Consider the following 121,896-nt stretch of genomic DNA (forward strand, 5'->3'; position numbering starts at 1 on the left):
GTGAAAATCACCAACGTCGGCCTCCTCGCCCTTGAGGAGCAATATTGAAGCGCCGCTGACCTGAATATGCAGGTCAAGTGGGAGAATGCCGGCCAGGACCGGGAGCGCGTCAGTTGAGGTAGTACGGTAGGCCTTGGTAATGGACAGAAGCGCGATGCGCTGTCCTCTTAAAAGAGAGATTCTAAGTTTGACACTTTTGGGAATGCGCGGGCACCAAGCACTGGCGGCATAAGCCGCGATTCCCATAAAAATGGCGCCGTAGGCGATCTTGAGCGCCCTTACTTTTAAGCCCCATCCTTCACCAGCCATGCGGCCGATCCTCTGGAAGGCCACCCCAGCCTTGTGGACTTGGGTTTCGGCATGGTGTAGGAAATTTAACATTGTGTCCATTTTGACGCCTAGATAGGTGACGATCTTCGACACTTTCACTCTCGTGTCACCGAATCGAACTGTGGGTAGTCTCGAACAGCTAAGTCGTCTCGGTCCTTTGAGGACAATGGCTTCTGTCTTGGAAGGTGCGAATGATAGTCTAGTTAATCTACCCCAAGCCTCAATTGATGCTAAGGCTTCGCCAACGGTGCTCTCAATCTTCGCCCTGCTGTCGGCCTCGACCAGCAGCAGCGCATCGTCTGCGTAGGCAATGACAGTACAGTCGGTTGGAAGCGGAATTATAAGGAGATTGTCGAAGAGTACGTTCCAGAGAAGGGGCCGAGGACTGAGCCCTGGGGACATCCCATGCTGGTGTTCCTCTCTATTATGGTTGATCCAACTCGAAACTCGATCGATCTATTGGTGAAATAACTTTGAATTGACGCGAACAAATTTCCTGGTAGTCTCTTCAGCCGGAGCTTTTGAAGTATAAGAGGCCAGGACGCACTATCAAACGCACTTGCAATGTCCAGGAAAACTCCTAGGACGTATTTACGGCGAGAATTTTCAGCAATGGCAATCACGTTCCTTATGGCGTCGACTGTTGATTTGCCTCTTCTGAATCCAAATTGCTTATCGGAAAGTGGCGAGTGTGTCTCCAGGTGGGCTTCAATCCTGTGGCACAGTAGCTTCTCTAGCACTTTACCCAGAGCGGGCAAGAGTGTTAGAGGGCGGTAGGCTTTGGGGCTAGACGGTTCTCGGCTGACAGCTTTGGGGATTACCTTAAGTAAGCCCCTCTTCCAGCAGTCGGGGAACGTGCCGCTTCTGATGCAGTCACTGAAGATGGCTGTAATCTCTGGCGCGGCGATGGCTCATGTGCGTTTGACAAGTAGATTGTCAATGCAGTCCGGGCCCGGGGCCTTGCCAGCAATCAACGTGCGTATGATGTGGTTGATCTCCTGTTCGGAAGGCAACGATGAGTGATCCGTGTCGATGGGAAGAGAAGCCTCAAAGCGGGCCATCCTCATGGCGTCGTCATCCCTGGATTCATCATCCAGTGGGATGAGGGCCTCGAGAAGGACCGCAGCCGTTTCAGACTCAGTACTGGTGAATCCGCCACCCGGTTTCTCGATGCCGTACAAGAGGCTCGTCGGTCGGTCGAGTCCCAGCCTCAGTGCACGGTATGGAGGACCCCAGGGGTCCGAACCTCCCTCAATGGTGACGAAGTTACGCCAGTAGTCTTTCTTGGCTTGAGTAATCGCTTTCTTGTATTCCATTCGGGTGGATTTGGCCATGGTTGCAAGGGGATCGATGGAGGCAGGTGGTTGCTTGCGCAGGCGTGCACGTTGATGGGCCTTGCGTGCTTTTCTGAAAAGGTCACGCAGGCGCGAAATATGCTGCGTCCACCACGGCGACTGGCTTGGTGGCTTGGGCTTGCAGCGTCCGAGTGAAGCTTCGGCTGATCCGGTGATGTCTTCAGTCAGTCGTGAGGCGGCCGAGTGTAGGTCCGGAAATCGGGCTCTAGATGTCCTGTCAAGCTTTTTGGAAAGCACCTCTTCAAACTTTTCCCAATTCCCGTCGCGCGTTCTAAATCGCGTGGGCGGGGGTGGGGATACGTCAGAGACGCCATCGTGCGAGGAGTCAGAGGCCAGCTCAAAAGTGATCAACCGGTGATCACTCATGGAAGCGCTCTCATGGACTCTCCAGCCGCTGATTCGTCTCGCGACGGACTCAGTGGCCAGGGTGATGTCGATGTGGGTGCTTCCGGAGTTTGCGTGCGACACAAAAGTCGGCATGCTGTTGGGGTCGTTGAGGACGACCAGGTTGTGTTGGTAAACCAGCTCCTCGATGACGTCCGCGTCGCATTCTCGGTCTATTCAACATTACATTTACGGTTATCCTCTTCCATTTTCTTCTTCTTTGTAGCCATGCCAATATGGCAGAGAGCATCTGTGGCAAAGCCGCACTCAAGGGGCCAAAGAGCCGCAGTTTGCCGACCACTGCCCTAGCCTGAGGGCCCGTTTCAGGATGTGGGGGCCATGGTGTAGGTACACCGAGTGCAATAGACAAAAGACCGATAAACGAGATATTAGGCTGTGTTGTATAGAGTAGGTTCTGTATAATCTAAATGCAATAATACTTTTTTGTCCATTTTCGATTAATATGTTGGAACCTCAATATTGAAAATCCAAAAATCTACGATAAATATTCGGCGAAAAGAACGACTACACCCACTACGGTGGTGTTGTAAATCAAAAGAATATTTTTTTCGGTGGAATTAGGCATAAATATTGTAGCTCTCTAGACCAGTGTTCCCCAAACTTTCGGCATCTGTGTACCCCTTCTATAATTTTCGTAACACTGAGTACTCCTCGTCAAAGAAAAATGCATATAAGTACTTTAATAACAATCAAAATATATTTATATATTCCTTCTGTAGTACATAAACAAAATAATAATAAACGAAAAATAAAATTCATTCATAATAAAATATAAATAAAAGTTATATTATAAAAAATAACATTCATTGGTTATTAATTTTAATCTGAGGTGCGGTTCCACACCCAAAAGGCTGTTCCTTTTTTTACGTAAAGTCTACAAATGCTGAAAAACCAACTTCACATAGATATGAAGTTGGAAAAGGCAAGATGTATTTCAGGAATGTCTCTGTTAAAACTGGATACACATGTTGCATTTGCAACCTAAATGATGTTTAAGTACACTCCTTATATTTATTTTGCAAGAATCCGTCTGAAGCTAATAATTCCAACAATTGTTCTTCTTCCGCATGCGATAAACCTTCTAGCATGGATATTGTATTAATGCTTGTTGCACCAGGCGTAGCCATAACCCGGTGCAGCGCATATCCCCACCAAACTCTTCCCGTACCCCAGGGGGTACGCGTACCACACTTTGGGAAACACTGCTCTAGACCAAGCGGGTAGCACAGCCGATATTATTTAAGTATTTTCTTAGCATACTAGGTACACATGTTCAGCATGGTCGCTGTTCAGTTCCAATCCGCCAGTCGCTGATGACACGCTCAACGGTTACCGCCACTATGCCTCCAATTTAATAAAAACTAGGAGAAACTGTACAAATATATCGCCGTGTATTGTGAAAATATCTAAAAATGTTTATATGAAGAAGAAAAAGAGCCTATGGGACTAATTTACATTCTCCTCCTTGGGCCCCCCCAATAATAAATCCTGGGTGCGCCACTGTACCAATATACCTATATAACATACGAATAAATGGTATCATAATTTTACTACGAACATATACTCAATGTTCGCTATTATTTTATAAAATAAAACGTAACATACGTTACCTTGTCGGTATTGCAAACATGATTTTGCACCCAGCCCGGTGATCCAAGTCAATACCCATTCAATGCCATATTATATTGCATACAATACTTTACTAATTACTTAACAAAATGTCAATATACTTCCATTTTGTAGCGATAAAAGTAATAAAAAAGAAAGTATACCAAGTAGTGTCATTCGGGAAAATTCCTAATTAAAATGAAATGCGAAACAATCAAACGTCAAAAATAAATTGGATGGAAATATCTTCCGGATGTGTACGTGCTTTTAACCAAGTTAATTTCACCGCTAAAATGAGTGAATTACTATTGATTGGAGCAGTGCGAGGTGAACAGTGCTTATTTGATACTGACCATATTATGTTTGACGTTATTATTGACGTACTGCCTGGCTCCTCAGTGTTACTTAGTCAGCATCAGGGCTTAGAATCGGGGCAGGGTGAAATTCACCAACAACGGCCTTCTCACTGCATACCTGTATGTGCAGGTCAACAGTAAGTATAAAGAGGACGTCCGTGGTTGTTGAACGGTAGGCATTAGTAAATGACAACAGCTCACTGTGCTGCCAGTAAAAAAGATCATTTCTAATTTTAACACTTTTGTGGATGTGCATGCACAATACGCTAGCAGCGATCCCCATGAAAATGGCTTATCTTTAGACCCCATCTATCACCAGCCGTACGACTATGGCTGCGCGCACACGGCAAAGCGAAGTTTCGGATTCATCCGCCAAACGACGTTTGCGTTTTATTTGCGAGCCGATTGCGTTTTAAATGCGTGTCAAATGCGTCAATATTTCGACAATGCTGTCCAAGAGAAAACACGGTTTTCAAGGGGATTCATAAACGCCTTTTTTTGAAACTGCACCCTGCTGCGAGAGTATTTATCTTTCATTACAGTGGCGTACAAGGGTAAATAAATCAATATAAAATCAGTACGTAATATTGCATTATACCTACATTTATTTTCCCACTATTGCTTCTTTTGGAGCTGGACTGTTTTATATCGAAAGCGTTTTGAAAATTACCTATTGTTGAGCCTATTATATACCATCATCATCAATACTATCGACCGAGGGTACTTGATGGAGTTTGAATTTAAATTCTAATTGATTTAAGTTTTGTACTATTATTATTTATTAATACAATAAAAAAAGATTATAAGTTAATACACGAAGAAAGGGTAAAAACCTTATTACCTAGATACCTACTAAGTAAAGGATTAAGTACAAAAACATAATATTTTGAATAATTTGAATATTTGCAGTATTCTAAAAACCTGTTGTAAATACTATTAATACATTCGGTAGGTAAGCAGTTTTACAAAATATAATAAAAAGTTGTGACACAGCACAGCTATGAGAAGAAGTATTTCACGAGAAGAAAGGCTCGCCATATCTATACGGTAAACTAAACTATTATTATTTATTTTGTAGTATGTACTTATTTAATTAATTTTTTTATTAGTTGACACTGTCATCTTCTATAGATACACTAAAATGGAAACGGGTACTAATAATAATATATTGAAGTGAGAATAATGAATACCCACCTACTACTATTGATAGGTATGTGCTTGTGTACTTGTATCGGTACAAGTATATTTATATTAATTATTATTTTTTTGTTATAATATATTAGTTGCGATTAATTGACAATAAAATTTTGATAATTTATCTATTTAGCCGCTACAGTACCATATTATTCAATTACATATTCAAAAAAAGTTGGTAGTTATGAATTCAAAACACCTTTCATAAAAAATAGATTGAAATATTAGTAGGTATACCATCATCAATACTATCAACCGAGGGTACTTGATGGAATTTGAATTTAAATTCTAATTGATTTAAGTTTTGTACTATTATTATTTATTAATACAATAAAAAAAGATTATAAGTTAATACACGAAGAAAGGGTAAAAACCTTATTACCTAGATACCTACTAAGTAAATGATGAAGTATAAAAACATAATATTTTGAATAATTTGAATATTTGCAGTGTTTCTAAAAAAACCCGTTGTAAATACGATTAATACATTCGGTAGGTAAGCGTATTAAAATGTCATTTCTCGTAAACAATAGTTTTCTCGTTGTGCAATATGTTGGGAGTTTAATAATATTAACTAATGAGAGATGTCACCAACTGTAACTACTCACTAAATAAAAAAAAACGAATAAACAATGTTAAGGTATAGTTCGTAATATGCAAATTTAAATAATTTTTGATGAATACCTATATACCTATACCGAAAATATTTATATAAGTACCTATAGATACGTATTGAATTACCCACCTACCTATTCATATTATATGAAATACATATTTAAAATAACACCATTCTTTTGGGAAGAATACAAGTAGGTATGCATTTGGTTATATTCGATATTAAATAAGTATGTATCTTTAATAGAATCATGCCTCCTTTTTAGTAGTAGAATCTTTATGTAGGTATCGAATCTATAAAATATTTTTATTAAATTTAATCTGTTTTTAAGCGTGAAGGCTCGCCATAACTATAAGGTAAACTAAACCATTATTATTTATTTTGTAGTAAGTATGTACTTCTTTAATTATTTTTTTTATTAGTTGACACTTTTATCTTCTATAGATACACTAAAATGGAAACGGGTGCCAATAATAACATATTGAAGTGAGAATAATGAATACCTTCCTACTACTATCGATAGGTATGTTCCTGTGTACTTGTGTAGGTACATGTATATTTATATTAATTATTGTTTTCGTGTTATAATATATTATTTGCGATTAATTGATAACAAAATTTAGATAATTTATCTATTCACCCGCTACAGTAAAATCTATAAAATATTTTAATTAAATTATATCTGTTGCTCTACATTGCATGAACGCCACTGAAGCAATGGAGTAATTAATTATGTCATACAATACGTGCCATGAATATACTACCTACCACATGTTCTTTTAAATCTTCCCATTTAGGCCAGGACCGAACTTTTGAAAGCTGAAATTTATGGGGGCGCGTATTAAGAAATATTACTGATTAACCACATAATTATGTTCAGAAAAGCCTAATAAATTTTATTTACCAATGACAAACTCATGACCGGATGAGTGGGTATTTTTCATTAAAAACTTGGGTATAATGTAAAGGTTTAAGCCTACGCAATCTGCACCTAGCACATTGTCATATATAATAATATGAAGAATGTTAAATCTCAGTCGGTTCCATGACAAAACAGGACAGTGACAAAACAGAACATGACAAAACAGAACACCTGGAGAAAACCTGGCTGTTCTGTTTTATCATGTTCTGTATTGTTATTGTTGTCGAAGTCATGATGAATTGTTTGCAACCAGAAAGATTCACTTGAATGATTAATGCTTATTTGGACTATGTCTGCATTTGCGTATAGCTAACAAAAATCCGCATGAAAGTCATTAAAAATAATTTCTACACTATGAAAATATCATCAAATTAAAAAACGCTTTCGATATAATATAACAGAATTCTATTCCAAATCAAGCAATAGTGGAAAAAATAAATATAGGTAAAATGGTAAAAAAGAAATACTTAATAATTATGTAGGTAATGTTTACATATTATATTTTTATATTTTATTTATCTTAGTTCGCCACTGGCGACAAAAAAAGGTTTTTTTTAATTCTTCGGATAGTGCAATAAATAAATTCTTACATAATAACACTAACGGTGAAAACAAAAAGTACTAATATCCATAATAGCTATAAGTTGGCGAACACAATAAGGCACATATTGTATGACATAATTTATTACTTTAGTCCGAAAAAATTAAAAAAATCTTCCTTCTTTCTTAATTAGTGTCATCAAGAATTTCACAGTGGCGTTAATGCAATGGGGAAAACAGATATAATTTAATTAAAATATTTTATAGGTTTTTTGTATATAATTTGTTAGAACAATGTAATATATTATTATACCTATTGTATCTTTTATTAAATAAACATTTAAAACATATTATTCATAAACATTTGAAATATCTCCCCTTAAAATCTGTTCATATTTCCAATAGAATATTATTGCTTAGAATTCAATAGCTACATATTAAAAAGATAGCTATTGTAATGAGACTATAATCAGGTAATTTCGTGTTAGTGTACCTACTAATATTTCAATCTATTTTTTATGAAAGGTGTTTTGAATTCATAACTACCAACTTTTTTTGAATATGTAATTGAATAATATGGTACTGTAGCGGCTAAATAGATAAATTATCAAAATTTTATTGTCAATTAATCGCAACTAATATATTATAACAAAAAAACAATAATTAATATAAATATACTTGTACCGATACAAGTACACAAGCACATACCTATCAATAGTAGTAGGTGGGTATTCATTATTCTCACTTCAATATATTATTATTAGTACCCGTTTCCATTTTAGTGTATCTATAGAAGATGGCAGTGTCAACTAATAAAAAAATTAATTAAATAAGTACATACTACAAAATAAATAATAATAGTTTAGTTTACCGTATAGATATGGCGAGCCTTTCTTCTCGTGAAATACTTCTTCTCATAGCTGTGCTGTGTCACAACTTTTTATTATATTTTGTAAAACTGCTTACCTACCGAATGTATTAATAGTATTTACAACAGGTTTTTAGAATACTGCAAATATTCAAATTATTCAAAATATTATGTTTTTGTACTTAATCCTTTACTTAGTAGGTATCTAGGTAATAAGATTTTTACCCTTTCTTCGTGTATTAACTTATAATCTTTTTTTATTGTATTAATAAATAATAATAGTACAAAACTTAAATCAATTAGAATTTAAATTCAAACTCCATCAAGTACCCTCGGTCGATAGTATTGATGATGATGGTATATAATAGGCTCAACAATAGGTAATTTTCAAAACGCTTTCGATATAAAACAGTCCAGCTCCAAAAGAAGCAATAGTGGGAAAATAAATGTAGGTATAATGCAATATTACGTACTGATTTTATATTGATTTATTTACCCTTGTACGCCACTGTAATGAAAGATAAATACTCTCGCAGCAGGGTGCAGTTTCAAAAAAAGGCGTTTATGAATCCCCTTGAAAACCGTGTTTTCTCTTGGACAGCATTGTCGAAATATTGACGCATTTGACACGCATTTAAAACGCAATCGGCTCGCAAATAAAACGCAAACGTCGTTTGGCGGATGAATCCGAAACTTCGCTTTGCCGTGTGCGCGCAGCCTATCACTTTCGAAGGCTATCCCGTCCTCGTGGACCTGGGTCTTAGCATGGTGATCGAAATTTAATATGTTATCAAGTCTTGATGATAAAAAGAAATTCTCACTTGCCATAAGGTGATTTTCCTTTAAAGAAACGAAGTTGCAATTGCATACAAGTTCAAGTGAGAGCCAGACCGACTTAAAAAGCTCTTCCCTTCCAACCGACTTAAAATGGGTACAGTTTCAGGGGGTGTGATCAACATAATATTACCTACACAAGTTTGAGATAGTAATTAATCAATGAGACAGAGCTTAGAGACAACACCACAGTGAAGAAATGAACAGTAGCATATTCCTGCTGAATAAAATATATTATGCATTATAAGTATGGCATTGAATTCGGTATACCCAGCCACCTTTCTGTGTACCCAGAAACTTGAATCTGTTCCGGTTTTCATAAAATGTCTTTCATAGTTTTGTAAATATGTGCTATAAATTATAGCAGTCGTATGATAACGCCTTTTCTACAACAATTCATTATTTTAGTACTGATACTTTTACATTATTTTTTTTTTTAAATAGATTTGAATCAGATGACAGATGAACAAAATAAATTAAAATCGTGTTTCTGTCATTCGTATTACGCAGTGAAAAATAGTTGCCTTTAAATTAAAAGAAGCGTGCCTAATATTGTAATTTATATTGTGATGGTTCAGGCAATAAAATGATTGAATGGACATTTTCTGAAGGTGTTGTGTTAATTAAACACTTTTGCATGCTCAAAAATTTATTTTAATTACCTTGGCAGTGGTAAAACAGTAATATTGGGATTAGTTACCAACATTATATTGGGACTTTAGGAAATCTTATTCAGTTATTTTATATTGAAAAAGTCCTCAATAATTATCGATACCAGAATAATTTCTAAAAATTTTGATATTATTTCGTATGTCCATGTATAGGCTTTCCACTGAGTTAATACTAATATTAATTCGTGTTTTCTTATATTAAAGGCTCATTCAAAATACTCGTATAATTATGGAGTAAAAGACGGTCACACTGGAGATTTGAAATCTCAACAAGAAGGCAGAGATGGTAGCTTTGTCAAAGGTTAAAACAAATATAATAATATTATCATGTCGCTAACAAACTAGTTGATTTAATTTCCAAATAAAGACAGATGGAAGAAAATATTTAATTTCATACTTCAATACTGGTCGTTATATTATGTCTTGGATGGAAGTCATTGTGAGGATATTTATAGCATACTATTTTAGTATGATTGATTACTAGCCAATAATTCAAATCATGAACTTCACACCTTTTGAATACATAATAGTACATATACATATTATGTAATTAGGGCAGCTAATGTCCCGTATATACGAGACAGATTCCATAGGTAACGTAATCAATTTATATTATGTATGTTATCAAAATGAATGAATGTGTACGTCAAATGTTGAATGAAATAATGAACGATAAACACACTAATCAACAGAGATGCGAGCTTTGAATTTTATAACATCACCAATATTATTTGAATAGCCTCTCATGATCACCGTCCTGTTGTCAAATACCAATACGTTATACTAATATTGATTGTTTTCTTTTCAGGCCAGTACTCCTTGGTAGAGCAGGACGGTTCAGTTCGCGTCGTGGACTATACCGCTGATGATGTCCATGGTTTCAACGCCATCGCCAAGAAGATTGGACCAACAATCCACGGAGTACCACACACTGGACACTATAGAAATTGATAAAATAAATCATTAATATACCTACCCACCGAAAAACGCAAATGAATCTTGACTATGATTATCCAACATTGAACTCTTGTAAATGATATTGTATATAGCAAGTTATTAAATAGCTTTTTGTGTAAATTGTGTATGAAAGCATATTAATAAATACGTCGTGATGATATTTTAAAATGTTTTTTTCTTTTTTTAATAACATATAAAATTGATGATTTCTTTCTGGTTGATTATACAATATGAATATTATTTTCCATTATTATAGGATGGATAACTCGAGATGAGCTTTGGCTTTGACAAAGTAGAGATACATATTGTGTTTTGGAATTTGAAGATACTCTTCACTTTCAGTTGGTCAATATACCTAATTACCTAGCCACTTATATATACTATCCATACGAAAATATTGCTAGAATAAAATCTTTGATTCGAAATGAGCTAAGTATATTAATTTATCAGTTGATGCCATATCTGGATACAAGACAAAGTAATATTGATTATCGTATTGTGGATCTTTTCACAAAACTATAATGGTAACAAAAATACATTATTTTGAAATACTTTTCAAATTTTCAAATTTTCAAATTTGAAATACTTTTCAAACTTTCAAAATTTTGAAATAATTTTCAAATGAAATACATACCTTTCAGGGAAAACCCTACAATTAAATTAAACCAAATGGGATACAAACCTCACATCTTTTGACGATGCGGTGACTGCTTATATCTTTTGATATCGACCTTTATTCAATTCAAGTTCATTTTTTCTTTTGCCTATATCGTAGTATATATAGTTCACTGCGTCAAATCCACACTCTCAGCACAGTCAGTGCTAGTTCATATAGTTATGAAAGTTGGTGTCTCATCCATATCTAAGAAAATTGGTTACCACTATTTCAAATAAAATATAGCTTTAGAAAAATGGAGCATACAAAAAGGAATTATTAAATCATGCACTGGACATCCTGAAGGAACAAAGAACCATTGTTACATTCCGTAATGCTCAAAAACGGCGATGAGCGATGTATTTATAAGGCCCTATGATTCGCTGCCACAAAAGAGCATAGTCAGAATTTAAACTTTAAACAGGAGGCATTTGGTTTTAACCAAAAATACCTTTGACGCCCTGACATTCCGAATTGTGTTGAACATTGTTCCGGAAAATATAATTCAGATAGCGAAGTGCGTATATATCTCAGTATTCAGAGTTGCAAGCTTGGCATTTTTCTCTAATCACGTCTGCCGTTTTAATATCACATTATACATCACAGGGAGATTTATAATCAGTGCCACAGGCAATAAAGAAATATAAGCTAGAATAAGGACGGTATTTTTTATATCATACCATCCCGAAAGGTGGGAATTAAATAGAAATTGAAATCGCATAAAAAGTCTTTCTTGCAAAATAACAAAAAAGCTCATTAGGTATTGTCTATATAATTTGGGATTTATTGTCATGTTATAAATAAGATGCTCTACGTTTGGTGTGAAACACGTTGCTTACGCCTAAGAATGCCCGGGATTGTGTTTCGAATGGAAACATATGCTCAATTCAGTCCAACCATCTTTTGCTAAGAGTATGACCGTAGCTGTTTCAGACTCCGTACTTTATGACGTGTCAACCTTTCGGTCTTTTGATGCTGCACATGATACTGTTGAGTCCCAATTTTATTTCGTGGTAAGGAGTGAGCCAGGAGTCCAGACCCCCTCCATGATGACGAAATTCCACAAGTGGTCCTTCTCGGCTTGGTCGATTGCTTTCTTGTACGCTTGACGATCCGAGTCATATATGGCTGCAAGCATATCAATTTATGGGCCCTGCGTGCAGGTCCGACGAATGCAGTGTCCACCACTGCGAGTTGCGACTGGCCGGGAGGATTTGGTATGCAGCGGTCGAGTGAAGATTCGGCAGCTCCGGTGATGTCTGCAGTCCACATACCACAGGACAGATTAATAACATAAAAATCCGAAAGCCGGTCGGCATAGACTAGGGCTTAGTAGTCAGTTTTGACTTATGATTTAATAATGTTCAGGTCTCTACACGCAATATTCCAATATGGAATGCTCATAGTATCGTTTACGCGAAGGAGTATTTATGAATATCATATTACAGACGTTAATAAGAAAATAACATTTTCTTTAACACAACGTGTTTAAGTTCAATCCATTTCTCTACGATCCACAAATGTACCTCCTAACAGCCCATATAGAAGGCAAAACACTTTATTTTTCTATTCCCTGCTGAAAACATTCAATATTCATGTTGTTAATTTGGGTAAGAATATTGCACTTACTGCATAGTGTTTAAAATTTCCAATATTGTTTTGCTTTAACCGAGGGATGCATTTTCCTATATTCCCCTTTAAGGTTACTGTCATCTAACTACATACTAAATACTAACCATCACTGTAAGAATACAAGCATTGAACAGATGGAATTCGGTTTTACCATTCAACCAGATATTCTGCAATAAGTTGAATTTTGCTCCATTTACCTATCTAATACTTTCCTCCAAACCAACCACCCCGCTCCATACTGGATCTTAATCAAAAGTACCACGAAGCCCTACGTCTGGATGTTAAGCATCAGCGGTTGTTTACACCTGGGAATATCTCAGGAGCAGATGCCGAAGACTCAGGTCGCCACGCACTCAAGTGTGCGTTGACTGAGTTTACCGAGACTTATTTTAATAAAAAGTGCCCATGGGAGAAAGAAGTATAGAAAATTAAGAAAAATAAATGATTCTTATTGAAGGTAATCGAAATTTAACATATTATACATTCGAACGCCAAGGAAGGTTACTAACTTTAATGATTTTAGTATTCTCTAGTATCCCCCATCCTCCATGTAGTGTGGACGGCCGCGTACTTACTTTGGACTACTACCTGGACATTTAAGGACAATGGCTTCTTGCCTCTTCTGAAACCGAATTGATTTCTGAAAGCGGTGCGTTCTCAGTCAGGTGGGCCTCGATCCATATATTTTAATTCTGAAAATGAGTTCTTTTTGCAAGTTGTAAGGTAATTTGCCGTCCACTAACCGCCACGTATCCACACTCCTCAACGTGGCGTAACGAAGGGTAGGTTACTTTCAATATTGTGCAAAGAGTGACCCACAAGAAAAACTTGGTTGATGCCCACTAGAGTGTGCGTGGTGTATATTTTGATGTTTGTGACATTTTGATCAAGCTAGTTTGATTATAAAGAGACTTAACATGATTTTCCGTTGTGGAAACCAAGTTGCAATGGCACACTGCTTCGAGTGAGAGCCGGGCCATCTACAAAAGCTCTTACCTTCCAACCGACATATAGGTGCACTCTCAAAGGATATTAGCAACATATTAACTACATAATATTATGTATGAGACAGTGGGAAATGAAGCTAACAGAACACGCAAAACCACAGTGAAGAACTGAAAAGTAGCAAATCCTTATTGAACAAATGTGAATTATTATTCTTTTCATGTAGGTACTCACCGTGTAGGTATCTTTGTTAGGCGTTTAGTGTTTGCCATTTATTTTTAGGTATGGCATTCAATTCGATATTAATCATGTTAATAAATGCAATTGCTAAAAATATGTGTATTCATCAACTTTTACGCACATTTCTGTTGGCATTGAAACTGATGTAAATTCTTGTAATAACGGAAACAGAAAAGCAATCGAATGAGTATATAAGCCCACTCCTCGAGGAGTACAAACATCAGTTGTACCAAGTGATCAGTCCAATCAGGTCTTGAGTTTAGTCAACAATACTACCATAACGATGGTGTTCATTATGGTAAATCGTCATTATTTACTATAATATTTCCCAGTGGATGTAGTTTGTAAAATAAATACTAAATAGGCCCAACTCATAGACATCTAGGTCTTCTCATACAGATATCATTCGATTGTTGACAGATGAATACCGATGAATTTGTATAAGAATGTATAATATCTAAATTGTAATCATGGCCATTGTTACAAATCTAAATTAGCTCATCTACAAATATCAACATATTATTGCTATTAATTATTGTATTATTAATTGAAATATACACAATATTTAAGAATGTTATATTGATTATTATACCTACATAAAGTCAGAAACATATTTTTTTCTAATGTAGGTACTATTATATATCTGGGATTGTTTCAAATAATTATGTATTTCGTATGTTGTCAAAAAAATGTGTGCGAAAGGAAAAGAGAGATAAATTGGACATATTAAAAATTGAGTTTAAATAAATATTATAAATTAAACAAATAAATACTTGCGAATATGTAAAAGTAATAAGTGAGTTCGATCTTGCCGATCTAATAAATTTTGAATAGAAATATATAGAAGATCCCAAACAATGTGGTTCAACACTAAATTTTTTTTATGCCTCTAAAAAGTATTGGTTCTTTCACACATAAAATTACCTCATTGCTTTCACATTTTGATTTTACTATTGTAGCTAAATAGAAAAAATATAATAATACGTTGTTTTTGTATATATTTTCAGTTGTCTCTTTGCGTCGTGGCACTGGCCGCGATGTGCAATGGTCACGGAGTTGCAGTCTCACACAGTAATATTGTACGAGGAGACGTTGGCCAACATTCGCTGGGACTCGCTAGCAATTATTTGGGCTACGGCGGCTCACGCTACGGCAATTTAGGCTACGGCAGCTTAGGCTACGGTGGACTCGCTCACAATAACATTGGATACAATGGACTGGGCTATAACGGTTTGGGCTACAATGGACTGGGACACAGCGGCTTAGACTATAGTGGTCTTGGGTACAACGGATTAAATTACAATGGACTGGGTCACAACAGCTTGTCTCTTAATGGATTGGGATATGGAGGCGTTGGACATGGACATGGGTTATATGGAAGGGATCACTATGTAAGTAGTATATATATAAATGAATTCCAATGCATATATTATTATCTGCTAATAAACTAATCAACTATTTGCACTGTACATAGAGAAATTACGAAATCCTTCTGCGATTGTTACAATAAAATAAATATATATTTTTTTTTCTTTTAAAGACTCATCCAAAATACGCGTTTAACTATGGAGTAAAAGATAGTCATACAGGAGATGTGAAGTCACAACAAGAAGCCAGAGATGGTGATGTTGTTAAGGGTAAAATCCACTTCTTATTGTTTAGACATAAAATAAATTGTAAGTCATCCAATAGATCGGCTCTCCAAAACGGGTCTAGGACGATTTGGCACCGCGAACTGGCCTCCGCCGATTGGCCTCCGGTAATTGGCCGCCGGTACAATCGGACGCCGGCCCAATTGGACGCCGACCCAATTCGACGCCGACCCAACTGGCCTCCGGGAGATTGGACGCCGCACAGTTGAATTAAATGCGCAAAGAAATAGACGTACGTTACGATTTGTTGGAGTAAATAAGCAAGTCAGTTTAATATGCTTCTATCTTCTCAGTAGTCGTACCTTATACATTTCGCGCTTGACACATTTTTAATATAGATTGAGAAAAATTATTATGCCTTATGATGTTTATTAAAAGAAAATAATTCTTCCCTCGCTAAAACTTAAAGATGTGCATAATCAATTAATTTATTGTCTATACATGGGTACTTATTTATATTTACAACAAATATTAAAAATAATGTTAGATGTTAGAATGAAAATTACATTATATTTCAGCGTTTTATCGACTTAATATTATAATAAAGCTTAAGGGGGGACATGCTCGTCGAAGGTCAAAATTGAGTTTTTATTGTATATTCAAACCATGATCCTGGACACTCCTTAAACGTTGTAGATGATTTATTTATATAATTTTGAAGCCTTATTATCCTTTATAGTTATTTTAAACATTTGATGACTGCATGAAGTATTTTTGTTACATAAAATAGTATTCTTTTAAACCTCTCGCTCTAATGTTTTAGAATATAGTCATATTTCGGTACAGAACTGTGCAGTGGTGTTAAGATTTTTTACATTTATTAATTTTTAAACGCATTTATAAAACCATTAGCATAATTTATTACGAGATAATTTTTGTAAAATATTCACGATAAAAAATTATATTGATAATCTCTGTGATCCCAAATTTGACAAGAATTAGGCATTTTATTATTCAAAAAATCGGCAAAATTAACACATTTGAAGATGAATCTAAAGATACTTATTATAAGCTGTGTCTTTGACCATTCAAGTGTGATAAACATCTTATGAATAATGATTGCTTTATAACAATTATTGACCTACGAATAAGGTAGTGTTTTTTTGAAATACGCCATTTCTTTTGTCATTCCCCAGTAGTTAAGCTACATCATACGGCCGTAGCGATAAATTGACAAACTATAATTGAAGTAGGGAGTAAAATGATATTGACGTGCGTGTTTGAACATGTACCGTTTAAAAAAAAATAAAAAAAAATTCGGTTAGATACATGTTCAAACACGCGCGTTAACATAATTTTATTCCCTACTTTAATTATAGTTTGTCATTTTATGGCTACGGCCGTATGTTGTAGCTTAACTACTAGGGAATGACAAAAGAAATGGCGTATTTCAAAAAAACACTACCTTATTCTTAGGTCAATAATTATTATAAAGCAATCATTATTCATAAGATTTTTATCACACTTGAATGGTCAAAGACACAGCTTATAATAAGTATCTTTAGATTCATCTTCAAATGTGTTAATCATGCCGATTTTTTGAATAATAAAATGCCTAATTCTTATCAAATTTGGGATCACAGAGATTATCAAAATAATTTTTTATCGTGAATATTTTACAAAAATTATCTCGTAATAAATTATACTAATGGTTTTATAAATGCGTTTAAAAATTAATAAACGTAAAAAATCTTAACACCACTGCACAGTTCTGTACCGAAATATGACTATATTCTAAAACATTAGAGCGAGAGGTTTAAAAGAATACTACTTTATGTAACAAAAATACTTCATGCAGTCATCAAATATTTAAAATAACCATAAAAAATAATAAGGCTTCAAAATTATATAAATAGATTATCTACAACATTTAAGGAGTGTCCAGGATCATGGTATGAAAATACAATAAAAACTAAATTTTGACCTTCGACGAGCACGTCCCCCCTTAAACATGTATATTATTATGCATAAATGCGTATTTTAAGATACGAGTAGTATGAAATTACAAACAAAATATTAAGTAAGTTATCTGCTAAGTATAAATGTTTTAGTAGTTTGATTGATAAACTACTTAGGTACTGGGTGCCGGACGAAATCTCGAAGGCCGAAATCCCGAAAGCCTAAATCCCGAAAGCCGAAATCCCGAATATCGAAATCCCGAACGCTGAAATCCCGAATGGCCGGAATCCCGAAAAATAAAAAAAATACAAACATCAATAATTGCGCAATTTTTGCAAGAGACACAAAAACCCATTTTTTGTGGAAATATAAAAAAATGTAAAATACAAACATCAATAATTGCGCAATCGTGAATTGCGCAATTTTTGTAAGATGCACAAAATCCATTCGTTCTACAATTCTCTCCTGAAAAAAATTGCGCAATCAGAAAAACCCATTTTCCGAAAAAATGGGATTTGTCTCTCTTACAAAAATTGCGCTCACGATTGCGCAATTATTGATGTTTGTATTTTACATTTTTTATATTTCCACAAAAAATGGGTTTTTGTCTCTCTTGCAAAAATTGCGCAATTATTGATGTTTGTATTTTTTCATTTTTCGGGATTTCGGCCATTCGGGATTTCAGCATTCGGAATTTCATCCGGCATCAAGTACCTAAGTAGTTTATCAATCAAACTACTGAAACATTTATACTTAGCAGATAACTTACTTAATATTTTGTTTGTAATTTCATACTATCTTAAAATACGCATTTATGTATAATAATATACATATTTAAGCTTTATTATAATAATAAGTCGATAAAACGCTGAAATATAATGTAATTTTCATTCTAACATCTAATATTATTTTAAATATTTGTTGTTAATATAAATAAGTACCCATGTATAGACAATAAATTAATTGATTATGCACATCTTTAAGTTTTAGCGAGGGAAGAATTATTTTCTTTTAATAAACATCATCAGGCATAATAATTTTTCTCAATCTATATTAAAAATGTGTCAAGCGCGAAATGTATAAGGTACACCTACTGAGAAGATAGAAGCATATTAAACTGACTTGCTTATTTACTCCAACAAATCGTAACGTACGTCTATTCCTTTGCGCATTTAATTCAACTGTGCGGCGTCCAATCTCCCGGAGGCCAGTTGGGTCGGCGTCGAATTGGGTCGGCGTCCAATTGGGCCGGCGTCCGATTGTACCGGCGGCCAATTACCGGAGGCCAATCGGCGGAGGCCAGTTCGCGGTGCCAAATCGTCCCATTCCCCTCCAAAACACTTGAGACTACATAGCTAGAATTGAATACATCACTAATTCCGCCCAAAGACTTATCATGATAATATAAACATCCATGGACATAACATGAATTTAACAGCCAAATACACTACATGTGGTACATGTTATGTAAAACAATGTGTTTCCACTAAGAATTGACAGTTAACACCATTAAATAGACACAATATTGTTTTAAAAAATATATATTTAAACTACCCTTATACGTTTTAACATTATTATAATATGGAGATTATTTGAAGTCCCACATAACTAGTAACTGTCTTATAGCCAAATACCAATACGTTATAATAATATTGGCTATTTTTTTTTCAGGTCAGTACTCTTTGGTAGAGCCAGATGGTTCAGTTCGCGTCGTAGATTACACCGCTGATGATGTCAATGGCTTCAACGCCGTCGTCAAGAAAAGTGGCCCAACAATCCACGTCGTGCCACATAGACACTATGGACATTATTAAAATAATTCATCAATATAGCTACCCACCAAGAACTGCAAACTGACATTGACTAAGATAATTTAATGCATGATATTTGTAAATAATATTTTATAAATTCATCTAGGTAATAAAACTATTTGTGTAAATGATGTATGAAAGCATATAAATAATTACATCGCGATGATATTTCAAAGTCTTTTTGTGTTTTTTGCAATGTAAAATAGATATAGCCGGCGTAATTCACGGACCATTTTTTATAACTTCTATAATCTGTACATTGTCTTTCACCATCAGAGGAGGAATGGCCCGGAGGTTGCAATGACAAAATATAGGTAAATGCTAATACTTTGGGGACATGTGTATATAAAACGCCCCTTTCTATTATTTTGTCCCACCGATAAGTAAATATCCGTTATATAAAAATGTTATGTTTTATGTTTATTCGATACTTCGAATCACTAATTATATATTGTTAAGAATACGGCTTATGTGTCAGTTATAATGTCGTGGATCCCAGGTTCAAATCCAAAGTTTGGCAAATACACATATTGTTTTTCAACATCCATTATTATCATAAAAACAAACTCTGTTAATACAAACCTTTACTATATGGAGGCCCATATGATCTTATTAGGATCGGATATTGTCAAAAAAAAGTTAAAAGCTCTGATTACGATGATAATTGCAAGGGTTAGCTGTATTCAATATTTCATGATTTATTTATTTGCTTATTTATTTTATTAAAACAAAATTTTGTGTTCATAAAAAATCAAAATTCAGAACATTCATTTCATTCTGACCATGTCCGATCCTAATAGAATCATATGGGCCTCCACAGAGTAGAGGTTTGTATTAACAGATTTTTTTTACGAGAAATGGGTGTAAGCCTCTTGCTCAACCTATTAAGTCCATACCCTGACTCACACACAAATTGAAAAACAATATGTGTACTTGCCAGACCCAGGATTCGAATCTGGGACCCACGGCGTTTTAGTCCAACGCTTAAACCGCGCAGCCACCGTGGGTGTATAAACATTCACAGTATAATATTTAAAAACAACAGAACATTCACAATATACTTAATATTTAAATTTTAAAAGAACTCAAGCAAGGTGTTTCATATTTCATATAAAGCAAATATTACTCTCAGAATACGGAGAAAAACAAATAAAAATAATGTTAAATTTTCAAAAACAAAATACAGGGCAAATGAATAAAAAGTCTCTGGGGAGTGCATTGATAAGCCTCACAGCCCTGCCTAATGACGCCTGATAAGCCTGACACAATGAAAGGTTCAGATCCAGACGATGGCATAGCTGTAAGCATGTAAGTAACCGATCAATCGAACCCTGAGAACCGGATCGTATGGTTCAGAATCTCGAAACTCGTAACCAGAACCGCAATCCTACAAAAATGACGGGCTTCTAATGATTCCATTATTCTATTATGTTTGGTTTTCATTTTTTCATGTCATGATTTAGTCACTTATTCCAAAAAAATAATAATTACTTTGTCATTATACCTACATTCAGACGTAGTATTGCAAGCCAACAAATTATGGTACCTATCGATATTGAAATAAATAACATATCCATAAAATAACTATATTAGGCAGGTAGATATGAATTTAGGTGTTTTAATGAACTGGAATCTAGAACTGAAATCGGGGTTTTAATTTTTGACTTGATGAACCAAACACCGAGCACCTAAACATGGGACAAGAGTCAGTGACGTCCCGTGGGGGTAGGCAGATTGAGCGTCGCTTGGGGGCGGCAGTTACTCGAAGGGCGGCAAACCGAAGATAATCATTTTGTATATATAAAAATAGCTAAATAATCTTGGTGACAACGAAAATATCTTTCCATTAAAAAAATTCAGCTCACTGGTTGGACACAAAATGTAACATGAAATTTTTAACAGGACTGTAATTTTTTGTCGTGTTCGCGATGTTTAGTTTGCTTCCGTTGCTTTTCGACGTCCTTGGTGACCATTAACGACACGTGCAGATTTGCGAATAATTACAGTATGATTTGTTAACCAGTGATCTTAATTCCTCAAGACAGAGCAAATTAATGTATCGCAAAAATGACATGTGAGAAGTCACTGTATTACCAACGTAAAAAAATATTGATAAATTTAATTTTGTATGTTTTAGCGGTATATAATTTGTTAGTAATGTATTCATACAACACATTTTTTAGATATTAGAGTCATGAAAGGATGATAAAAATTGCTGTATAAAAAATGGGGCGGCAATTTGGCGCTGCCTAAGGGCGGCATTTTGTCTAGGGACGTCACTGACAAGAGTAGATAGAGCTTTATTTGAAACATCGACGCATGGTAAAACAAGAAACCTCGACATTGATTCGCTGGATAATAAATTATATTATGCCAGATCTCAATCGAAATATTATATTCACAAATATTTTCTCAAAAAATTCTCAAAATAATTAATATGCTATTATAATTTGCTGTGAATATTTTATCACTTTCTGTGGGGTAAGTATGTAGGTATAGAATAAGGCTTTAGTCCATTGCAAAACTTCTGGGTTTAGCAATGTGTTAAAATATAAAGAACTTTTAATAATAATTAAGCTTTTTCTCGCTTGCATTATTATAGTCGGCTTGAGTGCTATTTTATCGTAAGATACAATTTATTATCTTTTAATCAATCGAATCTTAAAGGCACAAATATGCCTGCCCAAATGACACGACTGACACCTGTAATATGGACAGATCGTGATAATTATAGACAGACGAGCACACAAGGGGTGGGGGGGCTCCAATGCAGACCTCCCCCACACAAACGAAAAAATACAAATAATGTAATAAAAAAATATAGGTGAATCGAATATTATTTATTCTTATTCTTCGGCAGGACCTCATGACTGAGGATCGTTTGGATAATTTGGTTGTCGAAGAGCCTACGAAGGGGTCGGCTCCACTTCTCGTAATATTTTACAACACGCAAGACGTGGCCACTGGAAGACCCATGAGGCATCCAATTTTTGCTTTAATATTCCGATGCGGCATGTCTAAAAGACAATACGGCGCGGACGACACAAACGAACAATAACGATCATAATAAATACGAAAGTTAAGCCACGCGCGATCAATAACCCCTTATGGATGTGACAGCTCGTAATTACTAGTAAGTGAATACCCTTCGTTATACCTCCAGGCCAGTTGGTAAATGCTGGACTCATAGTGTGGAGTATCTAGTTATGGGGAATGTGTCTGACAAAGTACGTATTCCATAGTTGACGCTACGATAAGCTGTATAGCTTATGTACTAGGTATGGCACCTTTTCTTAACCCCACCCTGTCACGTCGCATTAAAAATCAATAAGAAAAATATTTCAAAATGGACTGGTGCCTGTCTATAGAGTTAAATCACTGATATGACTGGTGTTTGGTGTTTTCAATTTTAATATATCCGATGGTATTATAGATGATTACTAGATATTACTATATTTGATGAAATTGTTCGCAGAGTAAAGCTAGGTTGGAGTGCTTTTGGCCGCCTGAATAATGTCTTCAAAAGTGACCTTCCACTGTGCCTAAAGCGCAAAGTTTTCAACCAGTGTGTGCTCCCCGTAATCACATATGCGTGTGAAACATGGACCCTAAGTAAAATAGAGATCCAGAAACTTAGAGTAGCACAACGTGGTATGGAGAGGTGCATGCTGGGCATAACGCAAAAGGACAAAAAGAGGAATGAGTGGATAAGGAAGCAGACAAGGGTTTGCGATGTGATAGAGTACATCAAATGCCTCAAATGAAGGTGGGCTGGACACATAGCTCGAAGAAGAGACAATTGTTGGACAAATTTCGTCATCCAGTGGTATCCAAAAGGTACAAAATGACCGCAAGGTATGATCGATGAAATGATAAAGTTCTGCGAAAGTACGTGGCAACGCAACGCACAGGACCGAGAGAAGTGGAAGCAGCTTGAAGAGGCCTTCATCCAGCACTGGATAGATTCAGGCTGATGATGATGACGATATTTATAATATTATTATACTATAATATAAGTAGGATAATATGATATATAATACTTTATACTATTTACTATTATTCTAGATGTCATTAGCCAAATGGTGAATACCTACATACCTGAATGATGCTTGCCGCATACTAATGGGATACTTGAAACTGACTCCTATGGCAAAGGTGTTGGAATCGCACCACTGGGATGTCTGTAAAGAACTAGCCGCCGTTATAATATCACAGAACCCAAATTTGGCGTAGACAGGGTTTAATTGATTTTTAAAACTAACCAACACTATCCACAATAATTAGTAGTCTTAGTTCAATGAAAACGAATACCTATGACTGACAAAGTTTCGTGTGCACTATTTATGCCAGATCTTAACAGCCTACAAAAATTCGCCACTGAAACATACACCAGTCCAATCATGCGATGTATATGTATTGCGAACAGAATACCGCATTGCATTCGAAGATAATGAATACATGGCCCCATAAGGTAAGAGCTGACAGGGCTCTAGTCTAGGGGCCCGAGCTCAAGGGGGGCCCCGGCGTGGCGGGTTGACTAGATAAATGAGATAAATACACATCTTAAATTCGCTCTAATAGTGAAAAAGGTTGCCTACGGCGCTATTTCACTTTGGGGTTATTACCATTTTAAAATATATAGCTGTGCGATGCAATTTTTGATTGTTGTGTGTATAACCTACAACTCCATAATTCGATATGTTAAAAAAATCGCTAAAAATACACTGAATGCTATTTGACCTCGAACACCATTTGAAAAACGCTACTGTAGAGCGACAGATTGCCATTAACGTTAGCGATAGGTCCGCCAAAAGTCCTGGCCTGGGGGCCCGCTTCAAGATGTGGGGGGCATGAATCAATAACTAGCACTACCACCGTAATTCTGTGCCGCGACCTTCGCGGGAAACATTGAACTCGTAATATAATAATTGATTGCGAGTAACGCAACATGGCATGGAAATGTGTATGTTGGCCTTGATACGAAAAGACCACAAAATAAACCAATGGTCGCTAAGCAGATGAAATGGCAACAGGCTGAAATATAGCTCAAGCAAGTTGACAACAGCTGGATAAATCAGTTCGCGTAATGCGCGGACGGGGCGTAAACCCAAGAGATGCAGGGTTCGATTCCCTGCCGAGGTGGCTTACTTTTTTCAAAAAGATTTTTTCTATTGGTTATAATATTATATTTTCTCAGAAAGTGTTTTTCAAAATTATGTATGTTCAATAATCAGAATGGTACATTCTTAAATCTTGTGAATTATTCATTAAATAAAATAAATAGTTAATTATTAAAGGATTTGTTTGCATGTAACCGTTTAAGATAGCCCTTGCTATCCGCTACCCTACCCACAAATAGTAAGGGGCGACCATTTGAGCTTTCGTATAGATAGGCAGTTCTTTGCTTAGGTATGCCATTCTCATTACTTACGCGTGTATTTTGTATGTATCTCTCTGGACCTTAGTGTGTCATCAAGGTAGGGTTCTCCGAGATTATACAGAATGTTCAATCACTCATATCACTTACCTACATCAAATGACAGAGTAGTGTCAATTTGTCTCCAACTTTATTTCGATTCACAGCATTATCAAATATTCAATAAAACGGCAAAGATTCTTATACTTGGATCACTGTAATAAAACATCATATAGCAAAAGAAGATACAGATAAAAAATCTTTTTGCTTGAATGAAGACGTCGGTAGATAACTCACGAGTAGACTCGAACCATTCATAATGGTGTCCGCAACATCTTATTTTCCCACAATTATTGGATCAGCACCATGGCCTCCACATCCTGAAGTGGACTCCTAGGACAGGATCTTTGGCGGGCCCCTACTTATCACTAAGGTTAAAGGCAGTGTTATACCCCGTTTATGGATTTACTGTGCACAGTAAGAAAATGTATGAGGAAACATGTATTATCCTGCAGTTGGCAAGATTGCGTGCTTGAATCAAACAAGTTTGGAAGTTTCTGAATTGTGATGATTTATTACGCGCAAGTAAGATCTGCGCCTGCGCAGTAGAACGATAATAACGAACCTGTCGGCAAAATAACGAACTACTCATTTGAGGTTAACCAATTTTCAATACGTCCTGTCAAATAGAAGTATAAAATGACAACATCGCGTCTCGCTTACTCTTGAAGAATTAGATTGGAGAGACAGTCAGCACTTTTACGTGTAAACAGTTATTGTCGTGATTGTTTAAAATAACCACGATTGCCGACAGTAATTTCATGCACATGTACAGGCGCTATTACGCTCTATAGTAGCGTTTTCCAAAACGGTATTTGAGATAAAATTAAGGGTAGGTTTCTTCGTATATTTTAGCGATTTTATTGTATTTTAACATATTTTAAAATATTAATATGCAACTAAATAACGCGCAGACGACTTTTCTTTACTATTGGAGCAAATTTGTGCTATGTGTTTATTTCAGTTATCTAGGCAACTAGTCAACCCATCACGCCGGGCCCCCGTTGAGCCCAGGCCCCCAGTGGGGGTCATGGTTGACACAATAGTTTTTTTTAAATACAGCAAAAACATATTTACATTGCGAAGTAAGGTTAATCATCCAAAACATACTATTTTTTTTAAATCAACATAATTTTAAAGACTTGTACACGAAACAGCTTTGACAAATGTAAAATAGTTTTTTTTTATCAAGGGCGAAGAATATTCACAGAAGAATGAACCCAAGACAGTAGCATCCGTGGGTTTCTCCATGGCTTGGCAATCAGACATCCATTTGGCACTCATGATTTACGACATCCACATGAAGGAAGTTCTTTCTCACACTCTTCAACCTGTCCAAATACCATGGCATCTATCTCCCCGGTGAAGCCAAAAATTACAGCGCCTGGCACAGTCAAACGAATGTCTGGTCTCGTAATTTCATCCAATTCGAAGACTTTCAACATCCATTCCGCGTCCTTACACCACACTTCAACTACGTCAAGTCTTCGCCTTTCTGTCGCTTTTACAGTCCTAGGTTCAAAAACATAATATAATATTGATATTTATTACTGACCAATAAGCTTTTGTTTATATATTACAAGATAGCATTATTATTTTATGACGTGTGACAGTTAAATAATGACAAGAAAAATTGTTGTAAAAAACAAAAGAAAATGATATTTGAAAAAGAAACTATTCTTTACAGCAGTATTGCCAATTTGAAACTATCATAAACAACATAAGTACATAATTTTGAAAAACACTTCTGAGAAAATATATTATAACCAATAGAAAAAATCTTTTTGACAAAAGTAAGACATCCGACAGGAATCGACCCTGCATCTCCTGGGTTTACACCCCAATCCGCGCATTATCCACTATGCTACGAGGTGACATACTAATGACGACAAACTTTAACTATTGGTCTTTCGATACCTGCTCACCAACGTTCGTCCAAATCAAGCTACTAAACTACTAAACAAATTTATAGAAATTGGAAAGACAACGGCAATCAATTAATAAATATCTTACTGGATGTGTTTCAGCCGTTTTGGTAAAATATTTACCGATTTATATGAATTAGTTGCATTTTAGACATACCTACTGTTTTTTTGCCAAAAATTTGATTAAAAAAAAAGAAGAAATAATACTGTTTGATAATAGATGCATGTACAGTCCTACAAACTTATCTAAAGAACGGCCAAAAATGGAACTACGAACTACCATATAGACGCCATTTTGAAAACGTCATTCGAATGTCAGATTCTGACCAGTTGCGAGACTTGATTGGGTAGTTTTCGACGGTGGATTCCCCATCTATTCTTTAGATAAGTTTGTAGGTCTGTAAAATGCAATCGCTGGAATACACCAATATTACAATAAATTACTAGCAAGTATTGCCAGGTCCAGGTGACAATACCATCTATCAACATTATCATAATAATATTATGTTTTCAATATAACTATTACTGTCGATAATATTTTTTGGTGGAATGATCACTGTGTGAATAAGGTATATATGTAAATAGGCAAGCATTATGCAATTAATGTTTTTTTGTACAATTATTATGCTTCCATAGTTTAAGACGTTTATGATAATATTATGTATGCAGGAATTCCGTCGACCTTTTGCAGCCAATTAAAACTGCAACTAAACATGCCTTTCTTCCTGTGCCAATATCGTTCGAACAAAATAATACCTTTTAGTAATAATTATATAATAATATCACTCAAAAATTATATTAAGTAAGTCCTTCAGAGTCGATTATAATTTCTGATTTTAAATCGTGTTAAATGATACTTAGCAATTCTAATTGTGCATGTAAAAAGTGAAAATTAGTTCACACATATGCGTTTAATTAAGGGGGGACATGCTCGTCGAAGGTCAAAATTGAGTTTTTATTGTATTTTCAAACCATGATCCTGGACACTTCTTAAACGTTGTAGATAATCTATTTATATAATTTTGAAGCCTTATTATCGTTTATAGTTATTTTAAACATTTGATGACTGCATAAAGTATTTTTGTTACATAAAATAGTATTCTTTTAAACCTCTCGCTCTAATGTTTTAGAATATAGTCATATTTCGGTACATAACTGTGCAGTGGTGTTAAGATTTTTTACGTTTATTAATTTTTAAACGCATTTATGAAACCATTAGTATAATTTATTACGAGATAATTTTTGTAAAATATTCACGATAAAAAATTATATTGATAATCTCTGTGATCCCAAATTTGACAAAAATTAGGCATTTTATTATTCAAAAAATCGGCAAGATTAACACATTTGATGATGATTCTAAAGATACTTATTATAAGCTATGTCTTTGACCATTCAAGTGTGATAAACATCTTATGAATAATGATTGCTTTATAATAATTATTGACCTAAGAATAAGGTAGTGTTTTTTTGAAATACGCCATTTCTTTTGTCATTCCCTAGTGGTTAAGCTACAACACACGGCCGTAGCCATAAATTGACAAACTATAATTAAAGTAGGGAGTAAAATTATGCTAACGCGCGTGTTTGAACATGTACCTAACCGAATTTTTTTTTATTTTTTTTTTAAACGGTACATGTTCAAACACGCGCGTTAATATCATTTTACTCCCTACTTCAATTATAGTTTGTCAATGGTTTCATAAATGCGTTTAAAAATTAATAAACGTAAAAAATCTTAACACCACTGCACAGTTATGTACCGAAATATGACTATATTCTAAAACATTAGAGCGAGAGGTTTAAAAGAATACTATTTTATGTATCAAAAATACTTTATGCAGTCATCAAATGTTTAAAATAACTATAAACGATAATAAGGCTTCAAAATTATATAAATAGATTATCTACAACGTTTAAGGAGTGTCCAGGATCATGGTTTGAAAATACAATAAAAACTCAATTTTGACCTACGACGAGCACGTGGGCCGTTAACGGATGCAATATTATTACACTTTTATTCGATCATTGGATACCTACCTATATAAACAAATAAAATCAATCTAATTTTATCAGTAGTTCAACATATTTGGTGGAATACAGTCATCATTGGTTACCTAATCAAAAATCTACAATGGTGTTAATCGTGGTAAATAGAGATATAACTTTATGTATAGCATTTATTTTTAAATATAACTCTAAGTATTTTTTATTTAACTCGTTCGACGCAGACGACACGGCTGCCGTGTCCTCGTTAAACGGCCATTAGATGCAATTAACATGTTATTTAGATGTGGTAATTAAAAATTAATTAAAAGGTAGGTACGCAGTGGTTGTGCTTTAATTATGTGGGATTGCTGCCAAAAGTTATTAAGTCGATAATTTAGGTATTTACATTAGTTAACAATAGATTATGTGTTTATATATTATACATGTGTCGCTAGATTTCAAAATCAGCCAAGTCCATAATAGATGAATAGGAGAAAAACAGCTTTTTGTTTTGTCAAATACACAGTCACAAGGGTGAAAGTTTATATTATTTCGAGTATAGAATATTTAAAATTAATAAATTCCACATTTTGATAATGCAGAAATGTTAGAAAGCAGTAGTTCTTCAGGAATTCACAAAAAAGTCAAAAATACCTAAAGGTGGACTTGGCTGATTTTGAAATGTTGCGACACACATATCAGTGGCGAAGTGGCTGTTCCGACATAAATAGTGCACACTTATCTTTGTCAGTAATACGTATTTGTTTTCATTGAACTAATACTGGTATATTATGTCGATAGTATTTGTTAGTTTATTTAAATTCAATTATACCCTGCCTAATCCAAACCATAGTAGATAATAGTCAAAAGTATTTGTTTATCTATAAATATTTAAAATTATGACATTAAACCATATCTACATACTTTTAGATGTTTTATAGATAGATTTTTTTTTGTATTAATAATTATGGTTTGGATTATGCAGGGCTTAATGAATTTAAAAACTAATCAACACCATATGTAATATGTATTCTCAATTCAACGAAAACAAATAAGTATGACTGAAAAAGTGTGCACTATGTTTGTCAGATGTCCCCATACCATACTTAAATTATTATGGTTTGGTTTAGGCAGAGTTTAATTGAATTTTAAAAACTAACTGGCACAATCTGCAAATTGTATTTTTAGTTCAATGAAAACAAATAAATATGACTGAAAAATTTTAGTGTGCACTTTTATATCAAATCTTAACAGTCCACCCTTCGCCACTAATAAATTTGTAGGTATGCCAGAAAAAAAATCATTGTCATCTCATTATTATAGAGCATGCAGAAGAAATTGGCATTAATTGGCCTGATTTTAGAGTAATCATAGCATGATTTCGAACCAACTACCAACTTTTGGCAGTAATCCTACGAATTCAGCTTTACAATCCGGCAAGGATCTTGACGGTTCCCTAATATTATTTTTTCATCTCTGTTCTGGCAGTACATACTAACTGGATAATACTAGTTTTGAGTAATTTGACTTTGAAGTTGTCAAAATGTTTGAAATGGTCTATCATGTGAGTTTATTAAGAAATCGTAAAAAGGTTGACTTTAAAATAAAGACTGTTTATTTATTAACACAATGCTTACGGGCCCTTTTAATTAATTTTGTAATTAGCGTGTTAATTTGCATTTGAAAAGTAATTAGCAAAAACACAATTTTGTGCGGCCCGTAAGCTATGGGTTAAGAAGGTTTCCAGACGGTAAAGTTTGAAATAAGGAACGTTTTGGTATAACTAACTCAATATGTAATTTTTTCGAATTAGTTTCTTCTGCCAGAACAGTGACGATTTAAAAATATTCTCTCATAAGTCTCATAAATATGTTTTACTTAATTTCACAGGTGTCTCTCTGCGTAGTGGCATTAGCCGCAATGTCTAACGGCCACGCAGTTGCAGTATCGCATAGTAACATTGTACGAGGAGACGTTGGCCACCATTCACTAGGACTCATAAAAAATCATTTATCGGCCTACAGCGGATTAGGCTACAGTGACCTTGCATACAACAGCATCGGGTACAGTGGACTGAGACATAACGGATTAGGTTACAATGGACTGGGGTACAACGGCTTAAGTCTTAATGGATTGGGATATGGAGGACTAGGATACGGCGCCGTTGGACATGCGTACGGAAAACATGGATTATATGGAGAAGATCACTATGTGAGTAGTCTATGTCTTATAACCAGACTTCTAACAAAAAATAATGTACCTATCCTTGAGATATCTCCAAAACTATATTTTAAAAAGTAAAATTCTATATTCAATCCTAATGGAAGCAATGCGAAACTCATTATCTCCTTGCACTGAATCAAATACATATTAAAAAACAACATGCATTTTTGACCAGCCCAAGGCTGACTATATTATTATGTACGAGGGTAGTCCCAGAAGTACCCGACCTAACAAAGAAACACAAAAAATTTGGGAAAAAATTTCTTTATTTCTCTACCTAGTCTCCTTTTAGGTCGATACACTTTTCCCAGCGATTTTCAATAGCTTCGATACCTTGTTTATAGTGAGAATCGTCGAGCTCCTCAAAATAGCCATCAACCACAGACTCCACCTCTTCATTGTTGGCAAATATTTTACCACCGAGCCATTTTTTCATGTTTGGAAAGAGAAAATAATCCGAGGGGGCTAAATCTGGAAAATTCGAACTTTAACTTTTCTTCGCCAAATGCGGTTGTTTTTCTTGATTTCATCAGTCAAACGCTGCAATAAGTTTGCATAATACACGGCGTTGATTGGTTTTCCTTTCTGAAGATAATCAATGAAAATTACCCCACGCGCATCCCAAAAAACTGACGCCATGACCTTGCCTGCAGATGGAACTGTCTTCGCCTTCTTTGGAGCCGATTCTCCCCTTTCAGTCCATTGTTTTGACTGTTCCTTCGCCCGAGGTGTAAAGTGATGGACCCATATTTCATCCATGGTTATGAATAGATGCAAAAACTCTGCTTTATTGCTGTGAAATTTCGCCAAGCACTCTATTGAAACATCCTCACGATGCTGTTTTTGTTCCATTGTGAGTAATCGCGGCACCCATCTTGCGCACAGCTTTCTCATTTCCAAATTTTCAGTCAATGTGTGATGTACAGCACTTTTTGAAATGCCTACCATGTCTCCTAGCTCGCGCAATTTCAGTCGACGTTCATCCAATACCATTTTGTGGACTTTCGTCACCATTTCTGGCGTGGTCACCTCACTTGGTCGACCACTGCGATGTTAGTCTTGGCAGCTTGTCCGGCCTCGTTTAAGCTCAGCCACCCAATATTTTACTATTGTAGACAAAGGAGCATACACCCCCAGAGTAGAATCTAGCGCCGCTTTGATATTGGTTGGACTGAAGCCTTTCAAATGAAAGTATTGTATCACATAACGATGACCAATTTTTTCCATGTTTACAAATTCACTGATAGCGTTCACTGTTGATGGCTGACAAACAATAATTACTGAACGACGTGGCGTCGTAAAACTTCAAACTTAAGCTTAATACGGTTGGTACTCTAGCACGGTTATTATTTTCAAACAACAACTGCCACATATACGTCAGATCGGGTACTTCTGGGACTACCCGGTATATACAATCCGTGACACTGAATCGTAATTGCGAATTACGATTGCATATTTCGTCTTTTTTTTTTCAATATGCAACAATCATCATATTTTTTTACAAAACATTGCATTCGAAATATGAGCAATAACTAGTTCTACCATTGATGTTTATTATAGTGGGTCTTGGATCAGCTGCGGGTTCTAATACTCAACCCGTGGATTTGTATTTATACAAATGGGTGCCTATTTGCTGTGTAATAATATGTACTTACCTGGTATTTTTCTTTATTATTATTTAAGTTATTAATAACAATTGTTTTAAATCACAGGCTCACCCAAAATACGCGTACAACTATGGAGTAAAAGACACCCAGACGGGAGATATCAAATCTCAACAAGAAGTCAGAGATGGAGACGTCGTAAAAGGTAAACAAGTTATATGAACAAAAACAATGCATGCATTTAACAGTAGTCCAGTCAAATTAGACCGAAAAATACGTTATGGTTGCAAAAGGTCTGATAGAAGATTTTTTTTTTAATTTGTATATATGGTAATGAGTGACAAGAAAACGAGTTTTGCCAATTCGGATGACTTCGGCACAACTTTTGGCGGGCAAAAAACCGCAAAATTGTAGGTGTTTTTTTTGGTTTTTCGGTTATATCTCAAAAACGGTTGGTCGTAGCAAAAATATTGTTACATACAAAATTAAAGCTTATTAAATTTTCTAAAATCTTTATTTAATATATTTTTTTCTATCTCTGACCGTTTATGATATATTTGCTGTAATGTGCAGGAGACGAAAAACAAAGTTCATTACCTTATATTTCAATATTATTATTTTATTTTTACATTTAATAAATAGGTTGGGTAGGTAATGGTGGGCTTATTACATTCATGGAATTTGGGCCACAGGTAATGGAGTGACTAGTTAGATAAAGTCCATTAATTTCGCTGGGTTTTTTTTTATTATTGTTATTTGAAATTATCCTTTAATTACCTTTTATTGGTTTAAGAATATCTTTCTGATTCAAAATATTGTCAGTAATATTAAAATTATTAAGAATTGAAATTATTAGGGTACCTACTTATATAATAATAAAAGATTAGTTACCTATTAAAAAAAATATTTGGGGTTTATTAATTAGTTAATTAGTTTGGGTTTACAAACTAGTCTTTATTGTCAATGGGCCCAATGTTCCAGATAGTGCGTGGGGGTGGGGGGAGGGTTAGTGGGAGTGGTAGAAAGGGCCACATTCTAATTTCTACTTTCATCAGCATTGAGACTCACAGCACCAACATTAACAATCAGTTTATTGTGATTGACGGAGGACATCTCCTACATAAAGTAGTTTGGCCCCGAAATTCATGCTTTGGTGACATTGCGAAGATGTATTCGGAATATTTGACAAAACATTATAAGTTACAAATTGAAGTTGTATTTGACGGATATCCATCCAATGCTGCATCCAGTGGGACAAAGTTTGTAGAAAGATTACGCCGTATAAATTTAAAACCATGCCCTGAAATTATGTTTCAAGGAAACACTGTCAATCAGGTGGACCAGGAACTTTTTTTGAGCAATGGAAGTAATAAAAATCGCTTGATAACACTACTTAAAACACATTTCTCACGGGTTGGCATAAAAGTGAACCAGGCAGAAGAGGATGCCGATGTTTTAATTGTAACTACTGCCATTTCAAAAGCAAATGAATTTAAAAGCGTAGTAATAATAGGTGAAGATATTGGCCTTCCTGTACTGATGTTGGCAAGAGGACAATTCTTGGACAACTTATTCTTTCTAAAACCTGGAAAGGGAAGTAAACCAGATGTGTTGTTCTCGACAAAATCGTTTAAATATGACGCACATACCAATCTTTTCACACACGCGTTCAGTGGGTATGATACAACATCCTCGCTATTTGGCCATGGAAAGATTAAATTGTGTGGTATTTTGGAGATGAATATTCAGAGGAAGTGGTCACAGTATTCAACAATCCAGATGCCAGCACTGATGAAATAGCTGTAGCAGGAGAACAGGTACTTATGAGGTTGTGCAGTGATGCCTGTAGACCTGAGGAAACACCGGACACTGCGTTATCGGCTATTCATGAAATCGGTCAAACAGATTAAATTTAATCTATCAAGACTACCACCAACTCAAGACGCAGCGCGACACCATTCGCTGAGATCCTACTACCAAATACAAACTTGGCTTGGCAATGTTAAAAAACCAGAAGTTTGGTGGTGGCAGCGAACCAGCAATGCGCCTGAAAAAATACTCAAAGTACTTTCTTGTGCATGCAAGAAGGGGTGCAGTAAAGCATGTACCTGTCGAAAATCAGGGATAAACTGTTCGTCAATTTTCAAGAACTGCAGTGGAGTTAATTGTGAAAATGTAGCAGATCTTTCTGGATTGGAGGAAGAGGCCGCTGAAGAAGATGACTTTTATACTCAAGCAGAACTTCCCAGTAATGAACAGGTAATGGATGATATGAAATTAATATATATAATATCTCTCCATTCTTTTCAAATTAATGGAATATATATATAGTTTTGTAGGATAATGATCCCGACGTTGGAGCTGCATTGCAAGACTTTGACGACGTAAAACCTTTGCCTACTCCACCTCACCAAAGCGACAGAAACGGTTAAACAATTAAGATGTTTGGTGAATATTATTATTCTGTACATATTAACATTTGTTTTGCAATCATTACTAAAACTATGAATATACTTTATTTGTAAAATCTTAAGTTAAGATTAGTATTTTATTTCTTCTCATTAAAGTTTGATTTTTACTAAAACGCGTGTTTTCAACAGCAAATATCTCATAAACGGTTAAAGATAGAAAAAAACGTGTTATATAAATATTTTTAGGAAATTTAATAAGCTTTAATTCTGTGCAAAAAAATATTTTTCTACGACCAACCGTTTTTGAGATATAAGCGAAAACCCAAAAAAACACCGAAAATTTTGCGGTTTTTTGCCCGCCAAAAGTTGTGCCTAAGTCATCCGAATTGGCAAAATACGTTTTCTTGTCACTCATTACCATATATACAAATTTAAAAAAAAATCTTCTACTCGACCTTTTGCAACCATAAAGTACAGATTGACTGGACTACAGTGCAAGTGTAACTTTTTCTTTTTATGGCATATCCTTTACATAATGGAACCCTGTCTGCCGCTGCTCATAATAGGGATGGAATACTGAGTTTAAACCAGTCTCTTGATGCTCTTGGGCCAGGGTGTTTAATTTATTATTCCCTTGAATAATAATATGCATAAGTTGATATATCTCGAGATGCTGCATGATGCTCGGGTCATTTATTTGGTCTTTTTCATTCTCGAGATCACCTCAACATCAGTGCTCGAAATAGAAAATCTTACGAACCGGAGCGCTGAATAATTATTCAAAAATATCAAATTATGTTAAATATTTTTCGGATATCATAAGGGCGATATGCCTAATAATCAAGGTTACATTTATACTTGAATGGGCTCTGCGCTAATACACATTACCCCCCCCCCCCAATACAACATTAAAATTTAGTTTTTTTAAATGGTTACACTACTCATTTTTGCAAAATCGTTTGCAAACACATCTGAAGTCCGAACCGCTTATATTATATTATAGACCTTGTAGGACTAATTATTAATAAATTATATATAAAATTTGTCATCGCTTTTTTTTCCCACGAATCAGTTCTTACAACTTTAAAAACTACATACCTACATGCAATATTATCTCAATAACATGAAACGGAACGCAATTTTCAAAAAATCCACGAGCCGGAACGGTATCTTTTAGAATTTCACGAACAGGAACGGCGCTCCGGTGCGTTCCGGTCTATTTCGAGCCCTGCTCAATATCCATTATGGTATTTCCAGTTCGAAAACTTCAAGTTTTTTTTACCGTTGTTTCTTGAAAGTGTCCACGCCTCCACTACATATAATAGAACCAAAAAATCATAAAATCTCACCATTCTTAGTCTCAAATTTAGGTAGTGACTACATATTATTTTCCTTGTAGTGTTAAAGCAGCCCTGGCTTTCTCTATTCGGCATTTCAGTTCAATAATTCCCAATTATAATCCCGAGTGCTCTCTTCGAAGACACTCGATTAACTTCGCAGAAATTAACATACCAATCGATGTAATAATCAACTTTCTATTATTCCATCTGCAGGTCAGTACTCTTTGGTGGAGCCAGACGGTTCAGTTCGCGTCGTAGATTACACCGCTGATGATGTCCATGGCTTCAACGCCGTCGTCAAGAAAAGTGGACCAACAATCCACGCTGTGCCACATAGACACTATGGATATTATTAAAAACAAATAATAAACGCATTATAAGTACTCGACGATCGAGGGAAAACTCGTACCATTGACTAGGATAATCTCACTAAGTAGCAATATCTGTAAATATATATGATAGCAAATAAATAAATTTATCGCTATGATATTTTTAAATAATGTTTTTTAATGTTATGTTAAATTGGTGAAGTCATTCAAACCCTCTGAACTTTCAGGCTTGCTAATCCTATGATCTAAATATTACTTGCTATCATCACAAAATGCATAGCAGGAGATGACCATTGTCTCAACCGACCTCGCTATTTGGGACAGTGTCGGTTTTATTAAAACGTAAGAGGCGCTCGCTTCATAATAAAGTTTAAAAAATCTAAAACAACTATTTTTGACAATTTGAGGTTTGTGCAATGCAAAAAAATCCTTGTAGAACATCCCTGTTACTTCTTACTCAGTGGTGACTTATTACCATAGCTTATTACACATAAAACAGCAAAAGAGACTGCAAACTTGTCATAAAATACGATCAAATATTTCGAGTAGTATATTATAATAACACCATTGAAAAAATACGATATATTCCTGACAATGTGCTTTGCCGATTGAGTTGCGACCTGTGTCCTTCCACTTCACTCATATGGGCTTCATAATCACCGCTAACAACGATGAAAATATAAGATAAATACAGATAGCCAGGAAGTTCTCACATATCGTTGATAATGTTGAGTCAACCATCTAACTGGAAACGGTCTTCCGATATTCGAACAAAAGATCCTGAGTGGCGAGTGCAATATTGTTATGAAGAAATTTGGGGAACCCAATACTATCCAAAATTTCCCGATTCAAATGCACTTGCACTATGTCGTTTGGGTGGATCCTGTGTGACTAGCTTCTATCTTCAGATCGTTTATAAAAAATATTAACTCAATGGATAGCATGGTGTGTAAAACTCAGTGGCGAAGACTCCATACTAGGCGATTATTTAAAGCCTACCTTCTTAAGAAAAATAATTTGTATTTTCATGTTGACGTATTTATATAAGTAATCACAAATAATAATATATTCAATATGCCCAAAGACATCTATCGTATAATTGTCATAATTTTACGATCTTTTCCCATATTTCAATAAGCACCATCTATGGCATCTCTCGAAAGTTTAAAAAAATAGAACACACCGCGTTTCGCTTGCGTAGGATTATTTTCGCGTGAATCGACGGGTTTTTCAATATGAAGTTTTTTCTCATTATTTCAAAATGTCTGGCGTCCCGCATACAAATGTACATGTTGTTTCGTTAGCGCTTACGTCGCGAGAGCACATTTATTCAGAATAATTAATAAGAAGATTGTTTAAAAAATAATTTCTATGGAATTCAATCACATAAATATGTATTGATTGTTGTTAAAAATATAAAATAATTTATCTCGTGATTTTTATTTATTTATCAGTTCACTCATTAGACAATTTAGATATCTGATATTGTACCTACCTAAGTCTGTGTTTTAAATATAGAAGTATTTTAAAATGTCTAGTTTTAGGGGTTAAATTATAAATTGTTATGGAACATAATATATATACAACGGATATTTTCATAGATGATAGGTAAAATATTTTGAGCGTATGTTACGTTTATAATTGCTTAGGAAAATACATAAGTAATTCAAACTAATTGCTTATTTTTATGAACTAATTATAACAAAACAATTAAGCTTTTGAATTTTTTTCGTTTTAGCGTACCTATTCATCAGTGGTAATATTGGGTTATCTTCTTATTTCCCGCAAATATATCTGACAAGCATGGTTACTCCCACAGCCTACCTCTTTCAAAAAGCCACTTTAGTTCGAAGCAGGCTTGAGAGTGGGTCTATTGTTTGGGCACCGCATCAGTTGAAGTATGGCCTTATGGTTGAGAGTGTTCAAAAGAAATTCTCGAGACTCCTTTACTTGAGGTTGTATGGATACTATCCATGGCTTTATCCCACTGACTTTCTCTTAGGTATGCTTACATACTGCAGTCTGCAATTTAGAAGAGATTTTTATTTAGCTACGTATTTTTTTCGACTTATAAATGAGAACTCTGCCATTCTGGGCAGTGTTGACCTGTGTGTCCCTGATAACTATCTTAGAAATAGGGAGCATCAGTTGTTTATTCTCCGAAGGTGCAGAACCAATCTGCCTCTGGTAATGCCAATTCGGAGGGCGATAACTATGTTCAACCAAATTGCTTCGGGTGTTGATATATTCCACTTGCGTGAGGGTGAGTTTAGGCAGACGCTATTTTATAAATTCTTAAAATAGAGTCTCCTTAGCTAACTCGGTGTACTTCTTTGGACTACTATAGATGTATAATTGTATTTTCACTGCGTTTGTATGTTTATATTATGTTCTCTTTTTATATTTTCATTTTTATCCCTTTTCTTTTTCTTTCTTCTTTATAATACTGTTTCATGCCATGTTGTGAACGTATGAAACTTATAATTTGTAATGTCCACAATATGTAAAATAAATTGAATAAAAGTGGCTTAAAGCGATCATCACTAGGCACCCCATAAGACACATCGACTCATCCCTATATTATAAAGTCGTTGTCAGTATGCATTTACCATTGGTGAGTCACACTGCACATAGTGCCTGAAGTGCCAAAAGGCAAAACCCGGGTCGCAAAACACGACTCAAATATTAGAATGCAAGTTTATAATATTATATTCACCAACATCTCTTACTATTTTCATTATGGCTGTTATATTATGTAACATAGAGAACAGTTGCACAACACTATTGCAACGTAAGTTACAAGTAACCAGCTAATCCAGGCTCCTTCCACCTCTGCACCGCGATTTCCTAACTCTCGTCTCGTGTGGCACCAGACGAGATGACGTAATTGTGTCGTCACGCTCGAGGCATGCCGACCGCGCACAGAATAACCATAGAAAATATTATTATGATACACCTATATGTGTATGGTGACAATGAATAGCGCCGCTGTCGGAGTAGCGTAATATTCTCGAGTGCTATTATCACTCCGGTAGTACGTCATAATGATGTCATATGACGTCATCTCGACCGGGAAGCTTGCACTCGCAAGTTCTAACATAGAGCCCCTGATCGTGAAACGAGCAGAGCAATGAGACTTAAAAATGTGTAAAAATCTAAGATGGGAATAGATTACATGGAAGGGTTGTGGGAACTGATCATCGTGGTGCATCTAAAAGGAAACAGAACAAATACCTATTATTATAAATTTGCGGGCACCACCTAATTTTAACCTTTCATAATTAATAAATCAAAGGATAAAATAAGCACATAAAAAGAGTTTGTACAATGAAATCCAGAATATGGCGTATATTAGTACAGGAAAGTTATACAACACCGAAACACAAAATCATTTTCTGGACGGAGAACGAACGAAAACTCAACTATTTTTCTCGAGGACAAATCTTGTGGATAGTAAAACTAGGATAATGTACGAAGTTAAAACACATTATTAATGGCGATGCAATTTTTATCAGTCCATTATGAAGTCAAGTCTCGACACGTCGTCCGAGGACGTGCCCGTCTATCCCGAAACACTGTGATTGAGTCCCGTCCATAGACTAATATACTATAGATACCCCACTTCAATGTATAGAAGTGTTTCAAAATCATTCTCTATCTATATCTCTCCAATTTGGACTGGATGTCTTCTTTTCAATAAATGGTTTGAATCTTGGACTGGGACTTAGGTGGGAATTAAAATCAAGAAAATATTATGTTTGACATTTTATTTTTTGAAATACACAGAACAGCATATAAAATAAAAATATGAATACATAATATTACAACAAAATATCATCAGATTATCGAAAACAGAATGTAATATCGTCGTTGAAACTAGAAAATTGTGTAACTCCAAAAACACTACTTTACAGGAGAGACAAAAAACATTATGGTTTCCTATACAAATGTATGGTTTTGGAGTGAAATCATCCATGATTTAACAATGATACAATTTTTCTGGAATTACAAAATTTGCAAGACGGATAGATATTATCAACGGCCACTAGATGGCATTCAAAGTCAATTTTCGATTAAAACGGAGTTACACAATTTTCTAGTTTCAACGACGATATGACAAATTCAATAAAATCTTAAATCAAAGTAAGGTTTAACATTTTTCAATTAATCACAAGAAATTTTACTGAAGGCTTAATTTATATTAAATGAGATAGCATTTAATTGGAAGAATTCCATTTGCAATGCAATATTGAAACTATGTACACTGATAACTGAGCGGAAAACATTGCAAAAATAAATAGGTAAATTTTTTATTATAGGCGATTAACGCCATATTAATTTAAATACACAAATTAATTAACGTAGTTTTATTTTATAGATAATATCGACTACCTCATGGAATAACACACTAACTCTAAATTATCAACTTTTCAGGAGAGCAAAAAAACCATTCAAAAAAATGTGTAGCAAAAGCCGTTTATTACGTGCAAATATTATTTAAATTATAATTTATATCTTTAAATAGAGTATCATTTAAGCATACAATCAACTTTTGCAAGACAATAATTTGGGAAATAATACCCTAAATGTGTTTTTCCACGTTAAGTTTGACAACTAATATATTACATCTAGATTTGGTGTGATTTTTCCCGTTTATATATTTTTAGAGGGTGTATATATCTATACTTGGTGTGTTTTTCCACGTAATTATTTTTTTTTTCATAAAAAAAGTACCACGTAACTTGAGATGGTGTTTTTTTTCATGCTAATTCTGAAAGATAATCTTAAATATCTCGACTTAGAGAGATTTTTGTTTTGACTTTTACGGGGAATGACATACTATGTGCTCTTAGTGTTTTCTCTCTCGATGATATTTGATTAAACCAAAAATATGTTTAGATATTCTGATGGAATATGAAGAGATTTTTTAATTAAACAATATTTTATCGCAATAAACTGTATTTTAACCATTCAGTCAGTTTGAGGAAATTGTTTTACAGAACATAATATTATAGTAAAATAATTGCAAAGTTACTTAATGAATATTCCACTCAACATAATAATGATTGGTAGTATAAATTAAGAAATGATAGGATAGTTTGTTACCTATATATTTTACGTAAATTACGTTGCAGCATTATAAACGTTATGTAAATTAAACTTTTTTTTAAATTAAGTATAGGAAAACTATCATATAATACACAACTGTATTCTTAAAATTAGATTTAAAATATGTAAAAATAGTACTTATAAGACTTCTATACTTCTATGCAGCTACTTATTTCTATCGCACCTCACTTAGCTGTTTGTAGATGCCAAAGGTAACAATTAATAGCCATCCTATCATGAACAGTGAGATTATAGATGGCATATTATTTTCTCTTATAATGAAAGACTCATACTTCACTTTGTGACACAGTTAAAACTTTTGTAAATGAAAAAATGCTGTAACAGTTGTAATGTGATTTTCTTTTGCACGATTTATATCACCCTGTTTCATCTCTCTCGAACGTTCTGTAAATAATAAATGTTGCTGATAATCACTTTATTTTTTATTAAATATTTAATTTACTCAATTATTGTTTCCGTTCCTGTTCAGACGAAGAAATACGAGAAAAATATGCCTTTATATTGGCGTTCAGTAGCAATTGGAAATTGATATTATTTTGATCCAAATCATATGCTATATTGGGGAAACATTTTCACCATATTCAAATTCTCGTCTTAATATTCTTTTTGGCTATTTTTTCTAACATAGTGGGATTCTTTTCTTATGAAATATATTATTAACATGTTCAATTATACTATTTTTTTTGCTTCCTTGAGTGCATGAGAACGGTTGTTGTACCTGCCTTGACTATACAATAGCAATTCTGACTCTTCCTTTTTTTAAAAGCACTCACCACCCACATATTTGAAATTGAAAGTGTTTGTAAAAACATAGTTTTACATACTTTTATTATTTCGTTATTGCATGACAAACCATAAATAAGTGCTTTTAAACGTCTTAAAGAAGCTGGTAGTTTTTGGGTTTTCTTTTGCACTGACTTGTCATATCGTAAGATGTAATCCCATTGTTTCTCATGATTGCCAATAATACAAAATGAATCAAAACTAACTTGACGTTCGGATTCACTCATTTTTAGGGCACTTATTTGAATTGGCAAGAATTTTTACATAGTGCTTCCATGGTATTCAAATATTCTTATATTCATTCACATATTCTTCACCTGAATTGAATGCTTTTTTGGCTTTCTTCCTTTTACACAAGTCTTAAATTACAGCTGTCTTCTTTTTCTCGATTCAAGTGTGTCAATTTATAGTGAAAATACTTTGTACAGATGCACTAAGTAGGTACAACGTCATGTCTGATGACGTGATGTCTACAAGTGCATTTATGTTTCAAGGTGGCAAAGTACTGACAGAAGTATACTGTTATTTATTATGCTCTAAAATAGAGCGATATATTTCATTCTGTGTAAGATCTGCTGGAGATTTCGTAATTTCTTCGATCAAATCATCAATCATTCCCAAATCTCCTCCAAATTTTTGCGTCATAATGGCACACTGGAAGAACAACTAAAACCCGACAATCCAGGATCACTAGGACTATTCGGAGTCTTCAGATGGGGATAAAATCAACCTGGACTATCCAATTTTCACCCAAACATGCAATAAACCTTTTAGACTTTTTTTACTACCATATTTATCATAAAAGTATAGTAAAAAGGTCAACACATGTGCAAAAATAGGCAAGTATTACCTTATTTACTTATCACAAGTCGTCATGGAATCAATACAAGAAGAATAATTATTGTAGGTTGTAAATTGGAAACTAATGGTGCAAATATACATTTATACGATGCTTACTAATGATAGGAAGACGTTATAGTTTATATTACGAAACACAGAATATTATAAACATTGAAAATCCTGTAGGAGCCAATAGTACAGACAGAATATTTAAGGTTGAATCATTTATAATTATAACCTAAAAATGTGTTGTCTGAAATAGGAGATTTATTTTTTTATTGTTTCCATCCTTTATTTTATTAGTCTCTTGAGCTTATTGTAATATTCGCCGAGATCTAGTTGGCGACATATTAATTAAATGGAATAGTTCATAACTTAAATCCATTAGAATTTAAATTCAAATTCCAATAGTACCTACCATAGGCCGATAGTATTAATAATAATATTAAAATTAGTCATTTGTACACAATAACAAAAATAATACAATTTTACTGTCACAAAAGCAATTTGTGATAATGAAAGTAGGTGCGATTCATTACAAAGGATAATGATTTTTCAATACAGTGTTTTTATATGTTGATAAAGGCGAGATTTGAAGGTGAAAGTTGAATTAGTGTCATATTCCACGGTGACATAATAGTTAAATGATACACTAAAATGATTTGTGTAGGGAGCATGTATATTTTTTCCGAGTAATAACACACCAACTACAAGTGGATTAATATTCCATGTAATTTAAGATTTTACAAAAATGTTATATAATCATAACTCTACTTACGAGTATTATTTTAAACAGTATTTTGGGTGTTTTTCGAGAAAAAAATCCAAAAAAAAATTGGCTGGTGTGGTATTTTTTTCTATGCAACAATAGCTCAAAAAACATAAAACACACTATTTCGAATTGGTGTGTTATTACATGAGGCAGTCGAATAGAAAGGTTCAAAATGTTAAAATGTCATTTACTCTTAAAGAGTAGCATATTATGATCGCTAGACAATCGATTTTTTGAGGAACAGATTAGTTTATTTAAAGTACGCCTTTGATACACCCCTGTTACAGGCGGGCTTCTCCCGGTGTAAAATAATCATTTAGTAGCTATAAGTCGAAACGTAACCCTGACCTCTAGAAACGGCTTCATAAAACATCTAATCTGATTCCTTGCTTAACCACGTAAGTATTTTTTATTCATAAGTAAAGGCCTTCGTCCGGTGTGTGAAAATCTCATATTGGGCGAAGGTGTAATTAAGATACATTTAATTTACTTTAAAAAGTATAAATGATGATGGAAGAAATAAAATACGCGATAAAATTTGGCCAATCACGAGAGTCCTTTTTGCTGAACGGCATGGGTACGCGAGATTTGAAAAAGAGAAAAAAGTTAGTGAGCGTCCGGTTTTCAAACGATACGGACTGACGACTGTAACTGTAAAAAACTACAAAATAACCTTGTCAAACTCAAGATTAAAATATATACCTAATACCAAGTTACGCACAAGAAAGTCTTAGTGTTTTATTTAACCACAAACATAAATATATCGTTCCTTTTTTTTGTGAATCCGGGGTTCGATGGACACCTGAGCTAGCCGCTGGAACCCCGGGTATCTCACCTTAAAATATCAAATTTATCAAAAATCATGAGAATTTGTATCTTTATGTATAAGTAGGTAGGTACCTACATAATAATATATTCATTAACTTTAAGTTTGTAATAATACATTGAATAACAGTGAAGCCAGCTGAATATTATTAAGGTCGAGAAATTCAAATTAGTATTATTTATAATCAAGCTGCATTTGTGTGGTAACTTGCAAAGTTTGATATGATTATTGATAACCTTAGAAAATAGTAAATAAATAATAATAAAAAAACAGTAAAAATAATTATAAACTAAATAATACCATACAAATACAAACATATTTCCTATTTTTATAATTATACTTAGTAAAGCGATCCCTGGCGGCAGACTTAACAGGATCATTGCCATTATACCTGCTATTTCTACCGCTCAGTATTCGGCACACATCCTTACACCACCAGTGTGACAGAATCCTTATGCTTAATGAAGATATATGATTTATAAAAACATCCTTATGATTTTGACAGTTAATAAAATCAAAATTGACATCATGCAGTATCTGAGAATGAATTTTCTTTATCAAACCTAATGAGTGACATTCATTTTTTAAATAGTAATTAATAATTTGCTTCATATGGTTAAAGGTATTAATAATATCCGTAGATGGATATCGAAGCCAATGTTTATGGGAATCAGGAAACTCAGAAATTGTTCTGTGACGGGAATATTCGCGAGCAGTAATGATGACCATGCCTGATGCATTAGGGTCGCCAAAAGAAAAAGCATTGCACAGAGAACATTGTTTAAAAAAATTTTTTTTGTATCTTTCTTATTATATAGCCAGCAACATAAGTTGAGCTGCCGGCTTCCAAAGATGTCATACTCTCAGATATTATTGTAGATTCAGAAAATAGAATGTTGTTTTCTGAATTTGTACATGTATCTTTCGCAGGTGTAATGTCTTGTCGATCACTCAGAAGTGCTCTAAGTGGTCGTAGACATTTCCCTGCATTATCTTCCTCACAATTCAAACCTACTGAGTGAGACGATACCATGTTGTTCATGAGCAAGTCGGCATAATATTACGCACCCCCTGACTTTGAATAGATCCGTAAAAGTTCTCCAGGGAGTCATGGTTAAAATACCGAAGAAGCAATGATTTGAAACCGCGACCCATCAGTTCTCTTTATATATCTCGTAATGCCTTAATATAAAAATTCCAGTTCTCCAAGGAAGGTGGCTTACTACATTTACCATTGTCATCAACAAAATCCATAGAGCTGAGTATGGCGATAGCCTCTGACCAAAATTTTAAATGGTTTGACGTTTCAGTCAAGGCTGCTTGTAATTCTTTACCTTTGACGGCAATTGCGAAACTACTGTTGACAGAGTCAAAGAGTTTATCAAAGAAAAGTAAAATTCGAGCTGTTTCGCGTGCTTCGCTCGGGATATAGTTTACATCTGAAAATAAATAAAGTCAATTAGATATAGGTAATAATATTGTTATTAGGTATCTACTCTTTTCACTATACGAGTATGTCGCATTCGATTATATTGTTATAATGAATTATTAGTTATGAAAATATTTTAATTAGCTTAGTTATTTTAAATTTTCAGATGTGATGATTTCAAATGTTTACATTCATAATACGTCGAAAATTCTAGGCAGAAGAAGTAAACTTCTAATTTATAAAACGATTATAAGGCCAGTGGTCACTTATGGCTGTGAGACTTGGTGCTTAACTCAAAACGAGAAAAACAAATTAGCTGTCTTCGAGCGCAAAATACTCTGCAAAATCTTTGGACCCACGTTGGAAAATGGGAACTACAGAATTAAAATGAACCACGAGTTGGAAGAGCTGATTGAACAGCAAACAATCGTAAGATACTGTAAGTCCCAAAGACTACGATGGGTGGGACATGTGGAGAGAATGCCTGAAGTTAGAGCACCAAGGATCATGACGAAGTGGCTACCCAACGGAAGAGACCCAGAGGCCGTCCAAGAAGGAGATGGGCTGAGGCCGTAGAAGTGGACTGGCTTCATATAGGAAGACCCGGTAACTGGAGAAGTGTGGCGAGAGACCGGAGTGAGTAGAGAGTGGTTGTGGAGGAGGCCAAATCCCACCCCGGGATGTAGCGCCGTGGAAGAAGAAGAAGAAGAACATTCATAATACGAGTAATTATTAATCAACTGAAATGGCATAGGTATGCGAAAATCTTTTACATGTAGGTAATCAAACAAAGTTAATCTGGGAAATCAGAAGACTATTAAATTTCAAATATCATTCAATAATAGGCAAATAGGTACAAACCGGCAAAATGTTCAAATATTCAAATAATGCCGAAATATCCCTACCTTCGTCTCTCCTTGGGTTTGACATGCAGACAAATTTCCGTAACTAGAATACTGGGACGATGTTCCTACACATGGAAGCGCTTAGCTTCCATCCGGATTGACGATGCTTGGCGGTATCTGTCTTTGCGCCAAACACTGGCCATAAAATTGTGTGGTTACCTTTATCCACTAATCCCTTGTCTACTATACTGAGTAGTGTGAGGTCATGAACCCTTCGTCCCGATGCGTAGCTGTCCTACGAGACGTTTTGTATAGGCTGTATTCCACCGGTGTTGTTTTCCTAAGATGATCTACCTACCACTCGTCTTGGATCCCAAACCGGTGGTTTGACGGATTTAGTTTTGTGTACCGAAATTGCCTTTAACATGTGCTGTACTACCACGTTGCTGCTGCTATCTCCAATGACCATCGGTTTGCAAAATGTGCTACGGGATGGGAGCGACAGTCTGCTAACATTTTAAATACCAAGAAAAACGACCTTACACACTTCTTCCCGCAGCGGCAGCTTACTGTGACAGTACGTAACGTGATGATAATGTATTTGAAGCATTATTTAATGATGTTGTGACTTAGAGATGGGCATTCTTCCAGTGATATCCAAAACTGAGGTAATGTTTGTATTTTATGTCTGGTATGAGTGGTATCAGAAGAATAACAATGTTTGTAAATATAATTTTTTAATTACGTAATTTTTGTAATTCGTATGCTTTTTGCATCATACCAGAGGCTTGAACTTTGTAACTTTGGCAACAAATAAACGCTATAAGCGTCATTTTGTTCCTCAACCCCCACATTCTATGTTTAAGCATAAGCCTACCTACACCACTAAGGTTATTACCGATTTTTCAAATACCACGAAAAGGAAAATGCACGTCTTTATTTGCACTTCCTAATTTCATTGTCACCGGTCGCCACTGCTAGCAATTATGAACCAATTAAAACTAGCATCGAGAGGATCGAATTGTTACCTGAATCGTTGAGCATTATTGCTGTTAAAGGTTGACGATTACCCGTGACAATCAGCGTGAGTCATCTTCCGTCAATGTGGTCTATTTTCTATGAACCCCTTTCAAAATGTACAATACTAAATGTATTAAAAGGTGATGTGTTAAGGGGCCCGTAAACGAGCCACTTTTTACAGCAATTTGATATGGCAATTGTGTCGCCGTTAATAGTTCCCCAAAACACGACAATAGTAGTCCACGTTGCCGAAACTTTACATCTATTGCCTTTGTTTCTGGCAGCATGGTTGGTCGATATATCAAACTCTATTTCATTCTCGCTCTGCTGCTTATGTGCGTCTCTGTTTTTGATCTCACCCCTAGCAGTAATAAAAACATTAGTGACAGCCGATTTGACAATACATTGTTATAATTTTTCGCCGTATCGTTATTAATATTATTATGGTGTTATTACTAATCGTCAATTCACACTACGTACAATGAATAAATGGACAAACGACAGGGTATTGGAGTTTATTAATGAGGTTTATTTTATGGAACATCGAATCCAAATTATATAATGATCCTATGAAAAGTCCAACTACAAAGCTGCATAAACCTCAAATTTTGACATTCTTTTAAAGTTTTTAAATAAATAATTATCAATTACTAATTCCTGGTTTATATTACTTATTGTTTCACGTTTGTTTAAAAGTAGGACCCGAACCAAATCCTTTTTTTCATTTTGGATTAATTTCTTTATGTGATTATTTATATGGTGTAGAAACTTTATTGCCGGCCGTTGTTGTCACGTGTACGCACAAAATACATAACCTCACATGCCCGACACTGATGACGGGTCATAAATTGCCCAGCAAGTAGCAATAGTTGCACCATTTTTTTGGCAATCTGCAATTTTTGATGCTCATTTACGGGCCCCTTTAGTAAAAGCTATTAGACATCCAAAAATAGATTAAAATGAATAATTACTTTTAAAAAATGTTCATTTACTTATGACCTAAATGAAAAAATTCTAGTCTAGTAGTAAGTGCATGTGCAAGGTATATAATTGTTTATTTTATGTACAGTATGAGTGTATGTACAAGGTATATTATTGTATATTTTATGTACAGTATGAGTGTATGTACATGATCTCTGATGTATCCAATGAAATCCTTGGAACACTGGAACACTACTTCAGCGTGGTACATTCTGTCATCGGTCATCCCCGTATTCTTGGGCTAGAAGGTCCTCTTTCAGATCGATGACCTCGTGCAGTAATTGACGGTTGTTTTCTTGAAGTTTAGCAATGATCTCTTTGTATTTTTTCTCTCTAATTCTGTACCCTTCGACGTAGGTGTTTTTGGCTTCATTTTTTGACATGTACATTCCTGAAACAAATTAAATCATTTGATTGAATATAGTACATTGCTACTTAATAAATATTTCTATCCTAAAAATAATGTCAGAAAACCGTGCAGTATGCTCTCAGTACTCCACCGCCACTCGATTATCCGACAACTACTATAATCCGCTGTTATTTTTACTAGTTGAAAGCACAAAATCAAGCTCTATAATTCGCCGGTATTCGATTGTCAAATTCAGTAGTCCGCCGCGTACAAGTATACAACGCAGATGAGACGGGTATATTTTGAAAACTTCTCCTTCGTAAAACGTACGTTCATCACGAAGAAAGTAATGTACTAGGAAGGAAAGTGCCCAAAGACGGCATCACAATAATTATGCCGTGCTCCAATGCAACGGGACACAACAAGCTTTTGGTCATAGGGAAGGCCAGGAATCCTAAGCCATTAAAGAATATCTGCCTCACTGAACAACTGGTTGTGTCAAGTGATTTACTGTCTAATATTTAGTTAATAAACTTCGTTTATAAATATGTATAATTAAGTAAATACTTGATTTTGATTATAAATAAAACCGTAATTTGCTAGTACAAATTTCTCAAAAAAAAAAACTATTTTTACAAAATACCTGTTTTAATTTTTACCATATTTTGTATGTATGCACTATAATCCGCCGCTTTCACTAATTGGACACTTGTCTGGTTTTGGGGTGGCGGATTACTGAGAGAGTACTCCTACATATTTTATCTGCATGTTTACGTGATGTAAAAAATTATAATTCATAGTATAAATTCGTAATGAGAGCATGTATTTATTTTAAACATTCAATGTTAACGGCAAGACACGCTTGTTGACAACGCTGTTCATTAAGAGATTACTTTTGGTGTTTGCATAGATAATCGGTAATCAATAAGCTTTTATTCTATTTACTATTTCTCATTTGCAAAACATAATTATTTGGAAGCGGTTGTTACTTTTCTTCCAATGCTTTGCTGTTTTATTGCCTATGCATAGGGCCATCAGATTTAAATAGCTCACCGCACTGTCCTCTGAATTTGTCTTGCAGTTGAGCGTAGTCCCTTTCCATGCGTTTCTTTTCTGTCGAGGTCTGCGTGTCATGAGCGGCGAGCTGCTTCTTAAAGCGTTTGAGTTCCTCTGTGACCTTGGCTGCCTCCCGTTGCGAGCTGTCAGCTTTGAGAATCATCTGCCGCTTGACTTCCTCCACTTGTTTCAATTTTGAGTCGTTCAATACAAAATCCTGGTTCAGCTTGTCCACCATGTTCTGAAGAATATATTCAAACAAATAGTAAACGTAACAATAAAGTGGTTCTCAACCCGGAGTGCGAGATAACATCATAGGGGATTCAACAAAGCTGAAAAGTATGTCGAGTGACTGACAAACAAAAAACATTTTTTTTTTATCAAAAATCATACAAATCGGTTTGGTGCATATTATGACAATGTATTCTTTCATCTTTTCGAGAATGTTCCTTTTATTTTGAGCTGACAAGGTTTTTCTATGGTTAGGAAATTTGAATAGGCGTAAAACAACAGCAATCTCGTTATGTAACTTTGTTCACGAACACTGCGGTCATGCCGTCTATAAATAGAATGCACGCATTCGTCTAGCTTCGATTTACAGAAATATTTGTATTTTGTTTTATTCATTAGGTTGTTTGGTATGTGAAAAACTATCTTGAAACCCTGGAATATTAAAATATGTACTATTGTTCTTACATTGAGAAAAAAGTTGTTTTGTTCTAGCGCGTTATTCCTCTCGTTGAGTCGTTCGCCGTTGACGGAAACATCTTTGTGGAGGAGGACAAGACTCCATGAAGCGTTGACCAGCCGCACCAACGTCTCACCCTTTTCCTCTCCCGCGTACGGATCAAATAGAAATTTTATGCTGACATTTGACAGTTCCTGAAAATTTCAATTAATTTGAAAACATAAATATCGGTACGGCGACCTCCCAAATAATACATCGACACATACAATTGCTCAATGCTCAATACTGAAGCACTTTGATGACTGGAGATGGTTGACAATATTGTTGGGTGTACAAACATCGGAGGTAGCGATATAGAGATTAATAATTGTAGAAAACACATCACAAATGGTGCAATTAGTCGCGCAAGGGAAAAAACTTACAATTTTAGGAGAGTGCACCGAACTTGGCATGTTTCATGACAATTATTTTAATGTTACAGTGGCGAAGGGTGACTTTTGGAAAGAGGTAGGCTGTGGAGAAAGCACACTTGTCAGGTATGCTTACAGAAAATAAAAAGATAGTCAGATATTACTACTGATGAATTTTTTTTTTTTTTTTTTTTAAAGCAATGAGTTTGAATTATATATTTTTATAAACATTTATAAACATAACATACGCTCAAAATATACAGTGAAACCCCAACTCTACGGTTTTCAAGGACTCTAAAAAAACGATAAATGCGGGATACTTATATAATTTTTTTTTTTAAAAAAAACTCGTTTTTCTCCTGGATTATTTTCGACGTCTTGAATTATTTTTAGGTTCTCAGCCAGAGTTCTAGTTTTCTTCATGGGGGGCATTTTAATTGCGACTTATAAAAATTCGTGATACGAGATGCGACGCAAGCCTGAGCGCTGACCGAACTGTGCGACTGAAAGGTCTGTATGTATCATTAACAATTATTCTACGAAAGCGAAATGAAAAATATTCAACCAAAACGGTCAATCGGGATAAAATTTGTGACGGGACCATAATATTTAGACGATTGATCAAGGAAAACGATAAATTGGTTAACGGTTAATGCGGGATTATTTAACATTGTTCTTATGGGTGTTTGGCGGGAAAACGATTTATGCGAGAACGGTAGATCGTGGTTCCACTGTATTGCCCATCTTTGAAAAAATCCGTTGTTGTGTATCTGTTCCCTGGCACATTGAATAAATTATTTTTATATAATATTTGTGATTATATAAATACGTCATTATGAAATTAACAATTATTATTCTAAGTAGGCTCTAAATAATCGCCTAGAATGAAGTCTTCGCCACTGTAATGTTATCTAAGTTCTGAAAGCGGTGAATCTTTTGCTTCAATCGACCGTTCGTACGACGTCAACCGGTCTACGATATGTTCAATTTTGAAAAACAAGATTATAATTAAGGAATATCTTTAAAATTGTGGAAATATATCTTTAAAGATTGTTTCCAAAAGACACCGCACAGTGAAGGATGAAATGGAGAGAACCGTGTCATTAGCTTTATTACACTCATGGTCCATTGATAAATACATATTATTTTAAAATACGCTTTGTTTTCTTTACTTTCGTACATTCAATATTTGAACACATTTTCAGGAATCATATACGAAAGTCAAGGACCACTTGTATTTTGCAAAGATAGCCTGCTATCCAAATGGAAATAGCTCGAGCAACATTCAACTCCATGCGGAATGTCTGAGACTCACGACTCTACTCGGTTAAAACCATTCCAATTCATCGATTGCATTCTGACGGTTGCTTTATGGTACCAAGTCATGGCACCTTTCTAAGACTCCGAGGAAATATATAGCGAACTTTACTGCGATACTGGGTGTGCGAAGGGCATGGCCCCCTATAACCTGGGCCTGGGCTAAGGAGGGCCTGGGCTAAGGAGGGCCTGGCGTGGCGGGAGATGGTAATAAACACACATCACAAATTATCTTTGATAGTATAAAAAAGGTGCTTGCGGATTTTACTTTACTTTTACTTTTACAATTATTAACCTTATTAATGCCAGCCAATTTTTACTAGGTGGACACTTGTAGGCTAGCTATTTTTGAAATAAAATAAATCCATTATAAAATAGGAACAGAAAAGAAAAGGAAAATTGTGAAAACTTAACATATCAACATCATGTTTCTCGAATATATCGTGAATATTTTACACTAAAATCATGAATATTGTTTAGAAAATATACACAAACAGTTAATTCAGAAGTTACGACGTTTAAAAGAACCCGTGAGTTAACTCGTCCGTGGTCTGACGCGACATACATGGTTTGGCACTGTCGGGACTAGCATGGAAACTCATCATTACATATAAATTATCATAATATATTTAAGTATCTAATAATATTTGTTACTATGTAAACTAGTTGATAAGAAAAGCGTATTGGCATGATTCACAATCTGACTGACGGCACACGCTGTCAGGTCAGTCAACTTTCGTAGCAATTTGCAAGACATCAAATTTCATCATAAACACATTTGCTTTCTTGATAAAATATAATTATTCATAAGAATTATTTAGCAACATTGTAACGAGTATGCGTTATCAAGCATTTTCATTGCCATATAAAGCAATCCGGAAATGTGCCAACTTATCAGATTTGCTTGTACTTAGTAAACTCACAGTAAACAAGTGACATGTGGTCATCGGGTCAACGTCCTGACCTCAGATAACCTTTCTTTGTTATAAATTCTATAAAAGCTCAAAGCGGGGCGAATCTGATAACACACGTCGTCAAATCCTTGCAACATATAGTCGAATCTCTGCTCGTCGCATTCAGTTCAACTTTTCTCATAGCAACACGCCTTTATAATTTAATTTTATCAATTTAATCTTAATTCTAAATATATTGTCTGTAAGAATTGTTTCAAGTATTGTTGAGGAGAATAAACTGATATTTACTCAAACACGCATCTACCTTCGATCCATTGAAGTCCATCTACCTACCTCATCCTCTCACACACCTCCTCGCAATAGCACTTATCAGGTTAAATGATCGCTCACATGTAGAATTTTATTTTATGAATATTTTTAGTGTTTCCCGATTCAATAAAAATAGCTAGTTATCCAATATGGCGAGGGGTCACGTCATGTTACTCATCTACCACAAAAGGGGAACGTGATCAGTGCTTCAAAGGATGCAGAGTGCCAACAACTCAATAAATTAAGTGGATTTCTTTTAAAATCGCTAAAAAGACACGGAATACCCACAATTTTACCTTGTGGCTCCACAGATACTATTTGGCAAATGCTGCAGTGTAAAGCATCACACTGCTATTAGGTAGGGGAATCTGCCACAGATCCAGGCCTGGGTGTCCGATTCAGGATGTGGGGGCCATAGCGGAGGGTATAACATTAGGAGTGACAAGCTGCGGACGCCTTAAGAAAATTTTAACCTAGCTTGACTGTTCGTTAAGTTAACTAGTTTCCGGCATCCCGAAAGACTGTGAAATACCACCAGAGTCAAAGTGCATATAGCAGAGCGGAGCAGAAGAATGACAATTGGATAGTGTGGTAAATCACTGTCAGATTTGATAATGGATAGTAGATCGAATCCTACTTATTGAATGTAGTTTGATTGAATTTTAATAATGTGTCATTGCTTACTTACCTCTTGGACAGATTTCAGAGATTTATCTAAATTGTCTCTACAGCACGGTTCAGTTATACTTAGTCTCTTTGATTTGAAATTTAATATCAACTCCTGAATTTCCTTTTCTACCGATTCGTTGTCCGACATATTGTTTACAAACGATTTAACCTAAAAAAATAAGCACAAAAATTACAATCTTGAAAATTGTGCCACAGAAATGTAAAAGAACAAATTAATTCAGTTGGTTTCACTGTTGTTCATAGGGAAAAACAAAAGAATCGTCGAAAGATTTTAAAAAGTCATAAATATAATAAATTCTTGTTAAAAATTCCACCATAGTTTGAATGAAAATCCGATTGAAATCACAGATAAAACTCACAATTTAAATGGCTAACAGCAGGGGGTTTGTCTGGACAAGTCACAATTATATTAATTCAAATTAGAATAGCAAGCGCACCGTAATCGGCCAAGTTTGCTTTATTAATATGTGACTCCTGACACTTCGATTTTGCAGTAACATTGTTATTAATATTTAATGTCAGCCGACCTTTGAAATAAATTTCTAATTAGAAAGCAAACGTAGTTGATATTCCACTGGAAAAATAACAATTATTATTCAATTAACCATAATATAATTAATAAGATATAAACTGGCGGGAGATTCTGTTTGTTTACTAGCTTTTTTTGGTATGTCAAGGCAGTGCAGCCATGCACATTGTAGAATTTCCCTAATTAATGTATGGCCTGAAATTTCTCTTATTTCTGAAATACATAGTGCGTGAATAATTACAAGAATTATAATACAGTATAAATTAACAATAAAGGACATATAATTATCATTTTCATTAATCCCAAAACAAAATTATTGTTGGCGCACATTTTGCCACTGATCCATTGACAAGCAAACTAACAACAGCAAAATAGACAACTTGGTTTATTGTTTGGATTGTTTTAGATAAAAGATTTTACTATTCATAATTATAGCTTTGGTACCGTTTAACTTTAATAATGTTGATTCGCACGTTTTGTAAAATGTACTGAGAGTATTTATGCGACAAAAATAAAACATGGAAACACTGCCTTACCAACACGGCGAGCCAAATGTCCGAGGACAATCGTCCGATTTGCCTATGCTCTGGTACTGATCAACGAATGAATAAAAAAGCCGAGCTGTCAAAAGTTGCGATTATGGTAATGTCGTCCGATAATCCTACAATTTTGTGTTATTTTTATGTAGACTTGCATAAAATTATAAAGCAATGAAAACAACACAAGTATTACGTTTTCTTTTATGAATTTCATAAATACAAATAAAAAAATTATTATGTAATATATCTCTCATTTTCTAATGTGTAAATTAACAAATCAATCAATAAAAATATTTAAAACGATTATAGATTTTTTCGGTCCGAATGATTGCGTATTAAAAGTCAAATCGAATTTGCATAGTGATCGACGGACGCAACTCGGAGAGAAAATATCAAACATGTTTTGCCGGCGCTCCATTGGCACGCAAGTCAGCGATGAAGCATCCCAGACCTGCGGACTTTTTAATCCGCAGACCAGGCTCGTTGGATGTCAAACATGTTTGATATTTTACTCTCCGAGTTGTCAGACTTCGTCCGATGATCACTCTGCAAATTCGATTTGATATTAATGCGCGATCTTTCGTACCGAAAAAATCTGTAATTGTTTTAAACATTTTCATTGCTTAATTTGTCAATTTACACAAAGAAAATGAGAGATTAACCAATATTATTTTTTTATTTGTATTTATGAAATTCTTAAAATAAAACGTAAAATTTGTGTTGTTTTCACTGCTATATTATTTTATGCAAGTTTATATATAAATAATACAAAATTATAGGATTATCGCAACTTTTGACTTTTGACAGCTCGACTTTTTTATTCGTTCGTTGATCAGTAGCAGGGCATATACAAATCGGACGATGTATTGTCCTCGGACTTTTGGCTCGCCAATGGAGCGCTGGCATTCAAAATCAACGAGCCTGGTCTGCGGATTAAAATGTCCGCAGATCTGGGGTGCTCGACGCGAAAAAAAAGTAGACTTTAATCGAAAAGAAGACTGTAAATCGTCTGACTTGCGTTCCAATGGAGCGCCGGCAAAACTAGAGCGTTGGAGCGGAGCTCGGAGCAGGAGTACGGAGCAGTGGAGCAATGGGGGTTTTGCCCGGATCACCGAAAATTTGTAGGGCTCCACTGCTCCGGATGTTTTTTTTATATTATTAGGTATTCAATTTTCGTCATCAAGCTTATCTAAAAAACGGTCAAAAATTGAACTACGAACTACCATATGACGCTGATATGACACATATGACACTAATTGCTGAGACGCTGAGTGCTGACGCGTCTGTCATGTTCACACAGGGAATGGTTTGATTTGAGTATATGAGTTAGGTACATGATAAATAATACATTACCTAGCATTAACGCATCTTCTACAAATGTAATGCATAGATCAATGCTACATATTTTTAGGAGATCGATATTACCACCGGTTTTTGTGTGAAGGACTAGTCTGACTTTGACAGCTGATGAATAACAGGAATTTATATTATTTATAAATTACACTGATAGTTAAAATATTTGATTTGAGATTTTTTTTATATTTCAATTTGAAATGAGAAAAGGCGAATCAATATGTCAAGCAATCTGGGATCTGATTTTGACAACTGAACAGTGAACCACTCGGTGCTTGTGCAAAAAGTTATGCTCAGGCTTTATTAATCTAAAGATGGCGCTGATTATATAGATGCGTTTGTAGGTCTGTATATTTATTTTCTTTAATTATGTTGGCTGTCAATTCATGTTGAAAATGCATTGTATTAATAATTTTAATAAAACACAATTTTATGTACTGAATCTACTTTTTTATATTAAATATCCGGTTTCGTCCACCTCAGGGGGACATTTTCAACTGGTAACAGCGTTCGAAATGGAAAAGTTTACGAACCGGAGGGCTCGACAATTATTTTCTAAAGATATTGACATAGGTACCTACTTATCAAAATTGTATGTGTATTTTATAAAAATAATAAATTGTATTAGATTTTCTATTATATGGCATATCTATCTCAGACGGTCAAACTATTTTTTTTACGTGACGGAGCGATAATTTTACCGATTTTACGAACCGGAACGGCGCTCCAGTCCATTTCTAGCCCTGACTGATATACAATAAAACAAACATTTAAAATAACCTCATTCAAAAGAAAGAGACAAAACGTTTACAAATATAATATTATCAAAGTTGGTAGCCTATAATATACAACGTTATTAGGTACTTAGGTAAGTACTCACATTTAGTAATTAAAATGAATAAATTGAATATTAATAATTTTTCATTAGGCGTAATTAATAGGACACTACAAACAAATTTCTAATTATTAACAAAAAAAACAAAATCAAAAGAACATTATGAAGCAATAATCCCAATTAAATTCCGGTCGAGATAATTTTCTATGTGCGAACGAACTAAAGGTCGCCACCTATGGAGAATGATTAGGTTGTAACAAACTTGTTAATCAAGAAGGAATATGGTATAAACAGTGACGTCCCTATACAAAATGCCGCCCCTGGGCAGCACCAAGATGCCTCTCTATTTAGTATACAGTATTTTGTATCATCCGGGCGCGTGTCGTTTCTGGTCACCAAGGATGTCGAAGGGCAACGGAAGTAAACTAGACATCGCGAACTCGACAAAAATACAGTCCGGTTAAACCTTTTATGTTAATTAATACATTTTGTTTCCAACCAGTGAGCTGAATTTTTTATGGAACGATACTTTCGTTATTACTAAGTTTGGGTAGCTACTTAGCTATGTCTATATTATATACTAAATGATTCTCCTCGATTTGCCGCCCTTCGAGTAAATGCCGCCCCCAAGCGACGCTCAATCTGCCTACCCCCACGGGACGTCACTGGGTATAAACATAAACACGACGTGTTTAGGAATATGTTATTTACGTCTGTGTCATAATAGGTATACCTACATTAAAGTCAAATTTGCCACGTAAATGAAACGCGCATTCAATATTTGAGGACAGTCGGTGTACTTTTTGGGTTCTATACGTTTATCCTGGATACAGCGGCAAACGCATTTTGAAAATAGCCGATATACTGGATTATTTGTTAGATTGGATTAGTTTAGGTTAGGTTATACTTACAAATAATCCAGTACCTATATCGGCTATTTTCAAAATGTGTGTGCCGCTGTATCCAGGATAACCGACTACCTAGTACCCTTTTTGTTTTTTAGATTGGGTCATAAAATAATAAACATGGCTCGGCTTCAAAACGTTGGTCCATGGCAACTGACTTTCATATTTCTATCTTATTAATTTGTAACGTGGGTTGCGCCACTGCCTCATAGGTTATGTAAAAATATTATCCAAGTACGCCCCTGGAAGATATAGTCAATATTGCCAATTGTACAAGAAAACAATATTATTATTCAAAAATCTAGGCAATCGAATTGCCTTGCCTTGCGTACTTTACTTGCCTAACGTGTATAATTTATTTGCGGTACATACATATTATATTTTTATATTCATTTTTAAAAGCGTGTTGATTTGATCTGTCATCGCCCTATATTATATTCAAACATCCTTGAATGTTGCGCAATATTTACGAAACTATCATGCCTGAATGACTTGCTGTCACACTTAAATTTTTTTTTCGTATTATTTTATCATTAAACTTTCGTCTGTCGGTATGTTGTGTCATTGAATGTATATCGCGCGGTAGGCACACTAATTAATATCAAAGAATATATAAATTAATTATTAAAAGGTATGTATGCCAATTAATTATTTCACCGCATAGATTAAAATTTAATAACCGCATACGTAAAATTCCGATTACATACCTAAATTCATTTGGGAAGTGTCAGTCGGGTGCTCTGTGTCAACGTTTTACATTCCGCGTCTAATTTAACAAAATAACTCCTTTTCAAAGACAATATCAATAAGTTCGCAATAAAAGGTTTTTTATTCGCCTTTTATGAAGAACTTTAAGTATTAAATCGAGACCAATAATTATTACTAAAAAAATAAACATAACCTCTAAAAAGTCAAAGTGACGTGTGTAAAACAATTAAACAATACACTGCCGTTTACAATATTACATTTAGAAGTCATAAAGTAAAAAAAATAAATATATATATTCAATTGTTTTGTCGTATTTTAAATTTGGAACGGAATAATAAATTTGAATCGAAATGGGTCTTCTTACTGAAGGAAGCCCATTATGTTGGGAGAAAACAAAAGAATTAGCAGATCATGTCAGGCAACATGGTGTCATACAGTTTATTAATCTCTACAAGAAACTACGTGAAAGGCAGGGGGATGTGTTAAAATGGGGCGATGAAGTTGAATACATAATCGTTAAATTCGACGATGAGAAGAAACGTGCCACAGTCAGTCTTCGTGCGCAAGAAATACTCGCCAAGCTGAATGAAAAGGAATTGGCCGACCCACAAGGTATGAAAACTTTGTCATTATGATTTCTTGAAATTGTAAGTTTTTTTAAGACAGTTAATGGCTTTACCAAACCACACCCGCCCCATACCGTACCCGGTGTTAATCGGATGTCTCATGGGACACTATGCTTGGCTATGTAGCATCAGCTTTTTAGATGTCTGGGATTGTCTCAGGAGCAGACACCCAAGACAAAGGTTGCCGGATGTTTAGGTTAAGAGTGCCCAGAGAGAGACAAGAATGTAGTAATTCTATTAAGTACTTAACAAGCTACAAAACTGCTGAATAATCGAAGTAAAGAGATTTTCCCGTTGGCAGTATGACGTCGTTAATTTCCTAAATGCAAGAAAATTGGCCTTTATGGGATTGGGTCATACGGCCTGATGAGCCCAACTGCTGGTTAATAGATAAAAAATATTCGGTACAAGTTGGTTATAGGGAAGCCAGGCGGGAACCGCGCTAATTGCCATAGCCGATTTTGGAAAAAAATCATGAATTCAAGAATGAAAACCTAACCTAACCTAACCCAACCTAACAAATAATTCAGTATATTGAATATTTTCAAAATGTGTTTGCCGCTGGCTTCCCCATAACCGACTTGTACCAAATATTCTTCTACCTACTATGGTTTAAAAAATTACCAACACAGTCTGTAATATGACTCACAAAGTTTGGTGTTAATTATTTTTGCCGGATCTACACAGTCTACCTCCACCTTTTGCCGCTCCGATTTATAGTCTTTTAAGACGGTACTTCAGTGAAATGGCAAATTTTCAACTATAGGTGCGACAAAATTTCGGACTTGCTGGCAATCGGAGAGCGAAAGTCGAGCTGTGAACACATCAATTTATTTTATGATGGCGACGGGGGAATTAATTCTTAAATCGTGTAAAGATGACTAAAAAACGTTACCATTTACTTTAAATTTTTTTACATTTACTTTACGTTAAAAAGAAAACATGTCAATGAATATATTATTATTATTAGTAATAGAACAATAAACAACATTAAATGCACGCATGTTGATTTTTTATGAGAAATTATGTTTTGTTCTGCATGTGTCATTTGCACAATCTTCGCGGCGCGTAGTCACAATCGTTTTAGACTGTGCCCCAGCTGAAATATAGTCTTAAGTCTTAAAGTCATCTGGTATCCATCTACAGCCCAACCGTCTTCCGACATCGACTCTGATTCTTTGGTAATCACTAATCTAGAATAAATAGAATGATAAATTTACCTAGAATTTTATTAATAATTTAGAATCTTCCATAAGTAGATTTTATGATGTGATGTTTGCATTTTTATCTCTTCCTATGACCTGATAATGAACGGTTTTTTATTATAGATAACAATTATTTTATAACATAGGTAAGTAAGTAGTTAGTTTTATCAGTTACCACAATAATATGAAAAATCATTTTGAACAATAAAATAGAATTTCAATTCAGTGCCTAAGTGCCATATTTGCTTTTAATGATAATTCTTATCATGATTTTTTCTAATATGAAACTCATGATAACAATACCATTGAAAATATCAATATGTCTGCTGTTTTTTCACATCACGGAAAGACGCACCCGGATTGAAGATCGTTACACGTAACGTCATTCATTTTATCGTGATCGATATTCATATTTTTTTGTCCTGCACCTGTTTTGATATGTGCCACTTGTCGGAGGCCGTCATAATGAGTTGAATCATGCAGGCACACGGGCAATTTATTTATGATTTTCCAAGGCGGCGGGAGGGTGCCGGGTTAATAAAATCTAGCAAGTGACAGAGACTTCCGCATTTACCCCGCGGACCTCTGCATTTTCCGGGCACATACCCCATACCCAGACACTCCACACTTTGAGTCTAGATATGAACAGCTTGCCTGCAGCTATAACCAGGGTGCTCACCTATTAGTTATTGCGACCTGTGATTATCGAGCATGCGTGGCCTAAAAATCATAATTAAAAGGATTGTTAATATGTCGGTTGTCTCTTATCAGAATATTAAGGCAAACATTGAATGACTCAGAATGCCTCAGATGGTTAAACGGTGAGTGAGTTAAATGAGTTCCATTGACACAGGTCTTGTAGAATGCCGAGAAAGAGGGGTCAATACGTTGTCTTTTTAGTGCGTATCAGTAGACTTAGTAGTACTTACAGAACAGATTGTATTTATTTTATAAATAATTGTTCCGTTACCCGTCGATAATATGCTCAGTTACTGAGAGCTATGTATGTGTACAATATACCTACCGATTACTGCGCGCCTTGACTTAGAAGTCTGTGAACGCCGGTCCGGCGTGCACTCGATCATTTTTGTATATAATATACCATGATGTTTCCATAACTAAATGCTAAAACAAACAATAGAATTTGCCTTAGTCACGGAAATCGAGGGATTCATTTGCCTTGGCAGGCTCTAAATCAATTTTAATGAATGATACCTTATCTCTGGCAATAATGCCTAATGTTAAACAATAAATTGTTTTGTTTGAAGTGTTTATGCTGTGTTCAGATTAATGCTTAGTAATTTATACATTTGTATTGATACTTAGCTAATTAATTGATATTCTCCATTATTTTTCATGGTAAACATATTTTTACATGAGCTTTGATAGCATCCAATAAATTGTTTTATTAATTGTGTTTCACTTTTTCTATTTTATGTCTCACAATTTACGTTTGAAGTATTCAAAAATGAATTAAAATTAACAATTCTGTTTGTCTTACCACCGTAATAGATTTTTCGGTTGTCACCGTGTGTTTTCATATATTCTTGATGTTTCGGGCTTAGCAAGACTTGGAGCGGTGTTTGCATTCATTCGCCTTACAGTACGCTTCAATACACCAGTGGCGAAGGATGGAGGTAGTCTATTGAGATCCGGCATAAATCGTGCACACTAAACTTTGTCTGTCATACTTACCTATTTGTTTTCATTGAACTAAAAATACAAATAATTGCATAATATGATGTTATTTACTTTTTAAAATTCAATTAAACTATGCCTAAACAAAGTCATAATAGATACTAGATAAAAAATATTCTTCTATCTCTTCGAACGAAAGCGATGGAAAAGTATATTATGTAATTTAAAATATTTGAATTGCATGACATAACTTCTCCTTACTTACATATTATATTTACTTATATGAAGAACTGAAATCATGACTAACAATTATTGCTGTAATGATGTTGTACAGTAAAAAAAAATATAATCATATCTGCATTATTTGAAGTGACAACATACTTATTGTGTAAGAAGAAAGATAGTAGAGTAATAAATTTTAATTGTTCAAGTTTTCTTTAAATACTCGAAAGCAATTTAATTTGTCTGTTTAATTAATTAAATAATTAAATTAATTGATAAGTCATGTCACATTTAAACTCGTCTCGACTGCGATACGTCAAATATGTCGATGTGATTGTGTTGGTATTCAAAAATCACATGTAACCTAATGTAGAGAAAGGATATATTCTTCTGGCGTTGCGGCTACTACGAAATCACTTTGGAACGGTGTTAGTGTCATTTGAAAGTAACAATATCAACACCTAAATGGGTCGCTACACTGGCAGAAAAATTTGATACTATTCTAGACTACGGCAAGTTTAACGTGAAGGGTGGCTGTTTCGAGAACTACAATACTGACAATCCTTTCATAATATATCGCAGTGCCACGATGGCGGCCATGACACTTCAACTTATAATTTTCGCACTCTACATCCACACACTACTCGAATGCGACATTTTAATTTGAAAAAGGCAGCCGGTGTCTCAAGCAACAAATTTCACTCAACTTAGGGCGGGGTCAGCGTTGCCAGATGATTAATTATTTTACTATGTGAAATAAAAAAATCAGGATTTAGGAGCAAAAAGGGGACGACCAAAAAAACGCATAGTTCAATATTTCTTAAGTTTATTTCTATAATATCAATCATAAATAACAAAACACAAACTACACAACTCTTGAACTATCAAAATAATAATATTAAACAATATTTTTTCCTTACACTCGCCTATTTGTACTTGACTGAAGATTTTACATCCTGAAGAGTTTCTTTCTGCTGCTTAATGTATTGCTAAAATTCAGCATGTTAGTATATTATGTTGAATTGAACACGTATTTCCGTTTATATCAACTCAATAGAATATCTGTTTCTTGCGTCTGACCATTTTAAATACATCTGAGAAAATACCCGTTAGAAATTATATTATGTCGGTATGTTTAAAATAAATGAAATTAGCTTGAAAATATTTTTAGTCTCCTTTTCCGGAAATAACTTGAATATGTCTTCACCTAAATGCCTCATTTGTATTTGTTGAACAATCGTGAATTTAACTGTCCCGCACAGGACAATTGGTTAAAAAGCGGGACATCCCGCAAAAATCAGGACATCTGCCAACGCTGGTATAATTGCAAAATGTTGCACTGGCACATGTGCAGAAGTGGCTTTTTCATTAGTTTCGGCCTGCCGCGTGATGTCACTATCCCGGCATTGCCTCGCCTATGCGCACGAAAGACAGTTTTGAATATTACGCCCAATATTGATTTATGGCTATATTCCAGACGCAACGATTTTCAATGTGCGACAAATTTAAAAGCTGTGATTGCGACCCACTGTCGTAGCATGTTTTCTCCGAGTCAGGATCCGTTGTTCAGGCCCTCCTTCCAATTCTTTTGAAGAACTTTACGATTTTGTCGAGCTTTTTTTTCTTACCCAATGCTAGGGCACATTTCTGTTCCTCGACGATCTCAAAGACTGCAAATCATGCATGCTCAAAAAGTGGTGATTGGATGGTTTCAGGTATAGACACTGATGACGTTTCTAAAATCTCTCGGTAGGCTTTCAGTAAACAGAGCCGCAAGTCTTAGCCTCAATATCAGCTTGAGCTAATTTCTTCTCAGAGGTGTCACCACAAACCAGGATTACCAGGCATGGGGACAGTGGAATGGACTTACTCCATTTCTATCTATCACTAAGTCCAATTTCAATTCATAAACTTATGTCATGGTCAATCATGCTCCGGATTCTGATACACACGACGATGAAAAACTACTAGATTCCACTGGAAGAGTTGAAAGGAACTGCTAATTTTAGATTTCAACGAATTTCAATCGTAAAATACGTGACAAAAAAATTACATGGAAACACAAAATGCTACAAGCAGAATTAAATGTCATTGTTATTGAATAAGATGAACTCACAATCATTTGTGCCATCGAACTCTCGCATTTCAATACCTAGAAACAGTTAGCAAATCTAAGACTCAAGTCCACAGAAGGCGGCAGAGTGACAGAAATATTGCCCATTACGATGGCTAGATATAACCACATATTGTAGGAAGTAGCAGTCGAGCCGTGCCGTCCTTTTGTCCATATGTTTGAAATGTACATTGAAATTTATAGCTGCATCTGGCAGTCGTAATACTGCAGAGCCCACAGGAGGCGGCAGATGCGCCAGTCATTCAGTTAAGCTTTCAGAAGCTTTGGGGAAGTTAGGGGGTGATGCCACCGACGCTATTTTATTATAGGTGCTCTCGATCTGATATTTTCGCTAATCGATACTCTGTGGTCGTTTCCAGATAGAAATGTAAATAAAATATGCCGTCAGTTTACTTTCCTTTCATCTTGAAATCCCGCGTAAACCCCTCGCTAATTTTATTTAATTAAGATGAATAAGTATTATGAACTTCCAAAGTGTGGAGATCTCTGAGTTGCGTTCATTCACTCATGATAGCAGGGTTTGGATGTGATTATCAATAAAATATTTAAGACCTAAGAAAGCCATAAGAGAGACAGGTCTCAACATGCTCTGTAGTTTAAATTCCTCTGCACTCACCCAAAATGAGAGGAATCATACCGCATGAATTACGTGAGTTTGAACCTCATTTGTTCCAATTTTTTAATTATGTATTTTCAATATAAGAATGTTACATTCATATTATTTTTGTATGTATATTATATTGTTGAATAAAAAAATAATAATTAATAATTATTCATAATATTTCACAGGGGTAAAGTCGCTATGGAGACCAGAGTATGGTGCGTACATGATCGAGGGAACCCCCGGTCAGCCTTACGGGGGGCTCCTGGCTCACTTCAACATTGTGGAGGCCAACATGAAGTACAGACGGAGCGAGGCGGCTGACCTTCTGGGGCCTGGGGAAGTTTTGATGAGTCTCACCACTTTTCCCAGGTGAAGCATTTTTAAATACTTATAATATCACCGAGGTTATGAGGATTAAATGAGTACAAGTGAAATATAATTAAAAAGTGAGGGAAGAGAATTTTTCATATTTACATGTATATTCTTAGTTAGTTTCTTAATTGATAAGAATCTGCATGTGAGGTGAATGAAGTTTTTGAGCGTATCATGAAGGTCATATAATCTTTCCACGCAAGTGAAGGAATGGTTTAATTGAGCACTCTCGGATAATTCTGCAGAAATTAAGACAATAGAAAATAAATCATCATTGTCTTCAGCCGGAGTTAATTCACTACTGAATGAATGCCTCTTAGGGCGTCATAGTGGTCGTTTAGTGCCCCTTCGGTATCCTTAAATGACAGCATTTGCCTTTCAGTTGTCAACTCGCCGAGCGACATGCCAGCCCATCGCTATTTCATCTGCTTAGCGACTTCTGTCACATCACATACTCTTGTCTGCCTCCTTATTCGTTGGTTTCCTTTGTAATCTCTCCGCATTGTGCCCAACATGCACTTTCTCATGCTACATTGCGGTACTTGTGGTTTTTATTACTCCTTTTTAAATACATACAACATTATATATTTTACATTGGACATCTGGCGTTGGGCAGAATGATGTATACACATTAATGCACTTTGCAAATTGACCCTTATTACAATGCAGGTAGAGTTTATTTTAATATAAATAATTAATTGTAGTTAATCATTTTATTACAGATCCGGTTGTCCAGATTTCACATCTCCACGAGCAGATGTGAATCCGTTGAACGGCATTAGCCGTTCCCTATTTTTTCCTGACGAGGCCATCTTCCCTGGCCATCCACGTTTCGCCAACCTTACTAGGAACATCAGGATGAGGCGCGGAGAAAAGGTGGCTATTAATTTACCAGGTATAATATTTTGTTTTCTTGTTTTACAAGTGTGGAATTTTTAAACATGGTAAATAGCTCTCAGTCATACACCGTATTCAGTAGACATATTATTACGAAGATGCAATGGCAATGGCGACTAGGCTAACATACAAGTGCACTGCATTTGAAATATCACTCATCGTGGATCATTAATTTTCTCCATAGTTTTTCAATCTCTCCATGACGGTTTCCTTGATAATCGTGTTCATCATGAGTATACTGCTAAATATCGAATGCGACCAAAAACATGATGTATTGGTTCAAAAATCTCTTCTCGACCATGTCTGATCCTAGTAGGATCATATGGGCCTCCACAGAGTAGAGATTTGTATTAACAGATTTTGTTTTTACAAGAAATGGATGTCAGCCACTTGCTCAACATATTAGGTCCATATTCTGACTCATGCACGAATTGAAAAACAATGTACAAAACAACCATGTCTACTTGCCAGACCCAGGATTCGAACATTATAGGCTGTCGCTTAAGCCGCGTGGCATTGCGGGTGTTGAATAGAAGAATAAAATAGAACAATAAAATTACAATATGAATTATTTCTCGCTTTTTAAGCATGGAAAAAATGTTTACGATCAGAAATAGCAGTCTCGTATGTTAAATGCATGTAAAAATTAATAACAATTGATAATGTTTGTCTCTCAGTATAATATCTACCTCATAATAATGACTGCATACAAATCTTTTCTTTTATTGACAGTATTCCGGGACAAGAACACCAAAGATCCAGTGGCGTCTTTGGTTGACCCATCAACCGGCGCTGTTCCGACTGCGGCAATACCTAACCACGTGTACATGGATGCCATGGGGTTCGGCATGGGCTGCTGCTGCCTGCAGCTCACTTTTCAGGCTTGCAACATCAACGAGGCGCGGACACTCTACGACCAGTTGACCCCACTCTGTCCTATCATGGTAAAGGGGAACAATTTATCTAATTCAATTTTGTGTTAATTAGTTACTGGTTACCTCTGTTCCCTCGGTATACAATGTTGCAGGGCGGCTCTCGTGGTGTAGTGCGTAAGGCGTTGGCCTTCCACCCGAGAGTTCTCGGTTCGACCCCGGTGAGGGCGCAATATTTATTTGTTTTTCTCAAAGCCTGAAAATTACTAACAACCACCTTGTACGAAAAAGCAAGGATATGGTTATTAATAATTCTAAAAAAAATGTTGCATGTCTTTTCAGTCGGGATGTCAATAAAGAAATGTGGTCAAACTTTTTAGAGTTCTAAACTTCGAAAGCCCAACTTCATTGTTATGATTTTTGGCACTACAACCTTCAGTAGGTCTTGATCTCGTCCAAAAGTTTTTTCTATACTGAACGATCCAGTACCGCTGCTTTTTAATTGTATTGGCTAAGCATCCTCAAATCCTTCGTGGCATAGTCCAGCAATATTAGTGTCAGCCGTTCAGATCTTTTGCTCTTAGGAGATGCGTATATAATCTGCCTTGTTAGTGACTGATTGGACATTCTTTGCAAGTGGCCGATCCACTGTGTCAATGCATTTTCTTATGCTACATGATCTTTCCAATCCCATAAAATGTGTACAATTCGCAGGTGTTTGAAAAAACCTGCTGCTCCTCATTGCACCTTGACCTCGAAATGTCATTTTCGTTAACTGCCCCAAAGATTCTTGTCAAGACCTGTCAAAGATATTCATTTTTCTCTTATCATGTTTTCGAGTGCCAGCTTTCTAATTTGTACCTACATTAACACTATACGGTCCGCGAATTTTCGCGAAGAACCTACGCCAATATCCGGTATTTTTTAATGAAAATCAACAAATTTCGATCGCGAAGTTAAAAATGATATAACTTTTGAACCTATTGATATATTTCAATAAAATTTTCAGAAAATACTTAAAATATATCAATGCATCAAATTGTGTCATTTATTCAACACTTGTCAACCTCTGACCCGCGTTCCATAAAGGTAAAGTATATAATTTGTAAATTTTCGTATATTATTTATTATATGTTATTAGATTAGTTCAATTTGTTAAATATAATGTAAAGGAAACAGCCTATTGATATAAAGCATCACAATATATTATTTTTTAATTAAAAAATATAATAAAATATTCAAATACAAAATGTTTTACACCGCTATAGAATACGTATCAATTCATTTTTAGCGCTAGCTACTCATATCTCTGATTATCAAATATAATAAAATAACAAAGACTTCACACAAACTGTGAAGTGTTTAAAAATAAATGCACATTCATTCCCGAACTAACACTTACTAGTGATTTATTGGTTTTATGGCCTAGCCGATAAAGGCAGTGCAGTGGCGTGCATATTTTCGAGTAAATTCAAATAAATAAAATGCACGCATATACATTCCCACCGCTTATTACAATTTGGTATTATTGTAGGAATCGAGACAATCCAATAACAGTGCAGAGGTGTGCGTAAAAAAATCATATAACAAAATCTATGAGCAATAGGATTGTAAAACAAACATCTACATTCCACAAAAATATTTGAATCAACACTCAATCTTATGGATAATACCTTTAGATAACTGGCTAGGCACGAAATAATTATTATCACACTAAAGCTGAAATTATTTGAAATAGTTTATAAAACTATGAATGTAAAATGAACTAACAACTAATACACTTTTTTTTAAATTATACGAAGAAAACCAATTACCAATATGTAGATGTAGAGGTACTTTACACTCTTTGGACATGTAAATAGTTTCTTTTCGAAGTTTATGTGAGGAACACACTTTACACTTTCTTCTTAAACGTTTATTAGTTGTGGAAATCCCCGGAAATATTTGATTGTGATTGAAAATTACACTAAAATCTCCGATATCTTCAGTCACTGGGAATATCTGACATACAATCCGCATAGTTATCCTCTGTTTAAAAACGAATGGTCCTCCATTTTAAAAAGTTTTTTTGGAGATAAAACTAATAAAACATATATATCCTAGCTAAAATATACTTAGATTAATTATTTTTTCAATGAAATTAGCGCAATATAAATAATAATAGCTATTATTTATGCAGTTACACAAGCAATAATCTCCCGAAAAAAGCGAACGAAAATGACAACGCGATACAAGTTCACATTTATAACTGTTCTCATTTTCAAGTTAAGATTTCTATCATGGATGATGAAGCATGGTGGATGTTTCATGGGTAGTAAACCATTAAAGACAAATTATCAAATAGGATGCAATTTCATAGCTAAAAATCGCTTTCATTTAAAAAAAAAAGAATGCAGGTTCATAAATGGTAGACTACCACTGAAAAGGGTCGACAATTAAATTTCGAAGTTGAAGTGACGACACTGGAATATAACATTGAGTGTTTATTACCTTTTTGTTTACGTCTCGTGATTCACCCGTCTAGAAATGGGCTTGTAACTAATAAAAAAAATGGTATAGGTACAAAAAAATACTGAATGGTATTACGTCCGCCATCTCTGTAAAAACCCCGAAATATTTTTTTTCCATCATGCTTTTACTTCTTGCACATGTCATTCAACCATCTGTCGATAGATCTTGCAACCAAATATTAAATTTCATATTTATTTTTCACAGTAAAGATATGCCTATGTGAGGACGCCACGTAGGCGTCACCGGATCGTAACGTTCGGCTTGCAAAGGACGTCAATGTGGCGTTACCGGACCGTAAAGTGTTAATATTATATTGGGTGCAGGAGAGTTCTACAAATCTTCTGGTTTTCTTTGAGAGGGTTATTTTCTTCAGAAACCTTTGGAGATCAAGTCTGCACCTGTTCCATCACTTGTACAATCTGTCTCTGTGCCAAGAAACTTGAGATAAATAAATCACTTCTATTTCAAAACCATTAAAATATAATCATTTGGTATCTATTGACTGCAACGATATAGATTTCTTTATTGGATTATTTATATCTTTACAGTTAGCCCTTTCTGCGGCTTCTCCCATTTACCGGGGCACGCTGACGGATGTAGATTGCCGCTGGAACGTGATCTCGGGTTCCGTGGACTGCCGCACTCCCGGAGAGAGAGGATTGCAGCCTCCCGGACCCAAGGATAAGTTCCGCATTCACAAGTCCAGATACGACTCTATCGATTCCTACCTTTCGCCGCAGCATGAAAAGTAAATATTGTTTTTTTTTTTGCCTGATAATGTACTCAATTATTAATTAAATATGTGTATTCGGAAACCAGGGCATGGAGGTCTATGATGGTATCCCTACTCTTCCTCACACTCTATTGATTGACTGGTTAACAATTAGTACTTAGTAGAAAACACTGTTATAAGACCTCGATTCATTTAATATTCTCATAATACTTGGAATTTCTTTTATCGTAATGCTGTGGACTCTGTTCATTTTGCAGATACAATGACATTCCTTTGACGTACGATGAGAACATCTACAGGCAGCTGCGGGAGAATGACATCGACCACCCGCTGGCGCAGCACATCGCTCATCTCTTCATCAGAGACACTGTCTCCCTCTTCTCTGAGAAAGTCAACCAGGATGACGAGGAAGACACTGATCATTTTGAGGTAGATTATTATTGTCTCAGTGGAAGTGGGTATTATATTAATTTGAGCCACAAAATGGGCATGCCGAGTTAGAGGCTAGTGGGGTTTGAATTGAATAGGATCCAAGAAATGAGTTTGTGATGAGACTAATATAGAAAGATCACTCTCTAAAAGTAATATATATACACCCGATCCTCTTTTTGCACGGCTTTTTTTTGCATGGTTTCAAAATAACACGGTTTAAAAAAAGTACTGATTCTTTTTTATTTACACTATTTTTTTTGCTTTAACATGGTTTAAAAAAAAACTAAAAAGAGTATAAATACGTATATATGTACATATTTATCAAAAAATTGCGTTGCAAAGGACCGCACGCCACTGGTGAATACAAATGTTGTCGCCCAGGCATACATACGTACATACATGGTGCCACTAGTCAGTCACTTCGGGTTCGATACGAGAGACGCGCCGCGTGCTTCGGCATCAGCGTCATTAAATATTTCCAGCGATGAGAGTGATTTTTCACCAGCGAAAAACAGCAGTAAACGGGCATGTTTATTGTCAAGTAGCGACACTGAATGAATATATTTCTCTATGCTAAATTTAATTTATATCGAAAACTATGTACTTATTTTTATGTATAAATAATAAATAAATTCGATTTATTTTTGAGTTCAAGAATTTTGTATTTTGAGTTGATTTTATGTTAACATTTTTGTATGGGCACCTTATCCTTTTTAACACGGTTTTGTTTAGCACGGTAGTCTTTGGTACTATCCCCCGTGCAAAAAGAGGATCGGGTGTATGTATCTACTAACCTTTTCTATGTCTCACGATATTACTATGGCAGTATCTGACAGGCCGCAGATTTTTAACGACCTTTTGAATGTAGAGCGAAGCTCTTACTGCAATCGCTGTAATACCGATAATTTGTGGCTTAGTATTTCATAATTATTCAAACAGATGTTACGGTGTGCTTAATTTTTTAGATTATGCAAATCTGTGTGGCTAGTAATTTGAGCTTAAAGTTGGATGAGATAACTTGCGAAATTTGTATGTGAGGCCTGTCGGTCACGGCCTCATAGAACTAGATAACTCGCTGAAGGCATAGAACCGGTTAATCATAAAATTATTCAAGTATTGGTATGTGATTTCGAATATTTTTACTATTTCTTAAGTTGCCTTAAGTTTTTGCCTGAGTTATAACAAAATAAACCAATAGACCGTTAACTATAAGGGAATATTATATTCGCACGATGCCGACAACATTGTAAAAGATGAAGGTCACATCGGAAATGGATGGGTTTCACAAATGATCTACAATTACTGTCAAATGGTGACATGTGAAGATTATTTTGTAAATGTTTGAATATTTATTGTTGATGTGAATTTTGACTAAAGCCATGTGCAATTAATTTCCACCATTAACTATATGCTACAAAATCATCATCAGGCTTATAATGACGTGGATCGGAATATGTCTTGAGAGGGACATAAAAGGCTGGATATCTTTTAGCCAAGTGGCGTGAAAGGCGCAACCATGTACAATACGCATTGTATGACGATCCCCCAAACGTTCAAAGACACAACACACCCAACCACCGAAGAGGCTCATCTTCAACAGACCAAAAGAGAATAGGAGGGTCGGGAGAACTAGACTGTGCAGAAAGAGTATCCCCGAGGCTAAGCCGGTGGAGGGAGTGGAAATTTGTCCTGGAGGCAGCCGTGAATGAAACTAAATCTCACATTTCAGAACATCCAATCAACCAATTGGCAGACGATGCGCTTCAAGCCGCCCCCACCCCGCTCGCCGATCGGGTGGCGAGTGGAGTTCCGGCCGTGTGAGGCGCAGCTCACCGACTTTGAGAACGCCGCCTACGTCTGCTTTGTTGTCTTGCTCACCAGGGTCATTCTGAGTTACCAGTTCAACTTCGTGGTGCCCATCAGTAAGGTTAGTCTAACCCGTTCTAAAATTTATATAGTGTTTGTCAGTAATGAGTAATTGGTATATGAATACTTGTCAACACACTGTTGGGAAGGGATTCGACCAACTCCAATCGGCAGCTTTGGAGATCGGCCTACATGTAAACATGTAAATTGAAACTAAGTTTATGGGCCAAATCCGGTGAAGTTAGAGAGGGTAGGCCGAATCGGATGTCTCATGTATTTGGCTGCCTGCCTATGTAAAATTATTCATATGGCACTTATAAGTTACGTTTATATTATAACTACATGGAAAGCCTGTCCTAGGATGTATGGAAAAATATATAAAATCTTATTAATTATTAAGAATTTTATATTGGTATATAATTTAGGAATGTGCCCCATGTGAAATAATAGAAAAAGATTCCCTAAAAATACCAATTAATGGGATGGATGAGTCTGCCGTTATCTCCACATTTTTCAAATGGTATCAATCTGCCCTTAAGTATACTTAAAATGTCATCCCATTTATTTATTTTAAATTTTATGTAAAGTCGTTACATACCTACTTTTACTATGTTATTTCGCGATTTAAAATGGATACAAGCTTCTCAAGATTTCTTTCAATTATGATATACACATTACCGCAACGACGGAATCTACTCTTTAGTTTTATTAATCACATCTCATCATTAGTGTGCCACACGCAAGCAACGCATGACCTCCCAGCCACACGGGGCGTCACTGCAGCTACCATCATTTCTCTACTTACACTTTTCTCACCCTTATATTCATGAAAGCATTTTTGAAATCATATTTTGTTTGCGTCGCCGGCAGGTGGATGAAAACATGCAGCGTGCTCAGAAGCGAGACGCGTGCCGCACGGGCAAGTTCTGGTGGAGGAAAGACGTGAGCACACCCGGAGTGACCCCTCCCGAGGCGGAGCGCAAGTGCGGCCTGACCACATCCTGTGCAGATCACTATGAAGAGATGACCATCAACGAGATTATCAATGGAAAGGTATCACCCAAAAACCACCACAATTTTCATCTTGACATTGTCATCAGTCTAAGTTACGATGCCCTAAAATAATTGCCAATTAATGGGACGGGTGACTCCTATTCACAACACAGTTTTGCTTATCAATCTTGGAATCAAACTAGACAAGCTATCCCCATTCTAAATTACATTTTGAGCTATATTTAAGATGAGTACTATGATTAACAAATTTTATTTTTGAAATTCCAATAAGTAGATATGTGTATTAATTTTTAAAACCTTATTACTGTGGGATATATTTCGCACACACTTTGGAAACCTCTGCTTTAACCATTAAGATCAATTTATTCATAATATAATTAGGTACACAATTTAATCTCATAGATTGCCTAGATTGATTGGTTTGTCTATTAATCCATTCGACGCACACCAATTATTTTATAAGTCGAACTCAGTTATTACGATCACAGATATAGCGAGATCTCGGATTTCATGAGGAAACATTCGTTGACATTTAAGTTTATGATTTTCTCCATACATTTATTCACTGTTATAACGAGCAACTTATCGGATATACCGAGCAAAAATTTTCTTAAAACTGTCAACGTGTCAATCGTTTAAAAACATTTCGACTCTAAGCAATAAAATCCGACCTGGTAGGTTGCCGCCGGGATCGCATTACGTTTATGACACTAGTTAAGTGTCCTACCTAATTGGTGTTTCCGCCGACAACATTGAAAAAGTATCCACGCATATGGTTGAAATAAGTAAAAAATCCAAGGTTTGTGAAGTCAGTAGATACAATAAACAACTTCTTTTGTGGTTTATGAATACCATGCTTGTTTCGGGGATTTTTACGATGATTTTCAGATTTTTTATTTTCGACTTTTTTGTTATGTGACCGCTCATTTAAAAATAGCTATTCTCTAATATAACGAGTAACGCTTATAACGAGCAAATTCAGTCGGTCCCATCTTCCTCGTAATAACCAAGTTCGACTGTAATTCATTAATTAACTGTTAATTTTTTTTTTAAATTAATTTCAGGTACGTATGTTTAATTGCCCATAACAACATATTTGTATAGGTTGAGGTATTATGTTTGAACGTAAATAAGTAGAGAATGCATTTCCAATATATTTTTCAGGAGGGCACATTCCCCGGATTGATAGCTCTAATCGAAACGTACCTCAGCGGGATGGATGTGGATGCGGACACCCATTGCTCCATCCAGCAGTACCTTAAACTTATTCAGAAGAGAGCGTCCGGCGATCTCCTTACCACCGCTTCTTACCTGAGGGAGTTTGTCACCACGCATCCGCAGTACAAGTAAGTAAACACTCCATCGCTGAATATACTTGAAATGCGCTCTTGCTGTGTAGAAACCAAATCACATAGCAAACATTCTCTACTACGTGGAGTATAAATATATGAAGGTGAAGCTATAAAAAGGACTAATGGACGGATGTTTATACTAACTAGGTCAGCTATTTCGAAAATAACTATTTTGAATACAAAAGTGGTTTATCTTCTTAATACATATCCACTCTTTGATTGGAAGATATGGACATTGTGTGGCACTTCCAAAAATCCCTGTCGATTGTCAGTCTTTTTATGTCTTCCCAGGTCATGGTAGCATCTCATAGCTCTGTTTATACATTCCGTGGATTGAATTTAGTGGCCGGGCGCCGTAATCCAGTTGGCTTGAAGAACAGGCAGGCTGGTTTTAAACTCTCTTGAGGCATTCGTAGCATCTGGCCGAGCCAGGTGGCTTGTACCGAAATGAAGACATTTATATTACAATGCAAATTTGATGTAGCCATAAGGCGCTGGTCTTTCATCCAGGAGCTCCGGGTTCGATCCCGGTGAGGACACAATATATTAATGTGATTTTCTCAAAGCTTGGGTGTCTGATTGTTTCACGTTTATTATTAAATACACTACTGTTAAACTACACTATTGTCATTGGGCCTTTAGGCCTGTTGTAATGTTACAAAAAAAAGAAAAAAACAATATTATTGTACATTGAAAGGCAGCCAAATACATCAAACCATCATTATTTAGTTAGATGCACACTCACAAAATAAATGAAAGAACAAAAGGTCGCCAAAAGTGGCTGTCGATATACAGAATACTAACTTTACTATGGTACCAATTCAACCACATTAAAAACGATGAGGCAAATACATCAAACCATCGTTATTTAGAATATTTAAATGAACAATCCCAATAATGTCATGATGTAACAATGTGTACATAATAACAAAACGTTAAAATAGACCACTGAAGGGGTTAGGTTAGGTTGGCTTTCGGCAGGAGTTAATTGAATTTTAAAAATTAACCATTACCTTCTGCAATTTTTATTCTTAGTTCAATGAAAACAAATAAGTGTGACTGTCAAAATTTAGTATGCACTAGTTATGTCAGATCTCCACAGCCTGCCTCCACTCTTTGCCACTGCTATCATTCAATGCGGCAATGTATGTACCAATTTAACTACATTTATATTAGACTACTACTGTATAAGGCTCACTAGTTATAGTCTAAATTCCTCAGCTGTGTTAAATGATTGTTTATTTTTTGTTACAGGCAAGACTCGGTCGTGTCGGAAGAAATAAACTATGACCTTCTAAAGACAGCATACGCGATACAGACGGAGAAGCTGGCATGCCCTAAACTGTTGGGAAACTCTGTTCTCACCAAAACGAAAGAACACATCCCGGAGGCCCTTAGGAAAGTGCTCACAAAAGAGTGCCCTTAAGATGTCAAAATTGTTTATATCCTAATGTAACATTGCATGGGTCCGATTGCATTATTAGCCACACTCAAATCGATTGCGGAGGACCGCCAGTGAATCAAGTCCAAAGAGAGTTTTTATTTGTTTTCCAATACCTCGTGTAATAATTCTTGTGTAAGATTAATTTTATTCTGAATTTTATAAAAATCCCACTTGACACATTCCATTTAATATTTTATGCTAATCGATGTCATTGCCTGGTATACGTATTTATTGTAAAATTATTGTTAAATGCAATATCTGTGGTCTTTTGTCAATTTTTGTGATAAATGCGTAACTGATGTTTTTCATTAGAAGCAGTGGTGTATTGCTAAATAGAATAGTGCCGTGTTGCCTCACTCTCAATTTCACATTCTTTGTTTGAATTTACAAATGACCACAGATATTAATGTTATTAGTTCATTTGGACCACAGTATAACCGCACCGGACCACACCGTAAAACTGCGGTTAACTTGTGGGCAATGTAATAAGTCGGTACTCGGGCGCAAATCATACAAGCGGCAGGCCAACCACTCGCAATCACTTCATCCTGTCATAAATAGCTTCTCTTATACTGAGGCTGACTTCGGATTTTTCCCCCCTATCTATCACTGCTCTAAATAGGGTTGAAGCGGTAAGCTCAAATCCAGGATCCAAGAGCCAGGATGTTATTCCTCTACCACGGTCTCACTTACCGGAGATCTTCCCTTGAATGATAACACGCAGAAGTTAATAGCTCTCAGGTTGCCGCATGATGTGGCCAAAGTATGCCAACTTTCTGGTTTTTATTTCTCTGATTATTTTGACCATACAGAGACATTCCTCAGCTAATATACTTTTTCCTCATACATAGTTATTTTATTTCATTATCCGTTAATTCACTTAATACATAATCAATTTTTTTCCCATTCTAAAATAGTTGCAAAATTTGTCATCATACAATCTCAACGAATAATAAAGCGAAAGTGAACCCAAAAAGTTCTGTTCCGACACCAGTTTCTTCAACGTAATGAGAGTTACAATAGTATTTCGTCTCTGAAATCCATTTTGATATCAAGCTTGTGGTGTGGTTCTTTGCTGTTGATATAGACTTCAAGCTACCATGAAAAAGTGGTTTGCGTGCGGTTGGTTCTGCTGACAGCACAACAACACAATAACTGCAAAATAATAGCAAATGTGTATGTGTGAGTTTAGCCTATTCGACCAATGTATTCATTGAATAACTATTAGTTATGTAATTAATTAGAATATGCTTCTATCGTTTATTAACATTTACTAACACTGTCAAGATTATTATAAAATCCTTTTTTGTAAGTATATCCATTTGTGTGTTGTAATAATTGAAAATCAATATTGTGTAGTTTATAATGATGCAATCGAAGCCATGTTGTGTTGGTGTTCATTTAAAAACATGTGATACCGGCATTGTAATCATGTCAAGCTTTATTCAATGAACGTTCCTTCGTTTGTTATCGTGTTACCTTTTTTGGTTCGCGGAAAAGCAGTTTCTAGTATCAAATCTCACCTACTTGGGTGATCATAGAACCAGAGGAGTTTTTTTTATAAGAGACTTGTGAATTAGTAATTACCTACTTCAATTAACATAATTCAATACATTTTATATTTTATTCTTCTATAATGAATACATGCAAAAAACATTCATTAAACGTTTATTTAAATACTAAGAATATTGGTGCTGCAGGTGAAAATTTTGACGAGATTTCCACGGAATCTATTCTCAAGTGCGTTATTATTCACAGTCACTTAATTTGCCGCCCACGGTGGCTGGGTGGTAACGTGTCGGCCTATAATGTCGTGGGTGCGTGTCTAGCAACAAATTCACATTTTGTTTTTCAATGTGTGTTTTGGACCCAAAGTATGGACCTGATATGTCGAGCAAGTTTTTAATGACAATATGGACATTTTATTTCGCTAGTCACTTTTTCCAATTGTTTACTGTATTATGCAGTCCTAAATATAATGTCCTTGATGGTTTTTTCTGATTTTCTCAAAATAGCGAAATTTATTAATTAAAGTTAGCGACTAACAGTCTCATATATATCTTGAAGTCTAAAATATCGGGTGAATAAATAATGGCTGTGGTAAAACCTCCCAGTCGAGTTGCTTTATTTTATTATGGAATATTTTTGCTGCACGGGGATTTTTGTGGATGCTTTTCCTATTTCACAGAGGGTATCATTACACTGTCGATCGAGCGGCGACTCCGAGTGTGTCTGCCATTTCTGCACATTCAGTCTCGGATCCGAGTCAACCGGTGATTTTAAAGCGTCATTATCGAATGCCTGCAAAGGTCTTCGATTCGGACTATGTCAACTGAGGGAACCTTTTTGAATTAAAATCTGTGAGATTTCTGCTGACGTAATAGGGAATCTTTGTCTATACAATTTTTATAGATTTATTTGTAGTTTATATATCGTTTTAGAGTGTAGCACATAATATCTTATTGTAAGAATATTGTATAAAAAACTATGAATTTTCTGACTAACCGTTTGTATGAATATAGAATTTAATTATTTTTGTATGTTTCCGAGTGAATTTTAAAACACTATTAACATTTTTCAGGGATGTTTTAAACTTCTAAAATTCTAAAATATTGATTAAATGTGTTTTTTCCTTTTTCAATATATGTATAACAAAGTACACAACAATATGTATTTATTTATACACCTGCGAGGCTATTCTAACATATCGCTTTATGTATTCAGGCAGTTAATTTTCACAAGAAGTGTGAAGAAGAATGGAAAAAAAAGAAGTTAACTGTCAAAAGTGCTATCTTAGCTGTGAACTTTCAGAGAATGATAGAGTACGTCAATTACATATTGAAAATTGAGATGCGCAATGTGACTATTTTGAAAAATATCTACATCAAGGGTCACGGCAGCCACCTCTATTTATAGTTCCCCGCGATCTGTCAAATATCGAGTGGTGGCGAGTAGTAACATATTTTTTTTAATACATACTGCAATGACATGACTAATAAAATTGTAGGTAATGTTGATATGTTCAATTCTTGTTTGACGTTTCAATACAAAATTTCAGGGTTCTGGTGAAAAAACTATAGTTACATTATCGAATTTTACCGATCTCCGCAAATAAGAGACGTATTTCACACGACAGGCGTACCAACTTAAATTTTCGCACAGTTACGAACTACCAATTATTTTAGATAACTGCCTTGTGTATGAAATTGCTTCCGTGTTAATTTGGAACCAATAAAAATAACGGAAAAGTGTTACAATCATGGTGCCATTCTTAACTGATATACAAGTCTTTATGATATACTTTTAATATGTTTCTAAATTATGATGTTCCTAAGGTTTTATTTTTTCATAGAAATTCGTGGCCCGCCGGGTACCACCATCCTATTACCTCCCGGCATTTAAAGGGTAGTGTCAATCTTTCGTGTTTGTGTAGACAATCGGTATTTCAAATATTAATTGTGGTTTTTCGAAAACAAGTAAATGACTTTGTATTTGATTTTTGTGTAACATATTATGCAATTATTATGAGAGCCACCAGATTTGTTTAATTTTTTGCCACGAGTAAAACTAATTACTGGTTACTGGGATACCGGCTGATTAGTAATTAGTGACATTCTATGCATCGGGGCCTATGGAAATACGATTTATTTATTCTTTGTCGAATAATTTAATTGTTTTATGACACCTCCCAACAACCGTACACATGTTGTGTAATATATTTTATAATGCGAATGTAAAAGTAAACCAATGAATGTATAATTTTATTTTGATTCTTTTTATTATTGTCAAGAAATCTGATAGAATATCGGTGGATGACATTGAGCTACTATACAAGCTGCTTGTTGGCGAATTTACAATCTGCTTGTAAACTCGCCCAGTGTTATCATCGAACAAGCTAACAAGCAGATTATAAACAATCTACCGAGAAAAGTTGAAAGCCCGTCAACTTAACACGCCACACGCCGGCGTGTGGGTCTACTGCGTCTGCACAGTAGAACGATAGAGGCGACTTCACGGTAAAAAAATGAACTACTCAAAACGTCCTTTCAAAAATGACAGTTTCAACGAGTGAAGCGAGTGGAAAGTTTTGTGTGTCATCATCACAATCGCAGTAGCTGACTCGCCCGATTTTAAATTCACCAACAAGCAGCTTGTAAAGTAGCTCAATGTCATTGACGCTTTATAGATGTACCATCATAAATCGTCCGGTCCATCTGATAGCTTATACTGGTTTATCGATAGCAGTGAATTTTGACAGGGTCAAAATAATTTTAATCTTTGTAATAACGAATACAATACATATTATTATAGAAGTGTTGAAATACAGTTTTTTAGTACTTAAGAAACGATAAGTATGTATATTTTATGAAATTCACAAATAGCACAAGTATTTCTCATGTTTTAAGAAAAGATTTTTTATGAAAATAATTTATGTTTGTTTTGGGCGGTTAGATATATTGTTCACACCGTGCAAGACGTCATTTAAGCGTTTACCAACAAGTTTTCGATTTTGTCATTAACTTAATTCTTGGAGTATAACTGTAGCTATTTTCTTCTCGACTATAAAATGCTTTGTGTCTGAAAAAGAATGTATCGAAATTGCTTCATAATTAAAAAAAGCTGTTTTAGTGAAAAGCCGTATAACAAGCAGTTGTATATTGTGGTACAATCATATACAGCATGACAGTTCCATCTGTCATTTCTGTAATAGATCAATCTATTAATTTGTAATAAGACTTACTATTATCATCATCAGTAGCCCAACAAACCCAGGGCGAGTCTTAAGCGTCAAATATATTATGATGCACGTCGCGGACTATCACGTGACATCACAGTAAGCTGCCGCTACGGGAATTAAGTGTGTAATGTCGTTTTTATTGGTGTTTAAAATGTTATCAGACTAATGCTCCTATCCCCATAGCACATTTATTTTTGAACCTTTAAATGCACATTGTCAGTTAGCAAAGTCTGCCGAAATCACCAGAACAATGAGGTCACCTCACGGGTACCGCACTGCATCGACACTCGTATGACGCAATGAACGTTTTTTATCCTTTTCTACATGCCCTACACATTTTCGATTCATGTCAAAATCGCGTGTTTTTTGTTTTTTTAGCGGTTGGCACTGTATTTTCTATCAGAATGTTGTCTATTATCTATGGTCTGCAGGTTGGACTCTGTTCAAAATATTATCTATGGATACAATATCGCAAGTAATTTTAACGTATGCACATGTAGAAGCTGTTAAAATTAATTGAAATTAGCATGAATAATGAATAATAATTCAAAATAAAAATACTAAAAATAAATAGAGTTGGCACTCTCTATCATTGATTTTACAGAGATAGTGATAGTTCAAAATATTCTGGAAAATGACGAAACCATAGACTAAATTTGTCGCCGTGACAGTACGCGACGTGTATCATAATGTAATTGAAGCTTTAGACTCCTCTAAGAACATACTCCATCTCCCTCTATCCTGGGCCAGTATCTTCTGGGTATTGACACCGTCCAACCGCTGAAATTTGGGCCTGTCAGTCCGACCGGTACACAGGATTTCTCTCAGCGGATGAACACTGTCCATTCTTGCTATATGGCCCGCCCATCGAAGTCTACAAAGTTTAACGAATGTGGAGATACATTCTTCTCGAAAGAGTTTGTCAAGCTTCTGGTTTTATCGAATATGCCATTCTTCTCCTTTTACTATTGGCCCACATATCATATGCTGTACGTTTCTTTTGAATACATCGAGTGTGCGCTCATCGACTTTCGTGAGAGTCCAAAACTCCGACACGTAGGTCAGTATTGATCAGATCAACGTCTTGTATATCAGAATGTTTGTATGATGGAAAAGGACACTAGATTTTAGCTGATTTTGTTCACTAAGTTGGCATCTGTAAGACCAACTTACAATGGCTTTCTCGTTAATATCATTTAGTAGTCTTACCGTCAATGTGCAATATAAATTAGATGTTGTACTGTCGAAGAGAGTGAATTAATGTTTGTCCATTTTATATGTTCGAGCATGGGCGGACGTCACGTGTTTAGTCAGCTACCATCGCTGCCCAATTAGTATTCTCATAACAGTTACAGCTTTGTAACAGTTACCAGGGAAGCGAGGTATACAAAAGTATCAACATACTCGAAGAGATAATCCTATTTGCTTACTATGTTAGTGATTAGTACTCCAGTCAAGAGTTAAAATCTCTTCAAATGCCACAGTTACAATAAGTGTATTTTAAATTCTGAACTGGTTGTGAACGTATAAATGGTATCTTGCATTGACATCAAGTCGAATTGAAATGTTGTAATCCACTCTTATCCGAGAGTGTAGATTTTCATGTGACAAACTGTTTGTTTCGTTCCGTATTCCTATCGGTGTGACAGTTTCACAATTTAAATTGTGTCGTAGTTCAACACACCGTTTTGCTTTCGAATTAGTGCTGATTTTGTGATCTGTTAGTCGTAGATCGTAGAGAGATGTTTGATTTTAATACATATTATACACAATATATTATAATTATTAGAGTATAGTATAACTTATACTATTTTTTTATCAATGTTATCCTAATTTTAGTTGTACGCCCGTTTACTTATGTTGCATTTTATATTTTAAAATGAATAATGAAATAATTGTTAACATTTTGTTGTTATTTTTGTTAATAAATTTAGTACTGGTGCGTAATTCTGTCGATGTTAATTGAAAATTATCAATACAAAGTTGCAAAAATGGCAGTTTATATGTATAGTCCGGATCATAATTATTTAGTCTTGGCGTTGCATATGTCAGGCATGGCCGCCACATCCTTAAGTGGGCCCTAGGCCAGAATCTTTGGCTGCCTCCTCCCTACCTATTGCTAAGGTTATAGGCAGTTTTTTTAGCGATTTTTGAGTCTAAATACATTTTTTCGACATAATTTAAAACTATTGCCGTACTTAAAAATATAGTGAACAGTTGAAATATAGACTTGTATATTTTGAACACGAATGTATGTAATAAATAATTAGTGCCTAGGAAGGTAGGACGTTGTAATATGCGGGCCTAAAATGGATTGCCTTATGTAATGAAATAAAAACTACTACATAAAGGTTTGTATATTTATGTACTCGACTGTAATGCGTCGGCTACACGGCAGCGACTTGCCTGCGCGGTCTTGCCTGTGCAAAAAAGACGGAACACTCTCGCGTGGCCACACGGCACAGGTAAGACTCCGCAAACCTCATTACGTTTACAACAGAAGTCGTCGTCGTGAAAACACTGTTTTTCGGAATCGCAACAATGTCGTGTCAAGTGATGATTTGCTTTTCTCATAATCGTTTTTCTACTGTTTACTGGTTAATAAAAGAGAAATAAATTCTCCAGATCCAAATGGACCAAACAATGGCTATTGAGAAGAAACATACACTCGCATATAAATCAGCATTTTTTGTTTAATTTAATATAATATATACTAGTGGCAGTGACGTCCCGTGGGGGTAAGCACATTGAGCGTCGCTTGGGGGCGGTAGTTACTCGAAGGGCGGCAAATCGAAGAGAATCAATAAATATATATAGGAATAGGTACCTACCTAAACTTAGTAATAACGGAAATATCTTTCCATTAAAAAAATCAATTCACTGGTTGGAAACAAATGTACCTACCTATTAATTATGATAAACGGTTTAACACGGCTGTATTTTTTTCATCCGGTTCGCGATTGTCTATTTTACTTCCGTTGTCTTTGGAAATCACTCCTTGATAGCCAGCAATGACAAGTGCAGATTTGCGAATTATATTTGAATTATTAGCACCTAATTAATGTATCCAAATATTTTTGCCAGTCATTCGCAAGTTTTGAAAGTTGTCAGGTGTATTTTTAAATATATCTGAAACCGTGGACTCGCAATATCGTCTATTGAAGTAGAGATGAAATTTAAATTAAATTTTGGCAGCGACTTGCCTGCGCGGTTTTGCAATAAAAACGGAACACTCTCGCGTGGCCAAGTAAACTGCGCAAACTTCATTACGTCAGAAGTCGTCGTCGTGAAAACACTGTTTTTCGGAATCGCAGCAATATCAAGTGACGATTTGTTTTTGTCTCAAGCGTTTTTCTATTGTTTATTAATTAAAAAAAAGAGAAATAAATCCTACAGATCCAAGTGGACCAAACAATGGCTATTGAGAAGAAATATACACTCGCATATAAATTTACTTAACGATTTAAGAGAAGATCCAGCTGACTGGCGGAATTATTTAAGAATGGACGAAAATGCATACACTGAGTTACTACATTTGGTTACGCCTCTAATTGACCGACAAAGCACAGTGATGCGTGAATGTATATCGCCTCATGAACGATTGACGTGTACTTTGAGGTTTTTAGCTACGGGAAGACCATATAGGGATTTGAGATTTTCGGCAGCAATTTCTCATCAAGCCTTGTCATCAATTATTCCGGACACGTGCAGAGCAATATACAAGGTTTTACACAAAGAATATATGAAGGTTAGTTTGTTTGAATTATCTTTATTTAAAATAAAAATATGTTGTTTATAATTATTAAGACATTGGGTTATAATGTTGAACAAATTCTGAGACGCTTTGCTGTGTTGAATTATCAATTAAATTTTGTCTCTGAAGATTAATTTTGCTCATGGAAATTGGTTGAGGGTTGGTGTTTGGATAAAGTGACATTGAATGGAAAGATGAATATAGTGCAGTATTTTGATCACTAGTTACCAGATTACGTGTATTGATATAAGATCTTCTACTGAGATTTCCCAACTCGGCTTCAAAAATTGCGTCGTTGATGATTTTTTCCAAAAAAATGCGCTGGTCGTATGGCAAGCTTCGCAATTTGTGGGCAACATTGCGGCCAAAACTATCATGTTTATCTTCGGGTCTTGTTTCAATTATACGTTTCCCGACGGAAGTTGGTTGGTGTTTGGATAAAGTGACATTGAATGGGCAGATGAATATAGTGCAGTATTTTGATCACTAGTTACCAGATTACGTGTATTGATATAAGATCTTCTACTGAGATTTCCCAACTCGGCTTCAAAAATTGCATCGTTGATGATTTTTTCCAAAAAAATGCGCTGGTCGTTTGGCAAGCTTCGCAATTTGTGGGCAACATTGCGGCCAAAACTATCATGTTTATCTTCGGGTCTTGTTTCGATTATACGTTTCCCGACGGAAGTTGGTTGGTGTTTGGATAAAGTGACATTGAATGGGCAGATGAATATAGTGCAGTATTTTGATCACTAGTTACCAGATTACGTGTATTGATATAAGATCTTCTACTGAGATTTCCCAACTCGGCTTCAAAAATTGCATCGTTGATGATTTTTTCCAAAAAAATGCGCTGGTCGTTTGGCAAGCTTCGCAATTTGTGGGCAACATTGCGGCCAAAACTATCATGTTTATCTTCGGGTCTTGTTTCGATTATACGTTTCCCGACGGAAGTTGGTTGGTGTTTGGATAAAGTGACATTGAATGGGCAGATGAATATAGTGCAGTATTTTGATCACTAGTTACCAGATTACGTGTATTGATATAAGATCTTCTACTGAGATTTCCCAACTCGGCTTCAAAAATTGCATCGTTGATGATTTTTTCCAAAAAAATGCGCTGGTCGTTTGGCAAGCTTCGCAATTTGTGGGCAACATTGCGGCCAAAACTATCATGTTTATCTTCGGGTCTTGTTTCGATTATACGTTTCCCGACGGAAGTTGGTTGGTGTTTGGATAAAGTGACATTGAATGGGCAGATGAATATAGTGCAGTATTTTGATCACTAGTTACCAGATTACGTGTATTGATATAAGATCTTCTACTGAGATTTCCCAACTCGGCTTCAAAAATTGCGTCGTTGATGATTTTTTCCAAAAAAATGCGCTGGTCGTTTGGCAAGCTTCGCAATTTGTGGGCAACATTGCGGCCAAAACTATCATGTTTATCTTCGGGTCTTGTTTCGATTATACGTTTCCCGACGGAATTTGGTTGGTGTTTGGATAAAGTGACATTGAATGGGCAGATGAATATAGTGCAGTATTTTGATCACTAGTTACTAGATTACGTGTAAAATCTCGCATGACGTAAGTATATTGTACCATTAATAACATTATTTATTTCTGTGCCGGATTCTTTAAATATAAATATTATAACTTCCTTCGTTATGCTTTTATAGTAAAAATTCTAACTCTCACAGACTGGAACCATCACGGAGAAAGCTTAGTTTGCCCTAACAAAATTGCCAAAAAAGCATATAAAAAAAACATAACATACATGTGAGTTTGTAATTTCAAAATTTGAAATTGGTTGTCTTGGAGTTTCTTGGTCATTCAAGAAATTCATCAGGTTAAAGTACCACAACGATGGTGTATATATGTCCTCAGTGCCAGCGCCTGATCTTTCAGATTCTTTCACCTTTTTCATTTCTTTACGGTATGAGCTTCGCAAAGAGTTAATTTTTTTTATCACCATATCTCTATGAGCATCTGGTTCAACCTGTAACGATATGATAATATTAGTAATATGTAATTGCAGTTACCTACATACACGTACGCCATGGCCCCCACAAGGGCGACTAGCTAAATGAGATGGACAGAAAACAAAGAGACTTTATAAAATATTGACCTGTATTTTGTCATGCAACTAAAATTAATTATTTTATTAGGCACAACAAAATTATTTCTTTCGCCATCCCGACGTATTCGGCTCTTGTGATTTACAATCTTTATCGCCGTCTATAGGCACTATTGTCTTTTTTTGCCGAAATACAATACAATCATTAATAAGTTGGTAGGTACATCAATTCTTCTTCTTCGATGGCGCTACAGCTCAAGTCGAGCCCTGGCCTCCTCCACCGCTGTCCTCCAGCCGGAACGGTCCTCCGCACGTCTCTTCCAGTTCCTGATTTTTAGCAGCTGGTTGGCATGTTTTGTAACATTATCACCCCATCGTGTGCGTGGTTTTCCCACTGGTCTTTTCCCCCCTGGGTTTCCTTCGAGGATCTTCTACGGTATCCGTGACTCAGACATGCGCTGGACATGGCCTGCCCAGTTTAGCCTCTGGAGTTTTATGAAGTTGGAGAGTTTTGAATCTTGGTATAAGCGGTATAGTTCCGTAGTGTTAATAATAATAATAATAATCCTAATTCTCCACTCCCCACCATCATTCATGGGTCCGTATATCCGCCTAAGGATCTTTCTCTCAAAGCAATCCACCATTTCAGCCGCTTTCACATTTAGCGTCCATGACTCGCACCCGTATGCAACGACTGTGCGTATGACGGTTTTATAGAGCCGCGTCTTAGTTTTTCTGTGGACATTTCTGGATTTGAATATGGGCAGCAATGAGAAGTACGATTTATTTGCAGCAGTTATTCGGGCTTTTATTTCTTCCAGTTCCTCGTTCTCTTTTGTAATATTGGAACCCAGGTATGTGAACCGGTTGACAACCTCAAATTGATGATTTCCAAAACTGGAACTTTGGCCCAGCCTACTCTGATTTTGTCGGCTTTGCACCATGACTTTAGTTTTATTTTCATTTACTCTTAACCCTTTATAGGACAACTTTTTTTTTAAAGATATGTGCTTAATTATTTTTTTATGTATTCTATATTCATTTTGATGAACAGAAAAAATATTTTTTTTTTTGAAATGTGTATAGTTTTTTCGTAATTATCGATTTCCCAGCTGTCAGTTTTCTGACCGGTGTCCATTTAGGTAAAAAAAATATTTGTCCACAAAAATTTTTTTTAATAATTTTTTTTAGGAAAAAATTATAATTTCATTTATTTCTGTAACAATAATAATTACTTTATCAATTTTATAGAAATTTCTCAAAATAATAAACGTTTCTAAGGCCTTGTTGGCTTTTTCTTTTGTTCAGACAATTGATACGGCATAAAACACGGTATGCAAAAGGATACTTTGCAATTTGTTACTGAGCTTCGTATCACTTTCAGCATAGTGCTGCAATAACCACATCTACAAAGTGTACATTTTTCTGGATAATGATTTGAATTGATATCGTCAGGAAATGGAGGTCGACCAACCCTTTTTCGTGAAGTAAAAGATCCTATCAGCTGATCAGCCAACTTGTTTCTAAAGTGAAGATGTGTAATAGGTTTTTTTTTCATTATCCAACATACATTGGTATTCTGTAATTCCTTCAAATAATCTCATGAATGCGTCTTTGCCCATGTCTTCAAGGTCTTTCGCACTAAAACCTCCGCTTCTCCCATTTTCCATCCTCAGACAATAAAAACAAAATTTTGTTCGGCAATATAGGCTTCTACTTATACATATAACATTCCATAACTATTTTATTTCATTCTGAGATATGTATTTCAAAAAATTATTACAGTTTGAATGAAAACAAAAACAATTATTTTTACCCGCGATTTTTATGGAAAACATTTTTTCAAAGAATGACACATCATCAAATAACTCGATAGCGACTAATTATCCACAAAAACTAACTAGTAATTGTAAAAGTTCACTATATTTTTATATGAAATTAGATGTATTGTGGTTTAGAAATTATTTTTAGTGTTTATATTATGTAAATCAAAAAGGATCCAAATTATACAATTTGAGGTTAGATTTTCGACATGCCACTCAATAATTTGATATTATTTTACTATAACACATACAATTTATAGGTGAAATACAAAAAACTATATATTTGTATGTATAGTATAAATGTGCATACTTTGTTTGTCACGAAGTCACAATTTTCAAAAAACAAGAACTTAAAAACACTGTTGTTGAACTGGCAGCTATCATGTCGCTAAATGGACACCGGTCAGATAACTGACCGGGACACATTTTTCGTAATATACTCAATATGTGCAAACTTCAGGGCGATTGGTCAGATTCAAGACCTCTGTGCATTATCTGAGAATGATTAAAACCCATAAGGGTGTTTATAACTTGTAAAATTATAGAAATATAGACCTTAATGTTGCCGGTCTCAAAACTATCCGTTTTTCGCTTATGACCTATAAAGGGTTAAGCCAATTTCTAGTGCGGCCCTTTGGAGGTGGTCAAATTCTTTCTTCACAATCTGTATGGATCTACCCATCATGTTGAGGTCGTCTGCGTAGCCAACCAATTGGCTCGGTCTGCTTAATATAGTGCCGCTCCTGTTCACTTGAGACTTTCTGATAGCGGATTCGAGGGCTAAGTTGAACAGCATGGGAGCCAATCCGTCTCCTTGCTTAAGACCCCGAGATACTTCAAAGCCCTCCGTCCGTTGGCCATTCACCTTCACCTGGGAGAGTGTATTCTGCAGTGTGATTCTAACAAGCCTGACTAGATTTGGTGGGATTTCAAAGTCCAGAAGGACAGTGAATAGTTTTTCCCGGTCGATGCTGTCATATGCCTGCTTAAAATCAATAAAGAGCTGATAAATGTCCACATCGAATTCCCAGCATTTTTCCAGTATTTGGCGAACTGTGAAGAGCTGATCCGTTGTAGACCTTCCTGCCTTGAAGCTAGCTTGGTATTAACTTACTATGTTTTCCGCGTAACCTTCCAGTTTTGTCTTCAGAATCGTTGTGAATACCTTATAACTTGTGCTCAGGAGTGATATCCCTCTAAAATGTTCACATCGCAGTCTGTCTCCTTTTTTATATATTGGACAGATAACGCTGATCTGCCAATCCGCTGGAATGCTTTCGGACTCCCAGATTTTAAGCATTAGCTCATGCACTGCTGCTATTAATCGGTGTCCACCATACTTTAGAAGTTCTGCAGGGATGTTATCGGCTCCTGGTGCTTTATGATTCTTTAGTGTCATAATAGCTCTTTCGGTTTCACTAAGCGTGGGTGGAGAGATGCATGGTTCGTTGCACTGGTGCTGTAGTCGCGGATCCGGTGGAGTATTTTCATCCTGTAAGTTAGGGTTCAGGAGTTCCTTGAAGAATTCCATCCATCTTCGTTTAATTCCTTCTTCATCACCTATAATCTCTCCCGTTTTCGTCCGGCATAGGCTGGTGGTGGGTATAAATCCTTTTTTGAAAAAGTTGACCCCTTTGTATGCGTCTCTCGATCTGTTATTCCTAAAGTCGTTTTCCATTTTAAGCACTGTTGCGTTTAGGTATGCTCACTTCTTTGTTGTTATAGTCTTGTTGGCCTCTCTTCGCGACTGCTCGTACTTAGCTCTTTTCTCTCTCGTTGGTCTCTCTAAATATATTCGTCTATCTTCATTTCTTTTCTGTATGGCTGCTGAGCAGTCTTCATCAAACCAGTTACTTCTGGTTCTTGTAGGGCTACTGCCTATACTCTTTTCAGCTGAGAGTGCGATAGCGTTTTTGATGTTATTCCAGGCATCTTCAGTGGAGATTGCAGCATCAGATTCAGGAAGATTGTCGGTTAGAGAGTCCTGATATTGGCATATAACTTCTGGGTCTTCAAGGCTGTCGATATTTATTTGTGGCGCTCGTTGGAGCTTGTCTGTTTTTCTACATGTTATACGGCATCTACAAGATATGCACAGTAGATAATGGTCAGACTCGCAATTGGCGCCTCTATAGCTTCGGACCTTTGTTACACTAGAGGCACTCCTTTTGTCGATCAGTACATGATCGATTTGATTATGGTGTTTGCCATCAGGAGAGGTCCATGTCCACTTGTGTATGTCTTTTCTAGGGAACTGGGTTGAGCTTATAACCATGTTTTTAGATATAGCAAAGTCTATGATCCGAATTCCATTATTATTGCTCTCATTGTGTAAACTGTTTTTGCCTATTGTTCCCTGATATATTTGTTCTTTGCCGATTTTTGCATTTAGGTCCCCGATTATAATTTTTATATCATTTGAGGGGGCTTTATCATAGACATCTTCTAATTTATTGTAGAACGTATCTTTTATTAGGTCATCTTTATCTTCTGTTTCTGCATGTACATTGATGATCGATAGGTTGAAAAATTTAGTTTTTAGTCTGAGTACACATATTCTTTCATTAATTGGGGTAAAATCTAGAATACTGCCTTTTATCTTTTTGTCAACAATAAAGGCAACTCCAAATTCATGGTGACCCTTCTCCTTACTACTATGTAATACCGTGTGAGATTTTAGGTCGAACATCCCGCTGCCCATCCATCTAGTTTCTTGGACTGCTAGAACATTAATTTTATATTTGTCTATTTCAGAGACCAGTTCCTTGAGGGCTCCCCTTCTATACAGTGTTCGTGTGTTCCATGTACCAAAAATCAAGTCCATGTTTCGTTTGCGAGGTCGTCGTGGGGATGTTGCCGGTTTCCGAGGCTTTGGTTGAGGATTCGTAACAGTTGGGTTTTTACAAGGTGGGGTTGTTAACCTCACGCTCAACCCCCTTTTCGGAGGGCCATTTCTTCCTTCTCCGTTAGTCCTGACCACACCTTCCACCAGGGTTGACTACCTGATCTTAGGTGTAGTTGCTCAGGCTTCCAGGGTTCACCACGTGGAGGTGGAGATAGGAATTGAGTAGGAGAGGCTATGCGACACTATCAGGATACAGTGTCGTGCGGTACGCATGCACTACCCCGTTAGATACGCTACATCAATTGCGTTGATTTAATGAAATCTCAAATTGCAAAAATAATAAAAAACGCAATAAGCGACAAAAAGCGATTACTTTACGGGTGTTATTTGTGAGTTTATAATCAATTATTAATCATTGATTATTAATCGATGAGTGGCCGCAGCGGGGGCCCGAGCGGGTTTTTCAGCTTCCTTGGTCTGTGTGCTTGGTTTGCCATCGGAATCGTCGTCGAGAGAGTAGTCGGAGTCATCGATGTCTATATCCTCATAATCAGCATCGTCCTCCTCAGAGTTGGCGTGATCAGAGGCCTATAAGAGCTTGTCAATAAAATAATATAAAAATACATTGTTTTAAAATTAAAAATCATAAAATTTATTTATTTTCCTACAATGCATAGACTTAGTAGAGAAACTATTAAAATAAATAATCGATATATTAATTTTCGAATATACAGCGGTGGATAATATTATTGCTTTATTAATAAATCAAAATAATTAATAAAAACTGAAAATCGTAAGATTTACATAAAAAATCTAAATAAAAAGAAATATGTATTTCAATGATTTTTCTCGGCAAATTTTTAAAAGTATCTTTCTTAAGCCAATAAACCCCACCATGAATAACTAAATACCACCGCATTAGAAATATTCAACAATTATTGGAATAAGAACAGTGACGTCCCATGGAGGTAGGCAGATAGAGCGTTGCTTGGGGGCAACAGTTTCTCGAAGAGCGGCAAATTGAGGAGAATCATTTCGTATATATAGAAATAGCTACATAAACTTTGTAATAATGAAAATATCTTTCCATTAATAAATTCAGCTCACTGGCTGGAAACAAAATGTATTATTATTGACTGTATTTTTTGTCGAGTTCGCGATGTCTAGTTTACTTCCGCTGCCCTTCGACGTCCATGGTGACAAAAAACGACACCGTGCACGGATGGCACAAAATACTGTAGAAAAAATGGGGCGAGATTTTGGCGCTGCCCAGGGTCGGCATTTTGTCTAGGGACGTCACTGACTAGTGGCGAAGGGTGGAGGTACGCTGTTAAGATCCGTCATAAATGGTGCACACTAAACTTTGTCAGTCATACGTATTAGTTTTCATTGACATAAGACTGCAATTTACAGATGGTGTTGTTTAGTTTTTAAAATTCAATTAAACCCTGCGAAAACCAAGCCATAATAGATTATAGTCAAAAAATACTAGTCTATCTATAAAATATCTAAAATTTTGCAATTAAATCATACGTAAATATGAATATTTTATAGATATAATATTTTTTTTTATCTATTGTGATTTTGTTTAGGCAGAGTTTAATGAATTTAAAAAACGTACCAACAATAATATGTGTAATATTAGGTATTCTTAATCCAATGAAAACAAATAAGTATGAATGAAAAAAGACCGTAACCGTCGATGAACTGAGGGCGGCTCGTTAAACTCGGTTTGCGCAGTTAAATTTCAAGCAAGTTGAATTTTACGCAGGCCACACTTTTTGGTTTGCGCGGTGTACAGTTTTGCCGTCCACACGCTAGGGTTTGCCTGCGCAGGCAATACTGTAGTGAAGCATGAGCGTGTGGCTGGCCTTTAAGAGAATGAATTTTTTTTAATTGGGTTTAATAAAATATCCATACCTACATATGACCCAATGTGCTGTAAAATATATGTAGTTACATATATTGTTGCTTATAGTTATAACTTTCTATATTTCGAAGTTTAAAACTCGTTTAAGTATCCACTGTGAGTTTTTTCTGTCATAAAAAAAGTCATCTGTGAGATATATTACCAGGGAACACATAATTAATGGGAACTGGCTTACCTGACTGCGAAAAATATGGGAAAGTATTAAAGGATTTTTGTATTTTCAATAGTTACATCTGTATCATAATACTATGCATGTAACATGCATTCAATATTAAATTTGAGGGCACTTGGCGCAATTTGTTATACTTGGTTTTATGGCCGGACCATCATAAAGTAATGTAATGCTTCAAAACCTTGGCGATGCAATGGCTTTTACATTCATATCTTATTAATATGTTCTGTGGATTACGTCATTTATATGTTTCTACTGTAAGATTAAAATTTTGTCAGAAGTTTTAACAGCTAAATATTACAACTTTATACGTGACAATATAAAGTATTTTGACACGTCTCATGTGGGATGAAAAACTGTCAGGAGCTGAGACTTTCTGTCTCATAAAATCACCGAATTCAAAGTAAAATGCAAGGAAATTGCGTTTACATATATCTGTCACATAATATGGAAAATCAAGCACCAAAAAATGGTGGCTTGATGGTATTCAGAAAGCTGGTGGTTGTTAACTGAAAAAGAACAGACAATTGAATGGTGTAGCAGTCTATTTGAGGCTGCCAAAGTCCACTAGTCTGTAGCACCAGAAGGGAAGAAATCATGGCATAAAATATTCTTCAAACTATTACATAAAAATAATATCAGTGTGGTTCCACTGTCATGCAAGCCTGAACTTGTTCTGATCAATGAATATGATGTCTCTTGAAATATTAATCTCACCATAAAAATCTCAACAGTGGATATAGAGCATTATAGTATGTACTTATTTTGAATCAAACGGTTGTGGTTGAATATATAAATCAAATCACATGTATAAAATCATTTTTTTCCAGGTTGGGATGCTATCTATTCATTATATTGTATGTTATTTTTAATTCATTATCATGATATTAAAAACAGGATGTGTTGAGTTTGTTAATTTAATTTTGTCAAGGTGCAACTTACTCCGTACCGTCCGAGTTGAACAAACGAATGAACAAGGAAATGAATCATATTTAGGCTTGTAAAATATGAAGTGATATTTTGAATGATAGACACAATATAAAACCGTGAATAGAGACCAGCAATTGTAACTTGAGGCGCGGATGTGAGTATTGCGAGTTATCAGTTCCCCAACTCTCGCAGCTCATGATTAAGTATTCACAGTTTAGAGAATGAATGCTCATTTGATGACATGCATTAATGCTGGGGGTTTTTCATCTATTCGATTCGATCAGTATTCTAGTTAAACATTTCCACTAGTGGCTGCTACAGATCACAACTGCAACTCAGATATTCACATCTTGCATCATAACAGTGCGTGTTTAGGCACGGTAGATATATCTGCATGACAGATCAGCCGTATATTCACATCTTGCATCATAACAGTGCGTGTTTAGGCACGGTAGATATATCTGCATGAGAGATCAGCCGTATCGACAACTGAGGACTGCCGAAGTAAGTCGCATGTATTTGACATGGCAAATGTCCCATTTAACCTATATTAAAAATGCAGTCCTCAGTGTGTGGTTGCCATCGGTCACAGCCACAAGTGGTTATGTTTGGTCTAGCACTTATAAGGTAGTAGCTCAGATCGAACACAGTCAGCATTTTTTTAATTTATGTTTCTCTAAAAAATTGTCTGTATAAAATGAACAGTGTAGGTTTATTCTCTATTGTCTTTTGTAAAAATGTTGTATAGATAGAATTATGAAATATATAAATTATATATTATTATTAAATGAATCATGGTAAAATAAAAGGCACTTTGAAAAACTTAATTGAAGTTTATTTATAATAAGAGTTTTTGAACACTTGGGGGGGGGGGGGGGGGTCAAATGATTTAATACCTATTAAAGACAGTACACTATTTATATATTTTATCCTGTACCCGAGAGAAGTTTCTTAAGCGAAAAACAATATTTTAGGCAAAAAATTAATTATTGTTTAGGGTAGTGATTGTAAGGATTTTTTTTTTGTCTTGACCGAAATAGTTTCATTTTTCGATAAACCCACATTTTCTCTCGGGTTGAGATATTATTGAATTTAGAATTAGAATTTATCCACCATCTGAAGAATGTGCTGTTGTTCTTGCTGTCTCCATTCTGGATTCCCGGCGTCTCCCAGATTGCCGGCGTATTCTATAAAGCAAAATTAACGGAATGGTGAGTAAATACATGTCCGGTTGATTCTACAATATAGGATATGATGAAACGTTATCCACATGCAGCATTGGTGGTTTACTTGCTAGATCTAGCATTTTTTAAAATATGCATCTAGCTTCAAAAATACGCATTTGACCATACGTGTTAATCTAACTTTTTTAATACCACAAACAGATTCAAATTTCTCAAAGAAACACCAGAATATTGTACCACATTTGCTTGAAATTAATGTGCTGGCTTTTTGTACATAATATGTACAGTGTAGCCAACCGTACTACAATAATTATAGTATTTATCCTATAATTTTCAGTCCGTATATAACAGTGGTGTACATAAATAGTGCACACTAAACTTTGTCAGTCAACCAACACCATCTGCAATGAAATTTGTATTCTTAGTTCAATTGGAAAACAAATAAGTATGTCTGACAAAGTTTGGTGTGCACTATTTATATTGGATTTCCACAGCCCACCTCCACCCTTTGCCACTGGTATATTATAGTATGTCCATAATACTGACGATGACCGCGCGGCTTAAGCGTCGGCCTATAGCCTCGTGGGCCCCAGGTTCGAATCCTGGATCTGGCAAGTACACATTGTTTTTCAATTTGTGTATGAGTCAGAGTATGGACCTAATAGGTTGAGCAAGTGGCTGACATCCATTTCTTGTAAAAACAAAATCTGTTAATACAAACGACCACTCTGGAGATTGATCTTATTAGGATCGGACATGGTCGGAATAATACTATAATTTTGAAATCGATAAAATTGGCGGGCACGAGAAAGAGAGAGTGCAAGTTGAATTTGTTGATTTTGATTGGTGAAAAAATTGGTTGGAAAAAACTCGAGGCGAAAAGGGGCTCCCGACCATTGGTCCAGATCGGAATTTGTTAAATACCTGGGTAAATTCTTTTTGCCGGAAGAGCTAAATAATAAAGTTCTCGATTTTGATTTTATTATGACTTTATTTTGAGAAAATCTGGCTTAGGGTTAAGGTGATACATCAGTGAAACGGCAAATAATTTTCAACTACAGGCGCAACGAAATTTTGGACTTGCTCGCATTCTGAGAGAGAACGTCGAGCTGGAAGCACGTCACTTTGTTTCGTGATGGAGACGGGCGTATTAATTCTTAAATCGTGTAAAGATGACTAAAAACGTTACCCATTTACTTTAAAAAGAAAACATGTCAATGAATATATTATTATTGTTACTAATAGAACAATAAACAGAACATAAAATGGACGTATGTAGGATTTATATGACAAATTATATTTCGTTTGGCATGTATCATTTGCACCCGCGACCCGCAATCAGCGCATCGCCTAGCTACGATCTTTTTAGACCGTGCCTCAACTGAGGTACAACCTTAACAAACCCGTAACATGTTGAATAAATAAAATAATTTGATAATTTGAATGCTACACATGCTTCAGTGAATATTATAAAGGCAATTTTTTAACTTTCAATTTGATTCGTTGTCGAAAATAGTCGTTTAAAAACATAACATATGTTGACTCGCTGTGGACATTTTTAAAACCCTCTTTATAATGGCATTTCCTTAGAAATTGGGGTATTTGTCATAACTGTTTTATGCCAGTAAATATGATAAGATACCTATGGTGGCCGCGCGGCTTAAGCGTTGGACTATCACGCTGTGGATCCCAGGTTCGAATCCTGGGTCTGGCAAGTACACATATTGTTTTTCAATTTGTGTGTGAGTCAGGGTATGGACCTAATAGGTTGAGCAAGTGGCTGACATCCATTTCTCGTAAAAAACAAAATCTGGTGATACAAACCTCTATTCTGTGGAGGCCCATATGATCCTATTAGGATCGGACATGGTCGGGGAATATGATAAGAAAATAAAATTATATAGGTTTACGTAGTAGGTATGAAGTGAAAACCGTTTTTTTGTGATATGGGAAAAATCGCCAGAGTTGGGTTTGTGACTCATACAGTGTTGGATAAAAAATATATTGCCTTTTTAACACTTATATTCTCACACATTTCTCATCCTCTGAAATAATTTGACCAGTAGTGTACAAAAAAAAACCCCCAGTTTTAAGATTGGACACAAATCAATTCACGAGCCCAGGGTCACTGCGTTGGTAAGAGTAAGCTTAGAGTGACCCTCGTAGTCCAGTGTGTAAGGCGCTGGCCTTTCATACAGGGGCTCCTGGTTTAATTCCCGGTGAGGTTACAATATATTTTTGTTATTTTCTCAAATTCTGGGTGTTTGTGATTGTTTCACTTATATTACTGATTACACTACAGTCGTTGGGCCTCATCGCCTGTTGTAGTGTTAAAAAAAGCCAGAGGGTTAATTGCGAAAATGGTAACAAATTTTTATTAATTTACTCAGTTGGAGGTGTCTTACCTCTCATGACGTGTCGTACAGTCTTGAGCGAGCCTCCCCTTAAAGCCAGTACCCTCTGCACCCTTTGTTTGATAGGCTGAGCACCGGCCCCTGACGCACACACCTCCAGCATCACATGGTCCACCAGTTGAAGAGTAAAGAGGCCGCCCGAGAGACGTTTCATGTACAGGGCGTCTTCCTCTGACTCTGGCGTGTCGTCTTCTGCCTGAAATGGAAAGTTAAATCAGTAGAAATATCTTTCTGCCCACAGTGGAGAAGCTTTATCTCTGCTATCTTCCTATTTGGGTCACACTTTTTCTTCAATGAAAGTTTGTGATTGTATCCAATGTGTATGCAATGGCAAAAAAAAATAATAAAACCGAAATATTGAACGCTTAATAATATGCATGTTATAAAATCAAAAGTGGAGTACATATTTGACAGAATGCCCACTTTAAATTCAGGGGACACGGATTTGAATTTGCTGCTTGTTGACATTAAAATATGTTACTCCTAATTCTGTTAGGCAAAGAATTTGGACTCTCGATAAGAAAGAGTCTTATACGCATTCCGTATTAGGAGTCATGAAGGCAGATCAATTTTATCAAAGTATTGCACGTGTGGTTATATTGGTAACAAATTTATTATTTTCTTTTATTGGCAGCCATAAAAACAAAATGGAGGCTTGATTTATTCTGTTGCTTTGTTTACATAACCTTTTACGTACATGATAATTATTCATCTTGAAACTGTTGTTTTTGGCTGCCTACATGATATTGAAGATTTCCCGCATGTTATAGAGCTAAATTTTATATTAAAAAGTCTGTTTTGATATTTGCGCGAGATGTCAAATTGAAGTCGAATTTAGTATTAGTATTTGAATTAGAATTAAGTATTTGAGGCTTATTTTGACAATATCTGCAAATATTATCATGTATGTAATTAACTTATTGAATAAGTCTGAAATTAATACTGGAATGTCATAAGTAGTAGAAATGTGAAGTTAATAAACCTTTGTCTTCGAAACCCAGGCGCCACACGGACAAAAAGACCAAAAAATATACCAATGGATGAAGCAGACGAGAGTATGTGGCATGATGGTATTGCGAAAACGATGATATAGCAATGGGGTGGTCAAATCGCTTGGAAAACGGATAACAGTTGTAGAGATGCAGTCATGGGCTGACTCTAGTCTGGGGGCCCGGTGTGGCGGGTAGACCAGATTAGTTAGATAAAAACACATCACAAATTTGCTTTATTAGTAAAAAAAAGTCACCTGCGACTATTATACTTCATGACCATTAACATTTTCAATTATATGATTGTGCGATGTAATTTATGATTATTGTGTGTCGATACTCGACAGCTCCATATTAAAGTGGATGAATTAAAAATAGAAAAAAATCACTTATAATACACTGAATAGGTACCCTTAATTTGACCTGAAACAATTTGAAAAACATTAATGTAGTACGTAATACTGACTTTAACCTTAAAGATAGGTAGGGGCCTGCCAGAGATCCTAGCTTAAGGGCCCACTTCAGGTTGTGGGGGCCATGGATGCAGTCATACAGTGGTACCCAAATCGCATTAAATGACCTGCTCTAATATCTGCAGTGAAGCTTATTCTTCAGTGAAAAAAGAGATGGTATTCTTACCTGTTTCCCCTTTTCAATTTCTTGCTCTATCTTATCGACTTTGTCCAGATATTTGAAATGCAATTCCAGAAGTCTGTCCACCTTCTCAAGATCATTCTCGGTGAACTTTGTCAGCAGTCTTTGTCTCTGAGAGCCTTGCGTATTCCTCAGCATAGATGATATGATGGATATTACATGCTCTGGAATTTAAAAACATATATCGTTATCGACAGCACTGAATTTGGTAGGTACAACCAACCGTTTTAAAACATGTTATGATACAAGTTCTTTCATTAATATAATTACCTTCGTGCTGATCTGTCGTAAGGACCCTCTTCCTCTTGGGTGTCTTCATAAAGAGTGGGAATATGGTGCGGAGTCCCAGGATATCCACAAACTTGTTGCAGTTGTCTTTTCCGTCAGGACCGGACATGGCGTGATCCAACACTTTCAGGGAACCATTCCGGGACAGCTTTTTTTCTCTAAAATCAAAACATATTACATGGTTACTATCGCAATACAGAAGCCGATAGCTATGGTTATGATGGTGACTTGGCACCCCTACTATAGTGGATAAAATCTCTGATTCTAAATCTGTTGGTTTGTATTCGAATCTGTCAGCTGGATCAAATTCATGTTGATTGATCGAGAATCCAAAGTGGGCACTACTGGTCCCTACGCAGGCACTGGATGACTCGAGAGCGGGGCGCTGGAAGACAAGCGGACGCTAGGCTACCGTTTTTGTAGGTTATAATTTTGCGGGGAAGAAGTTTTATGCATGTAAGCGAACAAACATCTCTGCTTATTTGCTCTGGTATGTGTCATTTTATGTGTTTTTAAATCTTCATATCGTGTTTCGCTTGTATAAGAACAAGCATTGCATTTATGTAAATGGTTTTTCACCAGTATGTGACATTTCGTGTGTTTTGAAGTAGCGTCACAGAACAGATTAATAAGATAGCAATGTGAGAGCCAGTCTTCACCAAGGCTTTGAGCCAGATTAGGTTTATTATTTTACGGCTATAAAACACAAGAAACACAAAGCACGCTGATGGTCCTCAAATATTATCAACATTGAATGCACGTTTCGTTTACATAATAAACTTTAATGATATCACACAGATGTAAATATTGAAAATAATATGTGTTTAAATATCCCATATTTCTTGACACAAGAATTATACCTTCTTACAGCCTCACCTAGAAGGCAACATACTTCCCTTATTTTTGTGTTCCCTGAGTGTTACGGTCTGCTGGTAGAACTATCGTATATTATTCAATTGTTAATAAAATTATTAAGTAAAAATCATCAATATTTTTGACTGACTTGATAGCTGATAGAATATAATATGAGAAAATTTGGGAAACGCTATAGAGAATGTGTCCAATGGGTTGTGATAACTAACATCTGATTGTCATGCCCACAGAAAACAGTTAAGATTCACACCGGACGGTAAAAGCAATAAAAAAAAATCATTGAAAACTCACCTCAACATTAGATTCATCAGCTGTAACCCCTCTCCTCGGAGAAAGCGGTCCCGGTTGGAAGCCTGCATCAGAGCCGAACACAAACAGTTGAACATGTTCTCCATCATCTCCTGTTCTTCACTGTTGCTCGGGTCGTGGCGTTTGTAAAACTGCATTCAAAGATACACTTATAGTTTTATGTGCCAAACTGTCAATCACAAAACCTTTCAACACAATTGCATATATTAGTGATTTCAAACGTCTTCATTTCATGATGCTTTTACTGACTAAAGATTCTTTCACGGCCTGAGCAACGGACCCTCACTCAGAGGAGAAGAGGCGATATGACAGAAGGTCACAGTTAAAACCTCGGTAAAATTATATAAAAAAATTAAAACAAAAGCTTCGAATTAACAGGCGCTAATTAGTCCTCAGATACTTACGGCAAGTTGCTGAAGGAGAACATCAATTCCATCCAAGTCTCCGAGAAGAAGTCTGTTTTCTGTGCAGTCTTGAACCAATATTGATAGGATTTCACTTGCATACAATTTATTGGCATCAAATGGAGCTTTAACCTGTTCCAAACACATAAAAATACACAGTTAACTATTTGTATTATTGGCTCTACAACCCTTAGCCAAGTTGCACATAAAAACTCGTCTTGTACATGTCGTATTTGTCGATGTTGTTGTTGGAATACACAAAATACATAAACAACCTTATAATATAAAACTCTCCTGCGTCCGGTACCTATTGACATACGGATGAGAATACTGGGCACTCAGCAAACAGGACGAGTGTAATATGGATATCTTTGAGAGTATAGTTTTGGGAAGAATCTTTGGAGCTGTTCAAGAAAGTGGCATTTGGAGGTCAAGTTATAATGAGGAGCTATACACACTTTATAGGGGCGAAAAGATCACACGGCATATGAAAATGCAGAGATTGCGGTGGATCGGCCGTATGCATAGAATGCTGGAGGACATACCGGCGAGGCGGGCTATGTACGCAATCCCCGATGGCAAGAGAAGACCTGGACGGCCAAAATTGAGATGGCTGGACTGTGCCACGGGAGATTTAAAAATGCTCAGTCAAAGCAATTGGAGAGTGTCAGCGCTAGATCGTCCAGGATGGAGGAAATTTTAGAAGGAGGCCAAGACCTACCAAGGGTTGTAGTGCCATAAATGATGATGATGACACAAAATACATGTGACTACCGCCACACACAGCGTGATTGCAACATGTTTGGTTGAAAATATATCTTAAAGTACATAGAATGAATGTCGCTTGTCTGTAGTACAAAAAGTCCACCCTACCACGCATAGAGTCCATACTATTTTATAGCGCGTAAGTTGCGCTCCACTCTGGTACACAATTATTAGCGAGCAACTACAGAGGGCCTGTCAGTGTCAGATCACTAGGGAGAGCAAAAATAACAATGGTGGTTCATCATAATGAAATGACATTTCAAGATCAGTAATATCCTTCACATAATTGGAACACTACACATTCGCATATTTTTAACTGATAATGAATGAATTTCCATCGATACAAATCACAGATTCTTTGTCGGATGTACAATGACATATCACTGTCGGTGTTGTGGGCATTGGAGAGACTTGCAACATTGCAGGCGGTTACGATTTATGCTCATGTTCGTGTCGAGTCAAATTTCAGTGTGCATTGCACTTTCTTATACGGAAACAGAAATAGACATGAGAATCGAACCATCACTAACAGTTTGGGAGACAGATACTTCCACTACAGTGCAGAAAGTGCAGCTGAAAAAAGAACTACTTAGGCTAACGATTAAACCAGCAGCTGATTCATATGTAGCAAGATTCACACTTGTATGGTAAGAAATTTATTTGCCAAAGTTGCACAGATAAAAATCCCGTGACGCTTGGACAATGCAATACTCTCAATCCATAGAACATTTTCTATATCTGCCAATTCAAGGACACTGGAAATGTTCTGAAATTGCCATCAAGACTTGTTATACATAAAACTTTCTCTGGTTTATAGTTGAATCATTATATCTTGGCTACGATTGTATGGCGCTGTATGCAGTTCTTAAGACTTAAGCGGGGGACTTTAACACGCCTGTAGCCATGATATAGTGGTAGGGCTACAGTAAGTACATAGAGACTGAAAAGTTTAACGTGATGCTTCGCGGCGGCGCTCGTATTGTTTTCGATTTCGAAGTATTGTGAGAGTATTGCCAGGATTGGAAGATATTATTTCCCACTTCCTTAAATAGGTATATATTTCGCAAATTTCAAATACAGTGATATATATTTTTTCTGAATAATTTAGGATAAATTTTATATGGCAATATTAAAATTTCAAGTGTGTTTTATACCTGTCAAATCGACAATTCTTTCGATAACATTGTAAGAAGGGCCGAATGAGCTTATTTTGTTGTTTTTATTCTTCACAGTAGGAGATATATATTATCATATTGTATATATTATCATATTTCTTTAATATTTACACATGCTGTCTTTTCCACTTTCTTGTTATATTAGTTGTTATTTGTAATTAAGATATTTTTATATATTTGTATTTATTATGTATTATGGCGCATTGGCCAATCGCTGTAATGCCGTAATACTCTTTTTTTATAAATAAATAAATAACTTATAATCTTCCTGCTGTTGCTTTTCAAAACTTTTGCCATTATTAACACGTCTAAATGACTGATACCGCGCACTTATAAGAAACATCAAATGCGTTCAAGGTGAGGGGAATGAATACTGAAACGCGAGAGGAGGGGATTCTAGTTCTTCAAGCCACCGCACATAAACTTAAACTTTTCGCACTCTAGTCTATTTACTTTGGCATCTATGGTGTCTTCAGAATGCAATAAAATTGAGCCGATTTGGTATTGAGATTATATCGTCACCGTTCAGGCAAAAGTCACCAACCCTAAAAACATAGTTTTGAGATATCGCAATTTGAAAGTTTGAAAATGCAGGAAAAATCAGATTTTAATGTTTTTAAGGTTTTATCTACATTAAATTATTTTCTCATGTATTCTTAATAATTTCTTTAAGGTAATTTTACTTTTTGATGCTAATTAAAACATCTGGAAGGTTTTGAAGGAGGCAAGGTAGCTCAATTATGGTTTGGTGACTTTTGCTTGTTAATAATCTGAACAATGTTAGCCAAAAGAAGGATCAGTAAAACTCACCATCCATAGTATAGTGACTTTTGCTTGTATATTTATAACGAAGGATTTATTTTTTTTATATAGTCAATAATGTCTATTCACCTATAATGACTTTTGCTTGTTAAGATTTTATCGAAAGTCATTTAGTGAAAAACAAATAATTCGGATTTAAGCAAAATTTTACTAACTAATGTACCGTGGTGAGTTTTGCATCTTAAATAACATAATTTTACGCTTCGGGTGACATACTCAACTCAAAACTGCCATTTTCAGGGTTGGTGACTTTTGCCTGAACGGTGACGATATATAAAATATGGATCACTGTTGATGGAGAAAATATATAGGTAGCTCTATGATCAAGTGCAGAAACACTGCATACTTTGGATGTATTTTCCGCAATGAGCAGTATAATTTAGGGAAAGGTAGAGGGCAGCAGAAGACTAGGTAAATAGAAGATTTTCCTGGTTATGCAACCTACATAAGTGGTTCAATGTCCAAGGTGTTGGGGATCTGATACAATATGCCTAGGATAGGGAGGTGTACTGCAAGATAGTCTGATAGAAGCCGGCATCAAAAGAATAACTTGTTGTGAACATTGAAAGTATTTGTCATTGATATTTCTGATAGTACCGACCTTAAGTCTCTTGAGAAGCCATTGCATGAAGCCGAGTTTCGCAACTTCCACACACAGTTCAGGTCTGAATTCGGTTATATTCTCGATGATACCTGCGGAAATTTAAATTTACATAATTAACGGTTATCCTCATCGTCATCAGCCAGAGTCAATCTACTGCCGGACGAAGACCTCCCCTAGTTCTGTCCACTTTTTATAACTTTGCACTCCTTACTATACTGATACGCCTCTTAGCCTGATTAACGCGCATAAAATTAGATCAACTGATATTTACTTGAATTAAAATGAACCTAGTAATAAATGAATAGACAAATAATAAATGTAAAAAATATATTTTTAGAATAATATATTAAATCATTTTCATCCTAGACCCGGAGTGCAAAGTTATGAAGCATAATATACTCTACTTACATCAGGCGAACTTGGCGAGTTCATTGATCCAATGAGTTACAGGACGGTCCTGTAGTTCTTTAATGCCCCTTGGGTACCATTTATCACGACCGTTGCCATTTCATCATTTCGGCAACATCTATCACTATACTCTTATCTGCCCGTTTATCGATCGGTTTTTTTTTCTGGTTTCCATACTACATTGCCCTACTCTTAGTTTTTGGATTAGTCTTAAATTAAGGGTCCACAATGCACACACGAGTACTGGTAGCACACACTGGTTGAACATTTTACGCTTTAGGCACAATGGAAGGTCACTTTTGAATATACTTTCCAAATAAGCTTCATGTTAGTTTAGTTCTGCGAGCAATCACATCTAAAATAACTGTCGATAGAGATTTGTTGCCTAAGATAGACATAGTTCATGACATGCTCAATTTGAATAATATTATTTAATATATTGTAATATATAGTTTGTGTAATTTTGGGTCAGCAAAACAATTTATCATTACGGTACACTCTCAGTAATCCGCCGCTCGATTACCCGACAACTACTATAATCAGAAAGCACAAAATCAAGCGCTATAATTCGCCGGTGTTCGATTTTCAAATTCAGTAGTCCGCTGCGTACTATACAACGCGACTGAGACGGGTTTATTTTGGAAACTTCTCCTTCGTAAAACGTACGTTCATCGCGGAGAAAGTAATGCACCAGGGAGGAAAGTGCCCAAGGACCGCATCACAATTATGCCGTGCTCCAATGCAACCGGGACACACAAACTGAAGCTTTTGGTCATAGGGAAAGCAAGGAATCCAGCCATTCAAGAATATCTGCCTCACTGAACAACTGGTTGTGTCAAGTGATTTGCTGTTTAATATATAGTTTATAAACTTAGTTTATAAATATGTATAATTTAGTATGTACTTGATTTTGATTATAAATAAAACCGTAATTTTCTGGTACAAATTTCTCAAAAAGAACTATTTTTACGAAATACCTGTTTTAATTCTTACCATATTTTGTATGTATGCACTATTAATCCGCCGCTTTCACTAATTGGACACTTGTCTGGTTTTTGGAGTGGCGGATTACTGAGAGAGTACTATACCTACTTTATGTTTCATGACATTTATTAGTATCATTATCATCACATATTTGAGATCATTGCGTAGCATCCATTGACTTTTTCCAATGATGAGACCCACTCGCCAAAAGTCAACCACACAATGAGCCAGAAAGAAAAAAAGGATCAGAAGAGTTAAAGTGAATTGGTTGGATTGAACTGGAGCGTGAACATTTTTTTCAAGACAGAGGCGTGCACCTCTGAAACTATTATTCATTTATTTTATTTATTTATTGAAAATGACACAATGAGCACATTCCAAATTATTAATTCAATACGTTCACAACATGACATAAACAGAATATAAAGTACAGGTAAATCAAATTAATAGAGAAAAAACAACAATAATTTAAGAAAAATACAAATTAAACAATAAAATAGGATTTTAAAAACAAAATACATATTGAATCATTAAAAATGTCTACATCTCTAAAGAGTGCATTGACCATCCGCACAGCCCTCGCTATTGGTGCCTGGTGAGCCTGACATGGGGAAACAGCTTTCACCCAACGTAGGTCATGGATGTAATTAAAATTCTCCAGAATATCAGGATTGGAAACTATACCAAGTAAGAGCAGGGAAAAATGCTTCAAGAGCAGAAGTGACCTACGGCTTCAAGAGAATGCCTTGAATAAAGTTAGTCGGAAAATACTCGTTTGAGAAACTGTCAAAAGGAAAATATTTATATACATTAAAATAAACATGTCGAAGAAATTTCTTCTGAACACGCTCTAAAATAAGAGTATAGGAAACCTCATAAGGACTCCAGATAATGGACCCATAATCAAGAATACTCCGTACTAACGACACATAGAGTTTACATAAAACATATATATTCGACACAAAGCAAACCGTCTTTATTGTAAATAAACATACATACTTCAGTATATTTAGCTACCAATCTATGTACAATGATTGACATGATGTTATGTGCATCCATAGTCAGTTATAGTTATATTTGTGTTATAGTGTGAATGTTTTGATTCCGGTACAAGTTAACCATATCGTATTCGAAATGGTTTTTAGTTAAATCTATTTATGTTGGGAGCATTCGCAGCACTGCATGCCTGTCAAACAGTTCATTTAAAGAACTGCATTATTATAATAAGCATTAAGGCCACCCGCTCACGTGAATACTCAAAAAAGTCGAGACTGAAACTCCAGTATCTAGCTAATGTATTTCAATAGCGGCTCGCTGACGGCAAGACTGGAATCTCTCAGTTTCAAAACGTCTGCGACCGAAACCAAAGAGACACGACATTCTAGTCCCCCAGTCTCTCAGTTTCCAGTCACCCATAAAAACAGTGGTACCAATATCAGTAGTTTTGATGAAAAATCATATTTTCTTACCAAAATTGGTAGCACTGAACAGAATTAAACACGCAATAACATGTCAAAAGTTAAAGATGGGCGAACCGATTTTTAATTTAAAATATGTGGCAGATGTTGAGAAATACTCCTGCCTGTATGATTACAGGCTGCCAGAATATTCCCGTAAAGATATTACGGAAAAAGCTTAGAATGAAGTAGGAAAGACAATCAGTTTGACAGTTTGAGGTTTCGGTAGCGCCCTATGCTAAGCATCAGTCACTGGCCAGTTTATGAGTTCCATCACCAACCAGTTCGTCATATTTTAGTTTCAGCGTGAGCGGATGGCCTAAAAGATAAAATATTTTATAGAACTGACCTAAAGTATTGTGCACTCCATCTCTCTCTTCCTGAACCAGTTCATCTAGCCTGGTGAGGTTGTGAAGAAGAAGAGGAATGGCCTGGCATTCTTGTAATGCGTCTACTAGTGTCTCTGCACCTTCTGTACTCTCGTGCAAAATATCCACATCTGTTAATTCCTGCAATATAAATATGTATGTAATAACTTTTTTTTTTTTTTTTTTTGTGATTTTACCGAGGCTTTGACTGCGACTCGCTGTCATATCGCCTCTTCTCTTCTAGAAGGAGATCCGTCGATCAGGTCCTCACTCCTATTCTGTTAAATAACTTTACAATTTTGCCTAACTCTTCCGTCTTACCCACCGCCAGGACACCCTTCAATTCGTCGACATTCTCATAGATATCTGCAATTCGCAGCTGTACTCTGTGAACTTCATATTTGGGGCATTGCAGTGCTATATGTACAATGTCCTCTAAAACATGACATTCATCGCAGAGCTGCGATTCGCTTCTTCCCATGAGGACATCAAATCTTTTGCCCATGGTGTGCCCTGTTCTTAGCCTCAGTATTAACTTAAGCTCATTCCTCGTCAAAGAAGACTCTACAAACCAGGGCACCTCTCGTGGTGTTGGTAGAATCGACTTACTCCATTTCCCCTTTTCTAATGATGCCCTATGGTGAAAATCTATCCACATACTATGGCACATTTTCTTTATAGCCTCATTCCAGTCCAGGTTTTCTGGTATCCACTGATATGGTACCCCTGAATGGCCGGCTACCTTTGCCAGCTCATCTGCCCTTTCATTTCCCTCAATGCCCATGTGCGATGGGATCCATTGAAGGCATAGATCTCCTCCTCTATTTTTCTTGGCGTCGATCTGGTCAAGGATGTGGTATGCTATGGCTTTACTGTTATGTGAGCGAGTTGCTGCGGCAAGATGTTGTAAAGCGCTTTTAGAGTCTGTTAAAATGACAGCGGATTGCGCCGAGAAATCATCGCTTAAAGTGTATTTAATTGCTTCGTTTATCGCGATGAGTTCTGCCGTCATTATTGGTATTGCTGGGTTTAGCTTCCAGCTCTTGTTTATACCTACTTCTGGTATCACAAGAGCTGCTCCTGCTCTATTCTGATCTTTGGATCCATCTGTATAAAGGTGGCTCCATCCTGCGTACCTCTCTGTCAGCATTTTTTCGACACGCTCTCTTCCTTTATCGGATACTATGCTCCGTTTTGGTTTGTCTATTCCTTTGACCTCTAGTTGGATAACAGAGCTGAGGTCGTAGGTACCAACTGGCCTCCTCAGCGAATACATACCTAGGCATTTTGTATTTAATACCTCCCAACTTTCTGTGGCTTTTAGGATTCCTACCAGTAGAGGGAGCTTTCTTTTCTCATAATATGTATTGCTTTCAACAAGCTCGTATAGGAGTTTCACCTTTGCCAATATGGGGTTATCTATTATAGATTTCCACTTCATCCATGTCTTGGTAGCCAGTGCCCATCTCCTGACATTCAGTGGAGGTACGCTGAGTTCCGCTTGGAGCACGTGAATGGGTGTTGTCCTGATAAATCCTCCACATATTCTTAATGCTTTGGACTGGATGCGGTCTAGCCTCACCGAATTAGTTTCGGCGGCGGAGTGGTAAAACATGCTCCCGTAATCTAATCGGCTTCTAATGAGTGCCGTGTATAACCTTCTCATATGAATGGGGTGTACGCCCCACCCACCTCCCGCGAGTACTTTGAGTATGTTCAGAGGTTGTGTCAGGCTATTCGCGCAATGACTAATATGATGCTTCCACGTTAGTCTATAGTCCAGGTTCATACCTAAAAATTTATAAGTGTCTACTCTTTCTATTATAGTGCCGTCGATTTTTAAGTTAAGCTGGTTTTATCTCTTGCCTCTGGCAAAAAGAACCACCTTAGTTTTGCTGGGAGCTACTTTGAGGCCTCGCGTTTCCAATAATAATTTCATTTCGTCAAGACTCTTCTGCATTAACCTTTGACATTCATCTACTCTTTTTCCCGAACAAAAAAGTGCGAAATCATCTGCATATTGTACAATGTTGACCCTCGTCATTAACTTTAATATGTCAGTTGTAAGAATGTTGAATAGTAATGGGGACAGGGGGTCTCCTTGCGGAAGGCCTCTTGAGCATACCGTACTCTTCTTTTCATTATTAATGCACATGGTGATTTTTCTTTCATTTAAATACTGCTTAAGATATTTAGTGATCTTCCCACCGATTCCCCATTCATTTAACACCCTTGACACTTCTTTCACATGCACATTATTATACGCATCCTGGATGTCCAGGAATGTTGTCAGGGTTACTTCGTTTTTGACCTGTGCTGCATTGATGTCTAGTACTAGGTTGCCTATGTTCTCCAGAGTCGACTTTTGCCTTCTGAATCCCGTAGTATTGTGATGAAAAAGTTGTTTTTTCTCTGCAAACCATTCGATTCTTCTTGCAATCATCTGGTTGAACGTTTTGCACATGCATGATATGAGTGCAATTGGTCTGACTGACGACACTAGGGTAGGGTCTCGCCCTGGTTTTAAGATTGGGATAATCATCGTTTCCTTCCATTGCCTAGGGACTTTGCCGGTTTCCATGATTAAGTTGAATATCTCCACTAGTTTATTTTTTCCGATCTCTGGCAGCTGAGCGATCATGGAATATGAAACTTCGTCCATGCCGGGGGCAGTGTCTTTATTTTTGGTTACTGATCTTAGTTCCGCCACTGTAAGAATTTCATTCATTGTATCATTAGGATTATGTGTTTCCTGTTCTGCGATTTCTTCCTTCATTTCGTCACTTTTACTTGCTAGTTGTTGAAGGAGGAGTGACGCCATGCTTTCATCCAGTTGATTATTGAATTTGTTTCCCGATTTGCCCTTCATCCAACTCATTTTTCTCCACATTTCTGAGTAGGAAGTTTCCGAGTTGACGGAGTCACAAAATGTTTTCCAACTTTCTCTTTTGGCTTTTAGGATTACTTTTCGAGTCGTGGCTTGCTTTTTCTTTAGTTCTAGGTAGTTTTCTGTGGAACTGATTTTTTTGAAGCGTGTATAGGCAAGCCTTCTCTCAGCGATTGCCTTTGATACTTCGGAGTTCCACCATGGTTTTGGTCTAAAGTTTGGGTGACTGCATACTTTGAGTCTCGGAATGCTTGAATTTGCCCCATTATTCAATATTGCCTCCAATTTATCATACTCTACTTGTGCATCTCTGGTAGGTTCTGTAAGTCTGTCTATGTCATTTGAGATTATTTCTCGATATTGTTCCCAGTTTGCTTTAGGGTAATTTCTTCTTGGGATGATTTCTGTTTGGCATTGATTTTCCACAAACTCGATGATAATGGGTAAGTGGTCACTGCCCATCGTATCGGAGTCTATTTTCCAATCGGTTTCCAGTACCAGCTCGTTGGAGATAAATGTTATATCCGGTGCCGCTCCTCTCTGATTTGGAGGGGCGACCCTGGTACTTTGTCCATTGTTAATCGCTACTAAGTCAGAGTCAAGGCATACGTCAGCGACATCCTCTCCTCTTGCGTCTCGAAGTATATGATCCCACATTGGGTGGTGTGCATTGAAATCTCCACCCATAATTGATCCCTCTCCCATTTGATCGAAGAGCCTGCTCCATGCGTTTTTCCGAATGGTAACATTGGGTTTACAATATATTGCTGTCACTGTTTTTAGTTTTTGTGTCCCTCTGATTTCGACTTGACATGCCTCCAGTTCAGTTGGAAGGCCTTGTAGGGTCTTTTCTTTAGACGCCAGTGTTTTATGCACCAGAATCGCTATTCCTCCGTAACCATCCCCTCTGTCTTTTCTATACATCGTGTAATCATTGAATTTCAGATAGTCTAATTCAGACCTCAGCCAAGTCTCTGAGATTAATGCTATTGAAATTTTTTGTCTTATTAAGTAGAGTTCTATATCATCCTTTTTTTGCTTCATACTTCTGGCATTCCATTGTAAAATCCTAATTTGTTTTTTACTATCCATTTTGCTCCAGAACCTCTCCTAGAATTTCCTTTAAGTGTCCTTCTTTGAATTGTTTGCATACCCAGTCCACTGCTTTAATTATTAGTTGTTTAATGATCTGCTGCCAGTCTCCCCCTTTCAGCAAGACTTTCATAATTTCTCCCATCGCGTTAACCTCTGTCTTCCCCTTTGAATTTTTCTTATTTTTTGTAGGCTTTACGCCACTACCTGTAGCTATTATTGTTGAGCCTGAAGCTTCTACCACCGCTTCTTCTTTCTTTTTGATTTCCTTAGTTTTTTGAATTGTTTCGCTTTCATCTCTTCCTACGATTTTTTTTTGTTTTAATATGTCAGCATAGCTATTATTTAATATATTTTTTTTTGCTTCCTTGAAAGGTATGTTCATTTTTTTCATTGCTTCTTTGCAATTCTTTTCCTCTTGCCACTTTGGGCATTTTTGGCTGTTTGCCGCGTGGTTACCTTTGCAATTGATGCACGTAATTTCCTCATTTTTTTCGCAGGTTTTGTGGTTTTCACCACACTTAGGGCACGTTTCTACTGTACGTCCGCAATTGTTCGCGATATGTCCATATCGCCAGCATTTGTAGCATTGCATAACCCTGAATACATACGGTTCTACAGCAAAAGAGACTCCATATATGTAAATTGTTCTCGGCAATATTTTCTCCCCAAATTTAATACTGACTGACGAGGTCTTTGTCAGCTCTCCTGTATCACCTTTTCTTGTCAACCTCTTAAGGTTGATTACTTTTGCATCACTTTTGATTTCCATTTGCAGTTCTTGGAGGTCCATATCAATATCGACTTTTCTTATTACTCCATAAGAGCAGGAGTCATTCTCTTTGGTCACAAAACCGAGATCTTTGAGTTCTCCAGCTTGTTTCACTTTATCTGCTTCTTTTTCGTCTTCTACTTGGATGTACGTCTTTAAATTTTTATTGTAAATTTTCTGTACTTTTACTCCTGCCTTATGCAGCATCTGCGCTATTTTTAACTTTAATGGAATTTTACTTCCCGTCGCTATCATGACGATGTTTTGGTTTCCCTTTGGAGTGACCCCAGAGTCTCTTCTGGGTTTTTTTCCAGAGGTCACCGTCTGCCATTCTTCTTCTTTTTCTCCAACCACTTCCTCTTCATCATCGTTTCTTTTCTTCTTCGATTTTTTGGTTTCATTCACTTCCATTGTGGTGTTTTCCATTTTATTGTTTTTGCCGTTCACGCGGTCTTGGAATTCGCGCAACAGTGTGAACAAAAAACAGTGTGGACAACCCCTCGCTTCACAGCGTTTGACGCACTCCCCGCACAAAGTGCACTATCCGTGCAACAATAAATATTTTTCACTTTTTCTCAAGCACTGGCACTGATTGTCAAAATCACATGGGACCACACATGTTGAGTTTATTGTCAAATTCATTTACAAACAATATTATTTTTGTTGTATCCCGTATTTATAACCGTTCGCGAGTAACCAGGCGAGTAGCGACACGAATACGCAAGCGAAGTTGTACAACCTCACTCCACCGCTGTTGGCTTCCGACTGGTATGTAATAACTTAAAATATTTATAAAATTCACAGTGGCTATTATGAAAATAAGTTTTTAGTCTGCTACTAATCATAAAGTGGTTTGAAGACAATTTTAGTCAGGGAATCCAAAACAGTTTACTGATAGTTTGAAAATAATAATATAAAATTCATGGATAACTAGTGTTGTGAAGTGAATTTAAGAATCAATGACTCCGCCGAATATTAGCGTATTCTTAATAAAATCTGACCTGAATAAGATGAACGATCTGGGTGGAGATATCGGTGTTGTCGTGTGACAATAACTCCAGCAAAGAAGGTACGCTCTTCATTTGTACCAGAACTGGATACAGATCGGGAACAGTTGCTATTACACTCAGGTCCTGAAAGACAAATGAAAATTGCATTAATATAAAACCAATAAGGCATTGCGAACACGCCATAACCTGAGAAATGTGGAAGAAAATCTCAGAAAAGAAAATCGGAAGAGAAAGAAAAAACATTAAATTACAATGTTCGTTCATATGTAGAGCATATGGACGACAACAAAATGGAGGTTATATTAACAGTTTTTTACATAGAATGATGTTAATCACTTGTCAATGGCATTTGGTCATTGCAGTGGATCAAACATTGAAAAAACAACACGCGTTTATTTTAACTAGCCGTGAGTTTGATTTTACGACTTCATAGACATCCTCTTTACCAATTCGGCCAAGGTGGTCTTCTATACAGTGGACAACAGGTTATTAATACAGTCAAACTCGGTTATTACGATCTCGGACATAGCGAGATCTCGGATGTAATAGGGAAACATTTGTTGACATTTGGTTTATGATTTTCTCCATACATTTATTCACTGTTATAATGAGCAACTTATCGGATATAGCGAGTCAAAATAATGTTAATGTGTCGATCGTTTAAAAATATTTCGACCCTAAGCAATAAAATCCAATCGGACAGGATACTGCCGGGGACGGATTACGTTTATGACACTACTTAAGTCGCCGGCAATAATGAAAAATTATCCACGCACATGGTTGAAAAATCCAAGGTTTGTGAAGTCCGTAGGTACCTTCCAGCGTTCATTACAATAAACAACTTCTTTTGTAGTTTATGAAGGCAATGCTTGTTTCGGGGATTTTTACGATGGTTTTCAGATTTTTTATTTTCGACTTTTTTTCTTATGCTCATTTAAAAATACCTATTCTCTGATACAACGAATACCGCTTATAACGAGCAAATTCAGTCGGTCCCATCTTCCTCGTAATAACCAAGTTCGACTGTATAACGATTAAAATTAGTTGATAATCGTTTTGTATTGCAAATTCATTTGCAGCAAACTTCAGACTATTATTAGCCGCATCTGTTAAAAGTCTGTGTCGCTTGAAGATATTATGCAGAACACGACAGCCGAGCTATACTTCATTCCCAAACAGGAATTCCAGAAGTGCTTCTAAAAATGGACCACTGGGGGAAATATATGCAATTCCAAGGAGTCTATTTTGAAGGAGATTAGGATTTTAGACCTTCACTTGAGTAATTGTGTTACACCCGCCGAAAGACTGGATACTTTTTGAATAGATCTCGTACTGCTAAAAAATTGCTACATTTCACACCTGTATCGATTGGTGTAGATCCACTTCGCTTTCCATAAATTTGTCGGGCTGCTCTGGGAATTTGATGCGCATTTCTCTGTTCTTTAGCGATTTTTTTTCAAATAGCAACACTAACTTTTTTACAGCTGTATCATCTATTACGTCACCCTGAAAATAAAAATTATATAGTTTTCATGAAAACATCACGCGTATAAGTACTAGATACGAATAATTTTTTATTACACATATTATAACGGCTTCATAAGGAAACTTTAGCCAAACATAGCATCGCATAGGTGGAGGGAGCGCCGCATGCCAATTACCGCAGTAATAATCAACTGACAATCACATACTGTTTCTCACTATTTAATCGGAGTTCTTTTAACATAATTTACAAACGACAGTTTTATTATTCTGTATTATAGAAAATGACAATCATCACGGGAGCTCCGGCAGACAGACGGTCCAACCTTCGCCTTCCGGTTACTAAGTGACGACCAAAGGGCTCCTCACCACATCTTTTATATTCTAAACATTCATTTTATTACTGCCTTTACTGGTTAGTTTTGATGATCCTTTGAAGGTAGCTATAACTGATAAAATGGTTTGCCGCAGATGCCCGCATGAGCATTTATAACTTTCTTTTTAGACCAAATCCAACCTAACCTAACCCAACCTAATACAGCGGTGCCCAACCCGTAGCTCTGATTTTAAAGAAGATTGGGAAGAGAAATATTTTTTTATTTATTTTAAGAACATTTGTTTTATTTGCGGTTCAACAGTTGCTATTGAAAAAAATTGCAGCGTAAAACGACATTTTACAACGATTCATAAAAAATATGGTAGTGAATATCCTATTAACAGCAGTTTAAGAAAATCTAAAGTGAAAGAATTGAAAGCCACATTAGTTGCCCAACAATCTATATTTACGTAGTCCGTAACTAAATCAAGAGCTGCTACAATTGTTTCATTTAAGATTGCACATATTATTATACTTGCTATGCACAATAGTAATAAACAGTACTGTCTGACAAGAAGATCTAGGCAATAACCGGAAGTCGCTAGTGCGGTTAAAAGTAGGAGGAGCTTGTTAATTCACAGTTTTAACACGTGGACAACTCGTCGCTAACCAGAAAGCGCTTCAATCAAAGTGCGGTTAAAAATGGGAGGAGCTTGTTAGTTCACAGTTTTAACACGTAGCCAAGATCTTGTTGGAGAGTAGTAGTGTAATTATTATTGTGTTTTTTTTACCTGTTGTGCTGATTTTTTCAAAAAAAGGTCATCGTCTTATGAGCGGCTCGCATAAAATTTTTAAATTCTTAATTTGCTCGAGATAGACTAAAGGTTGGGCACCACTGACCTAACATAATGTTATTGTGTGCTAACCTAACCTAACCTAACCTAACCTAACCTAACATAATGTTATTGTGTGATAATGATGCATCGAAATGTATGAAAATATCAAATTTTAAATTAACAATTATTGGATCGAAAAAAATCTGCGCCGACAGAAAAAGGTATTTAATATAATTGTCTACATAGAATAAACTGTTTTCGTAAAAAAAAATTATAAAAGCTCAAGCGGGCATCTGCGGCACTATAACCATCATATTATTTCATATCAATACATATTTTTCTCACCCTGCTTGACTACGCTGGTAATCAAATGGTAGAGCATTCGGATACGGCACGGAAATTGTCCTTTCTGTGAGTATGTTATTATCCATAATGTTTGAGGCTTTCACGGTTGTTTTTTATCGTAGTATATTCTTGGGTTTTCACCGTGTCTTACCGTGTGTGAGTGAACACGAGAGAGCATACCGACTTAAACATTACACGATGTCGGCAATTGCCGAGCACTCGATGGATACAGGGCACAAATTTGACTTTGAGACCAAGATATTGGGTCGGAATAAAGGATATTTCGCACGATTGGTAAAGGAGGCCATTGAAATCCACAGAAACCCTGAAAATATCAATAGGGATGATGGATTACGGTTAAAAACGTCATGGCTTCCGGCACTATCAGCAAAATCTAATATTCGAGCCAGTATCCCCGGTCGCAATGATTGACAGATTACTCTGAGCAAAGTTTGCTCTTAGATAATCGGATTCATTTTGACATTCTTAGAGCAACGTTTACATTCACATACATACACTACATTTCATCATAAAACATATCTCTTGATAATGGCCTCTGCAACGAGCCCGAAAGGTCGAGTAAAGAAGGAAGAAGGAGACACGGTGAAAACCCAAGAATATACTACGATGTTATTATCCGGTGACTGCACCAATATTTTTATTTTGTTTGTACAATAGTGTCAAGGAGTAGAAATTGATATTCATGAAATTAACCTGTGTTTCTTCATTCTCAACAAACTGCAGGATTTGTTCCCTCTCTATGTCTGTAATGGCCGGCTCTGCTGTTAGGTTTTGGTACATCAACGTTTGCTTCACCATACTGTCGGCCTTTGTTCTGGCGATCTTCCGCATCTTCTTCGCGACGACTGTCTCGTCCTCTGAATCGTCGTCTCCGTCATCTTCGTCAGGACGCTTTGGTGTTTGTGCGGGCTATTTAGTAAAACAAAAACAAAAATTCAACATAACCTACAAAATTCCTAAAAAACGAAACACAAGATTAGTGATACATTAATAAATAAAACTTGACAAGCAGTTAATGATTACATATCAAATAATCACCTTAAAAGCAAGTAATTCAGTAATATCCATGGTTAATCAACGTTTCTATAGTTTAATCGGATGAAATTTCAATTGTCAAATCGCGGTTAGCAAGAAACATAACATTGATATTGCCATACTGCCTATATTTTTATTTCATTTAATTAAAAAAAGCACAAAATGTTTTTCAATATTATTATAAAAAAAATTAAATAATTTATTAACAATTAAATGTTATGATTTTGAAAAAAATTTGATTTTTTGCAGTACTGTATTTTAGTATCATCGATTAATCAAATTTAATAATCGTTATGTAGTAGGTATACATGGTACGAAACGAATAATATTTTTAACAAGTGGCATCACTATATTTATTATCATGATGGCGCCATTCCTCTGAAAAGTTTCTAGTGTGTTTTTGGCAGATGAAAATATTTCGTTGTCTTGTACAGGGCGTTCATATGGCATAATGAAAAATGTCAATCGAAAGGAATTATCAAATACTAGAGATTGGGAGTCTCCAGGAAAGACATGTGGCTTTCTCTGTAAGTAAATTTTTCTTTGGCATGAAAAACAGTTTCTCTCTGGTGACATAATTTTAATTATTATAGAATTTGATGTTAAACACAGATAATTTTCTTGCAGAATCTTCAAAATCTGGCCAAGAATGAAACGAATTTAGATGTGCAGCGATTAATCTCGTGCTTGATTCACGTACAAGACTCCGAGCTTGTCTGTAAAATATTTGGACTACTTGCCTATTTGGTATTAAACAATGTAAGTTAAAAATAATATTGATATTAAAATGGCAGTTTGACAGCTACGCAGTCCTTCTAGCATAGCTATTGCTGATTTTGTAATATACCGTCTATCTCATTAAATATGGCTAACATCCATTTCTCGAAAAGACAAAAATCTATTAATACAAATTCCACACCGTGGAGGCCTATATTTTATGATCTAAAATTCTAAGGATTCCACACTAAAAAAAAAATCTATGATTACCTTTCAACATGGAGTATATTCACTCCATAATGAATAAACCGTAATACCCCGTTTACACATGCATGGATGTACTGTGCACAGTAAGAAAATGTATGGGGAAATATGTATTATCCTACAGTTGGCAAGATTGCGTGCATAAATCAAACAAGATTAATACCCCGTTTACACGTGCATGGATGTACTGTGCACAGTAAGAAAATGTATGGGGAAACATGTATTATCCTACAGTTGGCAAGATTGGAAGATTCCGAATTTCCAATGCGACAGTAAGATTATTTTCTATCTGCGCCTGCGCAGTAAAGCGATCGTTGCGAACATGCCGGCAAAAACTACTCATTTTGAGCTCCGATTTTCTACGACCCGTCAGACACCTCGCGTCTCGCTTACTCTTGAAGAATGAGATTGGAGAGACAGTTAGCACGATTTTCAATACGACCTGTCAGATCCTGATAGTTTAAAATAAGCACAATTGCCGACAATAATTCCATGCATGTGTAGAGGCGCTATTATTGTTTGTTATGATTTACCACTTGTACCATTGTCATGGGGGGAATGTTAGTTGCGACTTATAAAAATTCGTGATACGAGATCCGATGCAAGCCTGAACGTCGACCGACATGTGCAAATAAAGCGACGCGACTGAAAGGTCTGTAATAGTCTCTAATCATAAACAATTCTACGAAAGCAAAATGAAAAATATTCAACAAAAACGGTTCGGGATAATATTTGTGACGGGACCATAATATTAATTTATAATTATATAACGATAGATCGAGAAAAACAATAAATCTGGGAACAGTTAATACGGGATTATTTAACATTGTTCTTATGGGTGTTTGGCGGGACTTTCAAAAATGAACGATCCGTGCGGGAAAACGATTTATGCGAGAACGGTAGATCGGGGTTCCACTGTACAGTAATATTAAATTTCAGTATCACTGTTTCCAATTTCCATCTGCTCCTGCTATATACAAGGTGACCAATTTATATATACTAGTTATTGTAATCCTTTTATTTTCAGGCGAATAGCAGAAAACAGTTATTGCAAACCATTGCTGTCTACCAAATTGCCAATAGAATTTTAATAAATGGATCGAATAATAAAATTGTCAGTGTGCTGAATCTGTTCGCTGCCATCTTGCAGTCGAGCTGCAACCAGCAGGTATCAGAGAATAGTTGTACCGCCACAACCAAAACATTGATGCGAACAT

General features: G+C 35.8%; 4 protein-coding genes across 5 annotated transcripts; 1 reads left to right on the top strand and 3 right to left on the bottom strand.

Moving 5' to 3' along the window:
• Positions 1 to 49,453: 49,453 nt before the first annotated feature.
• On the bottom strand, positions 49,454 to 56,236 carry LOC147069001 (uncharacterized). The gene is made up of 5 exons (XM_085951538.1): positions 56,212 to 56,236; positions 55,145 to 55,294; positions 51,515 to 51,700; positions 50,816 to 51,059; positions 49,454 to 49,804 (listed from the first exon to the last, which is right to left on the bottom strand). The coding sequence occupies exons 2-5, from the start codon at positions 55,271 to 55,273 to the stop codon at positions 49,629 to 49,631; spliced, it is 735 nt and encodes a 244-aa protein (XP_085807664.1). The 5' UTR covers positions 55,274 to 55,294; positions 56,212 to 56,236; the 3' UTR covers positions 49,454 to 49,628.
• Positions 56,237 to 59,770: 3,534 nt separating this feature from the next.
• On the top strand, positions 59,771 to 80,697 carry Gclc (glutamate--cysteine ligase). The gene is made up of 10 exons (XM_085951539.1): positions 59,771 to 60,627; positions 66,630 to 66,813; positions 67,539 to 67,711; positions 68,446 to 68,657; positions 71,645 to 71,844; positions 72,087 to 72,258; positions 73,991 to 74,188; positions 74,998 to 75,180; positions 76,306 to 76,487; positions 77,748 to 80,697. The coding sequence occupies exons 1-10, from the start codon at positions 60,366 to 60,368 to the stop codon at positions 77,917 to 77,919; spliced, it is 1,938 nt and encodes a 645-aa protein (XP_085807665.1). The 5' UTR covers positions 59,771 to 60,365; the 3' UTR covers positions 77,920 to 80,697.
• A 6,531-nt stretch (positions 80,698 to 87,228) lies between these two features.
• Positions 87,229 to 88,532, bottom strand: LOC147069003 (uncharacterized). The gene is made up of 2 exons (XM_085951585.1): positions 88,166 to 88,532; positions 87,229 to 87,695 (listed from the first exon to the last, which is right to left on the bottom strand). The coding sequence occupies exons 1-2, from the start codon at positions 88,400 to 88,402 to the stop codon at positions 87,363 to 87,365; spliced, it is 570 nt and encodes a 189-aa protein (XP_085807711.1). The 5' UTR covers positions 88,403 to 88,532; the 3' UTR covers positions 87,229 to 87,362.
• Positions 88,533 to 97,019: 8,487 nt separating this feature from the next.
• Positions 97,020 to 119,821, bottom strand: LOC147069004 (beta-catenin-like protein 1). 2 transcript variants are annotated; one of them, XM_085951541.1, is made up of 13 exons: positions 119,702 to 119,821; positions 119,357 to 119,572; positions 117,023 to 117,169; positions 115,655 to 115,786; positions 109,884 to 110,043; positions 106,683 to 106,774; positions 103,320 to 103,451; positions 102,898 to 103,046; positions 101,716 to 101,891; positions 101,431 to 101,609; positions 99,794 to 99,998; positions 97,280 to 97,391; positions 97,057 to 97,182 (listed from the first exon to the last, which is right to left on the bottom strand). In XM_085951541.1, exons 1-12 carry the CDS (start codon positions 119,729 to 119,731, stop codon positions 97,303 to 97,305), a joined length of 1,707 nt encoding a protein of 568 aa, XP_085807667.1. In that variant the 5' UTR covers positions 119,732 to 119,821; the 3' UTR covers positions 97,057 to 97,182; positions 97,280 to 97,302. The 2 variants fall into 2 exon arrangements, with proteins under 2 accessions (XP_085807666.1, XP_085807667.1); XM_085951540.1 differs by having other exon boundaries at positions 97,020 to 97,391.
• Between the last annotated feature and the right edge of the window lie 2,075 nt (positions 119,822 to 121,896).

The sequence above is a fragment of the Rhyacophila brunnea genome, unplaced genomic scaffold (assembly GCF_057557595.1).
Source record: "Rhyacophila brunnea isolate RB1 unplaced genomic scaffold, BYU_Rbru_1.0 scaffold_24, whole genome shotgun sequence".
Taxonomy (NCBI): Eukaryota; Metazoa; Arthropoda; class Insecta; order Trichoptera; family Rhyacophilidae; genus Rhyacophila; species Rhyacophila brunnea.

Coding starts and splice junctions, on each gene's coding strand:
- LOC147069001 (XM_085951538.1), bottom strand. CDS start 55,273: ATGTCGGACAACGAATCGGTAGAAAAGGAAATTCAGGAGTTGATATTA. Junction 51,701..55,144: donor CTCTGAAATCTGTCCAAGAG/GTAAGTAAGCAA, acceptor TGAAATTTTCAG/GAACTGTCAAATGTCAGCAT. Junction 49,805..50,815: donor CAAATTCAGAGGACAGTGCG/GTGAGCTATTTA, acceptor AATTTGTTTCAG/GAATGTACATGTCAAAAAAT.
- LOC147069004 (XM_085951540.1), bottom strand. CDS start 119,731: ATGGATATTACTGAATTACTTGCTTTTAAG. Junction 101,892..102,897: donor CTGATGAATCTAATGTTGAG/GTGAGTTTTCAA, acceptor TTTTGATTTTAG/AGAAAAAAAGCTGTCCCGGA. Junction 97,392..99,793: donor TGTACGACACGTCATGAGAG/GTAAGACACCTC, acceptor TTTGCTTTATAG/AATACGCCGGCAATCTGGGA.
- LOC147069003 (XM_085951585.1), bottom strand. CDS start 88,402: ATGGTGATAAAAAAAATTAACTCTTTGCGAAGCTCATACCGTAAAGAA. Junction 87,696..88,165: donor TATGCTTTTTTGGCAATTTT/GTTAGGGCAAAC, acceptor AAATACTGCACT/ATATTCATCTGCCCATTCAA.
- Gclc (XM_085951539.1), top strand. CDS start 60,366: ATGGGTCTTCTTACTGAAGGAAGCCCATTATGTTGGGAGAAAACAAAA. Junction 66,814..67,538: donor AGTCTCACCACTTTTCCCAG/GTGAAGCATTTT, acceptor ATTTTATTACAG/ATCCGGTTGTCCAGATTTCA. Junction 68,658..71,644: donor CCCCACTCTGTCCTATCATG/GTAAAGGGGAAC, acceptor ATATCTTTACAG/TTAGCCCTTTCTGCGGCTTC.